The sequence below is a fragment of the Ictidomys tridecemlineatus genome, chromosome 1, assembly GCF_052094955.1.
Source record: "Ictidomys tridecemlineatus isolate mIctTri1 chromosome 1, mIctTri1.hap1, whole genome shotgun sequence".
Taxonomy (NCBI): Eukaryota; Metazoa; Chordata; class Mammalia; order Rodentia; family Sciuridae; genus Ictidomys; species Ictidomys tridecemlineatus.
The window spans coordinates 185089919-185203660 of NC_135477.1; the positions used below are offsets into that span (position 1 = coordinate 185089919).

The window sequence follows — 113742 nt, forward strand, 5'->3', positions numbered from 1 at the left end:
GATGACTCCTGGAAGGAGAAAAGCAAATAGTGAGACTCTAGGTAAAATGGGTCCCAGAGATAAGCAGGGAACACCTAGTTGTGGGCTTTTCCCAGTGACAAGAAGTTTTAAACTTTTTACAACTGCCTTCCTGAGATAAAATTTTAACTTGCATAACTAGGTCCCTGACTGTCCAAAGTGCACAACCTCAGTCTCTAATGAATTAATATTCACCCTCATTGTAAACTACAAAACCCAAACTCCTTCTGTAACCCGGAGACCATTTGCTCTACCTAGAAAATGAACCCACCCAGGCCTGATGGATTGACTTTGCTGCAGAATAAAGAAATTTGCTTCCCTTCTCCAGCCTCCGTCATTTGTGGGCTATGTGCTTACAGTAATACCTCATTGCATCAATTGCATAGAAAAGCAATGTTATTTTACATATATTGCACTAAAGAAATCACAACCAATTTTATCTGTGACTTTCTCTCACTTTTTGAATCATCTTGTGTTTTTGCAGGGGATGGAACACAGGGACTTGCATTTGCTACAGAAACACTCTACCACTGAGCTATGCCTGAGTTATTTTAACTATTTCTTTTTTAAAAAAATTTTTTTGAATTTGTAGGTTTTTAAAAAATATATATTTTTTTTAGTTTTAGGTGGACACATTATCTCCATTTTATTTTTATGCGGTGTTTAGAATCGAACCTAGTGCCTCACGCATGCTAGGCAAGCATGCTACCACTTGAGCCACATCCCCAGCCCCTTTACCTGTTTCTTTAACGTTTTTGTGTGGCTTCCAAAAAATTTAAAAATACATGACACAAATTTCTTTTCAATTAAACAGGGCCTTGCTTTCCATAGCTCAGGCCATCTACTGAAAGGAACACAGGTGAGGAGGGTCATGTAATTTGAAACCTTAATAAAATTTTCAAGTTGCTCCCAATCGTGGACAGCACGGCTTCTAGATATCGCTGACCTTCCTAAGTCCTCCTCTTTTAGATGTTGCCTTCTACACCAGGCTAAATACAAACGTTTCCCGCCAAACAAGATCAGGTCCCGACAGAGCAAGAAAGCCCAGCCTAAAAGCCTGGACCCCACTCTGGCCTGTTTCAGTCACTGATTGGCTAAGGTAGCTGTCACTCAAGACTGGGTCGGTGCCTGGAGGCGGAAATCAGGGACGCTGGGGAGGAACTGCCAATCAGGTGCGTAGGCGGAGGGGAAGGGCGGGCTCTCACAATCTCGCATCTTTTCTTTCTCCCTTGCTGAGCGCATCTTCCACTGCTCCGGAGTCTTCTAACGGGATCCCCAGGTGACCCTGCATAGCCGGAGTCCTCACCAGCTCGGGTACCGGGAGATCCTCAGGAGGTCAGTGAGTCATGCCGAGCGTGCGGCCAGGACTGGCGGGACCGGTCATTACCTGCCTTGGGGACCCGAGTGCATGTGAGCTGCGGAGTTTGGGAAGAGTCCCTACCGGCGGGTGGCCCTGGACCCTGTCCCCTTGTCCCGCGGCGGGGGTGGTAGATGCCGGGTCTCCGAGGTCAGCTGCACAGTGTATTACCGAGTCCCCTCTGGCGGGTGGCCCTTGACTTTGGCCCTTGGTCCCTCCCGCTGGGTGCGTTGGGAGGCAGGTTCCCCAGGTCAGCTGCAGAGCATGGCCGAATCCTCTCTGACGGGTCGCCCTGGGCCCCTGTCCCATGGGTAAGCTGGGCAGCAGGTCCCTGCCCTCTTTTCTCCTCCCTGTTGGCGACCTCCCTGGTTCAGATCTGGGCAGCTTATGTGGCCTGATGCCCCCAGAGTGCGTGGTGAGCAGGGGAGGATCAGGGTTCTGGACCCAGGTGTGTTCTGATTGTGACATTTGGCCTTAGGGGTCCCCGTCTGTCCCTCTTTTCTCCCCAGGATTATGAGTCCTACAGACACATACTCCTAAATGTGCAGGAAACGGTATCAAATCCATTTTCCATTCTGGAACCTGGCTCCTCCTAAGGCTGGCAGCAGACTCCTGAAATTCTAGTTCCCTCCCTCATTCCCAGATGCCCACTGCACCCTCCAGTTCACATTTTGCCAACCATTTGTTCCAATCTACATTCAAATAGACAGTGTTTTAATTGTGGTAGTTTCACTTATTAATGAATGATATTAAAAAAGAAACATTTTATTTCTTTTTTAACATGCACAAACATTTCCCAGGAGTGGAATGCGGAAAGGAATGACCTGGAAGTTGAGTTTAAAAAGTACTTATTCCTCTCTTCATCTTGCCCAGACCCAGATACCTGTGCAGTGAGTTCTTAGGACATTGAACAGGGTCCTGTGTCCTCAGTCATTGTTCTGTCTTTTCCTGGGGCTGCTGCAAGTTGCCCTAAGCTTCCCTGTGCCCTGCAGGGTGCAGGCAATTTTAAGCTCTGCATCAGCTCCTCCTAGAGGACAGCCTGAGGTGTGGGGAGCAGCCTCCCAGGGAAGCAGCTGGAGATACCCAGGTCAGGCAGTGAGATGCTGGTGTTGAGGGAACATGACACACATGGTTCCTGCCCTCTGGATGTGCTCAGAGCTTTGAAGGAAGAACAGTTATCTTAAAGAGCAGGGGAAACTGACCCCAGCAAGGTGGAGCAAAGCCCTACAAAGCTCTTCAGCAGCAGGAGGAGTTGGGAGGATGTGCCTGGTGACAGATGGCCTGACCTGAAGCTGGAGTCTGACAGGTCAGTGTCCAGTGGTGCTATAGCTCCCCGGGTTTGTTGCCTTGGAAAGACTGGCTCAGGTATTAGTGTCAGTTTTTCATGAACTATAAAGTGTAGTTTATTAGTAGAGCTGATTAGAAAATATCCCTAAAGGGTAAGATAGAGATACAAGTCAGGGGGGAAAAAAAGAAGGCTAGAAACTGAAAAGAAAGAAACACTTGGCCTTATATTCCCTTAGTTAAAAATACTTATTTATTTTTTTCTTCTCAATAGTAAGTTTACCGACTTTCTCAGATGCCTTCTTTTTTTGTGGTGAGGAGGGGAGCGGTATTGCTAATTTAAAATAGAATTCTAGGACTTTGCTTTAGGAATGCTACCTGGGAATAGTAAAAGGGAAAACCTATGTTTCAGTGTGGCTGCAGATATGAATGCCCCAGAAGAAAGTGTGGTAGAGATGTTGGTTTTTTTATTACAAAGATTCAACCTCACTAAGTTGAAAAGGGCCTTGTTAAGTTGCTGAGGCTGGTTTTGAACTTATTTCTTCTGTATCATCCTCCGGAGTCACTGTGATTACAGGCCTGCACAGTACCCCTTTTCTCCTTTCAGATGTGTTCTTTATGGGAAAGTGGGGGTGGGAGAGTGGTTTAAAATAGAATTCCAGGGCTTGGCTTTGAGAATGCTACCTAGGAAAAGAAACAGGGAAGATTTCTTCCAATATGGTTGCAAAAAGTGAGTACATTAACCCAATTCATTGTGATAGATGAATTGGTTCATTACAGAAATTCACCAAAACATCAGCTCTGTAGTTTGCAGGGCTTTGGAAGTGGATGGGTCTGTTCTGTACCCTGTGAACTGCAGGTGAATGTTTTAACACTGATTCTGTTGACAGAACTAGGAATTCCTAATAGAAGTCACATATGATGAATGATTACCAAATATTATCTGGGATATAGCAATTAAATAACATGTTTATTTTCTGAAAAGGAGTACCTGGATTTTCCTGTTGAAATATTAAACTTAAATGGATAACAGGAATGCTCCACTGTGCCCAGCAAAGAATTTCATTCCTTCATTGAATCAAAGATTTTTATGGTATTGGTTAACAACTATTTGCATAGAGTAATTTGATGTAAAAAGGAACAGAGAATTCTTGAAATAATTTTTTAATGCTTAGTTTAGTAAGAATCTGTAAACTCATATATCCCTGTCCAAATAGGGATGAGGTGGCCTGGGCAGGCTCCCTCTCTCTCTCCCTGCTCCCCTTACCTGTGCAGAGAGGTAGTACAGTGCCAGTTCCTTCTGTCATTCCTTGTATTTTAACCAGCTGTGAGGAAGCAGAATTTTATTTGTTTTTGTCTTATTTGAGTTTTCAGTAACTGAATGTTACCATTAGTGCTCTACCACTGAGGTGCTATAACGAGCATTGTGTGGGTTCTTTGCTTCAGTTGGCTAGACTCCTTTTGCTGTCTGAGGCCGTGGGTCTCCCAGGTCCCTCCCATGTTCCTTCTTCCAGAACCTCACCTGTTTCCAGATAAATTTTTATGTTCTTTACAATTTTATTCTATTTTTAAATTTGGTCCCCAAGTTGACCCACTTCATAAGTATGTACACATTGGAAAATAGTGGTTATGGATAAATTGCAGTGCAGTGTGTGGAACAGCTCTCTGGCCATTCATCCATGTGTGTTTATCCCTCTTGCTTGTCTACCTGTGTTTACTTTGTGTGACTAGATATAGCTTTTCACTGAATACCATTTGCATGAACATTTTTCTGTGTATTTCCATGTTCTTATAAATGGTTTTCACTCATTTTCTCATGTTTAGTTCATTTGTGAGGTTGTTTCTTCTTTCTTTTAATATTTTCTGTACATGAATTTATTTCTCTTTGTAAAGATTGCAGACATGTGCCCTGAGGTAGGGCAGCCTTCTTGCCCCCTCTTGCAATTTGATGGAGAGGCCCCCTTTTAATAGATGTGACTATATTATTCTCTTTCTTTTAAATTTATCTTATTAAGAAAACCTAAAGGACAAGGGGTATAGGGAGTTCCGAGAGGTAAATTCTTACATGTCCCCTCCTGGCTAGCAGGGATTGAGCCCTCCTGGGGCCACATTTTAGCAGTCAGACTGTGGCTCCCAACTTGGGAATGTGTTTACCCGTCTACAAGTTGGTTTTTATTCTGAACTGTGGGAGAAGCGGGAGCCTTAAAGTGTTTGCTTTTCCTTTTATTGAATTCTTTCTATTATTACCATATAATTAGTTTTTCATGCATTTAATAATTGTATTTCCTGATTATACTTTTATTTTTTTTTGACTGAAAATGAGTTGACTGAGAGGTAAAATGTTTGGAGGCCTTGGTCATATAGCACCGGCCTCTTCTAAAGTGATGGATGCCTGTCCCCTCCTTTTCAGTAAGGCCTGACCTGGCACTTACCATCTCTGAGGTCAGGGTCTGCTGCATTGGACACCAAGGCTGTAATTCCTCATACAGGCTTGTGACTCTGTACCCAGAAAGGCAGGAAGACAGTTCTGCCTAAGTAGAAATGTTCCCCTGGTGGGCCAGGACCCCTTGCAGGGAGGACACCCTGTCTGAAAAGTGCTTTTGCCAAGACCATGTCTTTTTGGCCTCATTTATCCAGGAGTCTGATACATCTCCTGTCACTTAGGGTCCCAAAGGGTATGTATGTGGGCTGGAATATGCAGGGGTCTTGTGGCACCCTGGGCAGTCAGCAGGCAGCTGTTGGGAGGAGGTGGCCTTCCACAGTCAGAGGCCTTCATCTCTCACTCTATGCAGCTCAGAATCCATCTCCAGGACTGTATCTTCTCTGCTGTGTAAGGCCCAAGTGACTCTGGCTTAGATTTATCTCCCTGTGACCTGCAGGTGCTATGAGATCCCAGGGAGGATGTCAGGACTCCCCAGAAGGCAGGAAATGGTGAGTGTGTGGGGCCTGGACTGCTCTGGGAGGTGGGCTAGTTACAATTGGTGGGAACCAGCTGTGGCTGGACTCTGGCCTCCCACTGTCAGCCCCAGAGTCAGCCAGCCCAGACCTGAGTCAGATGCTGCTACAGCTCAGCCCTTGATGCCTTCAGGACATGGTGTGGGCTGGTGCAGGTGGGTTCTCAGTATGCTTCCTGGTCTGCAGCCACTTTGGCAGAACCCTTTCTGCCCAGCTGGACCCCAGCCCTAGGCCCTCAGTGTGTAGTGAAAGCAGAGGGCCTCATGGATCCTGCTTCAGGTGTAGGGCTCCTGTGTGGAGGATGCTGATCTGAGCATCTGTACTCCTTCTCCCCAGGAGTCACCCTGCTTTCCCCACCCAGCCCCTGCTAGGGTTGTTGGCACAACCTTAATATTCCTAACCTCTCCTCACATTTCCAGACTGTATCTCCCTTTCCTGTTCACAGCATTATCAATTCCTTGCTCTTCATACTGCATTCCAGTGGGCACAGCATGAAAGATTTGTTTTCTGTTTCTGAATTTGCCATGTGGTGAGAACAGAGGACAGTCAGCTGGAACTCCACTGTTAAAAGACTTTGTTCCTGTCTTCCTTTATCTTCCCCAAGCACAGACAATGTAATATCTTTGGGTAGAAATTTCCTTCGACTCTTCACAGGATCCTGTGTCCTCAACTACTTTCCTGTCATTTCTTGGGGCTGCCCAAAGGTGCCCACAGCTACCTTGTGTCCTGCAGGAAGCAGGCAAATTCAGCTCTTCCTAGAAGACAGCCTGAGGTGTGGGGTGTCGACTCTCAGGGGAGCAGCTGAAACCCCTGGGGCTGAGGAATCTCCTTGAACAGGCCCCATCTAGAGAGCTTCCTCCTTCTGACTTTGTCTCCCAAGCCCTGTCCCCATTCTTTGGAGACAGGTGGACAGTGAGCCTGTGGATGGTGGTGCTGAGGGGCCAGGTCAGCAGTGATTCCTGCCCTTGCATTCTCTCACATTGTGAAGGAGGAAAACCCCAGTGCAGTGCTGTGCAAACCTGAAAAATCTCAAAGACTGGAGTCATGGTCCAGGTCTCCTGGGAGGGTGATCATGGAGTGTTTTGTGATCGAGACCAGGTAGGGGGATGTCCATTTCTCAGGGAACCTTCGTTGCCCCTTCAGCCTGACACATCTGTGTTCCCTCAGTACCAGTCCTTTCTGTGTTTATCACTTTGAAATAATTTGCTCACCTATTAGAGACCTAGGTTTCCCTTAAACATGAAATGTATGTATTCAGAGCTGAGCATGGTAAAATATTCTAAAGAGGTAAAAAGAAGTAGATTTAGAAAAAAAAAAAAACTAACGTTTTATTTGATACAAATTCTTTCTTATCTTTTTGCTTCTTCTGAGCATGTTTAGAAATATCTGGAGACCTCAATTTTTTTTTAAATTTGATTTCAAATGGAATTACAGGTCCTAGACTCAGGAATAGTACTAGAAAAAAGAGAGAGAAAAAATCTGTCATTTTTGCTGAAGAAAGTGATTAGATATTCACAAAACCTTAGTAGGTAAATTCAGACTACAAGGATCCATGAGAATATTGGTTCCTTTGTACAGTTAAGAATTCCTGATCGTGGAGAATCTGTTTTGTTTCCTGTTTGAGCCTGAGTTTTGACAGAATTCTGTGAGGAAATAGCTAGAAAGAAAACAGAAGAAATATCAAGAGCTCAGCTCCTCCAGGGCCTGTGGGCATTTGTGCTGGGGCTGCTGCTTTAACACATGGTCATGCTGTTTGTATCCCTCCAGCCTCAGTTATCTGCAGAACTGGGCCTGGAGGGCAGCCAGTACTCAGCATTGGGTCTTGGGGCTCAAGGTGAGGCCGAACATCATGGGGGAAGATTGTGTGATAATCAGGAAGCAGAGATAGAGGTTTCCACTCACCAGATACAATATATCCCCCTTAGCCACACCTAGTGAACCTCTTCCTCCAGCCACACCCCAGCTGCCTCTAGTCACCACCCAGTTAATCCCATCAGGGCCAATTAGGTTAAAGTATATAACACAATCATTTTTCCTTCACACACATGAACTTTTGGGGGACACCTCACATCCAAGCTGTAATACTCAGACTGCTGTCTTTTATATTATCATGGATGTATTAAGCATATATATTATGTACTATATATTATTGCTTTTTATTATTGTTCCATATTTGTTTTTGGGATTCTTTTATAAATGAAATTTTGTCTTAATTTCATTTCAGTATTTTATTTCATATATAGAAGTTGATTTTTTATTATGAATTCATTTTTATTGAGGAATTTTTTTCTTTTCTTTTTCTACCAACTGAGCTACATACCCCAGCCCCTTTTAATTGATTTTTATTGAGTTTTGTGTCTTACTTTTTCACTGCTGGCCTTGAGCACACATCTTCCTATTTATTGGGTGCTTCCAGGTTTTAAGCACCACTTGTCCTGCTACTATAAGTTTTGCAGTGCGGCGTGCATGAAGACCTACATGTGGATTCATTTGGGATACATCAACTTTGGGAAATGGCTTGGGGTCCAGGAGCCACCGCTGTGACATGTGACATGCAGGTGGTCACTTAAGCCTTTGAAAGTGTAGCAGTCATGTCCCTGTGAGGAGGTTTGTGTGAGGCCTCTGTGTATGTGTGGGTGTGCTGGAGCCCCACAAATTCTCAGTTTCTGATCTCCCGCTGTGAGCAGGCTTTCTGGTAGGAGCAGCAGTGAAGGAGCAACCTCAAATGTCCCTGTTCTTTTGCAGTAGAGACTCTAGGGAGCGGGAAGCCAGAAATAAGTCAAATGCACATTGTGTGAACTGGTTGCTGTGGATAATGGAAAGAGGTGATGGGTGCAGAGGCTGCTCTGACTCCTCCCATCTTGGGGCCTGTGGATGCTGTCTCTGTGGGTGAGTCCCACCTGTCTTCCCACCCTGTCCTCCCTCTGGTGACAATCTTGTACTTTCTGTGAAATCACTCTGTAGCTCACCCTGTGAGGGGGACACACAGGGGCCTTGTGTGCTGCTTTCTTTCTCTGAACTTGGTGCCATAGTCCCAGCCTCAGTGCTGCAAATGACAGGACTGAAAGCTGTTTTTGGTGAAATCAAATTGATCTGTTATGCTTTCATTAATCTCATGATGTTACAACATCCCAGAAACCATTTCCAAATCTAGTGTTGTGAGACTTGTGCTCTGCATGTTCTTGTAGGAATTGATGAGATTTACTTCTTATGTTCTAATCCTAAGGGAAAGCATTTCTTTTTTTCACCATAGGTCATGATGGTCCTCTCTGCTTTCCAGGTATTACTTAATTATGTTGAAGTAACCCCTTTCTTGACCAAATTGTTGTGCTGTTTATTGTACAAGTGTGTTGTCTTCTTCAAATGTTTTTTTTTTTTTCTGCACCAAGTGAGATGACTCTGTGTTTCAGTCATGTTGCAAATCCTGTGTCACACCAATTGATTTTCAAGTGTGAGACCATCTTGCAGTTCAAGAATACAGTTCCTTGGTCTTTATGTGTATTCCTTAAATGAATCTCCTCAGATGGTTTATTGGTATTTATTTGAAGATTTTTGCATAGGTATTCATGAAAGATAGTTATGTACAATTTCTTATACATAATCAGCACAATTTTGGCCTCAAGGAGTGATTGTGGAAGTGCTTTCCCCTTTTCAATTTTCAGAAAGAATTTGAAGAAGATATGTATTAATTGTGGTGAATTTTGGGGAGATTTCAGCAATGAACTGCTGCTCCTGGGTTTTCATTCACTGAGGCTAATTCACTCTGTCCATGTCTAGAACTGTTCATATTTTCTCTTTCTTCCATACATGATGTGTTTCTTGACTTCTGTCCACTTTCTCCGTGTCACTCCCATCTGTTGTACCTTGGGGACTTGTTAACTGAGGTGTGACCTATGGTTCCTTCAGCTATGCTGTTGTGATGGAGGTATTCGGCTGGTGGTGCGGTATCTTGTGGGGGGCATTCTCTTGAGTGGGCCTTTCCCTGGTCTTCAGGACACTCAGGCCTCCCAGGGCCATTCTTCATGAGCACTTCTCAGCCCTTCCTCCTCCTGATCTATGCAGGAAGAGTAGGGGAAGATGGGCTTGGGGTTCTCTTTCCCCAGATGTGTTGGCTGAGAACGTCTCAGGTGAGTGAGCCTTTGGAAAGAGCTTCTTCAGAATGTAGGGCTCAGGAAGGATGGGTTCTCTGGGAATAGTAGAAAATGTCCTCTTTCTTGTCCCCATGCCTTAACCAGTGAGCTTGAGGTGGGGCAAGATGTAAGCATGCATGTGTACAAGGTCATAAGGGAGCTAGTGAAGGAGGGAGGGAGGGAGAGAGAGGGAGAGAATCTTCACTGATATATTGGCAGTGTTTCTGGGGAAAAAACATTATAAATTTGTAGGAATAGTCAGGAAAACCCATGGGCTGCAGGTCGTGGTAAATTTCACAAGAGACAATACTGCTGCAGTGGCAGCCTCCTGCTCTCCCCAGTCCTCCGTCCTGACCCAAGGTCCCTGGCCTGCAGTGGGTGTCAACGCCATGTGCTTGCCGTTCTCCTGGGCCTTCCTCTTCACTGAGGTGGTCCTCTCTCCACACATGGCTTTCACTTCTGCTCCATGTCCTGGCTGTGTTCCATTTTAGTTGTGCATTTATTCTTCTCACTCTGTGACCTTGCTCTATGGTGTTGCACGTATTGCAGGTTTCTCCTCCATTTTTATCTTTTAATTCCCTTTTTTTAATGTGTTTGAATTTCTCATTTTTTTCAATATTTACTCTTTCAATGTTTACTCTTTGTGAAAAAGAGTTTTGTATTCTGTAAGACATTTCTTATACACATCTGAAAGTGTTTATTTTTGTTTTTCACATCAGAATCTCTAATGAACCATAGTCTGTGGATTAGAAAGGAAAACGGTGCATGTTTGCAATTAGATACCAGTTAGTTTTGGTCCCATTTCACATTATTTGTGATTTATTTTTCCCTCTCAAATACCTTTTGTGTCATTATTCAGCTTTCCCTATAATTGTCATCCCCCTTAAAATGTTTTTCTGTCTTGCTTCATTCTTACTCTGTCTGATAGCACAGAATCAGCAGATAGAGTAAGAATGAAGCAATAATTCTGAGTATCATAATTAGAAAGTCCTTTATGTACACTCATATGTCACATAAATACAGGGATACATTCTGGAGGAACATTTTTAGGCTGCCTCACCATTGCACAAACATCTTTCTGTATTCCCCAAATCCTGGATGGCACAGCCTCTTGGACACCTAGGCTTTATGGTCTCAATGTTTCCTGGGATAAAAATCTCCACAGCATTTTGCTTTATGAAATACTGCAGTTGAAGCTGGCTGCTGCTTCTTGCTAAGTCTTCACCTACTCCCTACCCCATGAAGGACTGGTTGCTGATGCTACTTATAAAGCGGAGTTGTTTGTATTTTCACAGAGAACAAAGGAAGACCTGAGGAGGCTCCAGAATCTATCTTTATGATAGATCTTTATGATTGTGATCAAAAAGAAAGAATCCTACCTTTTGGATTAGACATGCAAAGGTGCCATGGCTGGGGCTAATTATGGAGCAGACTTTGGCACCCCAGTCAATATCAATAAACTCATCTTTCTTGCCAGATGGGATCCACAAGACAGATTTTGATTTCCACAGGGGTCTTTTCCACATTGTTTAGGAAAGGAAACCTGAGTTTAACTCAAGTGGCAAGAAAAAAATATAGCAGAGATTTTCATTTTTCTTAACTTCTTTTTTGTAAATATGTAATTTTAAGTATACACTACACCAGTTTAGTAAAATCTTCCACAAGCCTTTCTACAAAATTTTTTTAAAAATTATGAATATTGTTAAGTATCTTCAATTATGATGAATGAAATATATCATATACATGTTGATGAGCCAGTCATTGAAAATGCTTATCTTGGTATCATCTTGAGATGGGGACTTTTTTTCAGAATATGTATCAGAACAGATAGTATCCTCCATGCCTTCAACTTAACAAATGAGCATATTTCATAAAATAAAATGTGAAGCTGTTTTTTAACCAAAAAAAAAAAAAAAAGAAAAGAAATACTGCAGTTGAAAGTGCATTAGGTTTGTTTATACCAGCAGCACTGTGCACACACAAGGAGTCCCTTTACTACAGACAGCTTTAGTATATAATGACCTATTATTAACCCAAAACACCTTTGAGCAAAACATTATTATGAGGCACATGACTGTAGACTATATAAGCCAACAATCTGCTGTGTTTACACATTAATTATTCTTATTATGCTTGGAAAAGTAGCATCCATTGACTACTAGTAAGTGTTATTGAGATTATATCAAATTTTATATGGATATCATGTGGAAGAATGACATCTTAGGGACACTGAATTTTTTTTTTTTTTTTTTTTTTTTTTTAGATTCATGGTAGGTTTCTACTTATCCCATTCTGTTTTGACGTCAAATTAAAGTATCAGTTTGTTCTGTGTGTTGATCATTAGGCCTTCAGTAAATCTGTTTCAAACATCCAATGGTTCTCTTGGTGTAGTCCCACAGGATGAGCTCAATCCCCAGTTAACACATTGTGACCACCTGGATGAAATGTTGTCTATCAGAGAGTCTGTGCCTGTTCAAAGGGCTTATTTTTATTTATTTATTTTTGGGGGGGGTGGGGGTTGGCAAGAGTTGAGGGACAGGGACCTGATCCTTTAGGGTCTTATCCTAAGAAAAGAACTAAATAATAGGCTTTCTGAAGGAAAGCAGACATCTAGTATATAACATGTTGTTTCCCTTCTATAACTATACGATAACTCAGTGTTAATGCTCAGTTTGGTGGGATCCCTCCCAGATTCTTAGGTCTCGCTATCTGCAAAGTTTCAACTTTGTCAGCAGGCGGTTCTAAGGGTGTGCACTGTCAGGAGGACTAATATTAGTTCTCTTCTTCACATGAGGTAGTAGGGCTTCATTAGTCCATGTATTAGACATGCACCCTACAAAGACTCCATGAGAAGGGTGTTTTTCTATTGCTTTTCTGAGTTGTTCCTTTCTAATATTGGAATGCATATGTTTGAGGAAGTAAGTTCTGACAGTCTGAGTTTTTCTGAACAAATCATGGAGTAAATATTGGAGACCTCAAAATCATGTGAATATGTTGTGTGTAGAGAAGAGATCCCTCATGTTTTCAATCTCTTCTGGTCTCCAACACACATTTGTGTGATATTTTAGAATATTTAGATATTTTTGATGATACATAATTCCTAATGATTTTATGGTTTCCTTTCAGGAAGTAAACAGTAGGATCAGAACATTGAAGATCAGAGCAAAAACTCCATGGAGGAATCTAAGGTAATTTTACTCAAAAGAGGAAGCAGGGTCCCTTGAGGGATTTTTAGCACATCCTATAAGTTTACATGCAAGGAAACAAAAGAAATAGGCACAATATAGAATTCTTAGCAATTTTTCACCAGAAATATAAGCTTAATGAAGATATATATTTAATCTATAAAGAATAATTGATTTTCTGACAGTACTGATACCACATTCTTGATACCACTGTTTTTGTTTTGAGGGGGTAACAGGGATTGAACTCAGGGGCGCTTGACCACTGAGCCACATCCCCAGCCCTACTTCTTTTTTTTTTTTGATTTAGAGACAAGGTCTTACTGAATTGCTTGGCACCTTGCTTTTGCTGAGGCTAGCTTTAACCTTGCGATCCTCTTGCTTTAGCCTCCAGAGCCTTTGGAATTACAGGCATGCATCACTGTTTTGTTAATAGCTATGCAAGCAATTTTTCAACATAATCAATTCATTTACTCTGAAATAATTTGGACATGACAAAATCTGTGCTTTCTTTGGTATTATAATAATGAGAGTCTAAGATCTATTAAAGAAAAAAAATTAGAAAAACAAAAATAAATATGTGCTTTTAATTTTTCCAGAAGTCATATGACAGACTCTACCAAAATTAAAACAGATATTCATTGTGGAAAACCCTTTAGTGAGATCCTAAATCTTAACTTAAAAAAAGACATATCTGCTTGAGTAAATCAGTGTGAGTGTGGTATATTTGGAAATGTCTTCATATTTTCCATTCTTTTTTTTTTTTTTTTTGGAGGTGGGAGTGCTAGAAATTTCACTCACACTAAGCTACATTCTCAGCCCTGTTTTGTATTTTATTTAGAGACAGGGTCTCAGGGAGTTGCTTAGTGCCTCACTTTTTGTTGAGACTGGATTTGAACTTGAGATAATCATGTCTCAGCCTCCCGAGCTGCTGGGATTACAGGCTTGGGCCAACGCACCAGGCTCTATTATTTCTTAATAGGCACATCATATTTCAGTCTGCTTACAAACCAGATGAACATGAGGAGTGTGGTGGGAAGACATATGAACTTCAGCAGTACAGAAAACCCTTCATTTCTCTCCCAAGTATTCAAAGGAAGTGATGAAGCACACTAGAAATGGACCTTATGAATGTGTATGTAGGAAAGGGTTTAGTTGTTCCTGGAGTTTTCAAAACATGAACCATCTCACACTGGATTAGTGTCCTAAGAATGTAAGCTATGTGGAAAAGCCTTTGCTTACTTCAGTTCCATTTGAAAACACCTACTGGAGAAAATCCCTATGAATGTTAACAGTGTTGGGAAAGCCCTCACTACTTCTGATTATCCTCAACTGCAATGCAACCAGTATGGTAAAGCCTTTGCTACATCCAGTTCCCTTCCAACAGTGGGATCAATTCATACCAGAGAGAAGCAAGATTGTCAAGATTGTGGGAAGCCTTCCCTGTTTCTGTTCATCTTCACTCACCTAAAAGTACTCATATTGGAGAGAAACCTTACGAAGGTAAACAGTGGGATAAATCATTTGCAGTTCTTACCTGACAGTACATCGAATAACTGAGACTGGGGAGAAGCCCTATGAATGTAAACAGTGTGGAAAATCCTTCACTAAGTCTGGTCACCTTCATGCACATGAACAAACTCACACGGAAAGAAGGCCTATGAATGCAAAGGACGTGGAAAAGCCTGGAGTTGGCCCTCTCACCTTCAAAAGCAGAAACAACTCATATGATTGTGAACACAGTGGCACAGCCTTCACTTAAAGTTATGCTCAGAAAACATCAAACAACTCATACTGGAGAGAAGCACTGTGGATGAAAACAATGGGAAATGCCTCCCTTTATTGGAGCTTCCTTTTAAATATGAAAGACATTGTGCTTGAAAAAAGCCATTGAATGTAGAAAAAAAATGTGGCAAATGATCTAATACTTTCAGTCACCTTCAGAGTCATGAAAGGGCTCACATGAGAGAAAACCTCTTTGAGTGTAAACAATAGTTGGTAAGTCATTGAGTGTTCTCAGTTGCCTTCAAAGCCATTTCATTCACTCTGGTAAACAAAACTGAATGTGTGTTGGTTCCTTTTCCTTCCTCTGCACGGATTTCTTATTATGGAAAGAAGCCCTGAGAATGTGAGGAATATGGGAAGTGTCCAGTTTTCCCAGGTTTTTGTTATGATATCTGGTGCAGGTGTCCAATATTCCAATTCTCCTCATTTGTTCACTTTCCACCCCTGTGACAAAATACATGAGAAAAATCAACTTAAGGAAGGAAAGATTTATTTTGGCTCACTTGATCATAGGTTTCTGTCCATAATTGAGTGGCCCCATTGCTCTGGGAAATGGACCATCATGGTGGAAGCGCAGAGCAGAGCTGCCTTCCTCATGACACCCAGAAGGGGAAAGAGAGAGGGAGTAATGGGCCACCAACCACATATAGCCTTCAAAGTCACGTCTGAGTAGTCCACCTGCTGCAAGTAGACATCCCCTCCTAGTGTCCTCCCACAGCACCACCAGCTGGGGACCCAGCCTCCAGCACATGTGGCTTTGCGGGGCATTCCAGGTCCATGCTACAGCACTTGAGTTACATGAAAGAACTCATGCAGGGCAGTGCCTAGGAGTATAGAATGTGAAGAGTATCCCATCTTTTTAGTTTCCTTCAAAGACAAATCAGGACTCACATTAGAGAAATGCCTGATGACTAAGAAATCTGGTAATGCTTTCAATTTTCCAGTTTTCTTTGAAAAGAAGGAAGGATTCACATGTGGTAATGAAATGTGGTAAATGAATGAAGAAATGCCACCAGGCCTTCAGTTGTTCTAGGTCCATTCAGACACACCGAATTTATTAGTGAGAGAAAGACGAGGAGTGCATGGGAAGTGGGAATGCCTTCATCTCCCTGTGACATTCAGAGGTGCAGGATGATGCACCCAAAAGATATGCATTTTAGCTCGACTTTAAGGTGTAAAAACACATCGATTTTCTGGGTTAAATCTCTCATCTTGCATTGTAGGTCTTTCTATTTATGGTTTTCTATTGTTCTGTTGAGAATTTTTGTATCTATAGGCAAAAAAAAATTGTACACTAATATGTAGCATAGAAGTATCTAGTACATAGAATATATATGCATATATCCGTGTGTGTATGCTATATAGGATCAGTACAGTTTTGTAAGTAAATAATGTCTATTATATATACTATTTTATAAGATAATCTAATTCAGCACCATGTGATTATTACAGTATCTAGGATTTTTATGGCATCATAGTATAGTATTAAATTCTTATTGATCTATAGTATTAGGTATTTCAGTTTCCTCCTACCAGCCTTATCCCAAACCACATAATTTTGAGGGAACCAAGAGCACCTCACTTTGATGATACTACAAAGCTTTGCCCCTTGTCCCTTATTACATCAGCAATCAAGTGCAATCCCTCTGTGGGCCTGGATGGCTTCCTGTCCCCTCCTCTGCTTAACTCTGTGTTTCCATTTTTCTTATGTGTCCAGTGGGGGTGTTACATGTTTGTCCAAGTCACCCTGGGTGCTAATTCATTTATAGCTAGTGGTGTGAATGGGAGGCTGTTAGAAACCTTTGCAGCATAAACATAATGGAGTGAACATGAATAAAAACAGCTGCTCAGCTTTTACTAATTGCTCTTGGTGACTGGTTCCAGGGTACAATGAAACCACCTGAGTAGCACCTGCACTTTTTGATGGGTTTGACCTTGGTCTGCCCACAGTTACTGATTTGTACCTGGTGTTGCCATTTCTCCCCTCAAATGAGTACTCGCATCCCCTACACATAATGGTTCACTGGCTTTACCCACTGAATGCCTTCCTCCCTCAAGGCAGTGAAAGAATAGCTACCTATCAAGTGCTTCAGTCCTGATTAACAAGAAACAGGCTAAAGCTCTGTGGACCCTGCATTTAATTTGGGAACCATCACTAATTGATTGGGATACTCCTGGGAGAGACTCAGAGATGGTCCTTTGTGAAATTCGAGAAAGAAGGGGATACTCACCTTGAGAAGAATTAAGTACATCACCTAGTTTCTCGAAGTTGTTTTCATGGAGCGGACAAGAGTAGGGGCCTTGCTTGTCTCTCGTGTGCTAATTACCTTACAGCACTGTGCACCTTTCTGTTGAGGGGCACATCCATGATGCTTGATGGTCCAAGTGCTGATAGGTAATGCATGAGGCATCAGCTCCTCGTGAAACCTGGGAGGAGTATCTCAACCATTCATGCTTTGGAAAACCCCTCACCAGCGTGTGAGTTTTCCTTAGCACTAATGCTTGTCAGCATGCTAAAGTCTCATGGAAGAAGGTTTGCTGGCCTTAGAAAAATGACTTACTGCAAGTGGGTATTAACCCACACAGAAATAAGTCTCATTACCTGAAGGCTGAAGTGGTGTCTTCCAGTGTGGGTTACTGGGCTTCTGAACTCTTCACCTTAGCCACACATGAGCACTAGCAGTGATCAGATGGAGACAGTACCGGGGAAACCTGCAAGTTTGCATCAGTGGAAATCCAAAACGTCATAAATCCCTGTGGGTAGGGAAGGGAAAGGTGTCATGTGCAGTGATCAGATCTAGGAACCCAGCACCTGATGGCTTGGCTCCCCAAGACCCAGCAGTTGTACTGCCACAGCCACTACTGCCTGTGCCTCTGTCTCAACAAGTGTCCTAGTTCCTGAGTGAAGGGTGTAGATGGCTATCCAGACATCTTGGACCAATGCAGTTGTCCCTTGTAGTTCTTAAGAGAAAATATAGAGGTGATGAGTATGTAACTCCACAATGGATCCCTTGCTTTACATGGGAGAAGAACCTGTGTTCAATCCCCAGTACTGCACAACAGCAAAACAACAATAAAAGAGCAACTGTAGCTGAGTGTAGTGACACACACCTACATGTCAACAGATAGTGATGCCAAGGCAGGAGGATAGCGAGTAGAAAGCCAGCGTCAGCAAATTAGTTAGACCCTAAGCAATTCAGCAAGATCCTTTCTCAAAAAGTTAAAAAAAAAAAAAAAAAAAAGAAAAGGACTGGGGATGTGGTTCAGTTATTAGGCACCCCTGGGTTCAATCCCAGTACCAAAGGAAAACACACACACACACACGCTTACACACACACACGCTTACACACACACACACATACACACACTCACATACATATACATATACACACACACAAAAAAAAAAAAAACCCAAGCAAATAAAATAAGCAACTATAAAATGTGTGATGGAGAATGAAGACCAATCCCATAAAGTCAGTGGCTGAACTTCTTGCATCTTGGAAAAGATGAAAAGGAAGGCAAAACACAAGAAGTTAAGGATATGAGAAGCTTATGGGTGGGTATAGGGGGCATTGGCCTGGGGTCAGCCTGGTTGATTGGGCCTAGTTTTAGTCAGTTTTTTGTCAGCTGTGACTAAAAGACCTGTCAAGAACAATGCTGAGGGGGAATTGTTTGTCCCAGGCACAGTTTCAGAGGTCTCAGTTCATAGACATTCCTGTCCATTGCCCTGGGACCTAGGTGAAGTAGGACATCTAGCAGAATGGATGACCGAAGAAAGCAGCTCCAGACATGGCAACAGAAAGCAGAAATAGAGCTCTGCTAACCAAAAATAAACGTAAATCCTGCAGGAAAGCCCCCCAGTGAGCCAGCTCCCCCAGCCACACCTCACATGCTTGCAGTCACCAAGAGTTCATCCACTCAAGTGGGTCGTCACTCTGCTTGGGTTACACACATGCTAGGCAAGTGCACTATCACTCAGCCCCAGCCCCAGCCTCTTGATGACAATTCTTAGCCTATAAAATGAGAGGGAAGTGGAAAAGGAAAGCAGGAAGGAAGCCATAAGTAGGAAAGAGGTGGAAAGGAATTAAGTGTGAGCAGATTTTTGTAAGGAAAATTGAAATTGATGAATACAGAAGACTGTTATGTGGTGAAATAAGACTCTTTCTCTTGAAGTAGAATATCGGATTGTTCCTCAATGGGCAGGAGGCAGTAAGAGTCAAAACTGCTGACGTATACACATTGTAGGTGTAAAAAAGTTATGACACTTGATGTGTTTTTCAGAATTCATTAAAATTTTTGAAGCAAAGTTCTCTTTTATGTAATGGGTTCACTTTATTTTTTGAATGTGGGGGATTAGGAAAAAGTTAAAAATCATCTAATGGGCATTTGGCAGAAAAATTATGATAGTCCAGACCTTATGGAATTCCTTCACTACATCCAGGATATTCAGGGGATGCCACATGGCTTGTTAAAGAAATTCTTGATGACTTCAATAGTTTTAATCCTTGGAATACATTAAAACATACAATATGGTAAATTCTAGAATTTTGTGTTTGCTACTAATTCTCATTTGTGTTATAACGATAAGATGCCACATCTTCAGATAAGAAATCTGACAGCTCCAAATAATAACAAAACATTTGTGGTCAAAAAATGAAAAAGGAGGAGATGTAGAGAGAGGTAACGTTCTCTGATTGTATTGTGGTTGTGGTGCACTTGCCCTGGGAAATTCCTGTGTAAAAGTCCAGATCAAGATTTGCCCAGTTGCTCTGATGACATCCTGCCTGAAGAGGCTCTGTGAAGAGACACAGAGTCACATCAGTCTCGACCTTGAGATCACACACCACCTCCCAGGAATAGAGAATTCTGAATATGACAAAGCCACAATGTTTCACCCATGCTGTGACTTCTAAGCCTGCCCACTTAGCAGAAACTCTGGCAATGGGCTTCCTGGGTGTTAACAGGATGCCCCTAGGTTTACAACAGTAGAATAGCTACAAGAATGTTTCTAGTCTTGTAACTTTTTAATGCACAAAGAACAATGCCTCTACAGTCTTTAACTTCCTGATTATGAGACACTATATAATACATGTGTTGTGCCTGCTGTGTGTCACTTCTCCATTAGAGATGAATGCTTCACCTGATGCCAGATTTCTCTCTAAATGTATGTCTTTCCTAATTCTCCCTCACTGGTTTTTTAATTAAGAGCTATGCAGATGATAGTACAGAGTTATTGGAGATTGCCTATATCAATTTTAGGTTGATTCTTTTTTCCTTTATTTTGCATAGAAATACCATTGGGATTTTTGATAGGATTTCATTGACTTTGTAGGTAAGTTTTGGATAGTTTTGATTATATTATGACTTTGGAAATGTGAATACTAGCTGTCTTTCCCTTAATTTGTATATATTTTCATTTCTTTCAGGATCATTTTATAGTTCTCAGTGTATAAGCCTTTAATCTTCTTGGCTAAGTTATTTCCCAACTTCTATTCATAGTATTTTTTTCTTTCCTTTTCAGATTACTCATTATTAGTGTATGTTAATGTACCTTAGTTTTGAAGATTGAGTTTTATGCTCTGCATCATTGCTGAGTTCATTTATTAGTTTCCTTAACTTTAGTGTATTTGAATTTGTTGCTCTTTGTTACTCTTTTTTCTTCAGTAGATAATTTGCCATTGGGTATGGTGGCACTCACTTGTTATCTCAGTTCTTCAAGGGGCTGAGGCCAGCCTGGACAATGTAGTGAGATTTCAAAATAAAAATATAAAAAGTGTGTAGCTCACTGAAAGGTACAGCTGCAGCTCAGTGTAATGTGCTTGCCTAGCCAAAGCCAGAGTGCATACTGCTGCTCAGAAGACTGGCAGTTGTTAACATTTGTTTTCCCATTAGCATTGGAAAAGTGATTTCTATAGACTAACAGAATGTGATTTGGAGATTTAGGAAACTTTCTAGGGGTGTCCCTTGGAAGGTGTTATCTTGTTGACATGAGTTGTTTCTGAATCCATGCTATATTTTCTCTTATCCCACACTGAATATTAACTCTTATTTACTACTTAGCAAAATGTTATCTGGAGTAAACCAATTGCTACCTTTCAAATGTTTTTGTTTATTACTAATCAAATAGTTTGAGATGATTTCTACAAATAGTGACAGGTTCTGTGAAATATGATCTTCTGGGCAGCTGGTTAGAGACTCTGCCTGGAGCATGGGCTAGCGGGGAAGCTGCTCATGTCCTCAGCACTGGTGTAAGAGTGGGACAAGATGGTAGAGTTTGGGAAGGAAAAACGAAATCCAGTAAATACTGTCTGGCTTATATAAATTCATTAGGAATAATGAGCCACGCTTCACCATTAGGGAGGTATAATCTATCCAAATCCTGATTTCCCATATGGCAGCAAGGTTCAAGTTTGTGTGCAGGCTTTTCTGAGGATATATGAGTTCAGGAGTGCTAATAGGAAGAAGTCCTTTCTTCTTAGCAAGCAGATGGTTGGAATTTGTTTTTAGATGCATTTTAGGCACAATCTGCAAAGGGAAATTTTGGTGGCCCAGAGTAATATCTTTCTCCTAGGGCTCTCCAGTGACAAGGGTATTCTTGCTCTAGTACGGCTTTTTTGTGTAATTTAATTCTAGTGTAGAAACGCCTGCATTTGAGGAAATGAGTGTGATGAGTTCTGAGTTTTGGTGACCAAATCACAGAATAAATATTTGGAGAGCACAGAATCATGTGAACACCATCATGTTAAGAATATTTATATTTTAGTTTTCAGCGGACACAACATCTTTGTTTTGTATGTGGTGTTGAGGATCAAACCCGGGCCGCACGCATGCCAGGTGAGAGCGCTACCGCTTGAGCCACATCCTCAGCCCCCAAGTATAGATTCTTAGTAGCTGCCAACCTCACAGCCCTCAACTACACATTTGTGGCATATATTTAACTCAGTTGCCTTTGGGAATGTGGCTATGAACTTCACCCAGGAGAAGTGGGTTTTGCTGGATCCGTTGAACAAGAATCTCCACAGAAATGTGATATAAGAAGTCTCCATGATATTTCTTTACTCAGTCCAATAGAGAACATGTGGGCCTTTGCTTTTAATTATTTTGATGTCTTCAATTTGAAATATGTAAAGGTAATAGTATAGTAAACAAAGGAGTCATGATTCTGTGGGAGACCACTCAGAAAACACACAAAGTCTGAATTTGAAGCTAATTAAAGAATTATTATTTTACCTATCTGATCCTGGCCAGGCACACTTTTTAAAAATATTTTTATTTGTAGGTGGACACCATACCTTTATTATAGTTTATTTATGTGGTGCTGAGAATCAAACCCAGGGTCTCACCTGTGCTAGGAAAGTGCTCTACCTCTGAGCCACAACCCCAGCTCCCTAGGCACACTTCTGACAGAGCCCTAGTAGCTCTCTCTCTGAAAGAAGTATTCCAGGCTCTCTGTGGTTGCAATGTTTGAGAAAGAAAATCACATCCTATGGAATTTTGCAAATTGCAAGCAAGTAGAGTAGAGGGGCTGAAAATGCAGTTAGCAGAGCAAGTCTAGACAACCACATCCCGGGGACTTTACAGTTGCAGGCACAAAAAGTGCAGGGGGGTGCACAAAGTGCAGAAATATACATTTTTATCATCTTAAAAATATCTCATATAATAGTTTCACACAGGAAACATAAAGTTGGAGTACTTCTTCTATCTTACTATTACTTCTTCTCTCTTATAACTAGGGCAAACCAAGGTAACTTAACATCCCTAATTTTATAACATTTTTTGTATAATCCTATTATCCATGCTATTTCATTAATCTATATTTCATAATCTATAATCTATAACTTATTACTTATATTGATTTAACTCAGAGCATAACACAATACAGCAGAAGTACACTAAAATTTTTGTAGCTCATTGCAATTCAAATGATTTTACTGGATCTGCCTTTTAGGCTGCAAATACAAATATCAGAACATTGATGAGGAGAACTAAAATTCTGGGAGAAATCAAAGGTAATTTGTAGTCATTCAGCATGGAGTGACCCTTCAGAGAATCATAGCATGATATGGAATTTTGGGGGAGTGTGAGCCATTTCAATTGAACCGTGGTGGACCTCAAGCACAGTAGTCAAGCATTCTATCATTAACCTACATACCCTTTTCATGTAAATTATAAGAAACATAGAACAAATAATCAGAACTTTAAATATATTTATTCTTTTTATTTTTTCACTATTGTTATATACATCAATACAACACAGATGTTCCAGAGTTTACATTATAATTGAATTGCAAACATTGCTATGTAACTACATTCACAAATATCACTGTTTTTAAAATATATTTTTATTTGTAGGTAGACACAATATATTTATTCATTTATATTTTTAATATTTTGTTTATATGCTGGTGGACCTTTATTTTTAAAAATATTTATTTTTAGCTATTGGTGGGCACAATATTTTATTTTTACATGATGCTGAGGATCAAACCCATTGCTTCACACATGGTAGGGAGCATTCTACCTCTGAGCCACAACCTCAGCCTGGAAGACCTTTATTTTATTCGTTTATTTATATGCATTGCTGAGAATTAAACCCAGTACCTCACACTTGCTAGGCCTGTGTTCTACAACTGAGACACAACCCCAGCCTGCTTATTCATTTATTTTTATGTAGTGCTCAGTATTGAATCTAATGTCTCACATGTGAGGCAAGTGCTCTACCACAGAGCTACAGCCCCAGCCCAAATATCATTGTTTTGATAATAGCTATTGGGAAGCCATGTTACAAAATAATAAATTCATTCACTCTTTATTAATGTATACATGATACAAAACCTAGGCTGACCAGCCTGGCACATGTCTATAATCCCAGTGGCTCAGGGGCCTGAGGCAGGAGGATCTTAACCTCAGCAAAAGTGAGGTGCTAAGCAATCCAGTGAAATTCTGTCTCTAAATAGCATATAAAATAGGGCTGGGGATATGGCTCAGTGGTCCAGTGCCCCTGAATTTAATACCTGGTACCCCCTCCCCCCAAAAAGTGTGTCTGAGGTTGCTATTTGTATTTCACATTTAACTGTTTGGATATTGAAAAACAAAGAGAAACTAATGAGAAGCTACATTGGAAGCATATATGAAAATTTCTAAGGCATTCACGTAAACTTGAGCACCACACAACACAAACTCAATTAGCTCAGCAATGTTGCAGATGACAAGAGGAATACACACAGAAACAGAAGATTTTTACACTGGAAATGAACAATCTCAAAACAAGAAGCAGTTCTATTCAAAATTGTATGAAACAAAAAATACTTGGAAATTAAATCTTACAACAGAAGAAAGTTAAGACCCATTGACCAGAAAGATAAGACAGAAAGTTGAAAGTAATCAAGAAAGAGCTAAATAAATGGGAAGTAGCTAATATTCAAGCACAACAAAACTCAACAGTGTTAAGATCATGTTATTCCTTATTTACTGCATCCAACAGAATAAAACAAATATGACAGTATATCATTGAGCATTTTGGATCCAAAGGTCTTGAGTGCTTCTTGTCTTCCTAGTAGAACCCTCTTTCTCCATGAGCGCAAAAACTGTGTTGCTGATGGAGGAGGAGATACAATGGGAAGGAGAACCAAGGTGCCCCAACCAACAGCCAGTTCTCCCCAGAAGCAGAGCTTCCTGGTCAACACGTAGAACACAGGCCGGGTGGGCCCCACTGTGCCCAGATTGCTGACCAGTCACCCTTGAGCTGGTACCTTATGGAGTGATTTGTTCTGCAGTCAGAGCCACCTGACACATAGACTCAGTGCAGATGGGAGGCCAGGGTTCAACAACACATTCACTGAGAGTTACTGGCCAACAACAGGAAGCCAACAGGAACTGAGTTATCTTCCCCTTGTTTAAGGTTGGGTTTCCTATTAGATGGTGTTGAGTTACACAGGTATGCATATGAACATCTGTACATGTGATTGGTAGTCACAGGGCACTCCTTCTGTGAAGAGGAAACACACAACCACTGCCTGTAGATTAGAGCCAAGCTACTGGCAGGGAAGGGATGTTCCCTCATTATCGCATAAAAGTAGGTAGATATTATAGGTCCTTTTCTGCTGACAGATATCGGGGTCACAAACCTCACAGATGCACCTATGTGGCAGCCACAAAGATTAGGTTGGACTCCTGAGCACATGGAATGTGGCTGGTTTGCATTGAGCTACTGAGAGAATACAGTATATTTTAAAGAAATAGTACCATAAAGACAAGTAGTTAGTTAATAGTAATTGAAGGGTTATGGAAATTAACATTCCTATGAGAGCTCACCAAGAAAAATGAAAAGAGTGTGGCTTGGGAGGAGGGAGAGGAAATTAGTAAACATTTACAATGGACACTGAGGGAAAAAAAACAAAAATTCATCCCTTTTTGGGTTCTTCCCCAGCATTTCCACCAAAAGCAGACATTACCCCTGCTCAACCATAATTGGCCCTGAAGGAAGGAGGCAAATACTAAAATACTGGGGTCTGGACTTTTTATCCTTTCCCATTGCAGATGAGTCCTGGAAGGAGAAAAGCAAATAGTCATGCTCTAGTAACAATGGTCCCAGAGATAAGCAGGGAACACCTAGTTGTGAGCTTTTCCCAATGACAATAAGTTTTAAACTTTTTACAACTGCATTCTTGAGTTAAAATTTTAGCTTGCACTACTAGGTCCCTGAGCAGCCAAACTGCATGTCTACAATCTCCAATGATTAATTCATCCTCATTGTAAACTATGAAACCCAAACTCCTGTAACCCTGGGGAGGCATTTCCATACCCAGAAAATGAGCCCTCCTATGCCTGATGGATTGACTTCCCTGCAGAATAAAGGAAAGCTGCTGACATTAAAGAGTTGCTGTCTCCTGCCTCAGTCATTTGTGGGCCATGCATTTACAGTAATACCTCATTGCATCGGTTGCACAGAAAAATAATTATATTTTACATATATTGCATTAAAGAAATCGACCATTTCACCTGTGACTCTCGCGTTTTGAATCTTTTTTTTTTTTTTTTTTTTTTTGCTGGGGATGGAACACAGGGCTTTGTCTTTGCTACAAAAACACTCTACCACTGAGTTATGCCTGAGCTACTTTACATGTTTTTTTTTTTTTAATGTGGCTTTCAGAAAGTTTAAAAATAAATAACACATTTCATTTCAATTAAACAGGGCCTTCCTTTCCATAGCTGGGGCTGAGCCATTTAAAAGAACACAGGTGAGGAAGGTCATGCAATTTTAAATCGTAATAAAATTCTCAAGTTACTCCCAATCGAGAACAGCACAGTTATTTGTACATATCGCTGACATTCGTTAGTCTTCTTCCCCTGTTGCCTTCTACACCAGGATGAATATAAACGTTTCCCGCCAGGCTCAGGTCACAGCTCGCCAAGGAAGCCCTGCCTGAAAAGGGCTGGGCCAAGAGGCTGTCTTCTGGACTGTATCAGCCAACGATTGGGTTAGAATAGCTGTCACTCAAGGCTGCTACAGTACCTGGAGGCGGAGCAGGAGAGGAACTGTCCAATCAGGTGCGCAGAGAAAGGTGAAGGGCGGGGTCTCGCAATCTCGCGGCTTTTCCTCTCCCTTGCTGAGCTCCTTCCTCCTTTGCTCCTTTGTCCTCTTCTCCGGATCCCCGGGGACTCTGCTTAACCTGGGGCCCCGAGAGTTCGGAAACCAGACGTCCCTAGGAAGGACGGCGGGTCACCCTGGAGCCCCCAAACGGTGAGTGTGGCCAGGACTGGCGGGATCCGGTGAGCACTTGCTTTGGCGACCAGAGTGCCTCTGGTGGATGACCCTGGGCCCTATCCCTAGTCCCGCGGGGTGGGAAGTGCTTGGTGGCAGGTCCCCGAGGTCACCCTGCTGGCGGGTGGCACTGGACTTTGTCCCCGTGGTCCCGCGGAGTGGGATGGGTGGCAGGTCCCCGAGTTCAGCTGCAGAGGGTGACCCAGTCCTCTCTGGCTAATCGTCCTGGGTCGGTCGGTCTCAGGGCTGGTCCCTGCCCTCTTCCGTTCCCTGTTGGTGACCTCCCTGGGTCATATCTAGGCAGCACGCAGCCTGACGCTCCCATAGTGTGAGGTGAGCAGGGGAGGGTAACAGGGAATCTGGACAGAGGTGTGTTCTGTCAGTGAGAAGTTGGCCTTTGGGGGTCCTGGTCTGACCGTGTATTCTCCACAGAATTAACCTGTGCACCCTTCAACACGTACTCCTAAAAGTGCAAGAAGCTGGGTATGAAATCCATTTTCCATTGGGACCTTTGCTCCTACTAGAGTTGGCAGCATACCCCTACAATTCCAGTTCCCTGCCCGCATTCCCAGATGGCAGCTGCACTCTCCAGGACGCACTTTATCATCAATTTGCTCCACAGCCTACTGTTCAAGTAGACAGTGCTATCTTTTTCCTTTTCTTTTTTCTTTTGGTTCCCAGGATTGAACTCTTGGGCATTTGGCCACTGAGCCCCATCCCCAGCTCTATTTTGTATTTTATTTAGATACAGGATCGCATTGAGTTGCTTAGTGTCTTGTGGTTGCTGAGGCTGGCTTTGAATTCGGCATCCTCCTGCCTCCATCTTCCCAGGCACTGGGATTGCAGGCATGTGCCACTAAACCTGACCAGATAGTGTTTTAATTGTGGTAGTTTCACCTTTTAACGAATAGCACTTTTAAAGATTTTCTTTTTTTTTTTTTTTAATGTGGGCCAAGATTTCCCACGAGTGGAAAGCAAAGAGGAATTACCTGGAACTTGAGTTTTTGTGTTTATAAAGCACTTATGCATCTCTTCATCTTACCCAGGTACAAACACCTGTGCAGAGTCTTTGAGCAGAGGTGTCCTTTGGATACCACACAGGGTCCTGTGTCTTCAGTCATTGTTCTGTCTTTTCCTGGGGCTGCTGCAATCCTATGTTTCAGTGTGCCTGCAGCGCACAGGTGTCCTGTGATCTGAAAGGTGCAGGCAATTTTAAGCTCTGCATCAGCTCCTCCTAGAGGACAGCCTGAGATGTGGAGTACAGCCTCTCAGGGGAGCAGCTAGAGACACCCAGGTCAGACAGTGAGATGCTGGTGTTGAGGGAACATGACATATATGGTTCCTACCCTTTGGATGGGCTCAGAGCGGTGAAGGAAGAACAGTTATCCTAAAGAGCAGGGAAAACTGACCCCAGCAAGGTGGAGCAAAGCCCTACAAAGCTTTTCAGCAGCAGGAGGGAGGTGGAAGGATGTACCTGGTGACAGAAGCCTGACCTGAAGCTGGTCAGTGTCCAGTGGTGCTGCAGCTCCCCGGGTTTTTGCCTTGGAAAGACTGGCTAAGGTATTTTAGTGTCAGTTTTTCTATTAATTGTAAAATGTAAGTTATTAGTAGGGTTGATTAGGAAATATTCCTAAAGGGTAAGAGAGAGATATAATTCAAGGGGAAGAAAGAAGGCTAGAAACAGAAAATAAGCAAACACTTGGTCCTATATTATTTTAGTTAAAAATTCTTAGGACTGTTTCTCTTCACCAGAGTGAATTTACTGAGTTTCTCAGATGCCTTCTTTTATTTATTTATTTATGTGGGGGGCGTGTTCTACCAATTTAAAATAGAATTCCAGGGCTTTGCTTTTGGAATGTTATGTGGGAATAGAAAAAAGGGAAATCCTATGTTGCAGTGTGCTTGCAGTAGATATGAATGCATTCCCAGATGAAAGTGTGGTAGAGAACTTGTTTTCTTTCTTTCTTTCTTTCTTTTTTTTTTTTTTTTTTTTGTGGTGCTGGGGATTGAACCCATGTCTTTGTGCATTCGAGGCAGGCACTCTACCAAATGAGTTATATCCCTAGCCCAGAAGTTGGTTTCTTTTTTACAAAATTCAACCTCACAAGGGCTTTGCTAACTTGCTGAGGTTGGATTTTAACTGGTGTTCCTTCTCTGTCATCCTCCAGAGTCACTGGGATTACAGGCCTGCACCACTGCAACTCTCTAGTTAAAATTTCTTATATATCTTTTTCTCTTTTCAGATGTGGTTTTTACTAGGGTTTTGGGGGTGGAAGAGTGGTTTAAAATAGAATTCCAGGACTTATCTTTGGAAATGCTACCTGGAAAAGAAATAGGAAAGATCTTGTTTCAGTATGGTTGCAGAAAGTGAATACATTGTCCCAGTACCTATGGTAGAAAAGTTGATTCATTCATTACAAAGATTCACCAAAACATCCGCTCTTGTATTTTGGAGGGGAGGGCAGCAAGGACAGGGCAGGATCAGATCCTAGGGCAGAGAATGTTTCACCACAAGTCAGCCTGATCTCAGGAGGGGTCAGGAAGAAGTGTATATACTGGCTCTAACTACTAGTGGGTCAGAGTTTAGGGTCCTGGATTAAGGAGAGAAACTTGAGTCAGTTTTGCTTAAAAAGTATTTTTCTGATCCCTGAAAACAAAATCCCTAATTGCTTATGAGAAAAAAGAAGAGAGGAGGGATTTTCAGGATCGGTGTGTTTCTGCCATGGGCTAAAAAGGAGCATCATTTGAGTCACAATGGGAAGAGGGTGTCTGTGTAGGAACTGCTCTAGCAGAATGCAGAGGAGGGGGATTTATTCAATCATAGATTTTTTTCACAGGAGTACCTTTGGCACTCTTTTTCTTACATATCTTTTCCATTTTGGCCAATCCTAAGTTGAGTCTTTTAAATTGAACATAAATGATGTGCTTTGTTAAAATCAAATCATTGAAGTTGAATAGGGGATGATAGGAGTCTCCAGTTTGTAGTTCTTTGCTCTCAGCAGGACTGGCCCTCCTGCCCTGCAGCTGGCATCTACAATGGGGCAGTGTTGTGGAGCTGACCCTGAGCTAGGGTTTGTGCTGACTGGTGGTGTCAGAATTGAACTTTTGAGTGACCAGTAGTTTTGGAGAATGGATTGGTGTTCATCAAACTCACGTTGTAGGTGTCAGAAGTGGTTTCTTGGAAAAGGTCTCACAAGCCAGAACCTCCATGTACCTGCTGGTGGGTGCTTGGGTATCAGTGAGAACTGAGGTCCTACAGGAGGGAACATTCCACTCTAGGGAAAAGAGAACACAGTGACCTTCCAGAACCAAATGTCCCAGCTGCTCATGTTTTCCTCATTTCCTAGGAAAATCCACCTGAGCTGCATCTACTGTGAGTGTGGTCCCCAAGCTTGGGGAAGAGTTAGTCACAAAGTAGAGATTCCTGGTGTACTGTCTGTGAGAGGGTGCTTCCCTGAGCTGGTTCCTGTTGTTTTCTTTATCAAATCTTGGTGCCATAAAATTCCACTTTATTCCAAGAATGTAGGAAGTTCTTTTTTTTTTTTCCCCCCCTCTTAGGTACTGGGGATTGAACTCAGGGACACTCAACCACTGAGATAACCCTGGCCCTTTTTTTTGTATTATTGTTGTTGTTATTATTTAAATGTATAGACAGGGTCTCACTGAGTTGCTTATGCCTCCCTGTTGCTGAGCCTGGCTTTGAACTCATGGTCCTTCAGTCTCAGTATCCTAAGCCAGTGGGATAAAAGTCATAGCCATGTCACCTGGTCAAGAATTTTATTCCTTCACTGAATGGAAGATTTTTATATTATGGATTAATATTTATTTGGGTGCAGAAATTTGATGTTGAAATATTACTTTAATGCTCAGTTTAGTAAGAATCTATACACCCATATATTCCTGTCCATATAGGGATGCGTTGGTCCTGGGCAGGCTGCCCTCTCTCCCTGCTCTCTCCACCCTCTGCCTGGAGGTGAGTGCAGTGCCAGTTCTGTCATTCCTTTCAGTTTAACCAGCTGTGAGGAAGCAGAATTTTTCTTAGTTCTGTGTTATTGAGTTTTCAGTACCTTAATGTTACCATTAGTGCTCTATCACTGGATTTCTATAATGTGCAATGTGTGGTTTCTCTGCCTCAGTTGGTTAGACTCCTGTGCTGTCTGAGTCTTTGGGTCTCCCAGTTTCCTTCCCTGTTCCTGCTTCAGGAACTTCACTTGTTTCCAGTTTCATTTTTACATTTTTGACAATTTCATTCTATTTTTAAATTTGGTCCCCAAGTGTGTACCCTTTATAATTTTGTACACATAGGGAAGTTCTCAGGTTATTGATTATGGGTAAACTGCTGCAGTGTGAGGAGCAGCTTTCTCACTATTCATCCATTTACCCTCCTACCTGTCTATCCTTTTTTACTTCCATGTGGCTTTTCACTGAATACCATTAGTATGAGCATTTTTCTGTGTATTTCCATGGTCTTTGAAATGGTTTTCAGTCATTTTCTCATGGAATTTATTTTTAGGTTATATTTTTATCTGTTAATTTTCCCTTCAAATGAATTCATTTCTCTTTGTAAAGACTGCAGACATCTGCCCTGAGGTAGGGTTGCCTTCTTGCCCCCTATTGCAGTTTGTTGGGAGAGCCCCCTTTTTATAGATGTATCATTCTTTTTTTCCTTTGAATTTATCTTATTAAGTATATCTGTAGAACAGGAAGCATGGTGGATTTTGAGAGATAAATTCTTAGGTGTCCCCTCCTGGACACAGGGAATGAGCCTTTCTGGGGCCACATTTCAGCAGTCAGAGTCTGGCTCCCAATATGGGAATGTGATTACCCCTTTGCAAGTGGGTATTTATTCTGAACTGTGAGTGAGGCAGGCTCTAACCTGAGCTGGTTCAAATGTTTGCTTGTTCTTTCACTGAGTTTTTTTGTAATTGTCATGTAATTCGTTTTTTATGCACTTAATACTTGTACTTCCTGATTTTCTTTTTATTATTATTATTATTATTATTATTATTATTATTATTATTATTATTGTCTGAAAATGAGTTGACAGAGTAAAAGTGTGAGGAGGCTTTGCCCAATAAGCCTTGGCCTTTTCCCAAGTGATTTATGCCTGGCTCCCTCCTTCCCAGTCAGTCCTGACCAGGCACACATCTTCTGTGAGGTCCTGGTAGGCTGCCTTGGAACCAAGGCTGTAATTCCTCACATATGCCTGGGACTCTGTGCCCAGAAGAGCTTCCTAGCCAACAGGGCCTGCTTTGGAAAGCCAGGCTCAGCTCTGCATAAGTGGAAATGTCCCCCTGGTGGGGCAGGTCCCCTTGCAGGGAGGAAGTCCTGCCTGAAAAGGGCTTTTGCGAATACCTTGTCTTCCTGGCCTATGTATCAGGAGTATGATGCATCTCCTGACAGTCAGGGCCCCAGAGTGTGCATATTTGTGTTGGGGAGAGAGAGGGGTCTTGTGGAGCCTTGGCTAGTTAGCAGGCAGCTGGTGGGAGGGGGTGGCCTTCCACAGTCTCAGAAGCCTATATCTCTCAACCTGTGGAGCTCAGAATCCATCTCCAGGACTGTGTCTTCTCTGCTGTGTGAGGCCCAAGTGGCTCTGGCTCACATTTGTCTCCCTGTGACCTGCAGGTGCTATGAGGTCCATAAGAAGGATGTCAGGTCTCCCCAGAAGGCGGAAAATGGTGAGTGTGTGGGGCAGGTTTGGTCAGGTGGGAGGTAGGCTTGTTACAAGTGATGAACCTGCTGTGGCTGGCCTCTGGCCTCCCATTGTCATCTCTATAGTCACCCAAGAGTACCTGAGTCAGATGCTGCTTTAGCTCAGCCCTTGATGGCCATGGTGTGGGCTGGTGCAGGTGGGTTCCCAGTGTGCTGCCTGGTCTGCAGCTACTTTGGCAGAATTCTCTCTGCCCAGCTGGACCCCAGCCCTAAGTACTCAGTGTGAAATGAAGGCAGCGGGTCTCATGGGATCCTGCCTTAGGTGTGGGGCTCCTGGGTAGAAGATGTTGGTCTGAGAGATCTGTGTTTCTTCTCTCAAGGAGTCACCCTCCTTTCCCCCTCCTATGCCCTACTAGGGCTTTTGGTACATTCTTAATATTCCTGTCCTTTTCTCATATTTACAGATCAGACTCTCCCTCCAAGTTCACAGCATTTTCATCTCTTTTTGTGAATTTCCCATATGATGAAAGGAGAGAACAGTCACCTGGAACTTCACTGTTAAGAGAACTTGTGTCTGTCTGTCTCTGTCTCTGTCTCTGTCTCTCTCTCTCTCTCTCTCTCTCTCTCTCTCTTTTTTTCCTTCCCCAGGAATTGATACCTTATCAAATTGTGGAGAGGTTTCCTTTGGACCCCTGACAGGGTTCCATGCTTTTAGCCACTGTGTTGCCCCGCTTGGGGCTGTGTCAAGTCCTGTAGGCTGCCCTGTGTCCTACAGGAAGCAGGCAATTTTAGGCCCTGGGTCAGCTCCTTCTAGAGGACATTGTTAAGTGTGTCATTCAGCTTGTGAGGGGAGCAGTTGGAGGCCCTTATGCTGAGGAATCTCTTGGAATAGGCCTCATCTAGACAGCTGCCTCCTAGGGACACTGTATCCCCCAAGCCCTGTTCCCATTCCTTGGAGACAGGTGGACAGTGAGCCTGTGGATGCTGGTGCTGAGGGGCCAGGTCAGCAGTGATTCCTGCCCTTGCATTCTCTCACAGTTGTGAAGCAGGAAAACTCTTCCAGAGCATAAGGACCACCCACCCCAGTGCAGTGCTATGCAAACCTGATAAGACTTGTAGCCTGGAGTCATGGTCAGGTTTCCTGGGAGGGTGATCATGGAGTGTTTCAGTGAGCAGGACCAGGTGTGATGATGTTCAGCTGCCAGGGACCTTATCTGCCCCTTAAGCCTGACACATCTGTGCTCCCTCAGCACCAGCCCTTTCTGTCACTTCAAATTCGTCTGCTTACTTATCAGAGACCTAGGTATTCCTTAAATGTCAAATGTATTTATTCAGGGGTGAGGTTAAAAAAAAAAAGAAAGAAAGAAAAAGAAAAAAAATCTTCTATTTGATCATTGTTTTCATTGGACTTGCTTTAGGACTTTAAGAAAAAAAGCTCCTAATAGGTTATGTTTTGTTATTCCCATTTCCTTTGTTGTGCTGAGTGTCTAACCGAGGGCAGTAGTTTTCATATATTCTCAAATTGTACCCCCCCATTTGTATTAGTATATTAGTTATACGTGATATTAGGGTTTGTTTTATTTATTTATCTTTTTGCTGTCAGGGATTGTACTCAGAGGAACTTTATCACTGAGCCACATCCTGGGCCCTTTTTATATTTTATTTTTAAACCATCTCCCTAACTTGTTTAGGGCCTCACTACATTGCTGAGGCTGGCCTCAAACTTGCATCCTCTGCCTCAGACTCCTCGGTTGCTACTGTTAAAGATGTCTACCTCCTTGCCTGGCTAATGTTGGGTTTTATTTTTTACATAATGTGCAAGCATTAGGTTGGTGTAAGTTACTCCACTTCAGTCCCCAGTAGTTTTCCTTTCTCTCCTACTTTCCTTCTGTTTCCTTACCTCTACTCACTAGACTTCCTACTATTATTTATTTCAAATTCATGCTTTATGGATCAACATAATGGTGGAATTCATCATGATATGTCATCTATGTGCGTATCTATATGTCATCTATGTTCAACTCCACTCCAGTGTTCTCTCATTTCCTGTTTCCTCCCTTATCTCAGTCTCTGTCCTCTTCCTCACCTCCCTCTCTTCTATTTTCATGGGATCCTGCCTATCCCACTTTTTGTCCTGATTTTGCTCCTGCTTCCACATATGGGAAAGAACACATTCAGCATCTGAGTTTCTGGCTCTCACTTATTTCACTTAGTATGTTGTCTTCCAGTTCTATGCATTTTCATGCTAATGACATACTTTCATTTTTTATGACTGAGCAAAATCCCATTGTGTATGTATACCTCAATTTCTTTATTCTTTTTTCTCTTGATGGCATCCTGGGCTGGCCTTGGATATGGGGAACTGTGGTGTGACTTTATCACTGTAGCATATTGGTATTACACAGGGAGCTCAGGCTGCTCCCTGCAGGATGGTGCTGAGTCCCAGGGTTTGCAGTAAGAACTGAGGTGCATCATGAAGTTATGTGAAATTTGAGGCTGTTCCAGGGTCACATTTGTTCTGCTTTATTTTCCCTGTTTCCATGTGGAGCAGCTCCACTGCTATTTGGCTGACCTTCTACTCCCTGAGGCTGCTGTCATTTCTCTTCTACATGGTGTTCCAGGTACCATTACTGCACCCTTGATTACTGCCCACTTGAAGTGAGCTCTGTACTCATGAAGTACTAGTCAGACTGCTGTTCTTGTTTTCAAAGTCCTGTGGTATTCTGGGTCCCTCGTAATGTTGAATGACATTTTCAATTTCTAAAAAGGAATCATTATCCGGGATTCTGATGGGTTTAAATATAATTGGTAGATTCTTTGGGAGTATCACCACCTTAATAACATTAAACCTTTAGTCCATGAGCATAGAATGGTATTTATTTGGATGTTGAGCTACTTCCACTAAGCATTACAGTTTAGAAAATAAGTTTTATAATTTTCTATTTGCTATTTATTATGTATGTATTATATATTATTATTATATTGTTTATTCTTCTATATTTATTTTTTGAGTGTCATTGTAAATGAACTTTAAGTTTCATTTCAGAATTTTATGAGTAAAAAGTTGATTTTTTTGATTATTAAATTTATGAGTTTTGTTTATTAATTTTTTCACTCCTGACCTTGGTAATACGTCTTCCTCTTGGGTGCTTCCAGGTTTTGAAAATCATGAGTGCTGGTGCTCCGAACTTTGTAGGGCAGGAAATCATGTGGACCTACATTGTGAACTCATTTGGGTTTCCCCAACTTTGCGAAATGGTTTAGGGTCCAGGAGCCACCGCTCTGACACATGAAATAGGGTTGATCACTTCAGCCTGTGATAGTTGAGTGGCTGTGGGCCTGTGAGGAGGTTTGTGTGAGGCCTCTGTGTGTTAGAGCCCTGGACTTCTCAGGTATAGATCTCCCCCATGTCGAAGGCTTTCTGGTAGGTACAGCAGTGAAGAAACCCTGTCAGATGTCCTTATCCACTTGTAGTAGAGACTGTAGGGAGCAGTAAGCCAGAAATACAAGGCAAATGGGCACTGTGTCAGGCAGTCACTGTTGATGGGGTTAGAGGTGGTGAAGGGTGCAGAGGTGTCCCTCTCTCCTCCTGTCTTGGTGCCTGTGCAGCTGTCTCAGCCCATGAGTGGGTCTGAGTCTGTTACCTTTCCCACCTTTATATGGTGGAGTCCTTGGTTTTGTCTCAGTATCTGGTGCTGTGTGAGTCAGCTCTGAGGTCTGGAATGCTGTGATTTTGTTCCTGGCTTCCCTCCCCCCCACCCCCCCCCCCGCCCCTTGCTGTGTTGTCTAGTAGTAGTGAGAGCAGGAATCCTTGACTTGTTTTTCTGTCACAGAGACAGGGTTTTGTTCTTCAGTGTAGCCTTAGGTTTTATAGATCCCTGTGGCTTTTTAGGGGTTTTCATTCTTTTCCTGGTATGTGCATGTTGATGTCATGAAGATGGGTTTGATTTTTGTCAGCTGCTTTTTCTAGGTATCAAACCTTCTCCAGAATCATGTTGTGCTGGTGTTTTCCACATTTCTTCGGGGTGCCATTTCACTCTGTTGGTGGTGTCCGATGAAAGTTAAAATTTTCACTCTTTAGTGTTGATTCGCTTTTAAATTGCACATGTGGATGAGGTGCAGTGAGCTAGTTGCACATCTGTTCCATTGTGTCATGATAAGATTAGGGCTTTAGCCCTTCTGACCCTTACATTTATCATTTCTGGGTGTCTGTGGACTACTCCCCATGCTTTATTATGAAATGCACAGTGACATGTTGTGCACTACATGCTCTGGACACTCTACTGTTCTGGAGAGCAGTCCTGCTGGCCCCTCCTGAGTATATTTTAGTACCTGATACACAGTCTGCTCTTCCAGCCCTGCCCTGTCCCTTCTCTCTCTTCCTTGCCTCTGGTGACTATTCTTGTACTTTCTGTGACTTCAACTTGCCACTTCTCTGAGTGAGTTTGTACACACAGATGTCTCTGTGCCTGGCTTGTTCCACTCAGTGTGGTGTCCATAGTTTCAGTCTCATTGCTGCAAACCATAGGACTGAAAGCCATTTGGTGAAATCAAGTTCATCTATTCTTTCATGAATCACATGGATGGAAAAATATCCCAGAAACCATTCCCAAATCCACTGTTGTGAGATTGTGCTCTAGTGTTGTGAGATTGTGCTCTGCATTGTCTTCTAAGAATGGATAAGGTTCACATCTTCAGGGCTTTGGTCCATGTGGATTTCATGTAGGCACGTGCTGTGAAGGGAGGGTCTGACTTCACGCGTTGACATGAACACACAGTTTCCTGGCCATTCATTTCCCTGCATGTTCTTTTTTCCTTGAATGACCCTGATTGTGCAGCATCATTTCCTTCTGTGTGGGTCATCAGTGTCCTGATCCCGCATTTTTCTCGACTGCTGTGTGTGTCTTCCTTTAAACCAGTGCCACTGGGTCTTTGTTAGTGTACTTTGAGGAGGTTTTGAAAGCTGGAAATGTGGTGCTTTCCAGTTTATTTTTCTTCTTCCATTGTTTGTTTTCTTGTAATTCCATGTCAACTTAGAATGATACTTTTTATTTTTATATAAAAATGTCATTGGTATTTTGAAAATGATTGAAGTGACTTCATGGATAATATTTGGGTAGATTTACAATTCCTTATTCTTGCAAATGCCAGATATCTTTATAGGTATCATTTCCCTCATGTGGTTTGTAGTTTTAATTGTCAAACTTCATGAATAATTTCTGAACATTTTTTAATGTGGTTTTTTCCTTCTGTTCCGTGTCCTGGCTCTTTTCCATTTGAGTTGTGCATTTATTCATCTCACTATGCCCCCATGCCCTCTAATACACATCCCATGTATTTCAGGCTGCTTCTTGATTTGTTTTCATCTTTTAATTCCTCTAATTTTAATGCATTTGAATTTCTCATTTTTAATTATTGCTTATTCTCATGTAAAAATGTTTTCTGTTTCTCTAGAAAAAAAGTTTGAAATTGTTTTAGTTTTGTTTTCACAAAAGAATCTGTAGTGAATTAATATTTGTGCATGGAATCAGGAAACTAATGCATTGTTTTCAATTAGATAACATTTTTTCTTGACTCATCTTTGTAATTGAATGTGAATGTTTCCACTTCTGCACAATACGTACTATGTCATTAGTCAATTTTCCATATGAATATTAAACCACTGAAAACTTTTCTCTTGGTCCATATCATGGTTCATCTCTTTGCTAACTGTAAAGAAGTGAACAAAGGAAACGTAGACATACAATACAGAGGAAGAAAAGTGACTACTCTCTCCATCAGCCCTGTTTATTATCTCAACAGTTACATAGCTCATTGTTACCATAACTAGTTATGACTTAGTCTTCCTTTAATCCCAAGTGCTAGCTAACTGAGATAAAGTCCAGGTTACTATAAACACAGAGTCCCTTTTCTCCAAGGATGTAACCATAGAAACTAGATAGTGTGCCTTTATGGTTATCTTAATGGCTTCAAGGAGAAACTGCTGGGCATTACAAGCATGGGAAACAGAGTGCTGTTACTCCCTGGGAGTTTGCTCAAGAGAAGAATGCTTTCCTGTACATTTCCAAGGTCAGAATACCTACAGCTACCCCCGCCCCCTTTAAGGCCTTTTACATGAATAATATTTGTTCTTTTTTCTTAATGCTGGTGGGGGCAAAAAATAGGGTAGGTATTGCAAAAAGTAAGTGCAACGTAACAATCCCAGTAAACATCCACCTATGAATCCTAGTAAACATTCACCTATGAGTAATTGTTTGATCCAGATGAAATTGGGTAACCACAAAATGAGCCAATCCAACAAGTCTAAACCTCCATAATCTTGTTGGTATCTTTAAGGTAATCTAACTCCTTTGAAATAGAATTATCATTATCACTTAAATTGAAGCAATACATATTATTAAGCTCCTGACATCCTTTATGATGTAACAATAACAGTTAATCAATTGCAGCCCGATTGTCGAGAATGGCTTGATATAGTTTTTGTTCTTCATTAAGTATTTTTTTGCTGTTATTTAAATTTTTTTTAGTTATACAGGTCAATAGAATGCATTTACGCACTTTGATATATCATACATGTATATAATTCTCATTTTTCTGAGTGTACATGATGCAGAATCATATTTGTCACGTAGTCACATATATACATACAGTAATAATGTCTGTTTCATTCTACTGTCTTTCCTATCCCCACATTCCCTCTACTTCCCTCCCATCACTTTCCTCCACTTTATCTAAGGTAATGCTATTCTTTCCTAGTGCCCCCTGCCTTATTGAAAAATTGTATCTGTATATTGCAGAGAACATTCATCCTTTGGTTTTATGGGATTAGCTTATTTTGCTTAACATGATAATCTTCAACTCCATCCATTTACTGGTGAATACCATAATTTCACTCTTCTTTAAAGTTGAGTAATATTCCACTGAGTATATATACCACGTTTTCTTTATCCATTTATCTACTGAGGCACACCTAGGTTGGTTCCATAGTATAGCTATTGTGAATTGAGCTGCTATAAACATTGATGTGGCTCCATCACTGTAGTATGCTGATTTTAAGATCTTGTTCTTTGGGTATAAACCAAGGAGTGGGATAGGTGGGTCAAATGGTGGTTGCATGCCCAGTTTTCTGAGGAATCTCCATACTGCTTTCCATAGTGGTTGCACCGATTTGCAGTTCTACCAGTAATGTAAGAGTGCACCTTTTTCTCCACATCCTCACCAATATTTATTGTTGCCTTTATTCTTGATGATTGCCATTCTGATAGGAGTGAATGAAATCTTAGAATAGTTTTTATTTGTGGCTGGGGATGTGGCTCAAGCGGTAGTGCGCTTGCCTGGCATGCGTGCGGCCCGGGTTCGATCCTCAGCACCACATACAAACAAAGATGTTGCGTCCGCCGATAACTAAAAAATAAATATTAAAAAATTCTCTCTCTCTCTCTCTCTCTCTAAAAAAAAGAATAGTTTTGATTTGCATTTTTCTATTTTCTAGAGATGTTGAACACTTTTTTTTTAAATATTTGTTGATCAATTTTATTTCTCAGTTCTACTCAATTCTCAGCCCATTTATTGATTGGGTTGTTTGTTTTTTTGGTGTAAGTTTTTTGAGTTCTTTATATAAAGAACTCATCAAGCATATTAATGGACATAGAAGTATGATTAATTTTTTTTTTTTTTTACCATAGTACAGGCCAGTTTCATAGTGGTTTTATAAGCTCTGACAATTAGTCCAGGGATACTCACAAAGGATAATGTCAAAGCATCAAATTTTGCATTAGAGAGAAGGTTTACCTAATCTTCACAGTTTTTATCACAGGGAATAGACCTTTTAAGAATACATTCTGCAAGATGGTGGCCTATTAAATTGTTTGGGGATGGTAAGAACACAGTCTGCTAAGACAACTATGGGTACTGTGCAACATTCTAGCAGGTATATAATTAAAAATGTATGTTCCACAAGAAAAGAACCATCTTGGTGGTAAAGGGACGTGACCATTTTCATACATAATGGTCTCCAACTTGGTACAATTAAATGAGAGTCGTCCCAAAGAAACACATTTATGCATAGAGCCTTGAATTTCAGCATAAGTGTTGGTTGCATTTATAGCCATAGTGAGGGTAAGTAACATTTTGAGGATTTCCCCAATTTTAAGGATCTTTATGGTATATTGGTTTTTGGATACTCCATTGGAGAACATTGTCATACTCAAAATTTCATGTGCAGGTCGGTACACAGGAAGAATACAGGAGCCCAGTACATTTCACATACCAATATCTTGGAGGATACAAATCTCAGATGAATTAATAATTTCAGCCAAGTGATTCAGATATTATAATGGGTTCTAGAAGTTAGGGAGTCTGGATTGTAATGAATTTCCCATGGCTTGAGTACAACAGAATAACATTATTATTAAGACCAAAGCATTTACAGAGTTTTGTGTGAGTTTAGCAATCAAAGCAGTAACTAAGTTTTCTGGAGTGCATTCTCACCCCATTTGAGCCAGCAGCTATTGAGCTAAGGCTGTTAATGATTTTATGTCCCCCCAAGCCACTGAAAGTCTAGTATCTTGGGATCCTCTTTTGATGTACCTTTTAATGTTTCTTCTCTTTTGAGGAGACTCATCATTGTCCTTTTGTTTGGTGGGACTTTTCTCATCCAGGATCAAACAGATTTGATGATCAGGTTTTGATGCCAGCTCATGATTGTCAGGTCTCACACACTGAGATGGAATATGAACAGGAGGTGTTGGTGTAAGCATAGCAGTCTATCCCTTTTCCCATGTGATCAGAGGCATGGGGTCTTGTCATCCTGGGTAAGGTGGGACCCTATATTTTACATAAATTTTTTGGTAGTGGCTGTTTGGGAATAAAATGTGTATCCAAAGCAGATGGCCAATTATGAGTAATAACTTTGTATTATATATTGTTCATTATCTGTAATTAAAACAACATTTATGCATTATTAATATGAGAGAGGCTAGGTCCCTATTTTTGTTTTTGTTTTAAAAGGCAAGCTTTAAACATATGATGCACTTGTTGAACCAAAGTTTGTTCAGTAGGATTTTGAGAATTCCATGATTTAAATTTACATTGATTACATAATTGTGCAAAAGCACGAGATGTATATACAGGGACATTATCTGTCTTTAAATGAATAGGCTTGCCCATAGTGGCAAAGCAAATAATGAATGAGAAATGCAAGCAGATACCTTTTCAGATCTGTGGGCACTAGCACAAATGAACCCAGTATGGATATCAGTGGAAATGTGAAGAAAGGTACAAGGATGAAAAGGAGGGAAATGGATAACATCCATTTGCCAAAGTGTATTAGGATTTATAGATTTACAAATTTTCCACATAGAGGCCCAAAAGGGTGCACAGTGAGAACAGTGGTTGGCTCTAGCACAAGCCTGTTGAGAAAGATAGAAACATTTTCATTAGTGATTGAGCATTTTCACGAAAGAATCCATGGGATTCCATAGCGTCTGAAAACAAAGGACAAAGGGATTTCACAGTTCATCTGCACGTGCGTTACTCTTCGTCAGAGGTCCAGGAATCTTGGTATGGCTGCATATATGAGCAAGGAAGATGGGAGAGTATGACATTGTAAAAGAGTTGGAAGGGCTAAAAAAAAGAGATACTAAGTTGGAATCCAAATGAGAGGATAACAAAGACATGGAAATATGAGGCACAAGCTTAGCTAAATATTGAGAATCTGTGATAATATTTAAAGTAGTAAATAACAATCTTACTGCTGAGATAATGACAGCTAATTTGGCTTGCTGTGGAATGATTTGAGGTTTAGTCCATTTATCATTAATTAAAAGTGAGGTATAAAACATGAGTGTCCATGCCTGTTAATGATAAAATTTTAGTATAACCATCAGAAATTAATTTACCGTACATATCAGCAAAAGGCAAAATATTACAGCCTGAAAAAAGACAATGATATGTATAAAGTTCCTGGTTAAAATAGTAAGTACTGCTGTAAAAGCATAAGGTGTTTTAATGACAATGACACATTAGATACAGGACGTTGATTCACCATGACTGTTGATAACTTTTATCAATTCTTTTTAAAACCCATTTTAAAGGAGTCAAAGAAAGGAGGCAGGGTCCTGTTTGTTTAACAACCGGAAAAAAGAGAGAGATCAGTTTGCCATCAGCTGTAATTTTTAATTAATTTATTTAAGAAACCATACTTATTTTTTATTGGTTATTCAAAACATTACAAAACTCTTGACATATCATGTTTCATACATTCAATTCAAGTGGGTTATGAACTCTCATTTTTACCCCAAATACAGATTGCAGAATCACATCGATTACACATCCACATTTTTACATAATGCCATATTAGTAACTGTTGTATTCTGATACCTTTCCTATCCTCTACTATCCCCCCTCCCCTCCACTCCCAACTTCTTTCTCTACCCCATCTGTTGTAATTTAATTCTTTCCCTTGTTTTGTTCCCTTCCCCCTCACAACCTCTTATATGTAATTTTGTATAACAATGAGTGTCTCCTTCTATTTCCATGTAATTTCCCTTTTCTCTCCCTTTCCCTCCCATCTCATGTCTCTGTTTAATGTTTATCTTTTCCTCCTGCTCTTCCTCCCTGCTGTGTTCTTAGTTGCTCTCATTATATCAAAGAAGACACTTGGCATTTGTTTTTTAGGGATTGGCTAGCTTCACTTAGCATAATCTGCTCTAATGCCATCCATTTCCCTGCAAATTCCATGATTTTGTCATTTTCTGGTGCTGCGTAATACTCCATTGTATATAAATGCCACATTTTTTTATCCATTCATCTATTGAAGGGCATCTGGGTTGGTTCCACAGTATAGCTATTGTGAATTGTGCTGCTATGAACATCGATGTGGCAGTATCCCTGTAATAACGCTCTTTTAAGGTCTTCAGGGAATAGTCCGAGAAGGGCAATAGCTGGGGTGGTTCCATTCCCAGCTTTCCAAGAAATCTCCATACTGCTTTCCAAATTGGCTGCACCAATTTGCAGTCCCACCAGCAATGTACAAGAGTACCCTTTTCCCCACATCCTCACCAGCACTTGTTGTTGTTTGACTTCATAATGGCTGCCAATCTTACTGGAGTGAGATGGTATCTTAGGGTGGTTTTGATTTGCATTAAGTAAGTCCCATTTGTTGATTCTAGTTATTAACTCTTGTGCTATGGGTGTCCTATTAAGGAATTTGGAACCCGAAACCACAATATGTAGCTCGGAGCCAACTTTTTCTTTTATCAGGCACAGAGTCTTTGATTTGATATCAAGCTCTTTGATTCATTTTGAGTTAACTTTTGTGCATGACGAGAGAAAGGGATTCAGTTTCATTTTGTTGTATATGGATTTCCAGTTTTCCCAGCACCATTTGTTGAAGATGCTATCCTTCCTCCATTGCATGCTTTTAGCCCCTTTATCAAATATAAGAAAGTTGTAATTTTGTGGATTGGTCTCTGTGTCCTCTATTCTGTAGCATTGGTCCACCTGCCTGTTTTGGTACCAGTACCATGCTGTTTTTGTTACTATTGCTCTGTAGTACAGTTTGAAATCTGGTATCGCTATACCTCCTGATTCACACTTCCTGCTTAGAATTGCTTTTGCTATTCTGGGTCTTTTGTTTTTTCATATGAATTTCATGATTGCTTTATCTATTTCTACAAGAAATGCCGTTGGGATTTTGATTGGCATTGCATTAAACCTAAAGAGAACTTTGGGTAATATCGCCATTTTGATGATGTTAGTTCTTCCTATCCATGAACAGGGTATATTTTTCCATCTTCTAAGGTCTTCTTCTATTTCTCTCTTTAGGGTTCTGTAATTTTCATTGTATAAATCTTTCACCTCTTTTGTTAGGTTGATTCCCAAGTATTTTATTTTATTTTTTTTTTGAAGATATTGTGAATGGGGTGGTTGTCCTCATTTCCATTTCAGAAGATTTGTCCCTGATATACAGGAATGCCTTTGATTTATGCGTGTTGATTTTATATCCTGACACTTTGCTGAATTCATTTATTAGCTCTAGTAGGGTTGATCACTTCAGCCTATGACAGTTGAGTGGCTGTGGGCCTGTGAGGAGGTTTGTGTGAGGCCTCTGTGTGTTAGAGCCCTGGGACTTCTCAGGTATAGATCTCCCCCATGTCGAAGGCTTTCTGGTAGGTACAGCAGTGAAGAAACCCTGTCAGATGTCCTTATCCATTTGTAGTAAAGACTGTAGGGAGCAGTAAGCCAGAAATACAAGGCAAATGGGCACTGTGTCAGGCGGTCACTGTTGATGGGGTGAGAGGTAGTGAAGGGTGCAGAGGTGTCCCTCTCTCCTCCTGTCTTGGTGCCTGTGCAGCTGTCTCAGCCCATGAGTGGGTCTGAGTCTGTTACCTTTCCCACCTTTATATGGTGGAGTCCTTGGTTTTGTCTCAGTATCTGGTGCTGTGTGAGTCAGCTCTGAGGTCTGGAATGCTGTGATTTTGTTCCTGGCTCCCCCCCCCTCCCCCCGCCGCCCCTTGCTGTGTTGTCTAGTAGTAGTGAGAGCAGGAATCCTTGACTTGTTTTTCTGTCACAGAGACAGGGTTTTGTTCTTCAGTGTAGCCTTAGGTTTTATAGATCCCTGTGGCTTTTTAGGGGTTTTCATTCTTTTCCTAGTATGTGCATGTTGATGTCATGAAGATGGGTTTGATTTTTGTCAGCTGCTTTTTCTAGGTATCAAACCTTCTCCAGAATCATGTTGTGCTGGTGTTTTCCACATTTCTTCGGGGTGCCATTTCACTCTGTTGGTGGTGTCTGATGAAAGTTAAAATTTTCACTCTTTAGTGTTGATTCGCTTTTAAATTGCACATGTGGATGAGGTGCAGTGAGCTAGTTGCACATCTGTTCCATTGTGTCACGATAAGATTAGGGCTTTAGCCCTTCTGACATTTACATTTATCATTTCTGGGTGTCTGTGGACTACTCCCCATGCTTTATTATGAAATGCACAGTGACATGTTGTGTACTACATGCTCTGGACACTCTACTGTTCTGGTGACTACTCTTGTACTTTCTGTGAACTGAACTTGTAGCTTCTCTGAGTGAGTTTGTACACACAGATGTCTCTCTGTGCCTGGATTGTTCCACTCAGTGTGGTGTCCATAGTTTCAGTCTCATTGCTGCAAACCATAGGACTGAAAGCCATTTGGTGAAATCAAGTTCATCTATTCTTTCATGAATCACATGGATGGATAAAAAAAAACGTTCCCAAATCCATTGTTGTGAGATTGTGCTCTAGTGTTTTGAGATTGTGCTCTGCAATGTCTTCTAAGAATGGGTGAGGTTCACCTCTTGAGGACTTTGGTCCATGTGGATTTCATGCAGGCATGTGCCATGAGGGTAGGGTCTGACTTCACGCATTGACATGAACACACAGTTTTCCGGCCATTCATTTTCTTGAAGGTCCTGTTTGCTGTGCAACATTTTTTTCTTCTTTTTTTCATGGGTCAGCAGTGTCCTGGTCCCCCATTTTCCCCTATTATTGTATATGTCTGCCTTTAAACCAGTGCTCCTCTGTCTTTGTTAGTGTAGTTGGAGGAGGTTTTGAAATCTGGAAATTTGGTGCTCTGCAGTTTATTTTTTTTTTTTTTTACTTCTGTTATTAATTTTCTTGTATTTCCATGTGAACATTAGAATGATACTTCTTAGTTTTATGTAAAACACCTCATTGTTATTTAGAAAGTGATTGAACTGACTTCATGGTTAATTTTTGTGTAGATTACAATTCCTTTTGCTTGCAAATACCAGATATCTTTACATGTATCATTTCCCTTAAGTAGTTTGTAGTTTTAGTTGTATCAGATTTTGTGGATAATTTCTAAACCTTTTTTTTTTTTTTTTTGGTTAACGTGGTTTTCTGCTCCTGCTGCATGTCCTGGCTCGTTTCCATTTCAGGTGTGTATTTATTCATATCACTATGCACCCACACCCTCTAATGTCCCATCTATTTCAGGCTACTTTTTGATACATTTTCATCTTTTAAATGCATTTGAATTTCTCATTCTTTTGAATTTCTCATTCTTTATTATTGCTTACTCTTCTTATATAAAAATCTTTTTTTTCTATTTCTCTAGAAAAAAAACATTTTGAAACTGTTTTAGTTTTGTATATCACACCAGAATGTCTAATAAATTAACATGTGTCCAAGGAATAAGGAAAATAATGCATATTTTCAGTTTAATACCATTTTGTGTTGATTCATCTTTAAAATTGCGTGTGAATGTTTCCTCTTCTCAACAATGCATTCTGTCATTAGTCAATTTTTTATATGAATTTCAAACCCCTGAAAGCTTTCTTTTCTCTTGGTCCCTCTTATGGCTCATCTCTCTGCTAACTATAAAGAAAGGAACAAAGAAGGCTTGTGGGGAGCCATTCCAAACACACACACACACACACACCTTTAAATTTTGATGCACCACGAGGATCCGAAAGATCACTGTAGTCTGGTGTAATAGTTGCATGACTGGTGACTCGGTCTTTTCCCTCGTTCAGATAATAACGCGTGGCACTGGGAGTGGCCCTAGGAATCGGGTGCATCCAGAGGGTGCACTGTTCCCTTGTAATCCTACTTCTTGCCTCATTTGAATGGCTTCTTCCCATTAAAAGGGTTTAGCACCTGCTTCTCTCTCTTTCCATGGACCTCTAAGGAAAGAGGAGCCATGACAGGACCTAAAGGTAAAGGTATTTCTGTCTCTGATTATTTATCTCCCAAGTTACATAGCTTGTTGTTACCATGACTACATTATGATTTAGTCTTCCTTTAATCCCAAATGCTAACTAACTGACATAAGGTCCAGGTTAATATAAACACAGAACCACTTTTCTCTAAGGACATCACCATATAAATTAGATAGTGAGCCTCTATAGTTATCTTAATAGCTTCAAAGAGAAATTGCTGGACATTCCATGCACAGGAAACAGAGCACCTGTAACTGCCCCCCTCACTAGAAGAATGCTTCCCTGTACATTTCCACAGTCAGAATACCTACAGGTAACTCTATGCTAGCTGTGTCCAATAGTATTATTTAAAGTTCTTTATTTATACTCAGGTGTCACTTAAACATTCTGGTAGTTTATATTTAGGCTGCCTCACCATTGCACATACACCACAGTGTATTCACACGGTCCTAGAAGGAATGGCTGTTACATACTAGGCTGTCTCATGTAAGTGCTTCCTACGGTCCAGCCCCATACAGCATTTCACTTAACAAGCTACCAAAATTGATCATGCATTAGGTTTGTTTGCACCACTGTCACTACAAACACTGCAATAATCCCTTTTCTATTGATAACCATTTTTATGTAGCCCATTATTATCCAAAAATATCATTGACCAAAACGTCATGTGGCACATGACTGTATATGATGTAAGACAATAATCTGCTATCTAGAACATATTGACAGGTGTTACACATTTCTTATTCTTATTGGGCTTGGACAAGTACCTTCCATTGATGACTAGGAGTTTGGTTTGTGAAATGTCAGAAAAGTATTTGGCACTTTTCCCATTATATTTTGATATTAATTTGAAGATATTACAAGTTGTTTATTGGTGATTGTTCTTGTAATTAGTAGGTTACATTTGATCTGGAATAAAGCACCAATATATTCTAATTGGTTGTCTTGGTTGTAATCACACAGGTTGAGCTCGATCCCGTGTTGCCATGTTGTGACCACCTCAATGAAATGTTGCCTATCATGAAAGCTCTTAGACTTTGTTTTCAGAGGGTTCTTTTTCTTTTTTTTTAATGGATTGGCAATCATTGATCGTGGAGGTTCTACATTGTATGAGTGGGACAAAATAGTACAATTTCCAGAGTAAAGCAATCATTCAGCACCTTCTATGTTGCTTACTTACACTGTCAAGCACTGTGACTCTGTGTAAATGCTTAGTTTGGTGAGATCCTGTCCAAATCTTTACCTCCTTCTATCAGCTAAAGTACAACTTTGTCAGTAGGCGTTTCTCAGAATAGGTACTGACAGGAGAACTAATCTTAGGTCTCTTCTGCACATGATATAGTAAGGCTTCATTATTCCATGTATTAGTCATTCACCCTAAAAAGATCTTAGGGGTGACTCAGTAGCATGCCTGAACTAAAATTGAGAAGGAATTTTTTTTTTTTTTTCCTTCTGCTGATGCTTTCCTGATAGTTCAGTTCTTACACTGGAATGCCTGATTGGGAATTGAGTGCAGACAGAGTACAAGTTTAACAACCAAATCATAGACTGAATATTTGGAGATCACAATTGTGAGAGTATCTCACATATTAAGAATAGAGCCCTCATGCTGACTTTCTGTCCTGGCCTGCACTACATTTTTGTGGGGTATTTTAGAATTCAGTGGTCTTCGAGGATGTGGCTGTGAAGTTCACCCAAGAGGAGTGGGCTTTGCTGGAACCTTCCCAGAAGAGTCTCCACAGAGATGTGATGCAGGAAGTCCTTAGAAACCTGGCTTCTATAGGTAAGGATGATGTTTCATTACATAATCAAGGATAGAGCACCTGGGAGGATTTTTTTTTTCCTTCATGAATTTGGAATGTGGGAAAGGGAGTACTTAAGGAAATAAATTGGGCCTAATGTCATTGCCCTCTGCAGCATAAATACCATAATCCTTTTTGCCCTCTTTTTAAATCTTTTTAAATGGTTGAAGTATAGTTGTCCAAATTGTAAATCTCATAATGCATTCTGAAATCATGATGATTCTAATGACTTTTCTGGGACTACATTTCAGGAGACACATGGGAAGACCAGAACATGGAATATCAGAATACAAATACTGAGAGAGACGTAAGGTAATTTGTACTCTTATGAGGAAACCAAGTGCTTTGAGGGAATTCTAGCTCATCCTATAATTCTACAAATAAGCAAGAAAAACAAGCATGAGATGAATTATTCTTTTTACACCAAAATAAACTTTAATGTAAGGTAATTGTTTACTGTTTTAAAAAATTATTGACTTGTTGACAATGTCAAAAAACTTCATTTATGATAGCACTGGTTAAGCAGTCTTATAAAGTAATTGTTACATTGACTTTCAAAGAGCATACAGTATAGACATAACAGAAAACCCATACTTTCCCTGATTTTGATAATATAAGTCCAAAGCCTACTAATGAATGTAAAAGTATTAATGATCCAACCCTAAATTGTGCTTATATTTTTTTCTACAGAAGTCATATGGTAGGCTCTGGAAAACTTTGAAAAGGTACTCTGTGTAAAAACCTTCAGTGAGATTCCAAATCTTAGTCTTAAAGGAACATTTCTGCTAGTCAGTTCATGTGAAAGCAATATGTGTGGACAGATCTTCACATGTCACGTTTTCCTTAATAGGCCCATCTTATCTCACTCTGCAAACAAACCATATGAGAATGAGGAGTGTGGAAGAAAGCTATATGAATGTAAAGAGAAGAGAAAATCCTCCATTTCTGTCACAAGTGTTCCATGCCACGTGTCAGAGCACACCGTAAATGGACCTAATGGAGGTCTGACATTTGGAAGAGAGTTCAGTTGTTCCAAGTGTTTTCAAAAATATCAACCATCTCATACTGGAGAGCAGCCACCTGGATGTAAGCAATGTGGAGGCACTATTACTATTTCAAATAACCTTCAAATGCATGTACAAACTCCTACTGGAGAGATCACTTACAGATGTAAACAATGTGGGAAAGCCTTCACTCATTCATATTCTCTTCAAATACATAAACAAACTCATATAAGAGATAAGTGCTATGAATGTAAAGAATGTGGTAAAGCCTTCAGTAAATTCTCCTACTTTCAAATACATAAACGAACTCACACTGGAGAGAAGCCCTATGAATGTAAACAGTGTGGTAAAGTCTGCACATGTTCCTCTGAACTTCAAGTACATGAACGAATTCATACAGGAGAGAAGCTGTATGAATGTAAGCAGTGTGGTAAAGCCTTCACTCGGGCTTTTCACTTTTACTCACATGAAAGAACTCATACTGGAGAGAAGCCCTATGAATGTGAACACTGTGCAAAAGCCTTCTGTACATCCTCTTCTCTTCATATACATATACGGATTCATACAAGAGAGAAGCCCTATGAATGTAAGCAGTGTGGGAAAGCCTTTCTTTCTTACAGTACACTTTGGAAGCATGAACAGATTCACACTGGGAAGAAGCCCCATGAATGTAAAGAATGTGGTAAAGTCTTCACTTCTTTTTATGAACTTCAAGTACATATAAGAACTCATACAGGAGAGAAGCCATATAAATGTAAGCAGTGTGGCAAAGCCTTCATTCGGTCATCTTGCCTTCATTCACATGAAAAAACTCATACTGGAGAGAAGCCCTATAAATGTAAACAATGTGCAAAAGCCTTCTCTACATCCTCTAAACTTCAATTACATGAAAGAATTCATACTGGAGAGAGGCCCTATGAATGTGAACAATGTACAAAAGCCTTCATTTGTTCTTCTTCCCTTCGGATACATAAACGAACTCATACCGGAGAGAAGCCCTATGAATGTAAGGAGTGCAGCAAAGCCTTTAGCTCACCTGGTACCCTTCGCATACATAAAAGAACACACACTGGAGAGAAGCCCTATGAATGTAAACAATGTGGGAAAGCCTTCACTCGGTTATCTTACTGTCACTCACATGAACGAATTCATACTGGAGAGAAGCCCCATGAATGTAAAGAATGTGGTAAAGTCTTCACTTTTTCCTATGAACTTCAAGTACATAAAAGAACTCATACAGGAGAGAAGCCATATAAATGTAAGCAGTGTGGCAAAGCTTTCATTCGGTCATCTTGCCTTCATTCACATGAAAAAACTCATACTGGAGAGAAGCCCTATGAATGTAAACAATGTGCAAAATCCTTCACTACACCCTCTAAACTTCAAATGCATGAAAGAACTCATACTGGAGAGAGGCCCTATGAATGTGAACAATGTACAAAAGCCTTCACTTGTTCTTCTTCCCTTCGGACACATAAACGAACTCATACCGGAGAGAAGCCCTATGAATGTAAGCAGTGTGGCAAAGCCTTTAGCTCATCTGGTACCCTTCGAATACATGAAAGAACTCATACTGGAGAGAAGCCCTATGAATGTAAACAATGTGGGAAAGCCTTCGCTCGGTTATTTAACTGTCACTCACATGAACGAACTCATACTGGAGAGAGGCCCTATGGATGTAAACAGTGTGGTAAAGCCTTTTCTTCGTCTAGTAAACTTCACAAGCATGAGCAAATTCACACTGGGAAGAAACTCTATGAATGTAAACAATGTAGTGAAGTCTTCACTTGTTCCTCTGAACATCAAGTACATAAACAAACTCATATGGCAGAATGTAAACAGTGTGGAAAAACCTTCACTACGTCCTCCAAACTTCAAATACATGAAAGAACTCATACTGGAGAGAAGCCCTATGAGTGTAAACAATGTACAAAAGCCTTCACTTCTTCCTCTTCTCTTCAGCAACATAAACGAATTCATACCGGAGAGAGGCCCTATGAATGTAAGCAGTGTGGTAAAGCCTTTACCCAGTCCTCCATCCTTCACTCACACAAGAGAACTCATACCGGAGAGAAGCCCTATGGATGTAAACAATGTGGGAAAGCCTTCTCTCAGTCCTCTACCCTTCACGCCCATGTACAAACTCACACTGGAGAGAAGCCCTATGAATGCAAAGAATGTGGCAAATCCTTCACTGCCTTCTCTTCCCTTCGAAAACATAAACAAATTCATACAGGAAGGAAGCCTTACGAATGTAAGCAATGTGGGAAAGCCTTTAGTTCAACTGGTACACTTCAAGCTCATGAAAGAAATCATACTGGGGAGAAGCCCTATGAATGCAAAGAATGTGGAAAAGCCTTCACTGCCTTATGTTACCTTCGAAAACATAAACAAATTCACACTGCAAATAAGCCCTATAAATGTAAGCAATGTGGCAAAGCCTTTATTTCATCTACTAAACTTCACAGACATGAAAGAACTCATACTAGGGAGAAGCCCTTTGAATGCAAAGAATGTGGAAAAGCCTTCTCTGCATTTTCTTACCTTCAAAAACATAAGCAAACTCATACTGGAGAGAAACCCTATGAATGTAAGGAGTGTGGCAAAGCCTTTAGTTTATCTAGTACCCTTCACAGACATGAAAGAACTCATACTGGGGAGAAGCCCTATGAATGTAAACAGTGTGGCAAAGCCTTCAGTGCATCTGGTACGCTTCGCATACATGAAAGAACTCATACTGGGGAGAAGCCCTATGAGTGCCAAGAATGTGGAAAAGCCTTCACTGCCTTCTCTTACCTTCAAACACATAAACGCTCTCATACTGGAGAGAAGCCCTATGGATGTACAAAATGTGATAAAGTCTTCACTAGTTTGTTTAACCTTCAAATACATGAACGCTCTCATACTGGAGAGAAGCCCTATGAATGTAAGCAATGTGGCAAAGCCTTTAGCTCATCTGGTACCCTTCGCACACATGAAAGAACTCATACTGGGGAGAAGCCCTATGAGTGCAAAGAATGTGGAAAAGCCTTCACTGCCTTCTCTTACCTTCATAAACATAAGCAAACTCATACTGGAGAGAAACCCTATGGATGTACAAAATGTGGTAAAGCCTTTACTAGGTTGTTTAACCTTCAAATACATAAACGATCTCATACTGGAGAGAAGCCATATGAGTGTACACAATGTGGTAAAGCCTTTACTACTTTGTCTAGTCTTCAAATACATAAACGATCTCATACTGGAGAGAAGCCCTATAAATGTAAGAAGTGTGGCAAAGCCTTCACTTGGTTGTCTAACCTTCACTCACATGAAAGAACTCATGCTAGAGAGAAGCCCTATGAATGTAAGCAGTGTGGGAAAGCCTTCACTCAGTCCTCTATTCTTCAGGCACATGAACAAATTCATATGGGAGGGAAGCCCTATGACTCTAAGCAGTGAAACAAAGCCTTCACTAAGTACATTGAATTTTGTACACATGAATTCATGGTAGAGATAATCCGTACAAATGTAAACAATGTTGAAAAGCCTTCACTACTTTAACTACCCTTCAAATACTTAATCAAAATCATACTGGAGAAAATCGTGATCCATGTGTACACTGTGGGAAAGCCTTTTGTTCATCCAGTTAACTTTGCTCACATGAACCAACTCATAGGAAAGAAGTCTTATGAATGTAAACACTGCGTGAAAGACTTTGCTTCACCCGTTGAACTTTACTCCCATGAAAAAACTCATACTGGAAAGAATGTTTACATGGGTATGTAAACATTGTGGTAAAAGCTTTAGATGTTCTGTTTATCTTCATGTGCCTGAGCAGACTCACACTGGAGAGAATCTATGAATGTAAATAATGTGTTAAAACCATCATGGTGGGGTTGTGGCTCGGTGGTAGAGCATTTGCCTGGCGTGTGTGAGGCACTGGGTTTGAGTCTCCTCACCACCTATAAATAAATGAATAAAATGAAGGTTCATCAGCATCTAAAAAATTTTTAAAAAGAAAAGAAAAATCTTCATGTTTTTCCCCCTTTTCCTTCAAATACATGAACAATCTCAATGGAGAAAGGCCCCATGAGAATAAATGGTGTTGTAAAGCCTTCAGTGGTTTGAATTATCTTCAAATACATGACAAAACTCATGCTGGGGAAAACCTTGTGAATGTAGACAATGTGGGAAAGCCTTCACTTATTACAGTGGGCTTTAGACATAAAAATATACTGGAGAAGAGCTCTGTGAATGTAATGATGTGGTAAAGCATTTACTAGTTGTGTATATCTTCATGTACATGAATGAACTTATTGGAGAGAGACCTCCAATAAGTACTTTTACCTCATGTAAACAATGTGGTACAACTCTTGCTCATTCTAATTCAGTTTGAAAACTCATACCAGAGAGAGACTATATGAAAAAAGTCTGGAAAAACAAATCAGGATTGTCACTCTCTTTCAACGGTATAAACACACTCATGCTGTAGAGAAAACATGTAAATGGAAGCAATGTAAAAAATGTTTCCTTATTCTTTTTTTTTTCTATATATATATATGTTTGTTTTAGTTATAGTTGGACACAATGTCTTTATGTTATTTACTTATTTTTATGTGGTGCTAAGATAGAACGCAGGGCGTCACATGTTCTAGGTGAGTGCTCTACTGTTGAGCCATAACTCCTGCCCTCCTTTATTATCAGCTTCAAATTATAAACAGATTCATACTGGATAGAAGCCTAATGAGAGTCAACAATGTGAAAAAGCCTTCAATTAATCTTGCTATTTTCAAATATAAGAACGAACATTATATATAAAAAGCAAATCCTTTATTTGTTGCAGTGACATTCAAAAAACATGAAATAACTTGTATTGGAACAAAGCTATATTAATGTAAACAATCAGAACAAACATATATTAATGTAAACACCTTTGGTGCAGTTCCTCTAATAATCGTTAAAGAAATGGTAATGTAGCAATGCTATTTGAATGCAAAAATTCTGGTAAATGACCAATTTTCCTCGTCATCTTCAAGTAGAGGATTCACACTACAAAAACTCTGAACATTATCGAAGTGGTAAATCATTTTTTCCTGTTGCTTTTAAAGCCATTTTACTCATAGTGGAAGTGAAACCCTCTAAATGTGTGATATTTACTTCTTATACATGGAAGGTAGTGGAGCAAAGGAATGTGTGAAAATGTCCAATTTATGGTTCCTTTGAAGAACATAAAACTGTTGCACAGGTTGAGAAACTCTGAACCAGAAATATGATAGAGCCTTCACACTTTCCAGTTTGATTTATGTTTCAGATTTCCATTTCACTCACAAAAATACCAGAGAAAATTCAACTTAATAGAGGGAAGATTTATTTTGGCTCATAGTCATATAACATTCAGTCTATCATCGACTGAACACCTTGCTTTAGGCCTGAGGTGCGACAGAACATAATATGTGATGGCGTAGTAGAGAAGGACTTCTTACCTCATGGCAACTGGGAAGGAGAGAGAGAGAGAGAGAATGAATTAAGTACATCACTAGTTGCCTAATAAGTTTTTATTGTGCAGACTGTAGTTGTGGCCTTTCTATTTTCAGTGCTTCTGCTTCACTTGATAGTGTAGTGTGCACTTGTGATAGGGTTCACATCATTTGTGCCTAATGTTCCAGGTACTGATTTTGAAAGGAAGATGAAGCAATGGTGCTAGCTTCTGATAAAGCATGGGAGAGGCTCTTCTGAGGGCAAAATCCCTAGTCAGTGTGTGGTATTTTTTTTAGCAAACTGTTTAACAGCATTCCAAAGGTCTTATGAGAAGGATTGATGGCCTTAGACAAAAATCACTTTGCATTTTGTACAAAGCTTAATAGCAATGAATCACATTTCCTGAAGATTGAGATGGTGACTTCCATTGTAGGTTATTGGGCAGCAAAACTCTTTCACCTAACCACACAAAACATGAGCACTACTGGGGATAAGGGGAATATATTACCTGTTCAATCTGAAAGTTTGCATGAATACCCTAAAGTTTTCAGAAGCAATTTTTGTAGAGAGAAGAGTAGTTATGTGTAGTGTGCAGTTTTAAAAACTTAATAATAACAAATGACTTGGCTTAACAAGACCCTTGAATGCTACTTGCTATGCCAGTATCTCAACAATTATGCTGATCCATTGGTATCAAGGTACAGGATGGTTCTTCCCCACCACTCTTTGTTGTTTGTAAGTGTCAAAAATTAATGTGAAGTGTGGACATAGAAGAATAAAGAGCAATCCCGTGCACCACTGGCCAAACTTTCTGTGTCAAGGAGAAGGTGAAGAGATGGAAGGCAAAAGGTAAGAGGGGACAGCCATGGAAAATGGAAGGAGATGGGGAGAGAGCTAACAGACCATACCCTTCCCTGGCTTAAGGGTCAGAACAATGGACTGGAGTCTTTAAAGATTTGGTCTTATGTGTCAGCATCAGATGTCTCTGTTCTTATTTTCAGTGAATCCAATTTCCTAAGGATAAGTGAGAACAATCTTAAACTGTCCAGACCCTTTTCCCTTAAATATTTTTGCAAATCTTCTTTTACATGTTCCCAATCAGGAACCATTAAATTCCCTGAGTACAAAAAACAAGGAGATGCAGTTTTAATAGCAAGCATAAAAACAGAAGCTGTTTTTCTATTAATTATAATTCCTTGCTCCTTAAGCAAAGTCATAATTGCTTGTTGCATTTGACTTCTTGAGATTTTTGATCCCATGGTACCTCTCCCCTTCACTTAACTTTGCCAATAAGGGGACTCTCTGCTGCCCACCCAGGGATGCCACCTGTCAGACCTGCTGACAATCTATAATTGCTGATACAGCAGAGATGCTTAAGAAAGACACACGCACACACACGAATTCAGTAGAGAATGAGCATCGTCTTTATTTTTTTCTCTCCTTATTTTATACAGCATTGTTAATTAAAACAAGGGAAAAGAAAAAACATCCTTTCCTCAGCTAAATCCTTACAAGCATGATATACATTCTCAGGAAAACTTTAAGGTTACAGTGTCCATATTTCTTATCAATTAACTTGTGGTTAGTTATTCCCAGGCAAACACACACACACAGACACACAGACACACACACACACACACACACACACACACATATATATATATATATATATATATATATATATATATATATATATATATATATATAAATTTTACACTTGGCAGAACGTTCTTTTCTCTGGTCTTCTTAAGACAGCAACAAGGACACAGTTCAAAGAGTTCATACTTTCTCACAGAACTCCTTGTTTTGCTAAGCATAGCAAAACTTAACTGTTTGTGTACATGAGCTCACAGCAGATGTTATGTATGTTAAGACAACAATAAACAAGAGAGTAACATTTTCTGTGAACAATTTGCACAAAAGCAATTTAATGTTATCTACTCTTCTTTCTCCTTCTCTTCTTCCTCCTTCTCTTCTTCCTCTTTCTCCTCTTTCCCTTCTGAGTCAACTCCCCCAGGTTTACACTACAGGAATGACAGCTATCAGATTCTAGCAAGGCTGGGTAGGAAATTGATTTCTAAAAACTCAGAGCTTGTGCTTCGGGTTAAGCATTGTGTCAATACCATTGTTTCTCCAAGCAAATAAAGATGAATATAGGTACAGACTTACTAAGACAAAATGAGGGAGATGAGGTTGTGGCTCCATGGTAGAACTTGCCTAGCATATGAGGCCCTGAATTCCATTCTCGGCACCACATAGAAAAGAATAACTAAGATAAATATTCTGTGTCCATCTACAACTAAATATATATAATATATAGAAAAACATGGACAAGATGTCAAGGAAAATTTCCTTAAGCAGACATAATTTTTAAAATATATTTTTATGTACATCCAAATAGATGCCTTTTCCATTTTTTAGTGATTCAGTCCACTTTCCCACCCATAGATACATACTGTATAAATGGAAATTTCCCTTATAGACATCATTTTTTAAACCAAAGTATGTTAAAATATGCTGAAACTAGTACTTTTTGAAATCACATTTGTATAGGTCATTAGTTTTCCAAGCCCCCCCCCTCCTGCCTTTGGGAATTAAATTCAAGGAAACTTGGCCACTGAGCCAAATCTCCTGTCCTGTTTTTTATTTTATTTAGACACAGGTTTTCACTGAGTTGCTTAGCACCTTGCTTAGGCTGAGGCTGGTTTTGAACCCATGATCCTCCTGCCTCAGCCTCATGAGCCTCCAGGATTTCAAGCATGGGGCTCCACGCCCAGCTATATTTTCTTTTGTTGAACTGTGTTAAGCAATGAGGCCCATTTGGCCTGCCACACAGTAGACCAATCCCTGGAAGGTGACTAATATAAATGAGAGAGAACTCATTCAAGCAGAGTTCAGATGTGAGGAGATAGGAGTAGCCTTAACTCTGCCTCTGAAGGATGGGGAAGTTGTGATCATTTGTGTTTTGTTATCCTGTCCTTTTATAGGAGTGTGTTTAACAAATGGCATCATTAGCATGAGGTGGGGGGAGCTTTTGAATCTCTGGTGTCAAAATTTCACCACTAGACACATATACAATCTCAAGTGAAGAACTTTTTACTTTTAGTTTGAGATGGACAAGCTAACAAGGAGTGCTTTTCTAAGCCATGACCCTTTACTTCTGCCTGAAGATATTCTGTGGTAACCAGGCAGAATAAAGCTTGGCAGGGGCTGGGGATGTGGCTCAAGAGGTAGCGCGCTCGCCTGGCATGCGTGCAGCCCGGGTTCAATCCTCAGCACCACATACAAAGATGTTGTGTCCGCCGATAAAAATAAATATTAAAAAATCTCTCTCTTCTCCCCCCCCCTCTCTTTAAAAAGAAAAAAAAAAGCTTGGCATATCTGCCTTCATTTTGCTTCTTTATCCTTTGTTACTATAAGTGTTGGGTCAGATACTTGCTCACTCCTTTCACTGTTCCTTTGCATGCTAATCATTTAAAGAGTATTCACCTAAAACCTATCTATATAAGTTTTTATCAGCCCCAGATTTACCTAATCTCTCTTTCCTCTCAAGATAGGCAAAATTGGGGTATTCCATTTCAGACCCCTGGAGAGGCATTTAGAGATTTGTCATACAGCTTCCAAGAATGATGTGAGGCAGGCAGATCACCCACAGTGGGACTGCTTTCCTAAGCAGGAGCTGTCCTCTCAGGGGGACTGAATTGCCTCTTCCAGGATCACAGATCTGGTACACAAGCATCCTGAGCACAAAATCTAGAGGCAGTCTCCTTACAGAAGCAGGACTGAGAGATGATCTGTGATTCCTTAACCATGGAGACCTCTCAGCCATGCCCCTGTCCTTCCTCCACACCTGAAGCTCATGTCAGCAACTGGAGGACAGAGCTGAGATGCTGGTTTCCTTTTGAATTCCCATTGTGACCATTTTTATTAGTTGTATTTCCTGCTCAGCACAATTACATTTTCTGTTTGGTTTTGGTGGTGAGTGGCCAGATATGATTAGTTGGTATCCTGAGAATGAGGCATTTGACTCCCATGACATAAGTTCATGAAAACAACTTAGTCAACTACTGCCATTGTGACCTGTAGGTCAGAGGTATTGTGTATAGCAAAGTCAATGAGATTATACACTCAGCCTGATGACTTCTGGAACAGGCAATAATAACATTGGTAAGAATAAAGATTTATTCTGTTTTCCCTCAGTTTCAACTCCATTTATAAAATCATGGTGAGTACCATGGTATTCACTGAGTACTTTGTATGCCTGGACTCAACATGGGTACTTATAAGATTGCCTTCTAGACAGATACTGATTCCTTTTATACTGTGTTGTTCCTAAAAAGAAGTTTGTAGTGTAGCAGAAATAGAATAAGAAAGAGGTCAACAGTGTTAGTAGAGTACACAGTCACCAGGGGTTTGAGAAGGGGGGCTCTGGTGGAATAGGAAAAGTAGCAAATTATTAGCTATTTTATTAATTTGGAAAGGGGAATTTGGAGCTTTTTAGAAACTCCAACCAGAGACATACTCTTAACTCAGAGTTTTGTATATTGTCCTAGGGTTCAGGATCTCTTTTTTATTAGGTGAGCAGTCCAGTTGAGAAGTGGATCCTTCAGACGACTAGCATTACAATGGAGGGTTTATCTTTTAATGCTCTGGCGATTTACAATAAAGGCAGTTTCTCAAAACAGAATTCTTTAATTTGTAGCCTCCAAAAATGTATGAAGGGGCCCTCTAAATCCCCAAGAAGGTGTGTGTGTGTGTGTGTGTGTGTGTGTGTGTGTGTGTGTAGGAGTAGTCTTCTCAACTTGGCCAGAATTTTTTTAAAGAGATGATATTTTATTTGTTTAGTGTTTTATTAGCCCCCCCAAAATGCACCTCATTGATTTGGAGGCATTGTTTTCTCCATTGTATTCTTCAGATTTAGAACTTTTTTAGGTTAAAACATCTCCAATCTTGTCACTATAATTATATTTGATCTTTAGTAGGACAATTTTTTTTCTCTTGAAATGCACAGGTTCACAGTGGAGAAGTCTTAGAATTCTTGCATTCATGCATTCATATAGATGTGTGTGCATGTATACATATATATGAATATATATTTATTTGTGTGCATATGTGTGTATAAGTTTCCCGTATTCCTAGATGTTACATACCTGAGACCTGCTGCTGTGCAAAGTCCAGTTTGTCCATTCTGACATTGAGCTCAAACCAACTTCTGAGCATAATCTGAATTTTGAAATATTCATGTAAATTCAGAATTCACAAAACGATTTGTAACTGAGATCTGAGAGACACTCTTGGGGCACATCAATATGTAATTAGAAATCAGTGAATTTAGGGACTTCCCGGGTTTCCCATGCCTGGTTATTTGAGCTAATAGCAATTCACAAATCAGACAGAACCAACCTGCTAGTGATTCAGTGCTCAAGCAAGGAGTTTTACACAAAGAACAATACTTAACTGTATAGGAACACTATTTAACTGTATAGGTACACTGTTTAAGTTTATAGGGAGTCCTTGGTGGTTAATTAGGGTTTGGAATTAAGGTAGTCTGGTTTGAATTTTGGCTTTCTAATGTAGAAATGAGAACACAGCCTAGTAGACACAAAAGCTGGTAATCTCCACAGGATATTGTATTATCTGCCCCCATGGCCTCCCCCTGTAGGGAAGCCTCCAAGATGGAAGATTCCAGGGTTCACTTAAACATAAGCTGACTTTGGAACTGAAAGAAAGCCTTGTGTCTACATGGAAGCATAGGTTGCCACCTGGATGGTGGGTGGGGAAGCAATGACAGTCATGCCACATCTTCTTCCTATAAGGCTGAGTTCAGGAGGCTGCTCCTGTGAAAAAGAGGGAGAGACCTTGTGGAGACCATCTCAGGACACTGATTCTGGGCAACAGAAGCACCTGTTTTCCATGTTCTCATCTCCATAGTGGCTCAAATGATTTGCTTTTTTTACATGATTTTGTGAGATTGTGTTTCAGTTTGACAGAACTTTCCTTGAGAAGATGCAGCCTTGAGACAGGCCCAGCCTTGGAAGAAGAATGCAGGTGGCATTTCCTCCTAGGCCTCATCTGGTGAGACAGGAGCATTGATGGAGGGTGGAAATGACCACTCCCTTCCCTGGACCACTGAGGATTAGGATGTGCACATGCCTTCCTGAGATATCTTCTGAAAGAACGAACAAGGCTTGTCAGAGAAAATGCCCGTTTATTGAGGAACAGCTCTGCATATTTATAGAGCTAGGGGTGGTTTGATAGTTATGACAGTTTAACAGATTGACAGTTGGCATGGGGTGCTTCCTGATTGGTGGGTAAGGATCATGTGAGTCAGCAGGGCTCAGCATTGGATGGCTGTTCTGGGGGGGGGAGTTAGTCTTTGGAGCCTGGGTAACTTCCAACATTTCCCCCTCTTTGTTATTAAATGAGAGTGGGCGTCGACTCATTCTGGCTGTTTCCTGCTGATTTGGGGTGGTGTGGGAGGATCAGAGAGGAGGGAAGTAAGGAACCCCCACAGGAGGGCAGGGAAGACCGGTATAACTTCAGGAATTAGATCAAGGAAGGTTCCTAGCCACTACAGATCCATGATGATGTCAGTTCATTCAGCATAGGTCTTGACTGGAGCTATCATCAGTAGCCAGGAGTTGGTAATTCCTGAGGAGAAGCTGGTTAAATGCTTGATTAGAAATTTTACCCACCTGAGTCTGAATGAACTTTATGATAAAGGGAAGGAACAGGCACAAGGAGTTTTTATAGCCCAAATCTAAAGGGGTATCTGGGTCTGCAAGCTGCCTTGTTGGCATAAGGGGGGTTAAATGAGTGGAGGCTTGAGCGTAAACAGGTGATAAAGAACCAGACAGAGGGTTTGAGAAGCCAGGTCATTCTGCAGCTAACTTTGCTTGGCATGCCCTGCAGACCAGCCTATCCTGAACCTAACACCCTCAATTCCACTCTTCATTCCTAGTCCAATCTAGCTCCCTCCCTTCTCTATTAAGGCTGCTCTTCAAACTCTCTCCTACCTGGGTCTCTGAAACCAGCTTGCTTCTCTCATTACCTTTCCGAAATATCCCAGCTTTCCAAACCAGCTTGCTTCTTTCACTTATCACTGTTCCCAGCTTTCCCTAGTCACACCAAGAAAGCACAGGCTTTTTAATAAAGAAGGCCGCTTCTCCCACACTCTGAACGAAGGTGGCCAAAGGAGGATGGTGACCCATTGTTACCAGATTTCCCTTTGAGAGCAGTCAGATCTCTCCAGGTTTTATGTGAAGCACCTCAACTTTAAATACTGATGGGGGGGTCTGGCTGGAGGAGGCCCTTACAGTCACTTGCCTTGAATCTCCAGACATAGGGTGAAGAGAGGACCCAAGAGGGGCCAGAAATGAGGGGGAGCATTGACAAGAGTACTTAATGGCAGGTGATAATCGTTGGCTCTTCTGATGAAGGTGTAGGAGTACAGGGCTTAAGCCTGGAAATTTGAATCCATGGGGTAAGTTGGTTATTAGGTAATTTGAATTTAGCCGCCAAGGGAGTGCACAGAATCACTTGAGCAGGACCCTCCCATTTTGGTTTTAGAGGGGGCTTTTCCTCCGGTGGGCAACAGTAAACAAGTTGATCAGGTGTAAGGAGATAGGGTTTTGAGAGAGACTGGGGCCAGGAAGGAGCCAGTCTTGATAACGCCAGAGTTCAGAGCATAGATTGAAGAGGAGGGGCAGGGCATAGGTTTCAGAGATGGATAGGGGTTCTGTAGGCAATCTGGGAGGAACTAGGGGATGGCCATACATGACTTTGAAAGGTGAGAGATTAGAAGGCTTCTTTGGCAAGGTCCTAATGTGCAATAAAGCCAATGGGAGCACCTTTACCCAGTCTGGGCTTAATTCCACGGTGAGCTTGGTGAGGGTCCTTTCAACCTTTCCGGAAGCCTGGGGGCGGTAAGGGCAATGGAAATTTGAAGGGAGTGATAGCTTGTGAGCCTGTCCCTGAATTACCTTCGAGGTGAATTCTGGGCCATTGTCTAATAGGATAGAAGTGGGCATCCCAAAGGGGGATTATGTGAGTAAGCAAAAGATCAACTATCATAGAGGTCCACTTGTTAGAAGTGGGAAAGGCTTCAACCCATCCCCCAAAAAAGTATCTACCAATATGTTTTTTACTTGGGGCATGTTGGTGAAATCAATCTGCCAGTAGTCTGCAGCCGGGGTATGACTGTGGGCCTGATGAGAAGGGAAATGTTTAGGTTTTAATGGAGTATTGGTATTGGTTCTCTGGCAGATCTGACAAGCAGAAGTGATCTGTTGTAGGAGGGTCTAATTGCATGGGGAAAGGGTGAAAAAGGAGTGAAGCAAAGTAGTGAAACTCTGTGGACTAGAATGGAATAGAGTGAAGAAACTGGGAGAGTTGTTGGGAATCTTTGGGCAGATCTCGGGTGGTAACTGTAATGAAGAGTAGGGGAGAGAAGGTAAAGCTCTGTAGGGCAGTTGATGGAGCCGCTTGATCAGCCTTGGAATTCCCCATAGTGTTAAGGGAGGAATCAGTTTGGTGGGCCTTGCAATGGATTATTCCCAGTTTGGAAGGCAGCCTGGAGGCTCATAGTAGGCCAGAAATAAGTGTGGAATTAATGACTGCCATCCCTCTCGTGGTCAATAGGCCCCTTTATTTCCAAATGGCTGCGTGGGAGATCAGGATATGGAAGACGTATTAGGAATCTGTATATAGGAAGAGGGTTTTTCCCTCTGATAGCTCGCATGCCCTTGTGGCAGCTATGAGTTCAGCTTGTTGGTTGTGGTATTGGGTGGGAGAAGTTTTGCCTCTATGATGGATGAGAGGGAAATGACAGCATACCCCACCACTTTAACCCCTCCGTGTATAAAGGAGCTACCATCTGAGAACCAGACGAGGTCCAAAGAGGTCAGGGGTCCCTCAGAAATGGTGGTAGGGCAGGGTAAAATAATCTCTAATACCTCCAGGCATTTGTGGACGGCCTCTTGTGAGGGAGAAGATGGGAGGAGGGAGGCAAGGTTTAATGAAGAGCAGGACTGAAATGAGATGGAGGGATTTTCAAGAAATGAGAGAAGGAGGGATAGGACCCTGGAAGGAGGAAGTGACTCTAGCCCCTTGTAAGTGAGGAAATCCTTTAGATGGTGAGGAAATGAGATGGTTAGTGGGGAGCCAAAGGTAAACTTGTGTGATTCTTTCTGGAGGTCATGGGCCACTGCTAGGGCTCTGAGGCATGGGGGCCAGCCCCTGATGGTGGGGTCAAGCTGTTTGGATGGGTAGGTCACTGGTGCAAATAGTCCTGATCCAGAACACCCAAACTTTGTCCTTGTTTTTCATGTACATAGAGGGTGAAGGGTCGGGAGAGGTCGGGGAGATGCAGGGTGGGTGCCTGGAGGAAGGCCTTTTTAAGGATTATAAAGTGCTTCCCTGCTGCTGAGGGTAGGGGTTCATCTTAGGGACCCTTGGCCAGATAGCAGCCTGGCAAGGAGGGAGAAATTAGGAATCTAGGCCCTGAAGTAACCAGCCAAACCCAAGAAGGAAAGTATGTAAGTGGACCAGGCCTGGGTGCTACATTTGATCCAAGAGTATTGTAGGGGAGAGTTGACCAGCAGAGAGAACATATTATCCATGTAAGGAAGAGGGAAGAGAACGCAAACATGGTAAGAGAGAAGGAGGAAACTGATTTATTGGCAAAAGGGGCATCCCCACTGGAGCCAAAAATCAGGAGTGCCTAAGTGGCCGGTTCGAACTGCAGAGATTGGTTGTCACTGAATCCTGACAGTTGAAGCTCTCATCCTGGACGGAGCCAGAGCCATGGCCAAGGCTTTTCGGGACACCTCCTGGGGAGACCAGATATTTCCAGGGCCAGAAAGAGGGGAGAGAGAGAGGCAGGGCAAGAGAGAGTAATGGAAGCTAACGGGGAGGGTAAGCGTCTCTATCTGCAGAGTCTTAAAGGTGAGAGGACTAGGACTTTTGTCCCTGAGGGCCACCATAGCCTTAAAGGCTGTGGTGGGGTGCTTTTCTCCCCGCAGGTGGGCAAAGAAATTTGCTGGACAATAATCAATATATTGCAAGAGGGTGGATTCGCGGCACTGGGGGTGAAAAGATTGGAGGTCGGAGGCCAAGTTTTTCCAAAGAGGTGTGGACTATCTCGAAATCCTTGAGGAAGGACAGTTCAGGTTAGTTGTCGAGAATGTCTGGTGGTGAGATCTGTCCAGGTAAAGGCAAAAGATCTTGTGAGTCGGGGGCAAGGGGAATGGAGAAGAAAGCATCCTTTAAATCTATGACTGAGAAGTGGGTCACAGTGTGGGGAATCTGAGACAGAAGGGTGTATGGGTTGGGAACCAAAGGATGTATGAGCCTAATAGAGGTGTTGATGAGTCATAGGTCCTGAACTAAGCGATAGGACCCATTGGACTTTTTTACTGCTAGTATGGAAATATTGTAAGGGGAATGAACAAGACGGAGGTAACCCTTGGTAAGAAGGTCCTGAATAATAGGTTGTAGGCCCAGAAGAGCCTTTGTGGACAGGGTGTATTGACCCTGATTGGGGAAGGTGTTGGGATCTTTGAGATGAATGTTAACTGGTGGGCAGGAAACAGTGGAGGGGGTGTGGTTATCCCATACAATTGGGTGGACCAGGTTCATAGGTAAGGGGTCCTTTTTAGTATGGTGTTTCATGTCAGCCTCACAAGTGGAGCAGAATGGCCAGTCTTCTGCTAAAAGGGCCAGAAAAGATGAACAGGCTGATTCTGGGGTCTGACTGATGCCAGAAGCCTGGATGTTGATTGTTGTATTGAATTTAGAGAGAATATCTCCGCCGAGCAAAGGAACTGGACATTGGGACATAACTAGGAACGTCTGAGAGAATGGGAAGTTGTCTATGGAACAGAGTAATAAAGGAGTCTTTTTTGGATAGATGGTCTTTCCTCTACCCTGACAATAGGAGAGGTGGACGGCACTGTTTGCCCCCAGAATTCTGTCAGGACTGAGAAGGTAGCCCCGATGTCAAGGAGAAAGTCAACCTTACGCCCACTCACCTGAATCCGCACCCTGGGTTCCTGTCTTGTTATGGCTTGGGACAAGAACCCAAGGCTCCATCAATCGATTGCCATGCCCAGAAGGTTGGAGGGTTCCTTGGCCATAGGCCTCCTATGGGATCTAGGATAGTCAGAGCCTCAAAGACCTTTTTGTTGATATTTAGAGCATGGGGTATGCGAAGTGCGTGGTGCACAATGTCCCTCCTTGCCACACTTGAAGCAGGGGGTTTTGACCTGCGGTGATGGTTGGCGACCCTAGGAAGCATCCTGCAGGGCCTGGGTGAGCATCTGAAATTTATTGAAATTTATTGTGTTCGGCCTTGTGCTTGCGGCACTCAATTTCCTCATCCCGGTTGTGAAAAACCTTAAAGGCTACCGCTAAGATCTCAGTCTTGGGGGTGGCAGAGCCTTGTTCAAGCTTTTTTAGTTTGGCCCAGATGTCGGAGTAGCTCTGTGAGAGGAAATATGTCATAAGGACATGACGGCCATCTGGGGTTTTGGGATTTAGGTTAGTATACTGCTGAAGGGCTTTCATAAGCCAATCCAGAAATTCTGATGGGGTCTCCTCTCACTTTTGAATAATATCTTGTAATTTTTGGAAATTGACGACCTTACGTGCTGCTTTTTTGAGCCCAGCAATAATTCATGCGGAGAATCAGTCCCTACTCTGTATGCCAGCTTGTGTATAATCCCAGTCGGGAGTTTGATCTGGGGCAGCAAGTGGCCCGGAGGGTGATTGGGATTAATTCGGTGAGTTTCATCCGCATGGGCTCTGGCAAGTTCCCAGACTCTGGTACATTCCTCAAGAAGGAGAGTATTAGCCAATATATTATGTAACATATATATAATGGTGAGTGAGGCTATAAGCCTGGAGGACCCATTGAAACTCTCTTATGTAAGTGTAAGTGGTTGGATTTGTTGTGAATGAGCCCAACCTTCACTCAAGTTGTGTGAGGTCATTCATAGAGAATGGGACATGTACCCGGATAATGCCCTTAGGTCCAGCAACCTCTCTTAAGGGGGGCATGGTTTGTGAGATTAGAGAGTGGGACCTAGATTTGGGGGTACTAAAGGTGTCAGCCGAGTCAGGAGGAGCACCTGAGGGGCAGAACGGAGTTGACGGGGGAGGTCGGTAGGGAGGAGGTTCATCTACAGATAGGTCGGGGTGAGAACAAAGAAGAGGAAAAGCCTCAACATAGGGGATTGCCTTCCACTTTTTCGAGCTCTCGCAGATCTCTGAGAATTGCAGGATCTAGAGATCCTCCTGAGGGCCATTGACTTTAATTGTATAATTGATAATAAGGCCAATCTTGTGTGCAGAATTTAATAAGGGCGAGTCTGCAGGGAGGGAAGAAGAGGCCCCCATAGGTCAGGAGAGGGACAAGGGTGGTTAAGAGAGAAAGAAAGAGAGAGAGGGGAGTGCCTGTTCTTCCACCCCTCAGGACCTCCCACTCATGAATCGGGCTTTATAGAGTCCATCATGACCCTGAAGGTCATAGTGGGGTGTGTTCTCTCCTCCAGATTGGGTGTCAGAGGTTTGCCAGATAGATGATCATGGTCAAAACCCCTGTGTAGCCCGTCTGAAGTTGGATACCCGATAGGGGAACTCACCTACTGAAGAGCCAGTGTTGTGTGAGTAGTAGCAGCACTCAAAAAGAGTGGACAAGGATGGCAAGCCTTGAGAGAGGGGGCCCTCGAGCATCGAGGCATTCCCCCTCCCGGGTTTTGGCACCAATGAAAGTCAAACAAGGCTTGTTATTGGAGAAAATGCCCGTTTATTGAGGAACAGCTCTGCATATTTATAGAGCCAGGGGTGGTTTGACAGTTATGAGAGTTTAACGGTTTACCGGTTTGACAGTTGGCACAGGGTGCTTTCTGAATGGGGATAAGGATCATGTGAGTCAACAGGGCTCACCATTGGGCGGCTCTTCCTGGGGGATGGGGAAGTTAGTCTTTGGAGCCAGGGCAACTCCCAGTACCTTCTTTAATTGTGGAAGTCTTGATTTTCCTCCTTCAGTCTCCTGTGTTGTTACTAACAGGGCTGTTCCACTTCACACTAATAGGGTCAATTGATGAGGAAGGGAAGGCTGAGAGGCAGTAGTGACACAGCCAGCCTTGGTGCAGGTCTGGGTCAATCTGTTTATTGTCAGAAATGGTCCATGCTTCAACTTAGGATGGACAATAGCCAATACACAGTCTTGAGAATATGTGCCTCAAAATTATCATTTCTCCTAATAAATTTGTGCTGATGAAGTTAACTGAAAAAAGAAAAACTATTTTCACAATTTGATTGAGAAAACTCAGTTAACTGTTTTCCTGGTGACACATTTTTTTTGTATCTGAGCCATCAGTCTGCTTTTGAAAACAAGAGTTGGCTCACCACGACTTGCCCTTTGACACTTCAAACCTCACCTCAATATATTCATCCCTCTATGTTCTCAGATTTGAAACTATTTGTTGTGACCTTTGTCCAGTGCCACTCACTTTCACTTTCCTACACTAAAATAGTGACTTCAATACTTTAATGTGATATCTAAAATCCTATAAGCATGCATCCACAATTCGCTTTGTGTCTGTCAAAGTGACATCCTCTGTGCTGAACTGCCTCCTGAGTGATGAGTAGGCTATGAACTAGAACACTACTTTTAAAACTCCACTTACAATGACACTATGATCCTAATCAGCATGTTTATTTGAACAATTTCATCAAGATTCTTTAATGCAATTGGATAGAAAAATGACTGTGATTTTGTTCCCTGGTGAAAATTGGTGGCACATGTGTGTGGCAGTATCCTCTGTTTATAAGGTATTTTATAAGAATGTAAAGAAAGTATTGATTTATTATTCAGAGTGTAAAAACAAAACAAAACAACTACAACAAAAGAAAAAAAACAGTCCATCAAATATTTTCCATGATTTTGGCCTATCAAAAGGGAGCATAAATAGTGATGCTTGGCATTGATTAGTCCTAGCTAGTGTGTGTGTATTGTGTGTGTGTATTACAAATATATATATTTTGTTTCTTCTTTTGGTACCAGGGATTCAATTTAGAGACACTTGACCATGGAGCCACATCCCCATCACTATTTTTGTATTTTATTTTGAGACAGGGTCTTGCTGAATTTCTTAGTGCCTCACTTTTTGCTTAGGCTGGCTTCGACTTCTGCCTTAGCTTTCTGAGCTACTGGGATTACAGGCGTGTGCTACTATGCCCAGATTACCTAGGATATTTCTTTGCATGTAAATTATCTCTATCCTGGTGCAGGATATATATATATATATATATATATATATATATATATATATATCACAGACGAGCAAAGGTAGCAGTCAGGGGCACCTCTGCTGCCCCAGTTTTTTTCCCCTTGTCCTACCCCTCCTTCTCTATCTCCTCCTCTGCCTCTACCCCTCCTCCTCTGCCTTTACCCCCTCTTCCTATAACTCCTCCTCCTCCAACCCCTCCCCCTCTTCCTTCACCCCTCTAACTCCCCCTTACTAATTCCTCCATCTGCACCCCTGCTCCTCCCCTCCTCCAATCCCTTCCTCCTTCCAGTTTTTTCTACTCCACCTTACCTCTTCTTCTTCCTCCATCCTCTCTCCTTCCTGCTATACTCCTCATCCCTTGTTCACAGTCTTCCTCCTTCTCTACCCTTTCTCTACCTCTGTTTCCTTCCTCCTCCTTCCCACTTCCTTCTCCCCCTCTCCACTTCCTCCTCCACACTCTTCCTCCTCTACTTCTCATTCTTACTCCTCCCCCACCATCTCCCCTCCCCTCCTCTACTTCTTACAAGACCTTTCTTCTCCTCTTTCTCCTCCTTCACCCTTTTTCTTTTCCTCCTCCACTTTCATTCCCTCACCTTCCTCCTACATTTTCCTCCTCTGCCTCCATGCCAGCCTCCTCTAACTCCTCTTTCTCATTTATGCCTCTAATTCCACCATACTCACTCTTCCACCTGCACCATTTTTTACTCTTCCACCCCTTTCTGCTCCCTGCCTTCACTCCTGTCTTTCTTCTCCTCGCTCCCCCTCCACCCCTTCTCCTCCAATGCTCTTTCCCTCCTCTTCCTTCTCCTCCACCTCCTCTTCCTCTCCCCCTTCCTCCTCCCCCCTTTTCTTTCCTCTACCTGCTTTCTCCGCTGGTTTCTCCTGATCCATCCCCTCCTCCTCCACTCTCTTTCCTCTACCTGCCTTCCTATTCATCCTTTTCTTAATCCAGTTCCTTCCTTCCCCACCCCCTTTTCCTCTTCTTTTTTTTTTGGGGGGTAGACTATCAGACTTGTGTTTTATTTTTTTTTTGTTTAAAAATCTCTTTTTTTATTGGTTGTTCACAACATTACAAAGCTCTTGACATATCATATTTCATACATTAGATTGAAGTGGGTTATGAACTCCCAATTTTACCCCAAATGCAGATTGCAGAATCACGTCGGTTACACATCCACAATTTTACATAATGCCCAATTAGTAATTGTTGTATTCTGCTACCTTTCCTATCCCCTACTATCCCCCCTCCCCTCCCCTCCCATCTTCAAAAATATGGAACGCTTCACGAATTTGTGTGTCATCCTTGCGCAGCAGCCATGCTAATCTTCTCTGTATCGTTCCAATTTTAGTATATGTGCTGCCGAAGCGAGCACCTTTTTCCTCTTCTTAATCCAGTTCCTTCCTTCACCACCCCCTCTTCCTCTTCCACCCCCTTTCTCCTCTGTGCTCCTTTATTCTTCATTCCCAGCTTCCCCCCCCCCTTCCTCTTCCTGCCCAATCTCTTTTTTTCCCTGTCAGTGGCACCACACCTGCAGGTTTTGGCTTTCACCCCCCACTAATATCACAGTCTTGAGCACTCAAAGTTCAGTTCTCTAGAACTCTGCTCAACATGGACACCAGTGGGATTAAAGGAGGATTCAGTGTCACAGCATTCAGCTACTTATGTGTGGAAAGGAAGATGGCAGTATGTTTCTGAAAGGAGAGTCAGTTAAGAAGATGTGGGAGGAGGGTGCTGCACATATGAATGTTGCAGAGGGAATTGTCCTGAGAGAATGGTCACACTGGCTGGGCCCACTAATGCCGCCTTTAAAATTTGTTATTAACAAACTGGAAGAGGACATCAGCAACTCTCTGAACAACAGCACAGCTGCTAAAAGACCTCAGTCACTCTGAGCCTGGTGGTCCCTACTAGTCAGTGTGTGTCTCCCTCATTGGAAAAGGTGGTTATGGGATGGAGATTCAAGAGAGCACAAAGGCTCAGGCCCAGGTGGCAAGGACATGCCACCCAATGCAGCTGAGTAGGCCTTTGTTATCGCAGGCATTCTGCAATCCATCACTGAACGTGTCAAACAGATGTGCATAGTCATATTGAAGTCCCCAAACATGTTTTTTCATCCCATACTGCCCAAGATGCCACCTTCTGCAGTCTTCTTTGCAGGGGCCAGGACAGGTACAGCACAGGCAGTGAGAGTGCAAGCTTTTCCCATAGCACCTCATCCATGTGCCTCAACCTTGACATAAAGGGACCCCTCTAGAGACCTGTGCCACTCAAGGACGGTCTGCCATTCCCTAACTATCCTTGACCAAGATGCACAAGTTGGCAATGCAACAGTTTCATTGTCTTACAACCCATGTTCCACCTGATTCAGCAGCATTGAATCCAGCTCTTCAGATGTGAAAGGCCATCCAGCATGTTTTCATGCACCTGGTCAGGCTACTCATAAACTTAGTGTCCCAAACAACTTGAATGGCTGCAAAATCAGGTGTCAAGGTGCCAAAACAAATGAGATCCTTCAGATGTCTGGAGCACAGGTGAATATTGTGAGCCCAGTGGAAGATTTATTGATAGCAGCTCACCATCACTGAATCTGCTGCCAGCACTAGCCTGGCTCGGAATCTCATCAAGCTCAGCCTTTCCTTAGAGAGAGGTGGAATGGGGAGCTACTGGAACAATGCAGATTTATCTCTTTTCTCTTTCATCTGCTCACCACCACCCATGATCCATCTGTGTAGTTTCTGAACAGTCAATGATTCCAGGTTTTACATAGTTTGTAAATGTTAAGATTCTACACACTTTATCATCCACTCATGGTTGTTTAATTTTATTTGTTCTAATTAGTTATACATGACAGCAGAATGCATTTCAATTTATTGTATACAAATGGAGCACACATTTTCATTTCCCTGGTTGTACATGAAGTAGAGTCAAACCATTTGTGCAATTATCTATCTAAGGTAATGCTACCCATCTTGGTCCACTTTCTTTCCAACCCCCACAGCCTCTCCCCTCCTCTCCCTCCCCTTTGACCAATCTGGGGTCTGAACCCAAGGGCTCTTAACCACTGAGATACATCCTCAGCCATTTTTATATTTTATTTAGAGACAAGATCTCCTTGAGTTAATTAGGGCATCTCTAAGTTTCTGAGGCTGGCTTTGAAGCCTTGATACTCCTACCTCAACCTCCTGAGCCTCTGGGATTACAGGCATGAGCCATTATGTCCCACTTAAATAATTTTTTTAAATGCTCAGTTTAGTATGAATTTAAACACCCATATGTCCCCATCTAAATAGAGGTGAATGCCCTGGGCCGGCTGCCTTCTCTCACTGCCCTTCCCTAACTCTGCCTGGAGATAAGTTCAGTGCCAATTCTTTCTGTCATTCCTTATAGTTTACCATCAATGAGGAAGCAGAATTTTACTTGGTTTTGTCTTAGTTGAGTTTTCAATACTGAATGTTACCATTAGTGCTCTACCACTGTGGTGCTGTAACTTATATTGTAGGGATTCTCTGCCTCAGTTGGCTAGACTCCTAGTGCTGTCTGAGGCTGTGGGTTTCCCAGATCCCTTCCGTGTTCCTGTTTCAGAAACCTCACTTGTTTCCAGTTTAATTTTTTGTTCTTGGTAATTTCATTATTTTTTTTTAATTTGGCCCTTAACTGAGCACACTTCATAAATGTTGTACACATTGGAAAAACATTGTCAGGTTATAGGCTATGGATAAATTTAAATTACTAGAAAATTCCAGTGCAATGTCTGGATCAGCTCTGGCTGTCCATATATGTGTGTTTATGTCTTACACCTGTCTATCCTAGTTTATTTCCATGTCACCATATATTTCTTTTTACTAAATATCATTTGCATGAATTATTTTCTGTGTATTTCAATGTTCTTGGGAAAGTTTTCAGTAATTTTCTCATGTTTAATTCATTTGTGAGGTCATTTGTTTTTCCGTTTAATATTCCCTGTATGTGAATTCATTTTCCTTTGTAAAGACTGCAGACATTTATCCTGAGGTAGAGCAGTCTTATTAAACCCTATTGCAGTTTCATGAAGGAGTTTCATTTTTAATATATTTGAGTGTATCCCTTTCTTCTTTTAGAAGTTTTTTTTTGGGGGGGGGGTGCTGGCTGGGGATGTGGCTCAAGCGGTAGCGCACTAGCCTGGCATGTGTGCCTCCGGGGTTCGATCCTCAGCACCACATACAAACAAAGATGTTGTGTCCGCTGAAAACTAAAAAATAAATATTAAAAATATTCTCTCTCTCTCTCTCTCTCTCTCTCTCTCTCTCTCTCTCTCTCCCTCTCCCTCTCCCTCTCCCTCCCTCACTCTGTCTTTAAAAAAAAAAAAAAAAGAAGTTTTTTTTTTTTTAATTTTAATCTTCTTATTAAGAAAACCCATAGGTCATGGAATGGTGGATTCTGAGAGATAAATCGTTAGGTGTCCCCCCCCCTGGACCCTGGGGTCACATTTCAGCAGTAAGAGTCTTGCTGCCAACTTGGGAATGTGTTTACCTCTACACAAGTAGGTTTTCATTCTGAATTCCTGGTGAAGCAGGCTCCTTACCTGAGCTGATTCAAGTGTTTGCTTTTTATTTCTTTGAGTTTTTTTTTACTGCCATGTAATTAATTTTAATGTACTTAATATTCATATCTCTTGATTGTATTTTTTATTTTTATTTATTTTTTTGTTTGTTTGAAAATGAGTTGGCAGAGTAAAAGTGTGAGGAGGCCTTTCCCATGAAGCCTTGGCCTCTTCCCAAGTGATTTATGCCTGGCTCCCTCCTTCCCAGTCAGGCCTGACCAAGCACACACCTTCTGTGAGGTCAGGGTAGGCTGCCTTGAAACCAAGGCTGTAATTCCTCACATATGCCTGGGACTCTGTGCCCAGAAGAGCTTCCTAGCCAACAGGGCCTGCTTTGGAAAGTCAGGCTCAGCTCTGCATAAGTGGAAATGTCCCCCTGGTGGGGCAGGTCCCCTTGCAGGGAGGAAGTCCTGCCTGAAAAGGGCTTTTGCCAATACCTTGTCTTCCTGGCCTATGTATCCAGGAGCGTGATACATCTGTCAGTCAGGGTCCCAGAGTGTGCATATTTGGGTTGGGATGAGAGAGGGGTCTTGTGGAGCCCTGGCCAGCCAGCAGGCAGCTGATGGGACGGGGTGGCCTTCCACAGTCTCAGAGGCCTGTATCTTTCACCCTGTGGAGCTCAGAATCCATCTCCAGGACTGTGTCTTCTCTGCTGTGTGAGGCCCAAGTGGCTCTGGCTCAGATCTGTCTCCCTGTGTCCTACAGGTGCTATGAGGTCCACAAGAAGGATTTCAGGTCTCCCCAGAAGGTGGAACATGGTAAGTGTGTGGGGCAGATCTGGTCAGGTGGGAAGTAGGCTTGTTACAAGTGGTGAACCAGCTGTGGCTGGACTCTGGCCTCCCACTGTCAGCTCCAGAGTCAGCCAAGCCAGATCTGAGTCAGATGCTGCTACAGCTCAGCCCTTGATGCCTTCAGGCCATGGTGTGGGCTGTTCCAGGTTGGGTTTCCCAGTGTTCTAGCTGGTTGGCAGCTTAGTCAGCAGCCATTTTGGCAAAACCCTGTCTGCATAGCTGGACCCTAGCCCTAGGCTCTCAGTGTGAAGTGAAGGCAGTGGGTCTCAAGGGATCCTGTCCCTGGTGTGGGGCTCCTGTGTGATAGATGCTAGTCTGAGGGGTCTGTGTACCTTTTTCTACCCAGGAGTCACCTTGCTTTTCCCAAACTAGCCCATGTCTGGGCAGTCAGTGGATCCTTAAAATTTTTGTCTGTCCTCACATTTCCAGACTTCACCTCCCCACCCAGTGCACAGTATTATTATTTTTTTGATCCTCACAATGCATTAAAGTGGGCACAGCATCAAAGATTTGTTTTCTGTTTGTGAATTTGCTATGTGATAAAACCAGAGAACAACCACCTGGAATGCCACTGGTAAAATACTTTGTGTCTTTCTTTGTTTGTCTTCCCCAGGCACAGATAATGTAATAACTTTGGTTTTAAATTCTGTTTCTCTCTTCCCAGGGTCCTGTGTCCTCTGCCATTTTCCTATCCTTTCCTGGGCTGCCAAAGTGTGTCTAGAGCTGCCCTGTTTCCTGCAGAGTGCAAACAATTTTAGGCCCTGGGGCAGCTCTTCTTAGAGGACAGCCTGATGTGTGGGGTATAAAATCTCAAGAGAGCTACTGGAGGGCCTGGGCCTGAGGAATATTTTTAAATAGGCCTCATCTAGACAACTCCCTTCTTGAAACATTATCTCCCCAAGTCCTTTCCCCATTTCTTGGAGCCAGGTGGATAGGCAGCCTCTAGATGCTGGTGTTGAGGGGTCAGGTTAGATCTGATACCTTCCCCTGGCATTCCGTCACAGTTGTGCAAGAAAAAAAGAATCTCCCAGAGCATAAGAAGCACCCAGTTCACTGAAGTACTCTTCAGTCCTGAAAAGACTGGAGTCCTGGTCCAGGTCTCCTGGGAGGGTGATCATGGAATATTTTATTGAGCAAGACCAATTGGAAAGATGTCCAGCTGCCTGGGATGTTCTCTGCCCTTTCAGCAGAAAAATCTGTGTTCCCTCAGCACTAATCTTTTCTGTGTTTCTCACTTTGAAATTATGTGCTCACTTACTAGAGACCCAGGTTTTCCTAAAATGTGAAATGTGTGTATTCAGAACTGAGCCAAGCAAAATATTCTGAAGAGGTAAAAAATTTCAAGATAATACCTAGGTTTTTTTTCTATTTGATACAAATTTTTATTTACCTTTCTGCTTTCTCTGAGCCTATGTACAAAATTTCTGAGACCTCACTCTTTTTTACAATTGAATCTCAAATGGAATTATAGGTTCTAGTCTCAAGAATGCTTCTAGAGAAAAGAGGTTAAAAAAACTGCTGTTGTTGAAGAAAGTGATTACATATCCAAAAAAGTTATGGTAGGTAAATTTGAACTACAAGGATTCATAAGAATATTAGTTCCTTCATTCAGTGAAGAACTCCTGACACTTGGTAAATCTGTTTTTATTCCTGCTTTATGAATTTGAAAGATTAACAATAAATTGTATTGGAAAAACATGGCAATTGCCTGAAATATGAATTTTTTACAAATTGATTCAATATCATGTAAGTTGTTATTAAATGACATCTCTGTTGTCTGAACAGAACAGGTTTTTATGAGATTCATGAGCATCTTTCATGATCTCATCTAATTCTAGTTACCCCTCAGATACCCCCTCCTAATATCATCCCACTGGGAGTTCACCTTGTACCTTGTAAATTGTGGGGTTTACATGGACCTTCAGTCTATAATACTATTTGATGATGTTCTCTATAAGCTGCTGGATTCCTGGACATTTTGGCCACACTTAGATATCTGTCTACTCTTTCCACTTGTAGATGTAGTTTTCTGAATTTTCTCAGGAAAGCAATACTCATCTAATTTCACAGAATTTAAGAAAAAAAAGCTAGAGAAACAATATAGCTGCTTCTCTACAATTTGATCAAAGTGCATGCAATTCATTTCTCCTTTTCTCATGGTTTCTTATTTCCTTTGTACCCAGGGTGCCAAATTCAGCCATCTGTGGTCCAGGTAGTTTCCCTGGCTATGGCTGCCAGAAACTGTTTCTGTCACAGCATATCATATAGGCCACACCTCAAGGAATGAATTGGAAGTGTTACCTGCTGCCTTTTAGAGGGGATTAAGGATAGTTTTCATTTCCTCTTTAGTTTGGTGCAGAATTTACCTTGACACCACTAGGCCAGGCCTTTCCTCTGATGATGGTCATTATCACTTCCTTAACCTGTCCATGTTGTGTATTCCTCCTTGTGTGTGTGAGTTGTGGTAGATTGTTTGTCTCCAAGAGTTGGTCCAGTTCATCTGAGTTCACAAATTGTGGCCACACAGTTCTTAATAATATTCCTTTATGGTTCTTTTGCTGTCTGTAGGATTGATAACGGTGTGTTTCATTTCTACTGAGTAAATTTTTGTCTTTTTTCTTAACTTAGTTGTGTTGTGCCATTACAAGGTTATCCATAATGAACCTGCTTTTGAATTGATTCTCTATTGATTTCCTCATCACAGTTTCATTGATGTTTTTAATTATATGCTAGCATCAGATGTAGGTTCTCATTGCTGTTTGTTCTTTAGTTCCTGAAGTGGAAGGATGAAGGTTGGTTTTAGTTCTTCTTTTGTAATGTAAGCCTTCAGCACCTCTAATTCCCCTAAGCCCTGCTTGTGCTCTGTTCCACAAAGTTTCCTAAGATGCAGTTTCAGTTCTTTTTCTTTGAAATATTCAGACTGATCCTGAGACACCTTGACCCATGTGCTGTTTAGAACTTTGGGATTTGACCTACAGTTATCTGGAGGTCGCCCAGCTATGTTTCTGTTAATGACGTCTGTGGTAATTCCGATATTCCTGGTGCCCACATTGGAATTTTCTAGCCTTCTATACTAATGCCTGTTGTGGCTGAATGTGGCTGCTCTTGATGAATTTCCTATGATGTTAAAAAGGTTATGTGCTCTACTGCTCTTGGTTGAAATGCCCTAGACATATACATGACATACCTGTGGTGGGTATGCTATTGAGCCAGACTGTCATCATGAGTGCTCCATCTGTCATTCACTGTTAGACAATTGCTGCTGTCTCCTTCATCACCAGATTTCACCATGTTTACATGTAGTTTCTTTCCAAAGTATATTTAGAGTCAGCAGCTTAGTTGCTCAATGTGCTCAGAGGGTCTCTTAGATTGTATTCAGCCTGAGTTTTGATGGAGTTCCATGAGGAAATAGCTGGAAAGAAAACAGAAGAAACAGCAAGAGCTCAGCTCCTCCAGGGCCAGTGGATAGTGGAGCTGGGGCTGCTGCTTTAACACATGGCCCTGCTGTTTAACTCTTTCAGCCTCAGTTCCCTGCAGATCTAAGCCTTTAGGGCAGTGAGTACTGAGCATATGGGTCTTGGTCCTCTTTGAAGGATTTCTCTTGGCCTATGTGGGTTTCCTCAGTTCCTTGGCACACCAGGGTGCTGGTTAAGTCCCCTTTTTTGTCCCCGCCCCCATAGTAGGGATTGAACCCAGGGGCTCTCCACCATTGAGCTACATCCCTAGGTCTTTTTATTTATTATTATTTTTTTTGAGGCAGGTTCTCACTATATATCCTAGGGTAGAAGTATGATCCTCCCACCTCAGCCTCCTAACTTCCTGGGACTTGAGCCATTCACTACTGTGCCCACCTGAATACTCCATTTCTCTTCTTTTTCTTTTTTGATACCAGGGATTGAACCTGGTTTTGCTTAACCACTAAGCCATATCCCCAGCTCTTTTTTATTGTTTTAGAGACAGGTTTTTGCTAAGTTGCTTAGAGCCTAGCTAAGTTCTAAAACTGGCTTTGAAATTGTGATTCTCCTCCATCAGCCTCCCAAATCACTGAGATTGGAGCCATGTGCCCCCATGCATGGCCTGAATACTCTAATTTCTGAGGTTAGTTTTTATTATACCTTTTTCTCTCATACTTCACATTGTGATTTTTTGTATAAACCTGCAGCCAGATGTAGGATTATTTTTCCTTATAACATGTTTAAGCCATTCCCACAAATTTTTCTACACCAGGTGTTTTCTGATTAGGCAAAGCTGTGAGAGGCTGTTTTCAGACCTCAGATCACACTAGGTCCACCATGATGTGCAAATGCAGTAATTCACAGGTGAGTCCTTCCCTGTTTCTTCTGGAGTCTGTGACCAGGGCTCCACATCAGGCATTCAGTGTTTCAGCCAGCTTTTTTGCCACTGTGACTAAATGACCCAACCAGAACAATTGTAGAGGAGGAAAATTTTATTTGAGGACCATGGTTTCAGAGGTCTTGGTGCACAGGAGGCTGGCTCCAATTCTCCGAGCTCAAGGTGAGGCAGAATCTCATGGGGGGAGAGTGTGGCAGAGCAAAGCAGCTCACATGGTGATCAGGAAGCAGAGAGAGAGGTTTCCACTCACCAGATACAATATATCCCCCCATAGCCACGTCCCCAATGAACCCCTTTCTCTAGCCACACCCCAGCTACCTCCACCCAGTTAATCCCATCAGGGACTAATTCACCAATTAGGTTAAGGTATAACACAATTTCTCCTCCGAACCTTCTTGCATTGTCTCACACTTGAGCTTTGAAGGACACCTCACATTCAAGCCATAACACTCAAGCTGCTGTCATGTATATATATATAATGTATGTATTAAGCATATATATTATATATTTTTGTTCTTTTTTATTCTTCTCTATTTGTTTATGGTGTTCAATTATAAGTAAACTTTTCTCTTAATTGCATTTCAGTATTTCATTTCATATATATAGAAGTTGATTTTTGATTATTAATTGATCTTTTATTAAATTTTATGTATTATTTTTTCACTGTTGCCCTTGGGAACACATCTTCCTATTGCTTGCTTCCAGGTTCTGAAAATCATTTGTCCTGTTGCTATAAATTTAATAGTACAGCATTTCATGTGGTCCTACATTGTGAACCAATTTTGGTTGTCTCAACTTTGAAAAATGGCTTAAGGTCCAGGAGCCACCACTATGACACACGAGATGCGGTTGATCACTTCAGCCTTTGAAAGTGTAGCAGTCATGGCCCTGTGAGGAGGTTTGTGTGAGGCCTCTGTGTATGTGTGGGTGTACTGGAGCTCCACAACTTCTCAGGTTCTGATCTCCCCCTGTGAGCAGGCTTTCTGGTAGGAGCAACAGTGAAGAAACACTATTAAATGTCCCTGTTTTTTTGCAGTAGAGACTCTAGGAGCAGGAAGCCAGAAATAGGTCAAATGCACACTGTGTAAGGTGGTCGCTGTGAATGATGGGGAGAGATGGTGATGGGTGCAGAGCCTTCGCTGTCTCCTCCCATCTTGGGGCCTGTGGATGCTGTCTTCTGAGGGTGACTCTGAGTCTGAGTCGCCTGCACCCACCTCTATCTGCTTGGTGAAGTCCTTGATTTTGTCCCACTGTCTGGGGCTATATGAGTTGGCTGAAGTCTGGAACACAGGGATTTTCTTCCTGTTTTCCCTGGATAGCACTCCTCTTGCTGTGTTGTCTGGAAGTTGTGACAGCAGGCATCCTTGACTTGGTTTTGTTGTCAAAAAGAGACAGCCTTTTTTCCTTCACCCTCAATTATCATGTTAGGTTCATGTATTGTAGACCTATGGCCCATCAGGGATTTTCATTCTTCCCAGGTATGTGCATGTTTGTGTCATGCCAATGGCTTGAGCTTTGTCAGCTGCTTTTTCTTCATTCTTTCCATGTGTTTTCACCTTTCCAGATGCTCAATGTGCAGGTGTTTTCTACAGTTCCTTGGGGGCCACTTCACTCTGATTGTGACCTACAAAGGACAACATTTTCATTTTTAGTGTTGATTCACATTTAAGTTGCACATGTTGATGAGGAGCAGTGAGCTAGTTGCACACCTGTTCCAGTGTGTCATGATCAGATCAGGGCATTAGCTCTTCCATCTGTTAACATTTATCATTTCTTGGTGTCTGTAGACTGCTCTCAGCTTCATTATGAAATACACAGGGACATACTGTGCACCCCTGTCACCTCCTGTGCTGGAGGGCAGTACTGCTGGCCACTCCTGAGTATATTCTGGTACCTGATTCCCAGCCTCCTCCCTCAGGCCCACCCTGTCCTCCCTCCCCTCTCTTTCTCCCTTTGGTGACTACTCTTGTACTTTCTGTGAAATCAACTTTGAGTTCACCCTGTGAATAAGACCAGACAGTATGTCTTTCAGTGCCTGCCTTATTTCACTCAGCAGGGTGTCTATCAAAATAGTTTCTAGTTGTTTTCTGTATTTCAATAGTGTCTGTCATGACACTTTTTTCATGATGAATTTTAGTAATTTGAGATTTCTCTCTCTTCTTCATTAGGGTGACTAATTATGTATAAATTTTATTTGTTTTTTCATAAAACCAGTTTTGTCAATTATTTGAATTGTTTCTTTTGTTTCAATTTTATTGATTTCCACCCTGATTTTAATTATTTTCTGTCTTCTACATTGGTATTTGTTCTTTTTCTAGGGCTTTGGGTTGTAATATCAGGTAGTTTATTTGTTGACTTTTTATTCTTATAATGAATGAGCTTAATGCTATGAACTTTCCTCTTCATATTCCCTTCATAGCATCTCAGACATTTATATATTTTGTATTGGAGTTCTCACTTACCTGTTAGATTTTTTTTTATCTTCTCCCTGATGTCTTCTATTATCCATGTGTCATTCAATAATATATTATTTAATCTCCAGGTATTAGAGTAGCTTCTATTTTTCATTTTATCATTGATTTCTAATTTTACTTCATTTTGTTTAGATAGAATGCAGGGTAGTATCTCTAGTTTTTGTATTTGCTAAGACTTGCTTTGTGGCATAACATATAGTCTGTTTGAAGAAGGATCCATGTGCTGCTGAAAAGAAAGTGTATTTGCTCATTGATGGATGGAGTATTCTATATATGTCTGTTAAGTCCAGATGATTGATTATTTTGTTGAGTTCTATAGTGTCTTTATTTGGTTTTAGTTTGGAAGATCTGTCCAGTGGTGAGAGAGGTTTGTTAAAGTCATCCAGTACTATTGTGTTGTGGTCTATTTAATTTTAGTTGAGAAGGCTTTATTTGATATACATAGATATCCAATTGTTTGTGGCATATTTGTGAATGTTATGTATTATTGGTGTATAAATTCCTTAAGCAACATGAAATATCCTTCTTTATCCCTTTTCACTAGCTTTGGTGTGAGGTCCACTTTATCTGATATGAGGACCTACTGTTTACATGGTTCATGTGAGTGATATGTTTTTTCCTAACTTTTCACCTTCAGTTTGTGGATGCCTTTTCCTATGAGATGAGTTTCTTGAAGGCAGCATATTGTTGGGCCTTTTTTAAAAATATATAATCTGTCAGTCTATGTCTTTTAATTGATGAGTTTAGGCCACTCCCATTCAGGGTTATTATTTGAAATATAAATTGTATTCTTAGACATTTTGGTTTTATTTTTGGTTTTTACCTTGACTTGGTTTCTCCTTTGATTGGCCTTTCCTTTAGTGTAGTTTCTCCTTTTGCTGATGTTCATTGTTTTGTTTTTTTTTTAAATCTCCTCCTCCTAAGATATTTTGCCAAGAATGCTCTGTAGTTTGGGCTTTCCACTACAGATTCTCTTAACTTTTGTTTATTATGAAAGGTTTTAATTTCATTCTCAAATCTGAAGCTTAAATTTTGCTGGATGTAAGATTATTTGTTGGCATTCATTTTCTTGCAGAGCTTGCTATATATAGTTCCAGGATCTCCTGGCTTTGAGGGTCTGGTTTGAAAAATATGCTGAGATTCAAATTTCTCTCCCTTTATATATAATCTGATTCTTCTCTCTGTGGCTTTTAAGATTCTGTCCTAAATCTTAATGTTAGACATTCTCATTATTATTTGGCTTGGTGTAAACCTGTTTAATTTTGTATATTTGGTGTTTGGTGAGCCTCTTGTATTTTATTTTCCAATTCTTTCTTCATATGTGAAAAATTTTCTGATGTTACTTAATTGAAAGTGATTGTACATTTCTTTGGTTTTAATCTTTGGTCTGTCCTCTATCTCAAAAAATCTTAGATTTGGTCTTTTGATGCTATCCCATAATCCTTGGATTTTCTACCATCTTCTCTGTGTGGTTAACTTTATTTTCAAGATTGTATATTTTGTGTTCATTATCTGATGTTCTGTCTTCCAAGTGATCTAGTCTGTTGGTGATACTTTCTATTGAGTTTCTTATTTGGTTTATTTTTTCCTTCATTTCAAGGATTTCTGATTTTATTTTGTTTTATTTTCAAAATCTCTGTCTCCTTCTTGAAGTAATCCTTTGCTACCTATATTTTCTCTCTTATCTCTTTGATTCAATGATCATTTTTTTTTGCCTGTAGTTGCTCTCTTATATCATTCTTTAATTCACAGATCATTTTAATTATGTACATTTTGAACTCCTTCTCTGACATTTCATCAATTTTGCTGTTAATTGATTCTATTATTGTAGTATCTTGGTTTGTTTGGGGCACTTTCTTTCTTTGTTTTTCTTTTGTAAATCTGTCTTCCTTTCCCACAATGCAGATTTGATGTATTTCATATTGCACCCTATAATCTTGTAGTGTCCCTGAAGATTATCTCTACCTCACCTTGGTGTTAGGCTTGTGTCCCAAGATGGATACTACCACAAGTAAATGTGGTGGTGGCAGTAGCGTTGATAACTCAGTATAGCAGTAGGTAGGGGTGTCCCAAGATGGATTCAACCACTTACAGAAATGCAGCTAAAAGGGCTGGCCTTAAATAGCTTTGGGCTGTCTGTTCTGAGATACAGCACTTGGCCTGCTGTGCTGCAGTAGGCAGCTGGTACAGGTCCTGTTTCTTGTCCAAAGGTGGAGGGTACTACATGGGGAAGGCTATAGCAATCGCTGCAGTGATCCAAGATGGAGACAAGCTGGGGGAGCAATGTGTTGGTAAATGGAGAGACCCAGAATGGTCCTCTGCTCTGTGCAGAGGTGGACCTGGGTCTGGGTTCTCACACATGTCAGCAGGGATGGTACTATAACTGGCCATTGGTGGCTGGGGCAGTCCTAGGCCTGGACCCAGGCTCTGACATAGGTCAGCAGGTTGGCGGGCATATTCTGGGCCTGACCTGGACCTGGGTTTCTAGGTGGTAGGGTCAGTTCTATGTAAGGGTTATGGGGTCTCTGATAGCTTCATGACTTTGACATGCTTAGTGGCTAGGAAGTTTCTGTACAAAGGCCCAGAATACCTGTCTGCTTGGAAAACTTCTGTGCAAAGATATGAAATGCCTGGCTACTGTAGCAATGCCCTGCATGAGGAGGCTCTGTATCAGAGTTTTATCAGCCTTGACCTTGATCTCAGGTCCACGGCTCTTAGAAATAAAGAAACTCCCTTGTTTAAAAAAAAAAAAGAAAGAAAGAAAAAAAAACAGGAAAGAAAAGAAACTCCCTTGTTAGACAACCACAATGTTTTACCAAGCTCTACTGTGCCTGAACCTCTCTACATAACAGTAATTTTAAATAATCAACTTTCTTGAGAGCTTCACAGAGCTCCTAGCAACTATATTGTGTAATAAGGAAGAAGCTGCATAATGTTGCTAAATCTGTAACCTGCCTAATGACACAGTGCACAATAATGTACTACTGATGCCAGGGACCTAATGTAACATGTTGATATAAATAAAGCTGGCAGCTTGGCCATTTGATCATTCTGCCTCTGTATTTTGCTTGTGTCTTCTTTTGATTTCTTACAGTTGTAGGCCTGGGGTTGGGCTCTGGCTTTCATTGCTGGTATTCCAATCATTTCTTTCACATGTGGAAGTTAGAGCAAAATAAAGAAATGAAGGTGGTAGAGGACCAAATATAAAATGTAGGGAAAGTCATTGGAGTAGGAGGAGACCAGAGGGAGATTGGAAAGGGGAGGATACAGAATGCATTTAATAAAACCATGTTACATGCATATGTAAACGCACCATGTGGAATTTCATCTTTATGCATATGCAGAAAGTACCAGTAAAAAACAAGTAAGTAAAAGAGCTACAAGAAATCAGTAGAGCAGAGGAGGGAGGAGAGGTGGGGAGGGAGGAAGTGGGGAGGGAGGAAATGGGGACTGAAACTAAATTACTTGCATGTGTGATTTTTTCAAAATGAAACCAACTTATATGTATAATTATATTTCTCTAGATAATAATAATAATAATATAATAATAATAATCCCAAATTGCTGAGGGCCTGGCCAAGCTGCCCAGGATGACTTACTTTCCTGTTTGGCTTCGGTACACACAGGGGGACTACTCCATGTACTTCTCAAATCTAACCACACGGTGGCAGTAGAAAACCACCAGCGCCATCCAATTCAGAGCCATTCCTCTGGCAGGACCATCCACAGACCAAGTAAGTTCTGGTCTCTCTTTCCTCTTACCTTGGGTAGAGGGGTGTGTTCCAGTATGTCATCTAACAACTCCTTTTTTGCACTGGTATACCTGCGTGGTATACTAAGTACCTTTGCACTTACAGGGCTGGAAATTGGTGTGGTTTCCCTGCTTAAATACACTCACCATTGGGCAGCTGGGCCTGTTGGTGGTGATCCAGAATTACACTTTTTGAAAGAATCCAGCAACCATCTAAAGGTAGCAGATGTGTGCTCACACTGCTGGCAATAGTCTTAGTGGTGTTCTTGCAAAGGAAGTAATAATAATCTGCCTTTGTGTTGGCCTGTGGCAAAGCAGCACGTCATGGCAAGAGTGCATGGGAAAGGAGACTGCCTACCTGGTGGCCAGCATGTGATGGAGGAGGGGATGGACCTGTCACATATTCCACATTGGGGCACACCCTGGGGGCCTGAGGACCTCTCTGGGCCCACCTCTTAAGGTACCACCATCACACGCCACATAGTGCCAGGCTGGCAATAAAAGTTCTACACGTGGCCTTTAGGGACACTGAGATCAACCCCAGCACCTATCTCCTGGGTGAGCCCTTGACCCTATCTGTAATGAGTGGCTAGTATTTTACTGAGACAGCTTGGAAGATATTAGGCAGAAAAGCTTACTTGATAATTTCTCCAAACAGATTTTATAAGATATGCATGTATTTTTGCATATTATTTATCATTTTTTGTTTTTGTTTTTATTTTATAGAATTGTTGAAAAATGAAGAGGTGAGTGGTGTTTGTTTTCATTTTGGTGACAAATGTCATAGAAAAACATATTTGATCTACTAAAAACTATGTTCTTGATTGATTTCCATAGAATAAACTATTAATATTCTAAACTAGTCTATATATAATTACTAATCAGTTAAAATTCATATTTGTCGTTGGGTGCCTGAGCTGTGCGTACATTGTATATTTAGTATAATCAATTATACACTGTACAAACTTTTTCCTTTTTAAATTAGTTACAGTGAGACACATTTGTTCTGACTTTTATCAGGTTTGCAAATGTGTTTTTATTTTCAAAATTCTTATTAATTTTAATATGTTTTTTGTTTTATTTTCATGAATGAATGATAATTCTGTATACTTATGAGTTTTTGTTCTACCATTTCTTCTGTTTATAAACTAACTCCAGAATTTGATTAATTTTCACATTTCTCTTCTAACTCTTCATTGCTATTTTATGATATTTAACCATAACTGGTGTTGTGTTATGTGACAAGTTGTCAACCCACATACCCAGGCAGCATTTGACTTCTCCAATGGTCTCTCATTTCTTGGCAGAACTGTTGAATTCTTGTACTAAGACACTAAAACATGGATAACTTTGACAATTTCTCTGTATTCAGGGACTTTTTTTTTTCTTTGCACTCGCCTTTGTTTTGCTTGGTTTTTGATGTCTCTCAACCTTGTTCTTCCAGGGGGTGTTTGTCTAGTGAGCCAGTGCCCTCCAGGACTTTGCACTTGCTACTTGTCCTCTTTCCCAGGAGATGCCCTTTTGTGGTCATTTCCAAGTGCACTCTGCTCCCCCATAATGCTGGCCCTCTCTAGCTAAGGGAGGGGTCTGAGTGTCCTCCAGGCCCTGAGCTGTGTGGACACTGGACTTCCACTGCATGCAGCTCTGCAACTGTGGAAGGTGGGATGCCTCTCCTCTTCCTGTAAGTCCCAGTGAGCACCCTGCTCAGGGTGCCTGGTGCACAGCCCTCAGCTGTAGGAAGAGTAGCCTTCTCTGCAGTGTGTGCTGTGTTTGCTTTTATTTGCTCTTTATTTTTCAGAACACCAAGGAGAATACCAAGGAGACTTGAGCTCTTTTAAATTTCCTGGTCCAGGGCTAACCTGTCTTACAACATCTGAACTTAACAGAACTTCAGGGTTCATGATCATTCCTTTATGTTCACTGATCTCCTATTGACCTGCACTTCATGCCACTGGCTGAGGTAGATTATCTGAGAAGAGGAGCCAAGGACCCTTTCTAACATAGCATTGTTTTTGTGTGTTTTGTTGCTTTGTACAGAGAAAACAGAAGATAAGAAAGGTAAGTGACAGCTCCATTTGACTCATAAATTGTGGGATATTTGAATATTCCACACTTGATGTTCTTTTATTATGGGAAGAAAGCCAAAATGTGCAGACACACTAAATGACCTAAAATAGTACTTAAAGACAACCACAATATCTTTCTTCCATATTTCAACAAAATACATATAAGCATGTGTAGGACGGTGAAAGTTGTTAGGTGTAGACTAAGAAAGGGGGATAGCACATGAACTGAAGCACGGTATGGAAGAGCCCATGATGCTTCCAGTGCAGACCAGAAGTGGCCAAGGGATCCTGCTGCAGAGAGCCATGGCAGGCTGTGAGGAGAACAGGTGAGCCAGGTGATCTCATTGTAGAGACCCAAGGCAGACTGTGAGAAGGACAGGTGAGCCAAGTGATCACACTGCAGAGACAAGGGTAGGCTGTAAAGAGGACAGGTGAGTCAGACGATCTCACTGCAGAGACCAGGGCAGGCTGTGAGGAGGAGAGGTGAGCCAGGTTTCTCACTGCAGAGACCCAGGGCAGATAGTGAGGAGAAAAGATGAGCCAGGTGAACTGACTGCAGAGTACCAAGACAGGTTGTGAGGAGGAGAGGTCAGCCAGGGGATCTCACTTCAGAGACCCAGAGCAGGCTGTGAGGAGGACAGATGAGCAAGGGATACTCACTGCAGAGACCCCTGGCGGGCTGTGAGTATGATAAATGAGCCAGGTTATCTGACTGCCAAGACACAAAGAAGCAGGCTGTGAGAAGGACAGATGAACCAGGTGATCTGACAGCAGAGCTCCAGGAAGGCTTTAGGGTGGACAGGTGAACCAGGGGATCTCACTGCAGAGACCCAGGACAGGCTTTGAGGAGAATAGGTGAGGCAGGTGACCTGGCTGCAGTGACCAAAGGCAGACTGTGAGGAAGGTAGGTGAGCCAGGTGATCTGGCTGCAGAGACCCAGGGCAGACTCTGAGCAGGACAGGTGAGCCAGGTGATCTCACTGCAGAGACCCAGGGCAGACAGTGAGGAGAACAGATGGGCCATGTGATCTGACTGCTGAGTACCAGGGCAGGTTGTGAGGAGGACAGGTCAGCCAGGGTATTTCACTTCAGAGTCCTATGCAGGCTGTGAGGAGGTCAAATGAGCTAGGTGATCTCACTGCAGAGACCCAGGCCAGGCTGTGAGGAGGACAGGTGAGCAAGGGGTTCTGACCTAGGGCAAGCTATGAGGATGACAGGTGAGCCAGGTGATCTGGCTGCAGAGCCCCAAGCAGGTTTTGGGGAGGTCAGGTGAGCCAGGGGATTACACTTCAGAGAGCAAAGGCAGACAGTGAGGAGAATCAGTGAGCCAGGTGACCTGGCTGCAAAGACCCAGGGCAGACTGTGAGGAAGGCAGGTGAGCCAGGTTATCTGGATGCAGAGACCCAGGGCAGGCCTTGGGGAGGACATGTGACCCAGGGGATCTCACTGCAGGGACCAAGAGCAAGGTGTAAGGAAAATAGGTGAGGCAGGTGACCTGGCTGCAGTGACTCAGGGAAGACTGTGAGGAAGGCAGGTGAGTGAGGTGATCTGGCTTCAGAGACCCAGGTCAGACTGTGAGCAGGACAGGTGAGACAGGTAATCTTACTGCAGAGTACCAGGGCAGGTTGTGGGGAGGACAGGTCAGCCAGGGGATCTCACTTCAGAAACCCAGGGCAGGCAGTGGGGAGGATAGGTGAGTTAGGTGATCTCACTGCAGAGACCCAGGGCAGACTGTGAGAACAGGTGAGCCAGGGGATCTCACTGCAGAGACCTAGGGAAGGCTGTGAGGAGGACAGGTGAGCCAGGTTTTCTCACTGCAGAGACCCAGGGGCAGACTGTGAGGAGAAAAGATGAGCCAGGCAGACTGACTACAGAGTACCAGGACAGGTTGTGAGGAGGAGAGGTCAGCCAGGCGATCTCACTTCAGAGACCAAGGGCAGGCTGTGAGGAGGACAGGTGAGCTAGGGGATCTCACTGCAGAGACCCAGGGCAGACTGTGAGGAGGACAGGTGAGCCAGGTGACCTGACTGCAGAGACACAGGGGAAGCTGTGAGGAGGACAGGTGAGCCAGGTGATCTGGCTAGAGAACCCCAGGCAGGCTTTGGGGAGGACAGGTGAGCCAGGTGACCTGGCTGCAGAGACCCAGGGAAGGCTTTGGGGAGGACAGGTGAGCCAGGTGATCTCACTGTAGAGACCCAGTGCAGGCTGTGAGGAGGATAGGTGAGCAAGGGGTTCTGACTTCAGAGACCCAGGGCAGTCTGTGATAAGGACAGGTGATCCAGGTGATATGACTGCAGATACTCAGGGCAGGCTGTGAGGAGGACAGGTGAGCCAGGTGATCTGGCTGCAGAGACCAAGGACAGGCTATGAGGAGGACAAGTAAGCTTAGGGTACCTCTTTGCAGAGACCCAGGGCTGGCTGTGAAGAGGACAGGTGAGCCAGGTGATCTGGCTGCAGAGACCCAGGGCAAGCTGAGAGGAGGACAGGAGAATCAGATTATCTGGCTGCAGAGATCCATAGCAGGCTGTGAGGAGGACACGTGAACCAGGTGATCTGACTACAGAGACCCAGGGCAGTCTGTGAGGAGGACAGGTGAGCCAGGTGATCTCACTGCACAGACCCAGGGCAGGCTGTGAGGAGGACAGGTGAGCCAGCTGATCTCACTGTAGAGACCCAGATTGTGAGAACAGATGAGCCACGTGATCTGATTATAGAGTCCCAGGGCAGGCTATCAAGAGCACAGGTGACTAAGGTGATCTGATTGCAGAGACCCAGGGTAGGCTGTGAAGAGCACAGGTGAGCTAGTTGATCTCACTTCAGAGACCCAGGGCAGGATATGAGGAGGAAAGGTGAGCCTGGTGATATCACTGCACAGACCCAGACAAGGCTTAAGGAGGACAAGTGAGTCAGGTGACCTGACTGCAGAGACCAGAGCAGGCAGTGAAGAGGACAGGTGAGCCAGGTTATCTCACAACAGAGACCCAGGGTGGGCTGTGTGGAGGATAGGTGAGCCAGGTGATCTCAATGCAGAGACCCAGGTCGGACAGTGAGGAGGACAGGTGAGCAAGGGGTACTAACTGCAGAAACCCCGGTGGGCTGTAAGACAGGTGAGCCAGGTGATCTCACAGCAGAGACCCAGGGCAGGCAGAGAGGAGGACAGGTGAGCCAGGGGATATGAATGCCAAGACCCAGGGCAGCTGTGAGGAGGAAATGTGACCCAGGTGATCTCACTGCAGAGACCCAGGGCAAGCTGAGAGGAGGACAGGTGAGACAGGTGATCTGCCTGTAGAGACACAGGGCAGGCTGTGAGGAGGACAGGTGAGCCAGGTGATCTCACTGCAGAGACCCAGGGCAAGCTGAGAGGAGGACAGGTGAGACAGGTGATCTGCCTGTAGAGACACAGGGCAGGCTGTGAGGAGGACAGGTGAGCCAGGTGATCTCACTGCAGAGAACCAGGGTGAGCTGTGAGGAGGACAACTGAGCCTGCTGATCTCACTGCAGAGACTCAAAGCTGACTTTGAGGAGGACAGATGAGCCAAGTGACCTGGTTGCAGAGACCCACGGCAGGCTGTAAAGAGGACAGGTGCACCAGGTGAATTTGCTGGAGAGACCCAGGACAGGCTGTGAGAAGGCCAGGTGATCTGAAAACAGAAACCCAGGGCAGGCTATGAGGAAGTCAGGTGAGCCAGGTGACCTGACTGTAGAGACTCAGTGCAGGCTGTGAGCAGGATAGATGAGCAAAGGGTTCTGACTGCAGAAACCCAGGGCAGGCTGGGAGAATGACAGGTGAGCCAGATAATCTCACTTCAGTGACCCAGAGCAGGCTGTGAGGAAGACAGGTGATCCAGGAGATCTTACTGCAGAGACCCAGGGCAGGCTATTATGAGCACAGGTGAGCCAAGTGATCTGGCTGCAGAGACCCAGGACAGGCTGGGAGGAGGACAGGTGAGCCAGGTGAACTCACTGCAGAGACCATGGGCCGGATGTGAGTAGGAGAGGTCAGCCCAGTAATCTCACTGAATAGACACAGGACAGACTGAGGAGCCAGGTGATCTGACTGCAGAGTACCAGGGCAGGTTGTGAGGATGACCGGTCAGCCAGGTTATCTCACTGCAGAGACCCAGGGCGGACCGTGAGGTGGAACAGGTGAGCCAGGTGATCTCATTGCAGAGTCCCAGGGCCAACTTTCAGGAAGAAAGGTGACTCAGGTGATCTGATTGCAGAGACCCAGGGCAGGCTGTGAAGAGCACAGGTGAGCTAGTTGATCTCAATGAAGAGACCCTGGACAGAATGTGAGGAGGACAGGTGAGCTGGGTGATCTCACTGCAGAGACCCAGTGCAGGCTGTGAGAAGGACTGGTGAGCCAGGTGATCTCACTGCAGAGTACCAGGGCAGGTTGTGAGGATGACAGGTCAGCCAGGTTATCTCACTGCAGAGATCCAGGGATGGACTGTGAGGAGGACAGCTGAGCAAGGAGTACTCACTGCAGAGACCCCTGGCAGACTGTGAGTATGATAACTGAGCCAGGTTATCTGACTGCAGAGACCCAGAGCAGGCTGTGAGGAGGACAGATGAGCCAAGTGATTTGTCAGCAGAGCTCCAGGCAGGCTTTAGGGTGGACAGGTGAGCCAGGGGATCTCACTGCAGAGACCCAGGACAGGCTTTGAGGAGAATAGGTGAGGGAGGTGACCTGGCTGCAGTGACCAAAGGCAGACTGTGAGGAAGGTAGGTGAGCCAGGTGATCTGGCTGCAGAGATCCAGGCCAGGTTCTGAGGAGGCCAAGTGAGTCCGATGACCTTACTGCAGAGACCCAGTGTAGGCTCTGAGGAGGATAGGTGTGCAAGGGGTTCTGACTGCAGACACTCAGGCCAGGCTGTGAGAAGGACAGGTGATCCAGGTGATCTGACTGCAGAGACTTAGGACAGGTTATGAGGAGGACAGGTGAGCTAGGTGATCTGACTGCAGAGACCCAGGGCAGTCTGAGAGGAGGACATGTGTGCCAGGTGATCTGACTGCAGAGACCCACAGAAGTCTTGAGGACAGGTGAGCCAGGTGACTTTACTGCAGAGATCCAGGGCATGGTTTGAGGAGGACAGGTGAGCCAGGTGATCTGGCGTTAGACACCCAGGACAGGCTGTGAGGAAGACAAGTGAGCCTGGTCATCTCATTTCAGAGACCCAGGGCTGGCTGTGAAGAAGACAGGTGAGCTAGGTGATCTGGCTTCAGAGACCCAGGGCAGGCTGTGAGGAGGACAGATGATCCAGGTTATTTGGCTGCAGAGACCCAGGGCAGACAGTGAGAACACATGAGCCATGTGATCTGACTGCTGAATATCAGGGCAAGTTGTAAGGAAGACATGTCAGTCAGGGGATCTCAGTTCAGAGACCAATGCAGGCTGTGAGGAGGCAAGTGAGCTAGGTGATTTCACTGCAGAGACCCAGGCCAGGCTGTGAGGAGGACAGGTGAGCAAGGGGATCTCACTGCAGAGACCCAGGATAGGCTGTGAGGAGGACAGGTGATCCAGGTGATGTGGCTGCATAGTCCCAGGGCAGCCTGTTAGGAGGACAGGTGAGCCAGGTTGTCTCACTGCTGAGACTCAGAGCATACTGTAAAGAGAACAGATTATCCAGGTGACCTGAATGCAGAGACCCAGTGCAGGTTGTGAGGAGGATAGGTGAGCCAGGTGATTTCACTGCAGAGACCCAGGCCAGGCTGTGAGGAGGACAGCTGAGCCAGGTGACCTGAATGCAGAGACCCAATGCAGGCTGTGAAGAGGATAGGTGAGCAAGGGATTATGACTGCAGAGGCCTAGGGCAGTATGTGAGAATGGCAGGTGAGCCAGATGATCTCACTGTAGAGTCTCAGCATAGGCTGAGAGGAGGACAGGTGATTCAGGTGATCTGACTGCATAGACACAGGGCAGGCTGTGAGGAGGACAGTTGAGCCAGCTGATCTCACTGCAGAGACCAAGGCTGGGCTGTGAGGAGGACAGATGAGCCGGATGAAAAATTGCAGAGACCCAGGGCAGGCTGAGAGAAGGATAATTGAGCCAGGTGATCTCACTGCAGAGATGAGGGCAGGCTGTGAGGAAAGGTGAGCCAGGTGATCTTACTGCAAAGACCTAGGGCAGACTGTGAACAGGACAGATGAGCCAGTTTACCTCACTGCAGAGACCCAGGGCAAGCTGTGAGGAAGGACAAGTGTGCGAGGTGATCTCACTGCAGAGACCCAGGTCTGGCTGTGAGGAGGACAGGTCAGCTGGGGGATCTCACTTCAGAGACACAGGGCACGCTGTGAGGAGGACATGTGAGCCAGTTGATCTGGGTGCAATGACCCAGTGCAGGCTGTGAGAAAGACAGGTGATCCAGGGGATCTAACTGCACAGACCCAGTGCAGACTGTGAGGTGGACAGGTGAGCCAGGTGATCTGGCTACAGAGACCCAGGGCAGGTTGTAGTAGGACAGGTCAGCCAGGTGATCTCACTGCAGAGACCCAGGACAGACTGTGCAGAGGACAGATGAGCCAGGTGACTAACTGCAGAGTCCCAGGGCAGGCTGTGAGTAGGACAGGTCAGCCAGCGAATCTGACTGCTCAGACACAGCGCAGGCTTGAGAAGGATAGGTTAGCCAGGTGATCTCATTGCAGAGACCCAGGGCAGGCTGTGAGGAGGACACATGAGCCAGGTGATCTTACTGCAGAGACCCAGAGCAGTCTGTGAGGAGGATATGTGAGCCAGATGATCTGACTGCAGAAACCCAGGGCAGGCTCTGAGGAAGACAGGTGAGCCAGGTGATCTCACTGCCGAGAACCCCCCCCCCAGCAGTCTGTGAGGAGGTTAGATGAGCCAGCTGATCTGTGTACAGAGCCCCAAGGGAGGCTTTGAGGAGGAGAGGTGAGACAGGTGATCTCAGTGCATAGACCGAGAGAAGGCTATGAGGAGGACAGGTGAACCAGGTGATCTCACTGCAGTGACCCAGGACAGGCTGTTAGGAGGAGAGGTGAGCCAGGTGATCTGAATGCAGAGTCCCAGGGCAGGCTGTGAGGAGGACAGATGAGCCAGGAGATCTGACTGCAGAGACCCAGGGCAGGCTGTGAGGAGGATATGTGAGCCAGGTGATGTCACTGCAGAGACCCATAGCAGGCTTTGAGGAGTACAGGTAAGCCAAGTGATCTGACTGCAGAGTCCCAGGGCAGGTTGTGAGGAAGACAGGTGAGCCAGGTGATCTGACTGCAGAGACCCAGGTCAGGTTTTGAGTAGGACAGGTCAGCCAGGGGATCTCACTTCAGAGACCCAGGGCAGGCTGTGAGGAGGACAGCTGAGCCAGGTGACCTGAGAGCAGAGACCAAGGGCCGGCTTTGAGGAGGACAGGTGAGCTATGTGATGTTACTCTAGAAACCCAGGGCCCGCTGTTAGGAGGACAAGTGAGCCAGGTGATCTCACTGCAGAGACCCAGGCCAGACTGTGAGGAGCACAGGTGAGCCAGGTTACCTGAATGCAGAGACCCAGTGCAGGCTGTGAGGAGGATAGATGAGCCAGGTGATTTCACTGCAGAGACCCAGGCCAGGCTGTGAGGAGGTCAGGTGAGCCAGGTGACCTAACTGCAGAGACCCAGTGCAGGCTGTGAGGAGAATAGGTGAGCAAGGGATTCTGACTGCAGAGACCCAGAGCAGTATGTGAGAATGACAGGTGAGCCAGATAATCTCACTGTAGAGACCCAGGGCAGGTTGTGAGGAGATCAGGTGATTCAGGTGATCTGGCTGCAGAGGCCCAGGCAGGCTTTGGGGAGGACAGGTGAGCCAAGGGATCTCACTGCAGAGACCCAGGGTGGGCTGTGAGGAGGATTGGTGAGCCAGGTTACCTGGCTCAGAGACCCATGGAAGACTGTGAGGAAGGCAGGTAAGCCACATGATCTAACTGCAGAGACCTTGGGCAGGCTTTGAGGAGGATAGATGAGCCATGTAATCTGACTGTAGAACCCCAGGAAGGCTTTGGGGAGGACAAGTGAGCCAGGGGATCTCACTGCAGAATTCCAGGGCAGGCTTTGGGGAGGACTGGTTAGCCAGGTGATCTCACTGCAGAGACCCAGGACAGGGTTTGAGGAGACTAGGTGAGCCAGGTGACCTGGCTGCAGAGACCCAGTACAGGTTGTGAGGAAGGCAGGTGAGCCAGGTGATCTGGCTGGAGAGACCCAGGGCAGGCTGTGAGGAGGACAGCTGAGCCAGGTGACCTGCTGGCCAGGTGATCTCACTAAAAAGACCCAGGCCTGGCTATAAGGAGGGCAGTGGCTAGAAACAGCACCTAGTGTCCATAAGGGGATGTGCCCAAGGATTGGTATATTGAACATTGTTTTTGAAAATGAGCAAATCATTGAAGTTCTCACGTGAATGGGTTATCACAAGTAGATATTGAATTCTAAACATAATGTTTCTGTGTGTCAAGAATAAATTAGTTGTTGAACAGCTATAATCTTAAAGAAAAGAGAAGGAACCCAATTTGGGACGTGGTCTCATCTAAATAAACAAGTCTAAAGAGTCAACAAATAATAATGTAGCATTTGGTGTTTCATCTTCAAAATCTCAATACATTTATTCTTATTATTTTTAGAAATCTAATAGTTTGGTATCTAGTAATGAAAAATGGTATCTAGTAATGAATCAGAAAATGAGAATAACACAAATAATTACAGTACAAGGAGAACTTATGTGGGACCTGAGTTTTCTTTTAATTTCAACTCTTTTTTCATTCATTCACTCTTTCATTTACTCTCACTCAGAGCGAGAGAAGTAAGTGATAGTTAGGCTCTTCTTTTCTTTTTATGTGAATTATGGTGTCAGAATATATAGGTTTAAATTATGTCTCCATATCTTATCAGTTCCAAGACAGTGCAGATTCTTAACCCTCCCCCCCGGGTAGATTCCACCTATCACGTGGCTGTGATAATGTCACCTGTGATCTAGGGTCATTCTCAGTGTTGGACTTGTGCCTCAAAACACCTCCACAGAATTCCAGACACTGTGGTTGCGAAGGCCAGCCTCAGTGGTGTGGTGCTGAGCTGGGAGAAGAGGCTCTTGTCCTGGGCAGTATCTGGACCCTGGGAACCAAAATGAACCTACTGAGTCTTCTGTGAAAAGAGCAGAGCCGCCCTGTTCATACTGTCATGAGACCACAAGGCACCATCAACCTGGTGGCCTCTTCCCACCTTCCCGCTCTAGGTACACTGACCCAACCAGAACCTGAAATATTTAAAATATTTGCCTGCCAATAATGCCATATATTATATATGTCTGTCTTTACTGTTCTATTTTGTTTTGCCATTCTGAATGCTGATTTTATATGGATTTATATAAATTTATAACTTTTAAAAAAATGAATAAATTATAATATTTTAATAATAAAATCTAATAACTGTCTTCTCATTAAGGAAATTCATAGTGTTTTTAAACTGAATTAAGTAACCTACCATCATCTCTCTTGTCTGTGCTCAGTTACACGTTTATAGAAATATACAAAGCTTATATTTATAAGAAGACAGCAAACTGTCATTAAAATATATACTCTAAGTCACGTGTAGTGAACCAGAAAATGAGAATAACACAAATATTCAGAGTATAATCATGTTGATATCCAACCCCTCACTCATATTCCACCAAATACTGTAAATGTAAAGTATGTTTCTCTGGCATGTAGATGCTCCAGGGATTTGATACAGAGGACACACAATTGTGCTGCTCCACTGGGTCAGGAGATTCCTGGTACCAAACATGATGAAGAAATGGCAACTGAAACCTAAACTCCTCTAAAGGATGTGGCCAAAGTCCAGTTCCAAACAGGCATGATCATGAAACACAGACTAAAGTTTAAAAACTATGCTTTTTTAAAAAAATCATTCTTTCTTTCTTTATTTATTTTTAGTCATACATGACAGCCAAATGAATTTTGACATATAATATATACATGGAATGTTTTTTATCATGGGAACACCACAGATTTGTAAGGAGAGGATCACCACTATTTGACACCAGGATGCTTCCATTAGAGAGAAGGGACAGTGCTTCCCAGTTAAGTGGACCTTTGGAGATAAAGGAAGGGAAGAATAGGTTGGTCCCCAGAACCTGTCCTGGGGTGAGGTCTCAGGCTAAGGCTGCTGAGAGGTCCCTCCAGGAGAAGATTGGGCTGTGTCTCCTGCCACTGAGGGGTCTCAGGAGGGATGAGAGTGTGCAGGCACATCCATGGTGGGGAAGAAGTGAACAGGGCACACTCAGAGCAGCAACAGCCCGTGTCTGTCAACAGCAGGACTTGGTCAAGGCTGCACAGACAGCTCTCAATCCAGGTTAAGTGACACAGTGAGGACCTCAGACCTACTTCAGTAGCCACAGAAACACCAACCCAGTGACACTTATAGAAGGGTCACAAGGAACTGCTTGCCCAGCCTTGTCAGTTGAAGGGAAGTGACTCTTGGTAGTGACAGTTGGTTTGGAATGTCCTGTGTTCTGATTCATTTGAGGCTTAGTGGACAAAGGTATCCCTAGTGCTGCCCTCATCTCCAGGAAGGTCCATTATGATGCAACTGGAACTGTGAACTTGCTGAACAGTGACCCCCATCTAAATTTCATCCTGTCCTCAGAGGAGCTTCCTTTGATAAAAAGTACATCCCATTTGGATCAGAGACTCAGTAGAGACAGAGGCTGGTCAAGGACCTGAGCCCTAATGGCTTAGCCCTCTCTTCTAAGGTGTCAGCTGTTGTCCCTGCAAAAATCTTTGGTCACAATGTTTGACTGAGTAGGAGGAGCTGATGGCAAGACAAAAGGAGTCTCAGGTTTGAGGGTCTCTCATGCCAGAGAAGCAAACACTTAACTGTCTCAGATCCATTGCTTATTAATATTGTTACTCTACCATGTCACTTCTTTCCTCTAAATATCACTGTCCTTAACTGTAAAGCAGGTGTCAACATTTCTACTCAGACCATGTCACAGGTCGACTTGGGGATCACAAGCCATGATATAAAAGCTCCCAGAAGCTGCAGATCACCTCACCCAACAGTGGAGGAGAGGAGCCCTTCCCCCTTCCCTGCCTTTAACCACCAACTCCCTCCTGGAGGCAGCCACTAGCCAGTGTGTGGCTTTCTCTCCCAGATATTTAAAATTGAAAGGCCATGCACATTTATGCTGAGCCACCCATCTTATATTAAAGCTTTACCTGCATCTGGTTACATTCAGCCTCATGATACAAATAAGGAGGCACATTTCAGTGCTCAAATGACAGTGCAGAGGACCCAGACACAGGATTGCATGACTTACCCAGGTCCACAGCTCCAGGCTGGTCTGAGCCCAGGCCCTCTGCACCAGCACCTAGACGCTTAGGCCCTCTGCTCTTCTTCTGTCTCTGCACTGGCTCATCTATAGGAACACAGTTTCTACTCACCCCATCTGCAGATGTGCTAAGGGCCCTCTCCACGACCTCCCTGAAACTCCACTGTGACTCAGGAGACTCTATGGGGCACCAGTAAACACTGGCATCCGAATTTGAACTCTCAATCTCAGCAGCAATTCCACCCTGGACTAGGAACTTTGTATGGACCACCAGGAGGAATGGGAGCCATGAGCATCCAGGAAAGCACAGCTCATAGGCCAGCGCCATCTGTGGACTCAACATTTCAGGCTGACCCGAGTGTCCATCAGCCACACAGCTGAGGACCTGAGCCCTATTCCTGTCCTCTCCTCCCTCTCCAGGCTTCTTCTGCCCAGGACGGTGGCTCAGCAGCAGCTCAGTCCAGGCTGGTGGAGCAAACTCCTCTGTCCACTCTGGTCCTGTGTCCACAAGGAGCCAACTCCTTGAGGAATTCATGAGCAGCCCCACCAATGTTCTTGCTGACAGGCACTCTGTGTCCTCCTGGCCTCCTGGGGCCCTGCTGCAGGAAGAGGCCCGTCTAATGCCAAGGTAAGATGGGAAATTGCTGGTTTATCGTATTTTCAAATGAACTCATATGGAAATCTGACATCACACATGACAGATGACATGGAGGTTTCCTTGGTGGCGTGGACTGCCTCTCTCATCATGTGACACTGGGCCAAGGGGGCACTCCAATGGCAGCACCAGCCTGTTAGCTATGTGGGAGGGATGTGTCCTCAGCCCCTATCTTCCTCCTGGATCAAGAGGCTTGTAATTTTCCATCAAGACACATGAGAAAGTGTGACATCCCTGTCTTTCTTTGGGGGTGCTGCACCTGCCTTGGGGCCTTTCACCAGACAGGAGAACACAGGCCTAGGCCCACTGTGCCCAGCCTCCCCTGGGTCTCAGTGTTTCCTGTAACTGCCTTGGTCTCAGGATCAACTGTAAACAAGAAGGATCTGGAACCATCCTCACTGAGGGAAGCCCTAGGTGAGGAGAAAGGTGGGCTTTCCTGCTAGCTCTGGCCTGGGAGCCTCCCTCCTGCTCGCTGTAGCTGGGGAGGGCTCGAGATGTGAGGACAAAACTCACCTTGTGGGTGAGGAACCTTGGGCCCCTGTGAACAGACCATTAGTCCTCAGGCATGTGGGTTTGCCTGCCATTTCCACTGGTGGATCTGTGTGGTGTCTCCTGAGCAGCACGTGCTATAAGCTCAGATCTCCTTTAACAGCAAAATTGGTAGACTCTACTCCTGAAGTAAAACAAGCAAATTCCACATCCTGATTTCCTGATTACAATGTGGGTGTGTAGTGAGTGTGTAAACTTCAAATTAACTTCATACTTCAGATGACTTTCATACTTCAATACACACAGTTCACATTCAAATCGTGAGTTCACTGTATGCCACCACATCAGGCTTTACTTCAGAGGGTACAGCAAAGGCCAGGGGAGCTGGAGGATCCTGCTGCCCATAGGACCTGGGTGAGGAACTGTGCTGCAGGCAGGTTCTCTCCTCCAAGTCCCACACACTCTGCCACAACCATCTTCCTGGGGAGACCTTAACCTCTGTTGTGGGCTCAGCACCCATTAGGATGTTTACCCCTGTGTCCTGGCCCCCCATGTGGGGCATGGACCAGGACTGAGTCTGCAGGATCCCATGTTCCTGCTCTTTCATATAATGTGGCCTCCAGTGGTGGGGTCCCCTGGGGCTTCACATCTGTCCCTTCCCTTTTTCCCTGAATATGGTTTTTGCAGGAGGGATCAGAATGCCCTACCCTGGTCTTGAACACCTGGAGAGCTGAGCAGGGCTCCTTCCTTCTGCAGCTAGACCCAGGGCAGCACCTGCCCCCAGCCCTGGTGGGGATCTGAGAGAGGAGGAGCCTGAGGAGGCCTGGGGAGGCTCACTCCAGGCCTCCCCACCTGAGCTGTGACTCTTCACTTCATGTCACCCCAAATAGAAAATGTCACCTCATGTGGACAATCTTTCTCCCATGTCTGGCACCCACCGTGGTGTCTGTGTGGTGCCCAAAACACTGTGGCCAGCAGAGGAGAGAGGCCTCCTTCAGGGGCTGAGGGTCAGGGTGGGGCATGGCCTCCTGCCTGGGAGGAGCAAAGGAAAGGCAGGCTCTGTGTAGGAGGGAGGGTGACCTCAGCCTGTGATAGGACACTCCCCAGTATCCCTTTCCAGCCTCCCTAAGGAAGCACATCCTGGGCTCTTCTGAAGGACTGAACAAAGGACTGTGGGTGTTTCAGGTAAATGTAAATATAAATGGACTCAGGTTTGGTTTTCCCTTTGCATTGCCAATTCCTGGGGAGTACATTATAGTAATTAGCACCTGATGGCCTGCAGGGGTCAGCACAAGCTGAGACCAGTGGACTGGGAAATGCCTCCTGTTTGGCCCAGATCTGCAGCTCCCTTCTCATAGCCACACTGCCCTGGAAGTCCTTTTCCTCTGAATCCTAGGTTCCCAGGGGCACTGAGGGGGGCCCTGCTATGTGGGATTGACATGTAAATGAGGGCACCTGCAGGCAGCCCCTGGCCTTGGGCTTCAGAGGGAGGATTTCTAGGGGCAGCAGAAAAACAGCAGGGCACCTGGCCTGGGAGGGGAGGGGGGTTCCCTGTGCTAAGAGGAGGAGATGAGCACAGCATGGCCTGCCCCAGCCCAGGCTGTTGGTGCCTGGATACTGTGTCCCTCTCTAAGCACAGGGAGCAGGGGCAGCCCTGTGACTGCTGTGAGCACTTGTGCAAGTCTCCCTTGAAGCCTGGAGGCTGGAGCTTGCTTCCTACTCCTCTCCTCAGGGCCACTTGCAGAGGCAGGGGATGCAGATCAGATCAGCAGTTTAGGAGGAACTGGCCTCATCTCCCAGAGTGTGGGGATCTGGTCACAGAAGTCACCTCCTTCAGGGTAACTTGGGCTCTTCTTATCAACATTATTTTGGGCCTGCATTTCTCCTGCACATATCCTGTCCACTAAGGTCAGGCAGGGCTGCAGCTAAATTGCTTCTTGGAAAAGAAAGCATTCTGCACATGCAGGCTATTGATAAATACCTGTAAGGAACCAGAGGAGGAGAGGCCCCTTCTTTCTTAAGTGTCATCTCCAGAGGAGCCCTCCCCTGAGTGATGGACATGAGCCAGATGCCCTGCTGAATTTCCATTAATTACCATGAAGCAAAGTAACCATCCCAGTCCTTCCCCACACTAAACTCAGTCCAGGGTCCCAAAAAGTGAACAAAAAAAAGTGCTGTTCCCATGCAGAGGAAACTTCTACCCTCTCAGAACTGTCTGGTGGGCAGAGGTCTGGGCCTGGCCTGGGTCCCTTCCTTGGAGTCCTTAACACAGTGTGTCCATTGCAGCTGCAGCTGCAGCTCACAGGACTGGCTCTGAGGGCTACAGTGATCCTAGGCATGTGGGAGTGTCACCTTGAGTGGTGAGGTTTTGCAGATGTGAGCCTTGACTGCTGAATCTCTGACCACACAGAGCCCAGGTGAATTCTGAGAAGCCAGGGGAGGAGCAGGGCGAGGTGTGGACAGTGTGTCCTCCCTGCAGCTAATGACTTCCCACTGTGTCTCTAAAGGCTCCTCTGTCAATAGAAGATATGATTCCAGTAGTGACCATGAAGAAACTCCAGGTAGATTCCAACAATGAGACAGGACCCAAGGGAAAGGCATTCCTGGGAGTCACTGAAGTATAACTGCTCAGGTGGAGACAGAGCAAGAGGCTGTGAAATCAGAAAGAAATAAGAAATGTGACTTTTTACCTTCAGCAGCTAATAGTGCAATAAAAGAGCTATAATGTCTTTGGGCTTTGAGTGCTTGACTCCCAGCCATCTTGCTCTGCTGTCAAGGTGTCTTTTCCACCAGATCAGCTGTCTCCTGAATCTGCCTCTGACACTCCAAATCCCTAGGGTTGCCTGGGTAATGCCTGTTGAGAATGGAACACAAAGTCTCTGAGTGGGGTCTGGTGCTGAACCCCAGTGCAGGTGTCTCATAGACCTGGATCTCTCATGGCTTCCCAGACCCTGGATGTGGAGGGGATGCTGTTCCAGAGAGCTCAGGTGCAGGGTGGTAAGGAGCCCTTTTCTCTAAGGAACTTCAGGTCTTGCTCAGCAACCTCAGGGTTGTCCTGGCTGTTTATTCCTGGTGCACTGATGCCCTGGTGGTCAGGTTACCTGAAGAATCCCTTAAGTGTGGTGAGGTTGTAGCAAACTCAGCCACGTGCAAGGAGAGCCCTGAAGTTGGTGTGGCCCCAGGTCCTGAAGAGTGTGCCAGAGCTGGAGCTTCTTAGCTTCTTAGCTTTTCTCACCTCAGACACATATTTCATAGTTTAGCCACTTTTTAAAAATACTTTTGTGCTCTGTTTTGTTTCAGAATTTTCTCAAAGGTCAATGGAAGAGATATGTAATTTCCCCTTACTAACATTGTTTTATTTCTACCTGAAGAAACTCCAGGGAGAATCCAACATTGAGACAGGACCCAAGGGAAGGGTGTTCCTGGGAGTCACTGAGTTGTAACTGCTCAGCTGGAGACAGAGCAAGGGGCTGTGAAATCAGAAAGAAAAAAGAAATGTGACTTTTCACCTTTAGCAGCTAGTGGTGTAATAAAAGATCTGTGATGTCTATGGGCTTTGAGTTTTCTTTAAATTTTGCTGCTATGTTAATATTTTCATATAAAATCATAGTGGTTTTGTATCATTATTTTATCAAATATTTTGTGTGGCAATTGACCACTGTCTGACATGAATTCAGACACTCTTGTGTGTGTGTGTGTGTGTGTGTGTGGTCACCTTATCCTTTAATTTGTACAATTGGTGACATATTTTTGCACTGACTTCAACATCACATTTTTAGCATAAACCTAAATAAAAAGAAACTAAACTCAGGAGTAGGGTGTTGGCCTTTTCCCATGTGGTGGTAGTGATCAGCCTCCTGAGCCCCAGAGCTACACATAACTCCTGATAAGAAGGCAGGAGGGTCCTAGGAGCAAAGGCGAGGCTGAGCCAGGGCACGCGCGCGTGCGTGCGTGCGTGCGTGCGTGCGTGCGTGCGTGCGTGCGTGCGTGCGTGACTCAGCAGGCTGTGTTTCTGTGGAAGTTACTGCTGCTCCCCAGAGCACAGGAAGAGCAGGCTCCACCTCAGGTTGGGCCCTGTGCTGGTGTGGGCAGCCTGTCTCCAGCCAGGGAGGCTGAGAATCTGGCAGGGCTCCGGATCCCAGAGCCAGTGACCTGTTAGGCCTGGAGGTTTGGGGAAGTGGTGACGCTGGACCCAGCTGTCCCGGGGCCCTGGGCTACAGGGGAGGGTGATAGTCCCCCAGAAGTCACTAGGCAGAGAAGTGGCCCCGTTAACAGAAGCAGGCAGAGCTTCAGCATTGTCCTCCCACCCAGCCCAGAGGCTCTGCACACACTCACCTGGGCAGGGAGCAGGAAAGGAGCCCCTGCCTGCTGCATTCAGCTGGGCTGCTCTACAGGAGGGCCCTGGGCAGCCTCAGCTCTCAGGTCACTCCAACACCGGGGGCGGGGTTATCAATTCAGCAAGATCCTGTCCCAAAATAAAAACAAAACAAAACAAAAGGCCTGGGGATATGGTTCAATTGTTAGGCACCCCTGGGTTCAATCCTCAGTACCAAAAAAAGAAAAAAAAGAGCAACTATAAATTGTGTGATGGAGATTGAAGACAAAGCCCAAGAAGTCAAGAAGTGAGTGGCTGAACTTCTTGCATCTTGGAAAAGATGAAAAGGAAGGCAAAACACAAGAAGTTAAGACATGAGAAGCTTATGGGTGGGTATAGGGTGCATTGGCCTGGGCCAGCATGGTTGATTGGGCCTAGTTTTAGTCAGTTTTTTGTCAGCTGTGACTAAAAGACCTGTCAAGAACAATGCCGAGGAACTGTTTGTCCCAGGCAGGTTTCAGAGGTCTCAGTTTATAGATGTCCTGTCCATTGCCCTGGGACCAAGGTGAAGTAGAACATCTAGCAGAATGGATGACGTCAGAAAGCAGCTCCAGACATGGCAACCAGAAAGCAGAAATAGAGCTCTGCTAACCAAAAATAAATGTAAATCCTGCATGAACACCCCCCCCAGCTCCCCCAGCCACACCCCACATGCTTGCAGTCACCAAGAGTTCATCCACTCAAGCAAGTGGGTGGATACTCTGCTTGGATTATGGCTCTCATAACTCAATCATTTCACCCCAACTTTCTTACACTGTCTCACATATGAACTTTTGGGGGACACGTAGCTAAACATTAACAGTGTTTGATGAAAATTCTTAACCTAAAAAATAAAAGAGGAAAACGGAAAAGGAAAGCAGGAGGGAAGCCTTAAGTAGGCAAGAGGTGGAGAGGAATTAACCTTGAGTGTGCTTTTGTTGAGAAAATTGAAATTGTTGAATACAATTTTTTAAATAAGATTGTTGTGTGGTACAATAAGAGTTTTTTCTGGACATAGAATGTTGGATTGTTCCTCAATGGGCAGGAGGCAGTAAGAGTCAAAACTGCTGGCATATGCACATTGTAGGTGTAAACAAGTCATGACACTTGATGTGTCTTTCAGAATTTATTAAAAAGATTATAGCAAGGATGTCCTTTATGTAATGAGTCCACTTTATTTTTTGAGTGTGGGGATTAGGAAAAACGTAAAAGCTATCTAATGGGCATTTGGCAGAAAAAAATATGATAGTCCAGCCTTCTGGTGTTCTATCACCACATCCAGCAGATTCAGGGGATCCGAAATGATTTTAGTAATCCACATGGCTTGTTAAAGTAATACTTGATGACTTCAATGGTTTTAATCCTTGGAATATGTTAAAACATATAATATGGTACATTCTTGTGTGTGTGTTTGCTACTAATTTTCATTTGTGTTATAACAATAGGATCTTCTGTGGAGAAATCTGACAGCTCCAAATAATAACAAATCATTTGCGCTTAAAAATAAAAAATGGGGAGATGTGGAAAGAGGTGACATGGATCAGGTTCTCTGATTGCCTCGTGGATGTGATGCACTTGCCCTGGGAAAATTCCTGTGTAAAAGTCAAGTTGCCCAGTTGCTCTGGTGACACCCTGCCTGAAGAGGCTCTGTGAAGACACACAGAGTCACATCAATCTTGACCTTGAGATCAAACACCACTTCCCAGCAATAGAGAATTCTGAGTATGACAAAGCCACAATGTTTCACCCATGCTGTGACCTCTATGCCTGCACACTTATCAGAAACTCTGGCAAAGGGCTTCCTGGGTGTAACAGGATGCCCCTAGGTTTATAATAGTAGAATAGCTACAAGAATGTTTCTAGTCTTGAAACTTTTTAATGCACAAAGAACAATGCCTCTACAGTCTTTAACTTCCTGATTATGAGACACTATATAATACATGTGTTGTGCCTGCTGTGGGTCACTTCTTCTCCATTAGAGATGAGTGCTTCACCTGATGCCAGATTTCTCTCTAAACGTGTGTCTTTCCTAATCCCCCATCATCCCTCACTGGTTTTTGAATTAAGGTCTATGCAGGTCATAGCACAGAGTTATTGGAGATTGCCTATATCAATTTTAGATTGATTCTTTTTTCCTTTATTTTGCATGAAAATATCATTGGGATTTTTGATAGGATTTCATTAACTTTGTAGGTAAGTTTTGGATAGTTTTGATTATATTATGTCCTTGGAAATGTGAATACTAGCTGTCTTTCCATTTATTTTTATGTACTTTCATTTCTTTCAGGATCATTTTATAGTTCTAGGTGTATAAGCCTTTAATCTTCTTGGCTAAGTTATTTCCCAACTTCTATTCATAGTATTTTTTTCTTTCCTTTTCAGATTACTCATTATTAGTGTATATTAATGCACCTTAGTTTTGGAGATTGAGTTTTATGCTCTGCATCATTGCTGAGTTCATTTATTAGTTTCCTTAATTTTAGTGTATTTGAATTTGTTGCTCTTAGTTACTCTTTTTCTTCAGTAGATAATTTGCCATTGGGCATGGTGGCACTCACTTGTTATCTCAGTTCCTCAAGGCGTTGAGGCCAGCCTGGACAATGTAGTGAGATTTCAAAATAAAAAATATAAAAAGTATGTAGCTCACTGAAAGGTACAGCTGCATCTCAGTGTAATGTGCTTGCCTAGCCAAAGCCAGACTGCAGTCTGCTCAGAAGATTGGCAGTTGTTAACATTTGTTTTCCCATTAGCATTGAAAAAGTGGTTTCTGTAGACTAACAGAATGTGTTTTGGAGATTATGAAACTTTCTAGGGGTGTCCCTTGGAAGGTGTCATCTTGTTGACATTAGTTGTTTCTGAATCCATGCTATGTTTTCTCTTATCCCACACTGCTTTAACTTTAGTTAATAGCTTCATGTTGTTCTGTTTGTTGAATATTTCTCTTATTTACTACTTGGCAGAATGTTATCTGGAGTAAACCAATTGCTACCTTTGAAATGTTTTTGTTTATTACTAATCAAATAGTTTGAGATGATTTCTACAAATAGTGACAGCTTCTCTGAAATGTGATCTTCTGGGCAGCTGGTTAGAGACTGCCTGGAGCATGGGCTAGCGGGGAAGCTGCTCATGTCCTCAGCACTGGTGTAAGAGTGGGACAAGATGGTAGAGTTTGGGAAGGAAAAAAGAAATCCAGTAAATACTGTCTGGCTTATATAAATTCATTAGGAATAATGAGCCACGCTTCACCATTAGGGAGGTATAATCTATCCAAATCCAGATTTCCCATGTATCAGCAAAGTTCCAACTTTGTGTGCAGACATTTCTAAAGATATATGAGTTCAGGAGTCCTAATGAGAAGAAGTCCCTTCTTAGCAAGCAGGTAGTTGGAATTTGTTTTTAGATGCGTGTTTGAGGTTCAGTCTACAAAGGGAAATTACGAAGGCCCAGGATAATATCTTTCTCCCAGAACTCTCCAGTGACAAGGCTATTCTTGCCCTGCTACTGCTTTTCTGCATAACTTAATCCTAGTGTAGGAATGTCTGCATTTGAGGAAATGAGTCCAGGCGCATTCTGAGTTTTGGTGACCAAATCACAGAATAAGTATTTGGAGGGCACAGAATCCTGTGAACACTGTCATGTTAAGTGCAGATTCTCACCAGCCCTCAACTACACTTTTGTGGGATATTTTATAACTCAGTTGCCTTTGAGAATGTGGCTATGAACTTCACCCAGGAGAAGTGGGCTTTGCTGGATCCATTCAACAAGAATCTCCACAGAAATATGATGTAAAAAGTCTCCATGATTTCTTTTCTTTTCTTTTTTTTTTTTTTTAAAGAGAGAATGAGGGGCAGGGGACAGAGAGAGAGAGAGAGAATTTTAACATTTATTTATTTTTTCTTAGTTCTCGGCGGACACAACATCTTTGTTGGTATGTGGTGCTGCTGAGGATCGAACCCGGGCCGCACGCATGCTAGGCGAGCGTGCTACCGCTTGAGCCACATCCCCAGCCCCGCCATGATTTCTTTACTTAATCCAATAGAGAACATGTGGGCTTTTGCTTTTAATTATTGTGAGGTCTTAGATTTGAGATCTGTAAATGAAATAGTATAGTAAGCAAAGGAGACATGATCCAGTGTATAGTATGTTATGGGGAAACACTAAGAAAACACACAAATTCAGAATTTGAAACAAATTAAATAATTTTTTATTTGACCTATCTTAGGCTGGCCAGGGATGTTTCTGACATAGCCTAAGTAGCTCTCTGAGAGAAACATGCCAGGCTGTCTGTGGTTCCAATAATTACAGAAGAAAACTACATCATATGGAATTTTGCAATTGTAAGCACGCAGAGTACAGGGGCTGAGAACACAGGAGAACTACATCTTGGGGACTTTACAGTTGCAGGCATACAAAGTGCAAGAGGGTGCACAAAGTGCAAAAATACACGTTTTTATCATCTTTAAAATAGCTCATAAAATAGTTTCACAGAGAAACTATAAAGATGTAGTACTTCTTTTATCTTACTGTTACTTCTTCTATCTTATAACTAGGGCAAACTAAGGTAACTTAACATTACTAATTTTATAACTTATAATCCTGTTATAATCTTACTCTTTCATTAATCTATATTTCCTAATCTATAACCTATAACCTATTACTTGAATTGATTTGAATCAGACCATAACACAGTACAATAGAAGTACAGTAGAATTTTTGTAACTCACTGTAATTCAAATGATTTTACTGGGTCTGCCTTTTAGGCTGCAAATGCAAATACCAGAACATTGATGAGGAGAACAAAAATTCTGGGAGAAATCAAAGGTAATTTGTAATCATTCAGCATGGAGTGACCCTTCAGGGAATCATAGCATGATATGGATTTTTTTTTGAGGGGGGTGTGAGCCATTTCAATTAAACCCTGGACCTTGAGGAGAGTATGCAAACATTTTTATCATTAACCTACATATCCTTTTCATGTAAATTGTAAGACATATAAAACAAATGATCAGAACTTTAAATATATTTATTCTTTTGTATTTTTCATGAGTGTCATATGCATCATACAACACAGATGTTCCAGAGTTTACAAAATAATTGAATTTTAAGCATTTCTAAGTAACTACATTCACAAATATCACTGTGTTTTTAAAATATATTTTTACTTGTCGATTGTCCCAACATATTAATTCATTTATTTTTTAATATGTTGTTTAGATGTTGATGAACCTTTATTTTATTCATTTATTTATATGCGTTGCTGAGAATCAAACCCAGTGCCTCACACATGCTAGGCCAATGCTCTACCACTGAACCACAACCACAGCCTGCTTGTTCATTTATTTTTATGTCATAGTCAGTATTGAATCTAATGTGTTACATGTGAGGCAAGTGCTCTACCACTGAGCTACAACCCCAGCCCAAATATCACTATTTTAATAATAGCTATTGGGAAGCCAAATTACAAATTAATTACAAGTTACAAATTACAAGTTACAAATTAATAAATACATTTGCTTTTACTAATTTACACATATTACAAACCTAGGCTGGTAAGCATGGCACGTGTAAATAATCTCATTGGCTCAGGAGACTGAGGCAGGAGGATAACAAGTTCAAAGCCAGCTTCAGCAAAAGTGAGGTAGAAAGCAACTCAGTGAAACCCTGTCTCTAAAGAAAATACAAGAAGGGCTGAGGATATGGTTCAATGGTCGAGTGTCCCTGAGTTCAATCCTGGTACCAAAAAAAAAAAGCCCTTAATTTTTTGCTCATATTGATAGTATGTAAACCCAAGACCTATTAGTTAAAGAAAAATTATTAATAAGAAAAACACAATAACGTTTTTGTTATTTTTAATAGCAGTCATGTAGTAGAGGAATTGTACAATTAAAAAGGAAGTCAGGGCTTGGGGCTTTGGGGCTGTAGCTCAATGGCAAAGCGCTTGACTCGCATGCGTGAGGCATTGGGTTCAATCCTCAGTACCACATAAAAATAAACAAATAAAATAAAGGCATGCTGTCCATCTACAACTATAAAAAGTATTTTAAAAAAGGAAGTCACAGGGGCTGGGGGTGTGGCTCAAGCGGTAGCGCGCTGGCCTGGCATGCGTGAGGCCTGGGTTAGATCCTCAGCATCACATACAAACAAAGATGTTGTGTCTGCCGAGAACTAAAGAATAATAATAAAAAAAAAAAACAAACAAACAAAAAAAAAGGAAGTCAGTGAGAAATCTTCAGTAAAATTCCAAATTTTAAATCTGTAAAAAGAAAATACTTATTAGTGTAAATTCATATAAATGAAGTATATGTGACATTTCTTCACATGTTATTCATTCCTTAATGGGCACACCATATTTCACTCTGGAAAGAAAGCATATGAGACTGAGGAGAGTGGAAAGAAGCCATATAAATTCAAACAATACAAGAGTTCAAAGACAGCCTCAGCTAAAGCAAGGCACTACGCAACTCAGTGAAACCCTGTCTCTAAATAGCATATAAAATAGGGCTGGGAATGTGGCTCAGTGGTCCAGTGCCCCGGAGTTTAATACCTGGTCCCCCCTCCCCCCAAAAAATGTGTCTGAGTTTGCTATTTGTATTTCACATTTAACTGTTTGGATATTGAACAGCAAAGAGAAACTAATGAGAAGCTATATTGGAAGTATATGTGAAAATTTCTAAGGCATTCACATAAACATGAGCACACACAACACCAAACTCAATTAGCTCAGCAATGTTGCAGATGACAAGAGAAATACACACAGAAACAGAAGATTTTTACACTGGAAATGAACAATCTCAAAATGAAAACAAGAAGCAGTTCTATTCAAAATTGTATGAAAAAAATACTTGGAAATAAATCTTACAACAGAAGAAGGTTAAGACCTATTGACCAGAAAGGTAAGACAGAAAATTGAAAGTAATCAAGAAAGGGCTAAATAAATGGGAAGTAGCTAATATTCAAGCACAACAAAACTCAACAGTGTTAAGATCATGTTATTCCTTATTTACTGCATCCAACAGAATACAACAAATATGATAGTGTATCATTGTGCATCTTGGATTCAAAGGTCTTGAATGCTTCTTGTTTTCCTAGTAGAACTCTCTTTTTCCATGAGAGTAAAGACTGTGTTGCTGATGGAGGAGGAGATACCATGGGGAGGAGAACCAAGGTGCCCCAACCAACAGCCAGTTCTCCCCAGAAATAGAGCTGCCTGGTCAACATGTAGAACACAGGTCTGCGTGGGCCCCACTGTTCCTAGATTGCTGACCAGCTCACCCACGAGCTGGTAAGTTGTGGAGTGATTTGTTCTGCAGTCAGAGCCACCTGACACATAGACCCAGTGCAGATGGGAGGCCAGGGTTCAACAACACATTCACTGAGAGTTACTGGCCAACAACAGGAAGCCAACAGGCACTGAGTTATCCTCCCCTTGTTCAAGGTTGGGTTTCCTATTAGATGGTGTTGAGTTACACAGGTATGCATATGAACATCTGTACATGTGATTGGTAGTCACAGAGCATATGAAGAGGAAACAGTCACAGCCTGAAGATTAGAGTCAAGGTCCAACTACAAAGTAAGTGCAAGTGAAAATCATGCATGAGTGAGAGTGGGAGCCAGGAAGCAAGCCTCAGACTACCAAGCTCTGCTTTATTACCTGTGGTTGGAGTCAATAGGTCAGACACCTGATATGACTCATTTGGGGGGGGAAAGTAATGGGCTAAAGCAAGGGTGGATTTTATAGGCTGATTCATTAGGTTGGGACAGGAGTGTGGATAGGGGACTTATTGTATTGTGGTTAGGGTTGGAGGTCAGGTGCCAGGCATTCCTTATGTACTCCTTCCCTCTAGCTGAGGCCTGGACTTTTCAATGACAGAAGCCTGGGCCAGACAAGGTGGGTGAGGAAACAGCTGCACATAGGGGGAAATGGCCTTGGACTTATTCTGTATATTCGTCAGGAAGCATATCTTTAATCTGCTACCTGCACATCTAAACTGTGGAGGTGAGCTGTGGACACAGCTGAAGACTTAGGGTTCTCCTCACTTTTATTTTTTTATTATGGTTGTTATTTTGTTATCTGATTTCTGGAAGGAGATGGGCCACCACCAAGCAACAGGTGGGGAGGTGTGGTCAACCTGTGGAGATTTTTTGCCTGCAGCTCCAGTTCTCTCCTGGGGCTCTGTTGTTTGGAAAGCAGGAGAGCTACTAGCAGGGAAGGGATGTATCCTCACTGTAGCATAAAAGTGGGTGAATGTTGCTGACAGACATCAGGGGGTCACAAATCTCAGAGATGCACCTATTATGTGGCAGCCGCAAAGATTAGGTTGGACTCCTGACCACATGGAATGTGGCTGGTCTGCACTGAGCTACTGAGAGAATACCATAAATTTTAAAGAAATAGTACCATAAAGACAAGTAGTTAATTAATAGTAATTGAAGGTTTATGGAAAATAACATTCCTACAAGATAGCTCACCAAGAAAAATGAAAAGACAGTATAGTTTGAGAGGAGGGAGGGAAAATTAACCAAACAATGGACACTGAGAGAAAAAGCAAAATTTTATCCCTTTTTGGGTTCTTCCCCAGCATATTTACCAAAAGCAAACATTTACCCCTGCCCAACTGAAATGCCAGATTCATGGGACCCCAATAGACTTCCAGAAGCCAAATCCAGTGCAATCACACAAGAGTCTTTATTGCAAGCTCAAGCCTGGACTCCCAACCGTTTCCGATGCAGCGGTTCCAGGGAGTGAGTCTTGGCCCTTGGTTCAGTGAGGATTTATAGGTTCTGGGGGGATACTCTATGTGTCACAACATCACACAGCAAATCATTTCATATTGTGGGAAAATCAAACAACAACTCTTAACATTGATTAACACATTCACTGGCAGGACCAAGTTGGGTAAGGGTGATTGGTTAGTTCAAGTGGTGGATACATTTGAATTGACTGGTGTAGGCCGTGAGGGGTTGCAAGGGTGTATATGCTAAACTGCAGGGTTGCCTAATCCTGTTATCAATCCGAAAAACTACTGGGAGGGTCACCTGGCATTTCAGGTATTTTCCCTGTCTCATGCTGATTGGTGGTTGCTAGGGGGTTGCTATGGGTCCTTACCTATCATAAGTGAGTCATGGACACCTGGTGCTACAGATCTCTCCTCTAATTTACAAACAACTCAGCAGGGTGGGTATGTGCCTAGGAGGCTCTGTGGGTTTTTCCAAGGACTAGGGTCATGCTCCCTCCCTCTGGTCAGGCCTTGAGGTAAAAGTTGGTTTCTCAAAAAATGGAGTCACATCAGTTTCTCACAACCACAGTGAGTCCTGAAGGAGGGAGGCAAACACTGAAAGGTTGGGTCCTGAATTTTTTACCCTTTCCCATAGCAGATGATTCCTGGAAGGAGAAAAGCAAACAGTGAGGCTCTAGGTAACAGTGGGTCCCAGAGATAAGCAGGGAACACCTAGTTGTGAGCTTTTCCCAGTGACAATAAGTTTAAAACTTTTTACAACTGCCTTCCTGAGTTAAAATT

The 113742-nt window shown here is 42.8% G+C and overlaps 1 protein-coding gene, 1 long non-coding RNA gene and 1 other non-coding gene across 16 annotated transcripts; 2 read left to right on the forward strand and 1 right to left on the reverse strand.

Moving 5' to 3' along the window:
* The first annotated feature begins 1179 nt into the window (after window positions 1-1179).
* Window positions 1180-25587, forward strand: LOC144378583 (uncharacterized). Of its 6 annotated transcripts, none has more exons than XR_013440416.1 (5): window positions 1180-1353; window positions 5539-5590; window positions 8868-8894; window positions 12871-12932; window positions 13909-19017. It is a non-coding gene; the product is annotated as an uncharacterized LOC144378583 (long non-coding RNA). The 6 variants fall into 6 exon arrangements; XR_013440414.1 differs by having other exon boundaries at window positions 1183-1353; window positions 14314-19017; XR_013440419.1 differs by lacking the exons at window positions 5539-5590; window positions 8868-8894; window positions 13909-19017 and adding exons at window positions 20001-20043; window positions 21475-25587 and having other exon boundaries at window positions 1183-1353.
* Window positions 25588-26318: 731 nt separating this feature from the next.
* On the forward strand, window positions 26319-55903 carry LOC110597285 (uncharacterized). 9 transcript variants are annotated; one of them, XM_078052987.1, is made up of 6 exons: window positions 26367-26454; window positions 32101-32153; window positions 32592-32684; window positions 48499-48625; window positions 48896-48956; window positions 49495-55903. In XM_078052987.1, exons 4-6 carry the CDS (start codon window positions 48592-48594, stop codon window positions 53087-53089), a joined length of 3690 nt encoding a protein of 1229 aa, XP_077909113.1. In that variant the 5' UTR covers window positions 26367-26454; window positions 32101-32153; window positions 32592-32684; window positions 48499-48591; the 3' UTR covers window positions 53090-55903. The 9 variants fall into 9 exon arrangements, with proteins under 9 accessions (XP_077909089.1, XP_021577030.3, XP_077909113.1 ...); XM_078052968.1 differs by lacking the exon at window positions 32592-32684 and adding an exon at window positions 30388-30448 and having other exon boundaries at window positions 26398-26454; XM_078052993.1 differs by lacking the exon at window positions 26367-26454 and adding an exon at window positions 30429-30448.
* Window positions 55904-70668: 14765 nt separating this feature from the next.
* Window positions 70669-70775, reverse strand: LOC144367892 (U6 spliceosomal RNA). Its single transcript, XR_013427463.1, has one exon. It is a non-coding gene; the product is annotated as a U6 spliceosomal RNA (small nuclear RNA).
* Between the last annotated feature and the right edge of the window lie 42967 nt (window positions 70776-113742).

Excerpts from the sequence above, each read along its gene's own strand:
- LOC110597285 (XM_078052957.1), top strand. The coding sequence starts at position 34,668 with ATGTGGAGCAGCTCCACTGCTATTTGGCTGACCTTCTACTCCCTGAGG. Across the intron at positions 48,626-48,895 it reads TAGAAACCTGGCTTCTATAG|GAGACACATGGGAAGACCAG; the intron begins GTAAGGATGATG and ends ACTACATTTCAG. Across the intron at positions 48,957-49,494 it reads AATACTGAGAGAGACGTAAG|GCCCATCTTATCTCACTCTG; the intron begins GTAATTTGTACT and ends TTTCCTTAATAG.